The sequence below is a fragment of the Malaclemys terrapin genome, chromosome 3 (genome assembly GCF_027887155.1).
Source record: "Malaclemys terrapin pileata isolate rMalTer1 chromosome 3, rMalTer1.hap1, whole genome shotgun sequence".
In the NCBI taxonomy this organism is placed as follows: domain Eukaryota; kingdom Metazoa; phylum Chordata; order Testudines; family Emydidae; genus Malaclemys; species Malaclemys terrapin.
This window is the reverse complement of record NC_071507.1, coordinates 178,697,691-178,841,869: the sequence shown is the minus strand read 5'-3', so window position 1 is coordinate 178,841,869 and position 144,179 is coordinate 178,697,691. Positions and strand designations below refer to the sequence as shown.

General features: G+C 43.6%; 2 protein-coding genes across 3 annotated transcripts; one reads left to right on the top strand and one right to left on the bottom strand.

Annotated features, from left to right (window-relative positions):
* The first annotated feature begins 84,733 nt into the window (after nucleotides 1–84,733).
* On the top strand, nucleotides 84,734–112,289 carry PDIA6 (protein disulfide isomerase family A member 6). Its single transcript, XM_054023068.1, has 13 exons — nucleotides 84,734–84,843; nucleotides 90,512–90,653; nucleotides 97,612–97,669; nucleotides 98,316–98,442; nucleotides 99,669–99,775; nucleotides 102,652–102,788; nucleotides 103,294–103,408; nucleotides 104,649–104,789; nucleotides 106,394–106,478; nucleotides 106,569–106,641; nucleotides 108,160–108,318; nucleotides 110,678–110,774; nucleotides 111,815–112,289. Exons 1-13 carry the CDS (start codon nucleotides 84,810–84,812, stop codon nucleotides 111,881–111,883), a joined length of 1,344 nt encoding a protein of 447 aa, XP_053879043.1. The 5' UTR covers nucleotides 84,734–84,809; the 3' UTR covers nucleotides 111,884–112,289.
* Nucleotides 112,290–113,724: 1,435 nt separating this feature from the next.
* Nucleotides 113,725–143,665, bottom strand: ATP6V1C2 (ATPase H+ transporting V1 subunit C2). Of its 2 annotated transcripts, XM_054023070.1 has the most exons (13): nucleotides 143,513–143,659; nucleotides 141,729–141,887; nucleotides 140,008–140,075; nucleotides 135,661–135,746; nucleotides 124,987–125,081; nucleotides 123,163–123,254; nucleotides 120,644–120,742; nucleotides 117,627–117,695; nucleotides 116,279–116,371; nucleotides 115,686–115,779; nucleotides 115,245–115,342; nucleotides 114,660–114,789; nucleotides 113,725–114,029 (listed from the first exon to the last, which is right to left on the bottom strand). In XM_054023070.1, the coding sequence occupies exons 2-13, from the start codon at nucleotides 141,855–141,857 to the stop codon at nucleotides 113,934–113,936; spliced, it is 1,149 nt and encodes a 382-aa protein (XP_053879045.1). In that variant the 5' UTR covers nucleotides 141,858–141,887; nucleotides 143,513–143,659; the 3' UTR covers nucleotides 113,725–113,933. The 2 variants fall into 2 exon arrangements, with proteins under 2 accessions (XP_053879045.1, XP_053879044.1); XM_054023069.1 differs by having other exon boundaries at nucleotides 113,936–114,789; nucleotides 143,513–143,665.
* Between the last annotated feature and the right edge of the window lie 514 nt (nucleotides 143,666–144,179).

Below are 144,179 nucleotides of genomic sequence, written 5' to 3'. Positions count from 1 at the left end.
CCACGACAGTAATTACTGCTCTACTTGGGCTGAGCTCACAGAAGGGGCTCGTGAGTCAGCCAGTGAATTACTTCCATCCTACATAGGGTAAGGTCATTTTTAAAAAGGAGGGGAGGGGGAGCGTTGGAGCTTTGAATGACAGCTGGTTTCTCTTCCTCAGCTTCTCAGTGATGTAACTCTAGTCATGGGCTGGAAATACTGAAGGGCTAGAAAATTCATCACAGATCTAGCTCTTTTATAGGCAAAGCACATTCTCTAAAGGGTATTTATTGGCTAATCTGCATAGTCTGTGTCTAGTAAATATGCTTGCACAATAGACTAAGCATTCTGAACTTTGGGAGGCTGATGGGCATAGTCAGTCATGGCAGCAAAATCTCCCAAGACTCTCTGTATTGCTTATTGACCAGTCTTGGGCGGTTACCTTTACCATGAATTTTTATCTCCTGAACTAAGTGTCCTCCCCTGGTTTTCCTCCTATCTGACTCTTCCTTCCACAGAGCAGGACCAGCACAGCGGGGGGAACAATATGTTACAGTCTAATGAGCTGACCAGTTTGCAGCCACCTCCCTTTGTACCAGAAGAAGCCCTGGGAGTGAATGTGCCTCTACGTCATATAGTAAAATTTCACTATTGATTTTAATGCAACCAGGATGTAGCTCTTATTAATTAAGGTCAGTTCCCCATGTTTCAGCTGTGAGTTGTCAGGTGGGTGTTTGGTTTGAATAAGAATAAAGCACCACAAGACAGACAAAAACATGCCTCCTCTAGTGACTAAAATGCTCCATTCCACATTTCCTATGGTTTTTAATTAACTGAGCATTCAAAAACTGCTAATGGTTTGTTTAATTTCCTAACATTTGGACATCTGAATATTTGGTTTTCCTCAATTAATTTTTCACAAATGCACACCACGTGTGACATCCACTCACCCAAATATTAAAAAAAGAACAAAATCACATATAAACAAGGCAGGCTATTTCTCCTAAAGCCTGGGAAGAAAGAGAAAGAGATTGTTCTTTTTATCCCTTTTTAAAATACTTGGCAGCACCAAAAAACCATGGTGACAGGCATTGTAACATTGACTAGCTACTTACTTCTCAGAGACTGCCCTCTGAATACAGTACTTATTGGAACACTATCTGAAATCAAATGGACTGATCTGAATATTCTGGCACAGGGCTCCTGGTTGCATTGCCATTAGGGAATTCTTCTCTGAATTTGTTCAAGTGATCTCTATCTCCATTATGTAAATTGAAGACACCATACTTAAATGTGCAATATCAAATGTTAAGAAAAATGGAATGTACAGAAGTCAGATATGCTCTGTTTCTTTTATAATAAGAGTTGATGAAGAGTATGTGAAACCTTTGTATCTTAATAGATTATCTATCTATACAAGTAATTTGAGTGCTTTTCCATTGCAGATCCAAAATCCATGCAGAGTTTCTTACAAGAATCTATGACTGGTTGCAGGGTGGGGGTTGGAGGGTGCTTTTGGATAGTAAAGAGGAATTGGAGTGCCTCTCTCTTCCCCCCACCCCTCTACCCAGCACTCATCTCTGGGGGAAGCAGGAACTTGAAGTGTTGTTGCCCCCATAGGTGAACAAGTGCCTACAGGGAATGGGGAAAGAAGGAGGCACTGCCGTATGGTTGGGTTGAGGTTGGCATGGTTGTGAAGCAGAAGAGGTGTGACAGTAGCAGGAATGCATCATCTTTGCTTCTTCTACACCTGTGGCATAAAGGTTTGAAAATTCTCAGTTGGCCTCAGAACGGTAATTTCACCTCTTACGCTCCAGCTGACTTTCCTCCCATTTCTTACTAGCTGCTCTTCTACACAGCTCTGTCAGTCACCAGACTTAGATATTGGTACAGGCTAGAACATGACTTGTGACAGTTCATGCCTTTGTCACCTCAACACTGATTACTGCAAAGTGCTGTCTATAGGGTATATCTCAAGTCACTTCAGAAGCTGGTGCACAACACATTAAGATTAAGAAGTGCTTCTCAGTGACAACCTATGTAACTAGTGCACCATAATCTACAATGGCTACTCTTGGTTTCTGGACTGGACTGAAGGTGTTGGCTTTTAACTATAAACCCCTATAATTGGCTTGGAACCTTCCTACTTGAGAGACTGGTTCTCTCCTCATGCAATATTGCCACCCACTGCAATAGGTCAAGTGCTGCCACCTATATCTCCTTCAATTTAAAAGAGAGGGGGCTGGTGGAAGGCACTTGACCTATCACAATGGTGGGCCCCTCAGCTCTGGCAGAGGCTTTGCCTCTATCCTGGAATAGCCAAAGTCTGTTGAACGTCAGGGCACACTGCAAGGTGCATCTATAGTTTGTCTTTGCTGCAGAGTTAACTGGCAATCTTACTCAGGTGTTTCCCCAACCCAGCTCCTGTCCATACACAAAACCATGACACTTGAGTGTGGTGGTGCTTTACACCTTAGCTAGCTGGCCTGTCCTAGATATAGGCTAAGGCTCAGGTGCTGCTCACACTTGGGCAGGTAATCTACCACTTTGTAGTGAGTATGCAGGCTAAATCATTCAAGTACCAATAGTCCTCCAATGCCTTCCTGCAATTGCCTCCAGGTGTCCTAAAGGACAGACAAGTTCTCTCATAGTTCACCAGGACAGAATCATAGAGCAGCTTAGCACACAAAGAACCATAGGATATGACTGCAGAAGTCCTAACATCTCACAAAAGTGAGTGCAGCCCCAGTGTGGGCCCAGTTGAGTGGACGCACACCTGAACTAGGCTAACCAGGGTACCATTCCCCCAAGTTAACTCTGTAGCGAAGACTTACCCTATTTGTGCAAGCTACCAATGCGGGTAAGGTTATGATGGGGAAGAGAGAAGTTTTGGGGAATTTTCCCCTATGAGAGGAAGTATTACCCAGTGGTTAGAGCACCTGCCTGGGATTCAAGATACATAGGTTCAGTTCCCTGCTCTGCTACAGCCTTCCTCTGGAACTTAGGGCAAGTTTACCTATCTCTCGGGGCTCAGTTCCCCAGCTGTAATGTCAAATTTCCCTACCTCACCAAGAAGTTGTGAGGATAAATACATTAGCGATTGTGAGGTGCTCAGGTACTGGAAGCCATGGAAGTACCTTAGGGAGTGTTACGTTAGAAGCTAATTTTTTTTCCTGGGGATTGGATAGGTGCCCTTGTTACTTTTGTACACAAATCTAAAAATAAGTTCTTTTGTCTGTTCCAGATGCCTTACCAGTTTTTTACTAAAGCTAGTACAAAGGGCAGACTTACTTTTAGAGAATTCTGCCTTACATCGGTCATAATTTCAAGGTAAAGGAGCAGCAGAGATCCTCCTCACAAGAAATAAAATGAGCATAACATTTTATTAAAGAAATAAGGGCAAAATGCTCAAAAAAAGCTATTTGACAACTAAATAGGCCAGGGGTTAAGGCTGCTGCTGAACAGATACCAGCCTCAGTAATGGGCATAGCTATATATTTAGAATATACACAACATAGATTTATCCTTCTGATGTTACTCAGGCTATCATCGTCATCATCATCATCTGTGAGCAACTTAGCCCTATTTGTGTCAATCTTGTCAACCAAGTAGCACAAACATGGTTCTCAGCCATTATTTGACAGATTGGTATCAGGACACCAGGTACTGGATTTAAAGCAAGACTAAAAAGCAACAGGATGGTTTGGTTCCCATGAGTCATAATATTTGAATAATAGGATGATGCACGGTTCCCAACATTTTCATTGGGATGTCTAATATCTTTTCCGATCTGGAAAAGCACAGTTAACTCAAGTTTCAGAGTAACAGCCGTGTTAGTCTGTATCCGCAAAAAGAAGAACAGGAGTACTTGTGGCACCTTAGAGACTAACAAATTAGTCTCTAAGGTGCCACAAGTACTCCTGTTCTTCTTTTTACAGTTAACTCAGATACTCTTCGCTGATTCTCAGATCTCTAAACCTGTCACCTTCATCTCCCTAAAGTGCTGTGCGGACTGAAAATGTTTCTCCTTCTTGGATACTTAGCAACCCTTGAGTCGCCATGGTTTGGGCTGGCTGCCTGGCAAAGGAACGGTCGTATGCCATTTCTGGTACACATAGTTAAAGTTCCAGTGCCTACTTATGCACAAGTTTCTTAGAGGGCATATCACAGCCCACCATGCCCCTTCTGCCAGGCACAAACTGGTGGTCAGTGCTCAAATTGCATCCTCCTCTGAAAATGCATAGAGCCACTTGTGCTTGTCAGATACAAATGGCCATAACTGCACAACACCTTTGCAAACTTAGCCTTGCATGTTAATTCAGCACATTTAACAAAAAAGGGCAAAATGAACTTATAGTTATACAAACAAATTCAAGATTTCTTTTTAAAATGTTCATAACTAATGGTTGGCTTCTGATAAAGGTTTGAGGGGACTTTGGTTCCCCTTCTTTGGTTATTCCTCAGCCCATCTTTGGGGTAAGTCTTCAGCTCCATCCTGGCCCTAATATTCCTTATGTGGGGCTTGCTGACCCCTTCCTCATGGGCTGATAGGAGAATCCAGGCCCACCTTCCATTCTGGGTGCTGCGGACCGCGTCCACAGTACCGAGGCTAGCGTCGACTTCCGGAGCGTTGCACTGTGGGTAGCTATCCCACAGTTCCCGCAGTCTCTGACGCCCATTGGAATTCTGGGTTGAGATCCCAATGCCTGATGATGCAAAACAGTGTCGCAGGGGTTCTGGGTACATGTCGTCAGGCCCCTCCCCCTCCGTCAGAGCAACGGCAGACAATCGATTCACGCCTTTTTACCTGGGTTACCTGCGCAGACAACATACCACGGCAAGCATGGAGCCCGCTTAGCTCACCATATGTCATCTGGGTGCCGGCAGACATGGTACTGCATTGCTACACAGCAGCAGCTAATTGCTTTTTGGCAGTAGATGGTGCAGTATGACTGGTAGCCTTCATCGGCTATCTGGGTGCTGGCAGATGTGGGGCTGCATTGCTACACAGCAGCAGCCCCTTGCCTTTTGGCAGTAGATGGTGTATTACGACTGGTATCCGTCATCGACGTACACCAGTTCGATCAGAGGCACCTGGGCAGACATGCTTTGTCTCCTGGAGACTCAGTCCTGCCGGCAGTCCTGTTGAACCGTCTTGACGATGATGGCTAGCAGTCGTAGTACAGTATCTTCTGCCAAGCACCCAAAAGATGCCGAGGGCTATCAGTCATGCTGCACCATCTGCTGCTTAAGATGTAAAAAATAGATGGACCAGATTTGTTCTGTATTCATTTGCTTCCCCCTCCCTCCGTGAAATCAACGGCCTGCTAAACCCAGGGTTTTGAGTTCAATCTTTGGGGGGCCATTCTGTGTGACAGTTGTTTGTGTTTCTCCCTGATGCACAGCCACCTTTGTTGATTTTAATTCCCTGTACCTGTACGCCATGTCGTCAGTTGCCCCTCCCTCCCTCCGTCAGTTTCGCGCCTTTTTTCAGAACAGACGCCATAGCACTGGGATCATGGAGCCCGCTCAGATCACTGTGGCAATTATGAGCACTATGAACACCACGCGCATTGTCCTGGAGTATATGCAGAGCCAGGACATGCCAAAGCAAAACCAGGACCAGCCGAGGAGGCGATTGCAGCGCGGCAACAAGAGTGATGAGGAAATTGACATGGACATAGACCTCTCACAAAGTACAGGCCCCAGCAATGTGCTAATCATGGTGTTACTGGGGCAGGTTCATGGCATGGAACACCGATTCTGGGCCCGGGAAACAAGCACAGACTGGTGGGACCGCATCGTGTTGCAGGTGTGGGACGATTACCGGTGGCTGCGAAACTTTTGCATGCGTAAGGGCACTTTCATGGAACTTTGTGACTTGCTTTCCCCTGCCCTGAAGCACCAGAATACCAGGATGAGAGCAGCCCTCACAGTTGAGAAGCCAGTGGTGATAGCCCTGTGGAAGCTTGCAACGCCAGACAGCTACTGGTCAGTCGGGAATCAATTTGGAATGGGCAAATCTACTGTGGGGGCTGCTGTGATCCAAGTTGCCAGGGCAATCAAAGACCTGGTGATATCAAGGGTAGTGACTCTGGGAAACGTGCAGGTCATACTGGATGGCTTTGCTGCAATGGGATTCCCAAACTGTGGTGGGGAGATAGGGATATGGGTTCTGTCTATCTTGGCACCGGAGCACCAAGCCACCAAGTACATAAACCGCAAGGGGTACTTTTCAATGCTGTTGCAAGCCCTGGTGGATCACAAGGGACGTTTCACCAACATCAATGTGGGATGGCCGGGAAATGTACATGATGCTCGCGTCTTCAGGCACTCTGGTCTGTTTCGAAAGCTGGAGGAAGGGACTTTCTTCCCGGACCAGAAAATAACCGTTGGGGATGTTGAAATGCCTATCGTTATCCTTGGGGACCCAGCCTACCCCTTAATGCCATGGCTCATGAAGCCGTACACAGGCAGCCTGGACAGTAGTCAGGACCTGTTCAACTATAGGCTGAGCAAGTGACGAATGGTGGTGGAATGTGCATTTGGATGTTTAAAAGCGCGCTGGCGCAGCTTACTGACTCGGATAGACCTCAGCGAAACCAATGTCCCCATTGTTATTGCTGCTTGCTGTGCGCTCCACAATATCTGTGAGAGTAAGAGGGAGACATTTATGGCGGGGTGGGAGGTTGAGGCAAATTGCCTGGCCGCTGATTACGCACAGCCAGACACCAGGGCAGTTAGAAGAGTACAGCAGGGCACGGTGCGCATCAGAGAAGCTTTGAAAATGAGTTTTGTGACTGGCCAGGCTACGGTGTGAAACTTCTGTTTGTTTTTCCTTGATGAATCCTCTGCCCCCCCGCCCCGCCCCGGTTCACTCTACTTCCCTGTAAACCAACCATCCCACCCTCCCCTCCCCCCTTCGAGCACCACTTGCAGAGGCAATAAAGTCATTGTGACTTCTCATTCATGCATTCTTTATTAATTCATCACACAACTAGGGGGATAATTGCCAAGGTAGCCCAGGATGGGTGGGGGAGGAGGGAAGGAAAAGGACACACTGCAGTTTAAAACTTTAAAACTTTAACACTTGTTGAAGGCCAGCCTTCCGATGCTCGGGCAATCATCTGGGGTGGAGTGACTGGGTGGCTGGAGACCCCCCCACCGTGTTCTTGGGCGTCTGGGTGAGGAGGCAATGGGAATTGGGGAGGAGGGCTGTTGGTTACACAGGGGCTGTAGTGGCGGTCTCTGCTCCTGCTGCCTTTCGTGCAGCTCAACCATACGCTGGAGCATATCAGTTTGATGCTCCAGCAGCCGGAGGATCGACTCTTGCCTTCTGTTTGCAAGCTGATGCCACCTATCATCTTCAGCCCGCCACTTGCTCTGTTCAGCCCGCGATTCATCCTGCCACCTCTCCTCTCGTTCATATTGTGCTTTTTTGCACTCTGATATTGACTGCCTCCACGCATTCTGCTGTGCTCTTTCAGCGTGGGAGGACATCTGGAGCTCTGTGACCATATCATCCCGAGTCTGCCATTTTCTCCTTCTAATCTTTGCTAGCCTCTGCGAAGGAGAAACATTTGCAGTTAGTGGAGGAGAAGGGAGAGGTGGTTAAAAAAGACACATTTTATAGAACAATGGGTACACTCTTTCATGTTAAATTTTGCTGTTCACATTACACAGCACATGTGCTTTCGTTACAAGGTCACATTTTTCCTCTTATATTGAGGTCCTGCCAGTTTGGTGTGAGAGATCACTCACGCAGTGCCAGGCAACAGAATTCGGCTTGCAGGCAGCCATGGTAAGCCACAGTCTTTTGGCTTTTTTAACCTTCATAACATGTGGGAATGGTTTCAAATAGCAGCGCCCTCATTTCCCATACCAAGGACCCATTGGGTTGGCCATTTAAAATGGGTTTGCAATGTAAAAGGAGGGGCTGGGGTTTCCGGGTTAACATGCAGCACAAACCCAACTACGCCTCCCTCACACACACACACACACAATTCTCTGGGATGATCACTTCACCCCTCTCCCCCCCCCCCCCCCGCGTGGCTAACAGCGGGGAACATTTTGTTCAGCCGAGCAGGAACGGGCACCTCTGAATGTCCCCTTAATAAAATCACCCCATTTCAACCAGGTGACCGTGAATGATATCACTCTCCTGAGGATAACAAAGAGCGATAAGGAATGGATGTTGTCTGCATGCCAGCAAACACCGGGACCATACGCTGCCATGCTTTGTTATGCAATGATTCCAGACTACATGCTACTGGCCTGGCGTGGTAAAGTGTCCTACCATGGCGGACGGGATAAGGCAGCCCTCCCCAGAAACCTTTTGCAAAGGCTTTAGGAGTACATGAAGGAGAGCTTTCTGGAGATGTCCCTGGAGGATTTCCGCTCCATCTCCATACACATTAACAGACTTTTCCAGTAGCTGTACTGGCTGCGATTGCCAGAGCAAATTAATCATTAATCATTAAACACGTTTGCTTTTAAACCATGTGTAATATTTACAAAGGTACACTCACCAGAGGTCCCTTGTGTGCCCTCAGGGTTTTGGAGCATGCCTTGGGTGAGTTTGGGGGTTACTGGTTCCAGGTCCAGGGTGATAAACATATCCTGGCTGTTGGGAAAACCGGTTTCTCCGCTTCCTTGCTGTGAGCTATCTTCATTGTCTTCATCATCATCATCATCTTCTGCGTACCCCGAACCCGCTTCCCTGTTGCGTGTTTCTCCATTGATGGAGTCAAAGCACACGGTTGGGGTAGTGGTGGCTGCACCCCCTAGCATGGCATGCAGCTCCGCGTAGAAGCGGCATGTTTGCGGCTCTGCCCCGGACCTTTCATTTGCCTCTCTGGCTTTGTGGTAGGCTTGCCTTAGCTCCTTAATTTTCACACGGCACTGCTGTGCGTCCCTGTTATGGCCTCTGTCCTTCATAGCCTTTGAGACTTTTTCTAATATTTTGCCATTTTGTTTACTGCTACGGAGTTCAGCTAGCACTGATTCGTGTCCCCATATGGCGAGCAGATCCCGTACCTCCCGTTCTGTCCATTCTGGAGCTCTTTTGCGATCCTGGGACTCCATCATGGTTACCTGTGCTGATGAGCTCTGCGTGGTCACCTGTGCTCTCCACGCTGGGCAAACAGGAAATGAAATTCAAAAGTTCGCGGGGCTTTTCCTGTCTACCTGGTTAGTGCATCTGAGTTGAGAGTGCTGTCCAGAGCGGTCACAATGAAGCACTGTGGGATAGTTCCCGGAGGCCAATAACGTCGAATTCCATCCATACTACCCCAAATCTGACCCGCAAAGGCTGATTTTAGCACTAATCCCCTCATCGGAGATGGAGTAAAGAAACCGGTTTAAAGGGCCCTTTAAGTCGAAAGAAAGGGCTTCGTCATGTGAACGTGTCCAGGCTTAATTCGATTTAATGCTGCTAAAGTCAACCTAAACTCATAGTGTAGACCAGGCCTCAGATTGAGGTTTTTTCCCTTTCTAGCAGGTGATGGAAGTCAACCTACCATCACACATCCACAAAGAACACCTGAACAGCTTTGTTTGCACTTTTATAATAAAAATTCCAATGGCAAGGCTCAAAGGCATGGAGGGATGGGTTGTCATTGTTATCATTATCTCCAGTTCTACTCTAGTTCACCATGCATAGGTATTTAAACCGTATGAGAATGGCTCTCTCTTGAGCTAGGAAGTTAGAAACAATAGGACTCCAGGCCCAAGGGTAATAGAGCTAAATCAAACTCTAAGCCAAGGAGATTTTCAGTTGTTTTCTGATATATTTTGCTTGTATTTGTGTTGGAAATATCAACGTCAGCCCTCACAAATCCTGAAGAAGAGAACTTGCTAACTAGGTGTTTTCTTCCCTGCTGAACTACTCCACCAGCTTGAAAAGAAAAGCTCTCACCATATTCAGTGTTGCCAAGTCTCATTACTTTATTGTGACTCTTGTCAGACTTAGTGTTTTCTGAAAGCCCCCAGCTACTGAAATCAAAAGATTGACTGAGAGTCTCAGCTCTCAGTTTTTGTAAAGTAAAACAGAAAGCTTGAAACTATGAAGCAAGTGTAGCCTAAAGCGCTCAGAAACAAGAAGACAAATTAAAAGGACCCACAATCTATTGTTCTGAAACAACCTCATGATTTTAAGCCAGTCTCGTGATTTTTGGGCTTGGGAGTACTGCACATTGCAAGGGCAAATATCCACTGCATTAATTTATCACTACCTTTTGCTCTTCATTGCTTTATAGTGCTCAACACTTATTAAGCATTGTTACATTTTTGTTGTACTGTCCCCTAACAAATACTCTCATACAGACAGGGTAGTGTACACCAAAGTCACAATTAAAGCATTAGTGCCTTTTAGTGTATTTAGTTGCTCTGTTACACATAACCTCTCATTAATACTGTTGTCATAGGTCAGAAACCCCTGAGCAACAAGTCTGAGGACCAATGTCCAAATATATAACTGATTTTTAAATTCAAAACCAAAGGAAGGAAATATTTTTTCATTCAATGTGTGATTAAAGTGGGGAACATATTGCCACAGGAAGTCAGTGAGGCCAAGAACTTAATAAAATTCAAAATGGGATTGGATATTGATATGCATAAAGATTGTCCGGAATTATGGGACACCTCTCATGCTGAAAATGAGGCATGTGTTTAAGCTGCTTACTGAGCCAGGACCAACTCACTTGTTTTTCATCAAATTCTTTATTAGCCATATTATTAGAACTAAACTGAAAACCGCCCTACTAAACCTTACTCTGAGTGAATAGCTTGTCAGCAGCCCATAGTTTAAAATCTGTTTGCAGAAATTGTTTGTGCCAGCAGTTTCTAAGCCGAACTCCTCCTTGAAACCTAAATGAAGACCTGCTTAAAAACTGATATGATATGGCCCTTGAGTAGATTTTCTAATATCTAATTATCTCATTCAAACCTCCTACTTAAATGCTTTATTCCTAAATTTTTAAGTGGTTTAATAATACCTTCGAGCTTCGTTAACTGTTTCATATACCTGGAAATAAGAGAGGAGATTAAAAACTGACTGTTCTTGAAGTAGCATTGTCTAACATGGTGTGGGCTTAGCTCCAGTTTGATAGCATTAGATGTAAACTAAGTCCTACACAGTGCAATGTACAGTATTTTACCCAGAGCCCAGTTCTAATGTGATAGCGCTGAAGATGTAGGCCATTTTTGTATTCTTCATATTTCTCTTTTTTGTGAAATTCACAAAAACAACAATTTGTCTTAAAATATGCAAAATTGCATGTTGTCTCAGTAAAAATGGGTCTCTTTCAGTTAAAAAGGGCCTGTTTAAAATTAAAATTTTGCAGAAATTACAGTTTTATTGTGAATATTTGAAACTCCTCTAATCCAAAATCAATATTTGAATTAATATCCAGATCATAGTTTTTTTTTTAACAAATTAGGCTTAGCTGAAAATGTGGGAATAGGATACATAATTTTCAAAATATACAAGAAACAAACAAACAAAAAGTACAAATAATCCCAAAATGCATGGATTGTAGGATTGTATGTGCTCCCTGATCACCATAGTACCTGAGTGAGTTTCTGAGTTGTTTACAGTAATTTTCCTCCATAAACAGTCAAACTTACATGCACAGGTTCTCCTCATGCATCCAAAAGCCCACTGATTTTGGGTCTTCCAAGAATCAGGTATGGACCGACAATGTACTACCATTTACCATTCTAGCCAAACTGAACTAGAATACAAGAGAAACACCAATTCACTGCAAAGCATATACAAGACAGTACAGTGCTTAATTTAAAATGAAATAGGTGCCAGAGCTCAAGCTGGGTGGCTGGAGAGTGGGAGCTGCTGACTAGGTATGGTATTGCCACACTTATTTCTGTGCTGCTGCTGGCGGCAGTGCTGCCTTCAGAGCTGGGCAGCCAGAGAGTGATGGCTGCTAGCTGGGACTCTAGAGGTGCCAGGCCTATGAACTGCCAAGCCTAGCGGTGACGGGGCTGAGCCCTGGCACAAATTAATTGCTGACACAGTATAAATACTATGTTAGCCAGATCAGTTTAAAAGACACCATTTCCTTGACAGGAAAATGAAGATAAGAGTAGCAAGACATCAAAATGCATTAATTGTGAATTGCTATTTAATATTCCAGTGAAGTGACATATGAATAAAGACAAAGCCGCATTGCTGCTAAAAATAACCCCACATAATTACAGCTCTGCAACTGTAATTAAGGTGTTCAGCATTTTAAAAGTATATTGGTTTTCAGTGCAGTGCCTGCCTGCCTGGCAAAACTTACTGTGACTTCTGAGCAAACACATTTTTGTTCTAATTAAGCTGCCTTTGATTTGGGAGACAGAGCATTTTCCAAAAACTTAAGGCAGACCATCAACTTGGCATTATGCAGAGAGTAAAATTCTATGACCTATCACGATGACGAGAACCCCATGGAGATACAAATTACATGGTGTCAGCACCACTTCAAACAGTGGGATCATCATTCTTGCCACATTATACAAGTGGTCTTTTCACATGTAAATCCTTTCTGTCTACTATTGATTAAATTAACATACTTTGGGCTTAATTCTGATCTCACTTTCCCTTCTGTAATTCAGGAGTAATTCCATTAAAGTCAAAGGAATTTCACCAATGTAAGTGAATTCAGAACCAACTCCCCTTATGTACTTCAGATAGCTTTGGTATTGGTTTCATTTTTGTGCAAACTGTGCTCCATTTATTGCAGTGAAGTTCTCCTAGAGAGGCCCCTGACACTGGTGAAATAAGGGTTAGTGTGATTTTTAGCTGTGAGCTAAAATTAATATGTCCCTGGACCGAGTAGGGAATAAAAAAAACCTGTTCCTACAAGAGCAAAGAATATACTAAATTGAACATTTCTAGATATGACAAGGCCATTTGCTAAAGCTTCCTACAGAGGACAAGAGAGGGTCTTTATTACACTTGTCACTGCAAAGTGTTTTTGTTTCAGAAGAAGTTCAAGACAGAGAAAAAAATTAGGCAGAGAAAGATAGAGGCAGAGAGAAGGGAAATACAACACTCAGAGAGGGTAAGAATGTCAAAGAAGGAAATATGATGTTAGCTCAGTACTCAAGTGATTGTCTTTGCTTTCACTATAAAAAAAGTTTGTTTGTTTTTTATGTCAGGTACCTATCTCAGTGTAAAATTCTAGTGGTTATAAGGCACTGTTGTTTTTATCTTGACATAGCTAGTCAAATAAACCCTAAACCTCCCACCTGGGGTTGACTTCAACTAGCTAGATTGAGATAAAAACGGCGGTGCCTTGTCTCAACTAGGAGTTTATACTGAGATAGCTACTCTGATGTAAAAACACACCTTTTTATGCATTGAAGATATCACTAAGGACAAGAACTTATCATGGTTCAAAATATGATTGGACCTTTAGATGGATAACAGGAATATCCAGCTGTGTTAGTAAGGATTAAAAACAGATCAAAGAGTTATGGAGGAGATATATAACTTCAGAGCATAAACCAACCTGGAGGTTAAGAAGAAAATCTCCTTGTGGGCAGGTTCCATAATTGCTTTCTGCAAGGTCTTGCACCTTCTGCTGAAGCTGTTAGTCACTGTTGGTGACAATATGCAGGACTAGATAAACCACTGGTCCTTTGTTTCTTTATGTCTCACCCCCTCCATGCACTCATTTCAGATCACTGAAAATAAATAAGCATCAGAGCAGGGCAAAAATACATTAATGCAGAGTTAAGGTTGCTTGGTAGTCATCCCCGGCAAAACATCAACTTCAGCAAAATTCAAACTTTAAATAAGGAAATGCACAGTTAATGTTGCATGGGCAACCGTAACTCTGTCCTCTTTCAGTAATGCCTCAATACCCCCATTAACATATAGAACTCTGCCAACCCCACAGTTGCTGACCTTGACCATGGAAGTGCTCTCAACTCCCATTTCAGAATGGGTGGACAGGGGGAGTGGCTGCAATACAAACCCTCTGGCAACCTCCACCTGGAAGATTTTCTCTTGGAAGCAATGGCAAACTGGAGCAGGTTAGAACAGCTCTCAAGCTGTTCTAACCTATGCCCAGGTACAGGCAGAGAACCAGGGAGCTGTAACCAGCTCCTTGATGCCCCCATCCTAAGGTGTCAATCTAGACTATGATTCTGAAATCTTATTAGACACAAAAACTCCTTCATTCTTCAAAACTGGGGGTCCCTGCATTAGGTTTGTGGGTCTTAGCTATTTGTTTGCTGCCTTCTCAGACTCAATGTCTCTCCATTTTTCTCTGCAATTCAAGTTAGCAGAATTTTCTTTAAACAAAACAGTATTTTATTCAGGCTATTTTTCTCAGTTGTGTAACACTGACAGCTCATAATGGACCAAATGTAAAACCTGGTGGTACACTTAGGCCTGGTCTACACTAACCCCCCAATTCGAACTAAGGTACGCAACTTCAGCTACGAGAATAACGTAGCTGATGTACCTTAGTTCGAACTTACCGCAGTCCAGACTCAGCAGGCAGGCTCCCCTGTCGACTCCGCGTACTCCTCGCGCCGAGCAGGATTACCGAAGTCGACGGGGAGCACTTCTGGGTTTGATTTATTGATTAAAGCTCCTTGTGCAGCCACATCTTTCCTCTGTGTTGGAATAGCTTGATGTTGCACTTCTAGTATTACATTTTTTAATAACTGGCAGCCCCCTTCGACTCTTTTTCTTCCTAATTGGTCTTTCCATGGGACCTTGCCTGCTATTTCTCTATTTCTACTGTTTCCATTAATCTTAGCCCAAAAGGTTAAATCTAACAATTTCGTCCTTAAATATGTAGGCATTTCTTTGGTGACTACATGCATCACATACAATGGTGTAGTAATACTCACACCACATGCGATCTTGAGCTTGTATCGGGTCTAACTTTTTTAAGTATTAATTTAGAAACTGAACTGCAGGCTTGGCATCCATAATATATAAATGGTAATATTAGTACCCTACACAACAACTGCCCCCCTTCTGGGCTGCCTGGCTCTCTTTTAAGCTCCTCCTCCAGTTGGAGCAAGCTCTGCAAGTGTGGTGGGACAGAGTCACTTGGGCCCAGAATTGGTCTTTAATAATTTCTGTCCCAATGTGGGCTTTATCCACCCCATCACAAGGAGCTTCTAAGGGTATGGCTACACTTGCAGTTGTACAGCGCTGTCAGTTAAACCTGCCTTCGTACAGCTGAGTAGGGCAAGCACTGCAGTCTGTCCACACTGACAGCTGACAGCGCACTGGCATGGCCACATTTGTAGCATTTGCAGCTGCGTTGGGAGCGGAGCATTATGGGTAGCTATCCCAGCATTCAAGTGGCTGCAACGTGCTTTTCAAAAGCAGGGGTGGGGTGGAGTGGGACAGGGAGTGTGGGGGGATTGAGAGTGGGTTTTTGGAGTGCTGAGAGTGTGTCAGCACCCTATCTTGTAAGTTCAGACACCCCTGTCCTCCCTGCTTCTCACTCACTCAAAGCAAACAGCAAAATGTTTGCTTTTTCTCTCTGAAACGGAGCTTTGAAACGGCACTTCCTCATTCCTGCAGCCAATCACAACAATGAGAAGAGTGGCCACTTGATAAGGGGATTATCACAGCACAGTAAGTCAACTCCTCGTTCACACTGATACCCGGGAGTTATAGCCAAGGCGCAGCAAACATTATTCCTCTTGGGGAGGTGGAGTACCAGCAGCGCTGTATCCGCAGAGAAACCGTGCTGTATGTGCCTTGCCAGTGTGGAAAGGGAGTGAGGAACAGCACTCTGGGAGGCTTTATTGCACTGTAACTCACAAGTGTAGCCAAGGCGTGTGTTAGACATTTCTAAATTAGCAGGTCCAGGTAACTTGCATTCAGGAGTTTTAAAAGAGCTGGCTGGGAGCTCACTGGACCAAATGTCTTCTGGTTTATAATCCAAGACCATGTTTCCTCAACTCAGATGGGTAGAAGTTTGGGCCTAAATAATAGAAATATGAAATTTGTGCTAAATCTATCTAAGTCATTTAGGGACAACCTGTGACAGGATTATGATCACATTTTGGGGCCTTTAAAATAGAATACTCTAGTATTTTTAATATGGGTGGTTAGTACCAACTGTTCTTCTCAGATATACTGGAGGTGGTTTAAAATCTTCTGCAGCAACTTATCTTTATTAAAGTAGTTTTGTAATCTCTCAAAGTCACTCTACAAGACTTCCGGCAATAGATTTCATGGGCTTTGATCAACATTATGTTACTCTATCATCTCCACAGAATTGGACACTTGATAAATTACAACTGAAAGAATTGAGAGATCATTAATAAATGATAAGAACGAGTGGGCAAAAGATATCCATCAGTCGCTGGAGCTCCAGTTAATTTTACTCAGAATCATGTTGTCTCTTTCGTTTTTTCTTTGAAAGTTTAATAAAAGTGAGTGAGTTCCCAGACAGGTCCCAGACAGCTCAGGAAAATGACGGGTGTTTTTTATCTACAGAGCAGTTAAAGGCCAGGCAACAGCAGTTCAAACTTTCCCATTGTGCCCCAATACAGAATGACATCTCCCAGGGAGAGGGCAATACATTCTCAATGTTATTTCAGTGTTCGGTCCCTGCTGAGACTGCTAACTGGTGCCAGTCATGGTGGTGGGTTCTGTGATGTGGAGGACACTGACCTAGCAGGAGCCCAACTCACATTACATGGGCAGCCAACCAGACATCAGATGGTAATAACTTCCATGGCAGAGAAAGGCTTCACAGGAACTGATTATCTTTAAGATTATGCATAGCTTTAAGAATACGAGTCAATGGGACTATTCATGTGCTTAAAAGTACATAGTGCTCAAGTACTGTGCTGCACCAGGACCCACATCCTCAATAACAAGCTCCTGAACCATTCCATCCCCTGTTTCTATTTAGAGGGTGGGGTTGTTTTTCATTGTGGATGTTTTAATTCATTGTGGGGAAAACACTATTAGACTTTAAAGGTGCACATCTTGATCTATGCTGTATAGCCATGCAAGCCCCCATCTTGCTTGTCTATGGCATGTAGGTGCGGAAGGGAACATTCCTGGCACCAATGCAATGGATGCACAGTCTCTATCTGTTGCAGAACAGAGCTCTGTGGGTCTCCTAAGATGTCACGGCAGGTGGGATTCAATGTGTGACAAGAGCTGTAGCAGCAGAGAGGGATAGCTTAGTGGTTTGAGCATTGGCCTGCTAAACCCAGGGTTGTAAGTTCAATCCTCAAGGGGGCCACTTAGGGATACTTGGTCCTGCTAGTGAAGGCAGGGGGTCCCTTCCAGCTCCATGAGATAAGTATATTTCCATATACTATTATTATTTTATTTATTTATTAGGGCTAGCTGATCCCCACAAATACATGGATAACTGTGCACTTCCCTCTGGCTAGAGCTGGTTGGGAACTGGAATTTCTGGTCAGTAGGAAATTCTGACATTTCAAAGTATTTTTGGTTCCAAATCGGAATGAAAAGGTGACTTTTCCCACAAAATGAAAACTCCCCAAAAAATTCATTTGAGGCATCTAAAATGTTTCATGTCAATAGTCTAAATGTTTTGTTTTCACTTTTATATTATATTAAAATATTAATTATAAGCTAGCTACATATAAATAATAATAAATTAATGTAATAATAGCTAAATGAAATGAATCAAAATGATTAAGTGGAAACAAAACATTCCGGTGTTGCTGAAATTAAATGGTTTTCCCCCATCAAGAATCTTGTTAAATTTGACATGTTCCTGCAAAACATTTCAGTTTTGATGAAACTGCATTTTTCAACAGTAAACGTTACCACTGAAAATTTTTCAACCAGCTCTACCCCTGGCAAAAGGGAGGCAAGAGCTCCTGGACTGCAGATACTACTATGGTATTTATTCTGGCCTCTACACCCAGGGAACAACCTTGCCTCATGAAACCTTGTCAGTGCAGTTCAGGAGGATTTGCGGCAAAACATACAAATAAAAGAAAAAAATATTTTCTAGATAAAGATTGATGAATTCTCTGTTAGAAAGCAGATTGATATTGTACGGGTTCGGTCACAGAGACCCCCTTGGGACTGTCACCTGATGTACTGAGACTACCTCTGAGCCCATTTTCTCTGCCAGTTTGGGCCTCCAGAACCTGCCTTGTTGAGCCAGACACACAAGCCTGCCGCAACACAGACCCAGGGTCTGAATCATGGCCCCAAAGCTGCAGACTTAATTGAAAACAGCTTAAGAAGTGCTCCTGCCTCCAGCACCAAGACACCCAGCTCCCAATGGGATCCAAACCCCAAATAAATCAATTTACTCTGTATAAAGCTTATACAGGGTAAACTCATAAATTGTCCGCCCTCTAACACTGATAGAGAGATATGAACAGCTGTTTGCTCCCCCAGGTATCAATCACTTACTCTGGGTTAATTAATAAACAAAGTGATTTTATTGAATATAAAAAGTAGGATTTAACTGGTTTTAAGTAATAACAGAACAAAGTAAGTTACTAAGTAAAATAAATCAAAATATGCAAGGTTAACTTAATACCCTAAGGATCTAGTTACAGATACTAACTTCTCACCCTAGATGTTATCTCAGGTACAAACCTTTTCAGATCAACATTGTAGTTTATGGCCTGGGTACAGCAATCACTCACACCCCCGTAGTTACAGTTCTTTGTTCCAGTTTCTTTCAGGCATCTCTTTGGGGTGGAGAGGCCACCTCTTAAGCCAGCTGAAGACCAAATGGAGAGGCTTCCAGGGCCTTTTATATTCTTTTTCTTGTGGGCGGAAACTCCTTTGTTCTTCTGTGCAAAATCACAGCAACAAGATGGAGTTTGTAGTCACCTGGACAAGTCACATGTCTATGAATGATTCAGCTTTTTGCAGGCCAATGCCATTGTTTACATGTTAGTTTGAATGTTCCCAGGAAAGCTCAGATGTGGAATGGCATCTCCCAAAGTCCATTGTAGTTAAGTACTCCCAATTACTTGAATAGCCCCTTCACAATATGTTGGCCAAACCTCCCTTATGTGTTTCCTACAGCAAACACTTCAAATACAAGCATAGAGACAACACTCATAACTTCGGATGTAAAAATGATACATGCATACTAATAGGATGAATATATTCAGTAGATCATAACCTTGGCAAAGGTATGTCACGTGGCATATCTAGCATAAAGCATATTCTAGTTATGTTATATTTACACTTATATATATTTCCATAAACATATAAAGTGCAACATCACCCGATGTGTTGGAGCGGAAGAGGGAAGAAGAGAGCAAAAGCCAAAGCTGAAAATGTCAGATTTAAAATAAATCTAGCCTTGCAACTTGAATTTCAAATTGTTCCATAACACTTCAGTAATACTCTTAGCAGTAATTAGGTTCTCCATTGTTTGGAGTCAGCGAAGAATCTTTTAATATCCTGCCATTTATCAGTCTAAAACTAAATAGCAATGATAATTCTCTTCATTCGAAATAAAGTTATAATTGTTAAAGAAATGGCAAAATGCATTAGTAATTCACTCTGAACCCCTGGCATCATTATTATCGGGATATCATTTAGTAATTTGCTAATGAGGCATTGGGATTACAGCATTAAAGAGCTAAAATATTGGATTAATAGACCAATTCTATTCTTCCCCTAGTGAGCAATAACAGACATTCTATCGAGTCTCCAAATTATGAGTCTTGGGGTCTCTTTGTTCCATCTCTGTTGGACAGTAGAGCTTTCATCCATTTGTAATATCTAAGGGCCAAATTCTGCTCTTAGTTACAGGGGTGTAAATTCAAAGTAATTCTGTTTTTCAGTGGAGTTACTTTGAATTTTCATGAGTGTAACTAAGAGCAGAATCTGGCCTTGACTGCAGAATCAAATTGAGCCTGAGAAAGAAAGGAGTAGAGGCACTTTATTATAGCTACAATACTCTCAGCTGACTCTCATATAATCTATCATTTGCAGGGGTGCAGTAAGCTCCCTTCTCCCCACACCATCATCCCAGTTAAACTAAAAAGTAAAACCTTTTAGGGTGGTGACTGTTTTAAATAGACCTCATAGGTTCTTTAGGATTCCCAGGCAGTTGAGACAGTTAGAGAAGACAGTGTTATTGTCAAGGGATCGACACCATGTCCCCCAAAGGAAGCCAACCCAAGGGAGAGAGACTGACTGTGTTTGCACATGTATTTTGCTTTCCGTCAGTGTCCACCAAATAGTCCAGATGAATAATTTTTGGCCTATGAGCTGTTCACCTCAACTGTTTGCAGTTTATTTGTGTTGATCACCTATGGTACATTTCTGCTCCTTTTTAAAGCAAGAAAGTAACAAATATTGAATTTAGGCATGAATTTGTGCTAAACATTTAGAGACTTTGGGGATTAATAAATATTTTAAAAAATGCACAGCAGTGGTCAGAACAGTTACAAGTAGTGAACAATATGGTTGCATGCATTGTAACAAAGCAAACTCTGAACTTATTAGTGAAACTATGCATAAATCAGAGGGGATTTTAAGGTTGGGTGGTTTGGATTTGTTTTTACAATTCTTATTACAAGCCTCCTTTCAAGTCCCCATCCAGAATCAATATTTTAGAGTTCCAACTTCATGGTATGACACATTTGTAAATCAAATACAGGCCCCAGTTAAACAACTGCTGGTTATTCATACTTAAGTCGGTTTGCAATGAAACAAAACAAGGCATTACATTTCTGTTTCTGTTTCAATTTTTTAAAACAGAAATTCTGTTCTTTCACTAGTAAAAGATGAATCTGCTGACATTCACCATTCACAGTGGCTTCTCCTAATACGTACAGATGAAGCATTTTGTTTTAAAGTAGCACAAGGAAGTAAATCTCTTTTGTCCTTCTCCCCTTCAAGCCTTATCAATTGGTACTATAGCACCTCCAGCCAGCCAGATCCCCATTTGTGTTAGCTGAGGGTTACTACAAAAGCACTACACTTTTTGCTTCATTGATCATGACAGTAAAACAGAGGATCAGTCACACAGTTAGTACAGATTTCAGAGTGGTAGCCATGTTAGTCTGTATCAGCAAAAAGAATGAGGAGTCCTTGTGGCACCGTAGAAACTAACAAATTTATTTGAGCATAAACTTTCGTGGGCTAAAACCCACTTCATCGGATGCATGCAGTGGAAAATACAGTAGGAAGATATATATACACACAGAGAACATGAAAAAATGGGTGTTGCCATACCAACTGTAATGAGAGTAATTAATTAAGGTGAGCTATTATCAGCAGGAGAAAAAAAAATTTTGTAGTGATAATCAGCATGGCTCATTTCCAACAGTTGACAAGAAGGTGTGAGTAACAGTAGGGGGAAAAAATTAGCATGGGGAAACAGTTTTTACTTTGTATAATGACCCATCCACTCCCAGTCTTTATTCAAGCCTAATTTAATGGTGTCTAGTTTGCAAATTAATTCCAATTCTGCAGTTTCTCGTTGGAGTCTGTTTCTGAAGTTTTTTTGTTGGAGTATTACAACTTCGAGAACTGTAATTGAGTGACCAGGGACATTGAAGTGTTCTCCGATTGGTTTTTGAATGTTATAATTCTTGACATCTGATTTGTGTCCATTTATTCTTTTGTGTAGAGACTGTCTGGTTTGGCCAATGTACATGGCAGAGGGGCATTGCTGGCACATGATGGCATATATCACATTGGTAGATGTGCAGGTGAATGAGCCTCTGAAAGTGTGGCTGATGTGATTAGGTCCTACGATGGTGTCCACAGAATAGATATGTGGACAAAGTTGGCAACGGGCTTTGTTGCAAGGATAGGTTCCTGGGTTAGTGTTTTTGTTGTGTGGTGTGTGGTTGCTTGTGAGTATTTGCTTCAGGTTGGGGGGCTGTCTGTAAGCCAGGACTGGCCTATCTCCCAAGATCTGTGTGAGGGATCGTCCTTCAGGATAGGTTGTAGATCCTTGATGATGCGCTGGAGAGGTTTTAGTTGGGGGCTGAAGGTGACAGTCACCTTAAATGTAAACTTCTAAAAAAATAAAGGCAAAGTTTTAAAAAAGAGATTTGACAAGGAAAGGAAACTGCTTCTGTGCTTGTTTCATCTAAATTAAGATGGTTAAAAGCAGCATTTTTCTTCTGCATAGTAAAGTTTCAAAGCTGTATTGAGTCAGTGTTCAGTTGTAAACCTTTGAAAGAACAACCATAATATTTTGATCAGAGTTATGAACATTTCAGAATTACGAACAACCTCCATTCCCAAGGTGTTCATAACTCTGAGGTTCTACAGTATGATGTATCCATTTTTGTGGTGCATGAACAACCTCTTAATGTATTCCACCAAGACATGAGAAGTCTAGGCACAAAGAGGTGTTACACTGAAAACTTTGTTTCAGAAACTAATACAGTGAAACTTGCCTTAGAGACCACTACTGAAGAGAAACTACCTGTCACAAGTGACTACTTGCAGAGGCCACAGAACACCACCGCTCTCTGGTGTACAAACCTTTGAAAAGAGACCACCTCTTAAAAGAGAACACTTTTGCTAACTCCCATAAGTCGCTCTTGGCAGGTTTTACTGTACATTAAATGGATGAGCAACAGCACTCAAACATATCCCAGACTTATTATTATTTATTTCTGGTAGCTTCCACAAAGAAGGCAGCACAATCCCTGCCTTGAGGCGGAGATGACAGTCCAAAGACAGCCAAGTAGGTAGGGGAAAGGGAAGCAACAGCTCTACAGTTGTTAACAAAAATATATATCAGTTCCCTTCTGAGGGGTAAATTGTCAGTCAGCAAGTTTCCCATGGGCATCACAACAGTTGTGGGCCTTCAGGAAGCACTTGAATGAGGAGAGGGGAAGGAAGATATTGCATCGGTCAGTATTAGAGCAGTGGACATCAAAGAGCTACAATGGGGAGGGAAACACAGCTGTAAAATGCTGTGAAATGCATGGGCTTTGCTCCACAGGAGACAAGTTTAAGGTCAACCATAAAACATGTATAGCACAGTGTTTGAGAGATCCATAGCAGAGCCTGTGCCCTCCTCACTACTGTGGGGGATCAGAAGCCAGTGGCAATGGATTGGGCATACAGAACTGGAGAGCAGAGAGTTTGCCTTGCTCCCTTTTCTCCTCCCCAAGCCCTCCGAAGCCTGCAGTTGCACAAAGCTGGGGTATGCAGGTTGGAGGCCATGATCTGCTATTGAGGCCATCCACAGGCAGGGCTGGGGAGCATCACTCTGTACTGCATGGTGTCCTCTGAGCTGGAAAGATAGTTGTGTGGGAATTAATGCTGCTCCAAGTGCTGTTAACTCCTCTCCACAACTCCACCCCTCCTTGGAGAGGGAGGTTTTCAGAGTGCAGGCGGAGAAGCCAATGGCAACACAATTCCAGCGGAAGCTGCACTGCCATGGTGTGGGGAGTAGGAGAGGGAAGAGGAGCAGTCCTCACTGCAGACAGGTTTTCACAGCTTGAAGTTGCAGCTGCTTTTCATCTCAAATCACAGGGATTCACAGCTTTCAGATGCTGTGCCCCCTAACTCTGCCTCAGTCCCCTCTAGCCTTTCCTTTCTAAGCCATCTGCCTTCTTCCTGTGGGCTTTACCACAGAGGGGTATGAGATGGGCCTAGGCAGTATGTGTATTCACTCCCCACCCTGCATGTGGGAAAATCAAGTCGTTCTGAGATTTTTGCTGCCTTTCCCCTGTGGTTTCATAGCAGTCATCTGAGACTCTAATTAATCATCAGTGGGTTACTATGGTTATTTCTCATTATTCTTCTGTCCTAAAATAGGAAATTAACCTATATTTATTTTTTAATCTACTGTTGACTAACAGACAGAGTTAAGGGAGGGAGACAACACAGACAGATCAGAAACAATCTCTCCATCAAGCTGAAAACAATTGAGCCAAATCAGCTGGGAGGAAGAATTTAATCAGAATGTGACTGATGATTGGGAGTCGTTTAAGAACACTTTACTAGATGCCCAGAAAGCCACAATCAAGGAAGAAGGCTGTACAAGTTAAAAACCAATGGTTTAGAGAGGAAATGAAAGCAGCTATAAAAATAAAATGAATAATCTGTAACACATGAAAGAAAAAGGAGGTAGTAGTGACAAATAGAAATCAGAAACTAGGAATTGTAGAAAATTGAAATCAGAAGCAAAGGGACACAAGGAGAAATCAATGGCCAGCAGAGTTCTGGACAGTAAGGCATTTAAGCGTAGTAGGAGCAAAAAGAATCCTGACAATGGTCCGTTACTAGATGAAAATGGAAGAATCATCAATGATCCAGAAAAGGCAGAAGTGTTCAATAAATATTTATATCGTCTGTTTCTTTACCAAATACAGAATATAATCAAGTCATATGATGACAACACTCTTTCCATTCCCTAGTATCTTGAGAGGAGGTAAAACAGCAAGTACGAAAGATAGACGATTTTTAAATCAGCATGTCCAGGTAACTTGCATCCAACAATTATGAAACAGCTGGCTGAGGCGCTCATTAGACTGTTAATGTAGATTTTCAGTGTTCCAAGACTGAGTGGTTTGAGCATTGGCCTGCTAAACCCAGGGTTGTGAGTTCAATCCATTTAGGGATCTGGGGCAAAAATCTGTCTGGGGATTGGTCCTGCTTTGAGCAGGGGGTTGGACTAGATGACCTCCTGAGATCCCTTCCAACCCTGAAATTCTATGAGTTCAGACACATGTAGAGGATTGATAGATTCATAGATTCTAAGGCCAGAAGGGACCATTGTGATCATCTAGTCTGACTTCCTACATTATACAGGCCAGAGAACTTCCCAAAGAGAATTTCTATATATTACCTTTCAGAAATACCATCCAATCTTGGTTTTTAAATTGTCATATTTAAAAATTGTCAGTGATGGAGAACTCACCATAACCCTTGGTAAATTGTTCTGTTGACTAATATATGCTGGCTAGAATATATAATTAATAATATGTATTATCTGCACAATATATATGTGTAACTTTGGAGCACACCTTCTACATAAAGTGAATGTAACAATACTGCATGAGATGGCTTCCTGAAGACTGATATTGTATAGCACCTTGTTCCTGTACTGTGTTATCATTGTTTCATAGCAATAAACCTGACTGACATTTGTTATTTGGTCTTTTGAGTATATTTCATAATGAACCAAAGGATGGCCAAGCAATTGACTATACAATTTACCAACAGTTCAAATGGTTAATTAGCCTCACTGTCAAAAAATTATGCCTCATTTCCAGTCTGAATTTGTGTAGATTCAACTTCCAGCCACTGGATCATGTTATTCCTTTGCTAGATTGAAGAGTCCATTATTAAATATTTGAAGATACTTATAGACTGTAATCAAGTCACCCCTTAACATTCCTAACTGTCAGGGTGGTTAAGCATTGGAATAAATTGCCTACGGAGGTTGTGGAATTTCCATCACTGGAGATTTTTAAAAGCAGGTTGGCCAAACACCTGTCAGGCATAGTCTAGATAATACTTAGTCCTGCCATGAGTGCAGGGGACTGGACTAGATGACCTCTCAAGATCCCTTCCAGTCCTACGATTCTATGATTCTCTGTGTTCGACTCAAAGAGCTCAATCTATTTAGCTTGTCACAAATGAAGAGGACCCGGTGAAGTTACAATGCGAGGAGAGGATGGTAAGAAAGAAACCCCAAGGAAAGCTGAGGAAGTGATGCATGGATTGCATCAAAGAAGATGGTAAGCAGGCAGACCTTATTGTTGCCTCAGGCAGATGAAGATGGCAGATGCTTGCATGATGATGACCCAGCCCAAGATGATGGGATAAGGAGAAAAAGAAGACGTTTTCTTACCCAATTCACTTTCCATGTGAAGCCCAAGCCTCTGAGTTCATACAGCATCTAGCTAGTGCTTAATTTGTGCCAGGGCTGAGCCTTGGCAGTTCAGAGCCCCGGCACTTTTTGGCTCGTTGCATCAGTTATGAATGTAAAAAATTTGCTTGAGCCCCAACATCTTTCATTACAAATTAAGCACTGCATCTAGCACCCTGCGTCCCTGATCTGATGGGGCTTCTGTGATACACATAGTAAATAAGTCTCTCAGAATATTATGAGCTTTCTCCCTTTTTTTCATTATGTGGAAGAGTCAAGGGAAAATAAAGTGTTGATTTTTTCCTGATTTCATCCCCGTTTGGTTCTCTAACAGTTATCAGAAATTCTAATTAGTTTGTTGCTATGGTTATTTCTCAATATTCACTTTGTAGGCACTACAATACCGTGATGATGGGCATGATGTAAGAACCTAAATAGATTAGGAAAATAAGTACAGAATGAAGCCGCCAGACTGTGGCTTGATGGAAAAGTCCTATGTTATTTAATAGAGAATGTTATCCATGCTATAGGACTGCATAGGATAGTTACAACCCTTTAGAAAGGACCTCATTCTCTATTTAATTATAGAGACTTTCAGAATGTATTTTTAATCATGTATTAATTTATGAATTAATCAACATTAGATGAGATGGTACGATCAGTGCTACATATACATTTATATCAACTCAGACCTCTCCCCTAAAATATATACATCTTCCTTCTGCAGTATAATAGGCCTTTATATAAACTGCAATTACTTGTAGGGAGGTAATAAACAATTTAATTCATCTTTGTAATCCAGATGACTCCAGACTAGAGTACCGGTTTTGGGGGAGTGAGGGATCTGCATCATATATTATCGGCACTCAGAGAATGATTGTAGATATTGGGACTAAACAGCAGGCAAGTGCTCCTTATCCGAATATGAAATAAAGGGCAATCAGATTCCTAGAGTCTTTTTGTCTCCCTTGTCTTGTTCTAACTTGATGAGTCAACTTTTCCATTGCTACCACCTGCCAGACCAATGAGTAATTGTTATTTAAATAGCTCTTTTCTCTCTCATTTTACTCTAATGTGGCCCAAAAAAGCTCTATGGCTATTTTGATTAAATGAGAAACTAGGATTTAAGATTTTGCTCATGCAGTAGCTATTAGAGCCTACGGTTTGGATTTCCAGTCCCCGTTTTTCAGGGGCCAGATTCTCATCAGCTACATCAGTACCAGCCAGTGAGTTACTTCAGACTGATGCAGGTGTTACTGAGAACAGAAGCCAGCCCTGTGTTCTGCAGCAGATGGCCATCGCAGCAGATGCACCCAGGAGTTTGGAACACGTTTTTGTTTGCTTGTTGTCTTAAGAAAATTGTATTCATTCATACAGCCGAGCAGTATGAAAGTTCAAAAGATTTCACTCTGCTCACCATGCCCCAGTGTGGAAGATCAGGACCCAAACTAATTTTAAAGTTCCTAACCCAAATAATATTCTCTCAACCCTTAAACCTCTACAGACCCTTTCATGTGAAGTGAAACTGGAAAATCTATCTTTTCACAATTGAGTAGTGAAAAGTCCACATTTACCTGGTGCAATTTGTTTTTAGTAAGCAAAATAGCTTACATTTTGAGGGTTTGATATTGCTCACACCCTGATTTTACACCATGTAACACCATTGACTTCAGCGGAGTTACTTCTGATTTAGGGCCTAATACAAAACCTGCTGACTCAGTGGGAGTCTTTCCATTGGCTTCAGTGGGCTTTGGATCAGCTCATTACACCTACGTATATCAGAGCAAAATCAGGATCTTAGAGACTACTTTTCATTTAGTATCTTAAAAGCTGTGCCTTGCAGTAGAGATAGAAGGCAAAGATCCATTTGTGTTGAGGAATAAATCAATCCAGTTTAACCAACAAAGCTCAGGTAAGTGAGAGTGGCTAAAAATATACCCATCTGTGTTAGTTGCATCCCCCAAAACAAAGGGAAGGGGAAAAGTGCTCATGTACCACCATATCAGTATGGTGTGAATGCCTTGATAGATATTTTCCCACATAAAAAGGGATGGAGAAGTGGAAAAGGAGACAACCAAGTGTAATAGGAGACAAGTAAAAAAGAGTTTGATTTCTCATTCTAATTACGCTAGAACAACCCTTGACGCACAGAGTCGCTCACTAGCAATTTCCTTTGAAGGAGCAGGAATTTAACACATCTAATTGCAAAGGTTCTTTTTTTAAAATTACAATTAAAATAACTATTGCAAAAAACCCTACTGAATACATTGCAGTGTCTGGATTGAATCACTAAACGTCTTTTTATTCCCCTTACCCTGTCACATCTCCCAGCTGGCCTAGAACTCCATGTATCTCAAACAGTTCAATCGCCTGCAGCTTCACAAACACCTCCCCCTCAGAAACCCATGTGGTTCCAGACTAGTGATCCAGATAATTCAGCTAAAAGGTCATTCTCCTGGCCATGCTACCTGCACCCAACCCAGCAGAGAAGTGCTAATGCTGTTTAAACCAACCATAGGCGCTGACTCCGTGGGTGCTCCGGGGCTGGAGCACCCACTGGGAAAAATTGGTGGGTGCTCTGCACCCACCAGCAGCACCGCGCCCTGCCCCACTACAGCTCACCTCCGCCTCCTCCCCTGAGCGCGCCGCTTCTCCCCTCGCTCCAGTGCTTGCCACCGTGAAACAGCAGTTTCGCAGCAGCAAGCACTGGGAGGGAGGGGGGAGGAGGGGGAACACGGTTTACTCGGGGAAGAGGCGGGGCTGGGGCGGGGATTTGGGGAAGGGGTCCAATAGGGGCAGGGAGGGGGTGGAGTTAGGGTGGGGACTTTGGGGAAGGGGTTGGAATGGGGGCAGGGCAGGGGCGGGGAAAGGGTGGAGTCAGGGTGGGGACGGGGGCAGAGGGGCGCGAGCACCCACCGGCGCCAGAGAAAGTTGGTGCCTATGAAACCAACAGAAAAGTGTACAGTAAAATACTTGTAGATTCAGGGTAAACCAATATCCAAGCAAAGATATTTCTAGCAATTATGAATTCTCAACAGCCAGATTGTTCTATTTTTCCTTAGCATTTTTAACAGGTGATTGCAGGGAGTACAGGCAGCCAAGAGGCACGTGTCCTCTGCTATGTGCAATGTAGGCAAGCTCAGTGGAATGGCATCTCTCCCTCTGCCTCCTGAGGCCGTAAAAACCTTTCTGTGTGAGATCAGTGTGATGAGAGCTCCATGGTGCCATAGAGTTTTCAAACTTTTTTTCTGGCAACCCAGTGGAAGAAAATTGTTGATGCTCACTACCAACGGAGCTGGGGATGAGGGATTTGGGGTGTGGAAGGGGCTCAGGGTTGGGGCAGAGGGTTGGGGTGCGGTGGTAAGGGCTGTGGGATGGGGCAGGAATGAGGGGTTCAGGGTGTGGGAAGGGACTCTGGTTGGAGCAGGGGGTTGGATGCAGGAGGGGGGCAGGGTTCTGGGCTGGGGGTGCAGGCTCTATTGGTGGGGTTGGGGATGAGGGGTTAGGGGTGCAGGAAGGGGTTCCAGGTTTGGGGGGCTCAGAGCTGGGGCAGGGGATTGGGGCACAGGGTTGGAGCACGGGTTTACCTTGGGCAGCTCCCAGTCAGTGGCGCAGCGGGAGTGCTAAGGCAGGCTTCCTGCCTGTCTTGACGCCACAGACCATGCTGCATCCCAGAAGCAGCGACCATCAGGTCCAACTCCTAGGCAGAGGCGCGCAAGCAGCTCTGCGTGGCTCTTGCCCGCAGGCACCACCCCCCCCCCCAGCTCCCATTGGCAGTGCAGAGCCAGTGCTCGAGGAGGGGGCAACGTGTGGAGTCCTGTGGCCACCCCTGCCAAGGAGCTGGACCTGCTGCTCGCCGCTTCTGGGGTGCAGCGCTGTGTTGGAACCAGGGTCGGCTCTAGGCACCAGCAAACCAAGCATGTGCTTGGGGCTGCACATTTTCAAGGGCGGCATTCTGGCATTTTTTTTTTTTTTTTTTGCTTCCCGTGGCAAAAGCCTAGAGCCGGCCCTGGCAGCAACAGTGCATCGTGCACAGGGGGGCCCTGGGGCCACTGCGGTTCGCACCACGGGAGAGCAGTGCTGCACCTTGTGGCTGGGCCGGGCAGGCTCTGAGCGGGAGACACTCAGGCTGGGGGCCGCCCCACGGGGCACATGGAGCCGCCTGCAGGTGCCGCAGGGCGGCTGCCCCCCAGTGCCCCAGCCGGGGCTGAGCGAAGCAGCCCGAGCCACCCAGGTACTGCGGCAGGGCAGCCAGAAGCAGCAGCGGGGCCATAGAGGGCGGGGTGCTACTGTGCGGGGCCCACGTCCCACTCTCCGGGGCTCCGCTCCCTCTGGGGCTACCCTGCCCCTGCTCCTCAGCCCCCTGCTGGGGTCGTCCCCCGGCTCTGCCCTCCCAGATCCCTGCCGGACCTGGAGGTGGGAGCCCTGGCTGGAGGGACCCTGGGCTGAGGTGCGGCCCAGAAGCCCCGCTGCTTACCCTGACCCTGCCAGCGCCGGACCAGCTGGAGGCGAGGGGGAGGGGGCGGAGTCAGCACTGGTGGGGAGGGAGCCCAGTGCTGGTGCGGCAGGGGGTGCGGGTCAGGAGAGAGCCCAGGGCTGGGGCAGCAGGGCTGGGGTGGGGGCAGCCAAAAATTTTTTGGCTTGGGGTGGCAAAAAACCTAGAGCCAGCCCTGGTCGGAACAGAGGTAGGGACTAGCCTGCCTTAGCCAGGCAGCACTGTCGATAGGATTTTTAATGGCCTGGTCAGCAGTGCTGACCAGAGCCACCATGACCCAGTGCCTTACATTCCACAGCCCAGTACTGGGTGGCGACCCGCAGTTTGAAAACCACTGTCATAGAGAATGGGAGAGACCACTCTCTCGGACATCATCATCACCCCACAGTGGGCACCACCCCTGTCAGACTACTGACTGCCTGTATGAAACTACTCCTGAGGTTTCTTGATTAATAACATTGTCTGTGCTTGATGGGACTTATATGAGGATTAATGGTGGGGGACATGGTCATACTGCAGAAATATACAGTTCGGAAATTGTTCTCAGCACACTAAAGATTTTCAGGTGAGATTTTTCCAAAGCATCTGAGTGACTTGGGAGCACATGGGAAAATCCCATCCTTACTACCATATCACAAAATGCTGTCAAACATACCAAAAAAATGGCCCATTTTTAGAATAATTTATATTGCCATTTTATTTCAGATTCTCTGCTTGTTCCTTTTGTACAGCAGCCGAAGAAAATCACCTAGTTAACTTTTCATGGCTGTCAGTGTCTTGAGAAGAATGTAACAGGCAGGCAGTGTTTGCCTACACCACCCTGCTCTGTTAGTAGATGTTTATCTTGCTGAGACAAGGTTAAGTGGGTCCTGCTAACTCTGAGGCAAGTAGCTCAGGAGATGGCATGCTTCTCAGGGGATGGGAGGAGAGCGAGAAACATCTATCAGGAATAGTCTAGTTATGACATAGTCCTGCCTTGAGTGCAGGGGACTGGACTAGATGACCTATTGAGGTCCCTTCTATGGGTGTAGGCTGGGCAGGTCAGCCTGGAGAGATTGCTGCACTGAACTTTATTGTATTGTTAATTTGTGTGTTAATAAAGCCAGCCCACTGGAAGGGTGTGAGTTTTTGACTCTGCGGCATGTGAACTGTGTTTTGAAAGCAGATTGGGAAAGGCACCAGTACATAAAATGGCTTTAGTCATGAGAAATATAATTAATAGAGCACCAAAAGAACTAAACTAAAGTGGATCTGAACCAATGAACTCTAACATCTCAAGCTTACGGTATATACCAGGCCGCTTGTGGCATATCTATTGTTTATAGCTTTTGTACATGACAAAGAAGCAGTTGAGGCTGTAGTGAAGCTTAATCCTGTAGCTTCCACCCAGTAATTAAATTGTGAAAAGTTATGTTGGTTCCTGTAACCTTAGCAAAGAGGTTTTAAGACTAGAGGTTTAACAAGAAAACTGTTTGCGCTGCCTTTGTTCGATTACTCCAGTCTGCTGTAGTGACCCATGTGAGATTGTGAGGAGAACAGAGGTTTGATTATGAATGTGTAATTTATCCTTCAGTGTTGCCAAATAAAGGCCTGCCTTTAGTTTAACAAAGCAAATAGCATTTTCTTCCTTTTTACATTTTCTCTTTTTTGCTCAATTTACTTTGTGTTAATTTTACTGATTTGTCAGCCTCATTCTGGAGTCTCTATTCAGGCAAGACTGCCCTCAACTTCAGTGGGAAGGACTGTAGCATTGGTACTTATGAGTAGATGAGATTCCTCCATTTGATATAGGGCAAAGACAGAACAAATAAAGAAGGTTTTGTTTGGAGTGGAAAGCCAGTGGCCATATGGAGTGGTGAGGTGAGATACACTGCCCCTGGGAGGCACAAAGACCCAGTATACACTACAAAGCTTTGCCGACCTATTTATGTCAGCTGGGGTGTATGAAAAAAACCACATCCCCTAGCTGTCATAGCTATGCTGACAAAACCCCCAGGGCAGATGCAACAATGCCAACAGAAAGCTTTTGTCAGCATAGCTAACGTTCGAGGTGGTGTAGCTATGTGGACAGAACTCCTTCTGTTGGCATATGTGCCGTCTCCACTAGGTCCGACCATAGAATAAGCAGCCTGAGCAGATACATTCATTGTATGCTAACCATTGTCCTCTAGCTTAAAAGTATCTTAATCAAATGTATATTTTTTCCATGTTGAGGATTCTGTAGTTCTAACTAAAATATTGTATCAAATTTTTAACCACTTTCTACTTCCCTCCCTGCTTTTTCCCATTCGTCATGCACCTGCCATGCCTATCCTCTTCACACAATCTTGTCACTGCAGGAGTCAGCATTTCCTCCTCTGTCTCATGTCATCTGGAATAGTCTTCTGGCATCTCTCCACCACCTCCACTGTCCAATTGTTTCCCATTTCGTCTGAACAAATTACTATTTCTATTGTGGTAGCATCAAAAAACACACAAGGATCAGGATCCCACTGCAGTAAGCCCTGTACAAACAAACAACAGAATCCCTGCCTGAGAGCACATGACGAGCTAGTTAGACAATGCACAGCAGGTGGATAAACACAGAAATGGGGAGGGCAAGGGAAAAGTAGAGACAGCTGCATTTGCATAAATCCACAGTTACAGGTGGCTGCCAGTCTAACGTCAATTTTTCTCATCCCCCCTCAAAATTACACTTTGCTAAGGTGTTGCAGGTGGGTGATCCAGTCAATAGTGGGGTGAATTGCAGCATTCCCCTCTGGGAGAAGTGCAGGTGGAGACACTATTCTGTAAAGCATTTTAGGATGCCCTTTGTATAATAGTCATTAAGCCAAAGAGAGTCATATTATTGTATTGTAATACTGTTGACTTGAGCAGAGCCCTGTAACAACTTGGAAAAAGATGAGCTCCTTTCTGCTCCCATTGTTATTCCTCTTCCAGAACAGTAAATGTTAAAAATCTGCTTTTTGTGTGAAAGGTTTGGTGGAGAGGGTTTGATTTCAACAAAGGTTTGGTGGAACCTTGGTCAGTTGGGAAACCTTCTAGGTTTCTTGCCAGTTCGCCCACCCACCAGACTCCTCAGCAACCTGCCTGGCAAGTTATTAGAGAGCCCAGGTTTCCAGGGTCTGTGGTTCCAGGGCATCCAGCCAGGCACACTGTCTTGGAATCGGGGACCCTGTGGCAGCTAACTCCCCAGACTGCCTGACTCCTAGTAGTTGGGCACCCTGGGAGTCACCTAGCCCAGAAGTTGGGGAGCTGTGCTACCCCTTCCCAAGCTGCCAGGCTGGTACACAGCAGAACTTCGTCATTCCCTTTCAACACACCAGAGTGAATTTCAGTTTCTGATTTCTGGTTCATGGAGAACTTTGACATTTTTTGTTTCTCATTCCAAACTGGAACAAAACAAATTCTGAAATCACAAAATTCTCCGTGAAGTGGAATTACTGTGTTCTGCCCAGTTCTACTTTCAACAAATTTTAGCCTTGACAAAGGTTCTCACAAAAACACTCACTCTGCAATAAGCATGGAACATGTTATATCAGAGTGGTGATACATCTTGTTGAGACATTGTGTAGTTATTAAAAAAAACAAACATTTTGACAGACATTTAAGGCATCCTGAAATAGGTCCTCAGGGCACTGGGACATCATATGAAAAACTAGGATATATATTCATCACTTTATGGAAAGGGAAATTTAGACTGACCCTTGGACCTTGCTACTGGAATGGTATTCAAGTGGCTTTGCATATTTACTTGAACCAGTCCTGATTCAGGGACTTAAATAAATCTGCAGGGAGAACTGGATTTGTCTCCTCACTTGCCTCCTTTTAGCTCTTCTCCCTTATATATATATATATATATAATATATATATATTTTAAATATATAAAAAAAAATTATATATATATATATATATATTTTCATCCCCCCACCTCTATGGCAGTGATGCTAAAGGGATGGGTGGGGGAAGTCCTAGGCATTCTTTTTTCCAGTAACCAATTTAGGCATAAAAACACCCACTGGCATTTTATCAGGGAATGGGTCAGGTTCAGTTATCTAATTATCCATGTGTACTTTACAGATTCCTCTGGGATTGTCTACTTGTAATATCCTCTATCTCGAAATGAAACACCAAAGAAATACAATCTGTTAGTCTTAAAGATGCCACAGGACTCTCTGTTACCAAAGAAATTATATCTTGTAAAATCCACCCAGCTATTATCAAAATCTTAATGCTCCATTTCTGTTGCTTCTTTCTGCCACGTGGATTTTTAAAAATGTATTTGTATTGTCTATCTGGAAAATGGGCCATATTAAGGACAATGAAAACCACTCAACTAATCTTTGCCTGAAGATACACAAAGCTTACCAGTATTTGCACTCTCCCTATAACTGTAAAAAACAAGAATATTAAGTGAGCCTCCCTGGCTTGGAATTTATTTAGTAAATAAGGAAGTTGTGTGACATTGTCAAATTTAGTTTCTTGCAGCATGAACTTTAGAAACTAAAATATTCAAATGTCACCTTATTTTTAGCAAAGGGTGAAAGTGAGAGAAATGGCAGGAATATCTCAAACAAGTTTACAGTCATTTGCCTTGGAGCACCGCTTGGATTTATCTACATTGCAACTGTACCTCCGGATTGTAGCATTAGTAGATACACCCAAGCTAGCTTTGATTTAGCTAACAATAACAACATATCTGGGACGGCAGAAGCACTGACTAGCCTAAAGCATTATAACCCGATCCAGGACCCTTGGTACATACTGTACTTGAGTGGCTAGCCTGAGCTGCCGCCCTGCTCAGTCCCATATAAGTTCTTAAAACGGGGGTTAAGAGGGATTTCAGTAATGCATAAATCCTGTGCTGGCCCAGAGTCTGGATTCTGCTAGGAGCTGAGTGGCTTCTGGGAGACACTGAGAATTCTTGACTCCTATAGTCAGAGCTAAGGATGCTCAGTACCTTTCAGGATCAAGCTAATGATGTCAATGCAACGTGACTGCTGGCTTAACATGGATTACTTTCCATAGTCCGACTCTCTGGCAGATAGCTCATTGCTATGATGTTCTGTTTACGGTTACCACCGTAGAAACTCTAGGAGCTAGAACCTCAGCTAGTGTAAGTCAGAATAGTTTTATTGCCTTCCATGGCGTAAAGCTAACATGGTAGCAGCTGCATTTTCAAGTATGTCTGGAATCAGGACTAGTAAAATTAATTTTGTATTGTGTATTACAAAGTGTTAAAACAAACAAACTAGAAGATATAATACTGTACATCAGTGATGCATTTGTTACAAAAAGCAAAAATGAAAGGGTACTGTGAACAAATATAAAAAAGCCCTTGAATTACAAAGACAGTTATAATGGCACTACAAAGACAGTTATAATGGCACTACATTTTCAAGATGCAGGCACTGTAACTGTTGAGGCTTCCACGGAATAGTAAAAAAATGGGGAGGAGATCAGTTAGGTATTTATTGGTGCCTTAACACCGTTATAAAATACTTGCCATAAAAATAAATTAACCCATGTCTAGAATATTCCAAAAACAAAAGATTTCACTTCAAAACAGGGTGGAAGTAAGGCGGTACGGGCCGGGACAGCATACCGGTAAAGTGGCCACTGATACCGGCCTGTACCGCCTTACTTTAAAGCGCTGCCGCAGCAGCACTTTACAGGACCTGCTTAAAGCGCTGCCGCTTTTGCGCCCCCCATCGTCAGCCCTGCTGGGTCCTTACTGGCAGGGCTGCCGATGGGGGGGGGGCACAAAAGGGGAAGCGCTTTAAGCAGGGTTCTTTAAAGTGCTGCCACGGCACTGCTTTAATGTCCCTGCCCCTTTTGCCCCCTCCCCCACATCCCGCAGGTCCTTTAAATCACTGCTGGAGCCCCAGGTGGCGCGCACGGGCGGGCAGGCTGGCTGGGGGATGCTGAACCCCCACATCCCCGCCCCTTCCGCCTGAGGCCCCGCCCCTTCCAGGGGAGGGGGGAGGCTGCCCCCCATACCGGTAAGAGAGAAATTTTACTTTCACCCCTGCTTCAGAAGCCAGTTATGGCTTGTGATGTCAATGTACTTACCTGTTACATTATTTTCCGTACTCAAGCAGTTAAAGGCAAGGGAATGAACAGAAAAGGACATGACAAACCACACACTATCCACATAATAGACACATTCTTGCTAATCTCAACACAACAATCTCAAGTCTTGGATGGTTGGACTTCACGTTTTTTCATTTTGGTTATCTTAACATATCTAATTTTTTTCTAAGGGATACTTCTGATTTAACAGTATCAATAGAATTCTCAAAATAATGTTTTGGTGAAAGACTTGTACCTGCTGTTTCTTGAGGATAATGTATGAAGTTTAATATGACAAGTGTAAAATATTAATTTATAAGTAAAATTATGTACATGATTTGCATTTCAGTCAGATGCATTAGAGAGACATAAGGTACAAGAGGTAATCTCTTTTATTGGACCAACTTCTGTTGGTGAGAGAGGACCTGAAGAAGAGCTCTGTGTAGCTTGAAAACTTCTCTCCCACCAACAGAAGTTGGTCCAATAAAACAGATTACTTCACCCACCCTTTTTCTCTAATATTTGGGACCAACACAGCTACAAGAACACTGCATACATCTACAATTATGTTTTTCAGATGAGTTTTGTGTTGTAAGTAAATATTGAGATTATTGATGAAAGAATAATACTTATTTTGAGTCAGAGTTGAGTTGTATTGTAACAAAATATACACCCCTCTCTACATGTTAAGAATGTGTTTGTTTATAATGTGGTTAGTGCCGTGTTTCTCAAATGCAGCCACCAAGGCTGCTTGCAGCCACCAGGAGATTTTCTTGCAGCCACAGCCTTCTGGGCAGTGATTGGTGGGAGGGGAACAAAGCAGTGGCCCCTTCCCTGGGGCGGGCATCAGTGCTTAGGCCCTGCCCCTGTTCCGGAGATACAAAAGCTGGAGGAGAAGGCAGCCAGTGATTTGCTCACCTTCCAGGGGGTAGTGGGGTTGGGCTTCAACCCTAAGGTGGTGGGTGGCAGGCTCCAGCCAGGGAGCTTTGCCAGGCTCCATTCTCTGACCACAAGGTGGCAGACTCTGGCCCCAAGCTCACCCACCCCCTATTGCCCCAGCCACAGCTGCCTCCATGCCCTCCTCCCCATCCAGGGCCTAATTTATACCTGGGCTTGCTGGAGCTGAGTAAGTCTGCTGTAAAAAGTCATATTTGATTTTTGTTAATAACACTTTTCACAGCAAACTTAATAGCTAGCAAGTCTTTCAAAAAAAAAAAAAAAAAAAAGCAACCAAAAGAGACAACAAGAAAAAAAAAGACAACGCACAAAGCACCTTATTTGTGTTTCTATTCTGTTTAGGTACAGTAAAGAATAGAGACAACTGTACATTATTTTTATTATTGAGTCTGGAAAAAAAATCCTACATAAATAAATTACAATGATTTGGACATGTATGTGCGCATATTTGTTTGTTTTTCCTAAAGTTAATTAAGTATTTTAGGGGGGAAGTGACAGTGCGGCCACCAGCAAGAGTTGGTGGCTGCACACTGAGGGCACCAAAAAAATTGTTGTGAGAACCCCTGGGTTAGTGTAAGGCTTGCGATGTTCTTACATCTTCATTTTCTTTCTTTTCAGTGCATGTCTTGTGTAAATGATGTGATAAGTAAGTTCATTGTTGTCACCTAGCAACCCAAACCCATTAAGGCTGAAAGTTCAAAATCTGGAGGCGGTATGTAAATGACTTAATCCTAAATTTCATATTTGACTATACATTGTCTTATTTATGAAAGCAGCAAATATCCTTGTAATAGAGTCCTCAAAAGGGCCATGTTGTCGAGTGGGTAGCACACCCAGTATCCAGTCTCTCCTCCCAGCAGAAAGGCCTTTCCGTCCAATTCCTCACCTGTGTATTGGCTCACCTCAGGTTTGCAATGTCCTTAATCTCTTCTTATCAGAGGGGGAGTGAGATTGGGATGTGGCTTATGCCCCTCCTGCAGCAGGAGCAGTTGGGAGGGGAGCCTGGGCCCTCCCATGCCACCGGGCTCCAACCGAGGGCCCTCAAAGAGCCAGCCAGTGTCCGGCCCTTGGAATGCCCTTAGCGTTACCCTCCCCTGGTCACTTCTTACTATCCATATCTCCCTATGGCTCCAAGTCCAATATAAGATAGAAAAAGAAAATGGAACTAAACCTTCAGTCCCAGCTGGATTCAGCATGCAGTCCTATTCCTCACAGGAGGCTTCTTCTGAACCCTTGAAGTCAGGGGCAGGGGAGGCATGGGGGTAGGTCTGTCTTCTTCTCCAGCCCCATCCTTGAGAGCTGGGTTGCTCCCTTTTAAGCTCCCTCTCCAGTGGGAACATGCTCTGCGCATCTTGAGGGGTGGGGAGACCTGGGGCCAGTATTGTCCTTTAACCCCTTCAGGCCCAGTGAGGCTGGTACACTCCATCACAGTCCTGATTACCAGAATTTAAAGACTGACAAGGCTCCAGCATGGAGCAAGCTTTAGGAACATATATGCTCTGGCATCTCTTCGGGTTGACATCAGGTAGCTGGCAGCTCCCTGAGGCTCTGCTCCAGTTGTGTCTTCTCCTGAACTGGTGGAAAGCTGTGGTTGTGTGTCTAAACTCTAGTGCTGGCTGCTGCCTGCTCTGTGCTATGACAGGGATATGGTTGCTTCCTGCCCTCAGCTGGAGAATGCTTTGGTTGGCTGCTGTCCCCTAGCTGGGTACCACCTAGCACTGGCTATCCTTACCCATTCCTTTGTGGCTGGGCGGGGGCGGCTCTGTCTGCTCCTTGATCTCTGGCTGGGAGGGCTGTGGCTCTGGCTGCTGGTTACTGCTTGGAAGTCACTGGTGGCCAGTAAAACATGTCTAGCACTGCCCAATGTCATTCCAGCCATAGCTCTGAATCCGTGGTTAGAGACTTCCTTTGACCATAAAACTTAGAGACCCCTCCTAGAACTGCGTCAGTATTTGCCCAGGCAGAGCTGGTGAGAAACAGTGGGCAAACATGATGGCAACATCCACCAGGGACCGAGTTCTTGTTCACTGACATGCAACAAATTAATGTTCATGTAGAAATTCATCCCAGCCTAATTACATTTGGTTGGTAGTAGGGCCTGCCCTTGCTATTTTCACCAGTGCCATGAAAATTCGCTTTGGCAACTTTGCTGCGGCAATATTTTGGGCTCAAATAATTTTTGTATCCAATTTAATTTTCATGACAAATTTCAAACTCATTGAGTTCATACAACATTTTTGATGGAAAAAAATCAAAATGAGACTAAATTAAAATGTTAGTTTTGTTCCACATTGAAATTTTGCTTGTTATGCCTTTTGAAAACCAAAACTACATGAAAACTTCTGTTGTGCTTTTCGCTGCACCATTTTGCTTTGGTTTTAGTTTCAAATGTTTAATCAGTATAAAATTTCAGACAAACCAAACTGGTTTCACAAAACAGAGAGGTGGTTTTGAAAAATCCCACTAGACATCTAAGAGCATGACATCTATAGGATTTAGGCACCTAAGTGCTTCTGAAAATCCTGCCACCTTAAAAATCTATCCCCCACTGACTTCGTTAGATGAATTTAGCCGAGTATGGGTACTGTGGTCACAGCAATTAACATTTATTTCATAGGCTTGTAAGGAATAGTTGATCCCTCTTCTAAAGTCCTTTCGGAGATGGTAACCTATTTTTGTGATGTGGCGCCAGCCAGAAGGCAGAGGCGGGGAAGCGATTTATAACATTAGCATAACTGCCAACCACAGGGGATTGATCCAACACCTGTTGATGTTGAGCTGACCCTATGCTTTTTGACCTCTGCTAGTGCGCACTGCTTTTCCATTACACCCGTTGCAAGCTAACTTTTCCAAAGGAATTTTTTCCACTAAGTTGGGGGTTTGCACCAATGAGAGGAGGTGTAAGGGATGTCTGTGCTCAACAGGCCTTTCAAAGGAGGGCACAGCCAGAGTGGGAGTGAGTTGTGACAGCCACAACTTGTGCTTGACAGGAGAGGTGTGATGGTGGCCTGGCTTCTCAGATGTGCCCACCAGGTAAGTTTCAAAGGTGAGCTCCTAAAGACAAGCAGCAAGTGCAGCCCCAAAGTCTGCAGTAGAAATTATGTCCATTATTGCCCTGTAGCAGTCCTCTCTCTAAACTTTTTCTGTGGGCCCGATGAAGAGTTGCTATGGAGGATGCCCATGCATGCTCCCTACACTGGTACCCCTGAATTCAGGACTTTCGGTGCCCCATGCTTGACTTGGTAAGCTCTTAATGAGAGAAATTGATTCCCTAGCCAAGGAGACTGCCAAAAAATATAAATCTCAACCTTCTAAAGACAGTCACACATTCTGCAAGAATAGGCATTGTTCAAGTGGCCAGATGCAATTCCAAAGTTCTTTTACTCTTGGAATGGGATCTGGCACTGAGGTACTAAATTTCAAGGGATCCTGATTGTAGTATTCTATAAGATGGCTGATTTCCCTCTGCCAAAGCAGTTTGTTAATTTCTGTGTCTTTCTGGCTTAGAGGCATATAAATTCAGAAATTCGTAGTTTTGCATGCTTCCTTAGCTTGGCCTCTGACAAAATCTGTTTGCACAGAAGATACATTCATTAACATATAAATCAAACCAAGCACTGTCAAAGAAACATGCTGAAAGTAGGTTAGTGTGCATATACAAGGACTGCACGGATAAAGAATTTGCTTAATGCCTAATTTATTAAAGAGCAGGAAGCAGAAATGAAGATTTCAATTTAGCAGAAATACTACTGCTAATTATTTACCACAATCTCTCATTAAGCAGCTGTCTGTCATTCAAATGACCTGAATTAACAATATGAACAGAATAGGGTGAAATATACTAATCATATAAGCCCTTTATAGAATTGTAATCTTTCAGTCATATCAAATACTAGGTGAGAGTCTGAGTAGCCATACAGCTGTAATTCATAAAGTGTAAAAAAGCCCCAAAGAGCTGAGACATTAAAAACTGGAGAATGGCAGGCGATGAACCCTAGCAATGATTGAACTTAGTGATATTCTAAACAAAAAGAGCGCTGAGCCTTGCTTGTAGCTGATTTTTATCACTTCACACTGACTCAGACATTCTAGGCTTCAGAGTGACACACAGAATCACAATCCTGGAATCTTACTACATAGATGATCAGAAATTTAGTCAACTTCTCACAATATCAACTGATGTCTTTTCGGGCTATTGCCAAATTTACTTGGTTTGTTCAAAAATAAAATAAGTGATTTATTTCCATCTCAATCCTCTCTATCACAAGTAAGGTACACAGAGTATTCATTACTTGAATAACTAGCATTACACTGGAAATATAACTATTTGAACCTCTGTACTTCATTGTATGATACACGGTAATTATCTTCACAGAACATAATCTTACCACATGGGTTGGATTTGACTTTTCTAATGATTATAGTAGTTATTTTGTGCAAATGCTGCACGATTTATATTACGCATTCAAAGGCAGACTTGGTGCTAACACTAAAAAAAATTTCTCTCTCATTCATCGAGTGCAAAGATAAAATCAGCACCCCATAGGCAGCCAGTCAGTCATTTTTAATGCCTCCATCACTGTTGTATTTAGGCCAATTGTACCTTGAAAAGATTGAGGTAAATGCTGCCCTCGTATAGTTGGAGATAGGAGAACATAACTAAGGGTAGAATTTGGCTCCAGAACCTTTGATACTAAATATACTTAAGATTAGAGCAGATTGGAAAAACAGAATATTTATCTCATGGGAAATGCTAATATTATTTCTACATTTGTTTTCATCTCAAATTACAATGAAAAAAGTCAAAATAGCCAAATGTTTCACAGAATGAATAGTTCTCAAAAATTTCTATTTGGAAATGTCAAAATGTTTTGTTTTAACATTTTCTGTCAGAAAGAACATTTAGACATTTCTACATCAAAGCATTTTGTTTAATCTTTCCTGGCAGAAAATTCCATTGAAATAAATCTTTTTCCCACATAAAATTTAGATTTGAGTACACCCCATTTTCCAGTGGAAAAATGGTCTTGTTCAAAATAGTCTTACCATCTGAATTTAGGATTTGAGCCAAATTGTATCAAATGGATCAGATTCTTCTATAATTTCCTCCTCGTCATAGAGGAGCAATTCTGTACTGGAGAAGGTAGCATTTTGTCACTTCTTCTGTTAGATCATACCATTGGCTATGCTTATTTAAGAAGGCACCTAGTGAAAGGTAGGGATTTCAAGTATGAGACTCCACCTATAAAAGAATATACTGATGATATTCTTCTCTCTCAAGAATCCATTAACCTCTTTTCCATAATTATGAGAGTTAACTAATAAATATAGGGAACTTCATGTCTTAAGATCAATCAGGGACAATAAGTCTATGGGCCATTACATAACAGATATGACAATCAGTGTCATTTCCCATTTACAGTATGTAACAGCAGTACGTGTTAAGGTTTTTCCCCCCCTCTGCTGCTCCATTGTTGGTGTGACGGGGTTTACTCCACTCACTGCTGTGGCACCTCCTTGTGGCTCACCTGGGGATTAGCTCACCTTGGTTTGACACCTCTTCTTGTGATTTTGCAGCCCCTTGTCCCAATCTCTCATTGAGCTGCCTCTCTCATGACCCACAAGCTGTAGTGCTTCCTCTTCATAGCTTGGTCCTCCAGCCAGTTTCCCTTCCCTCGCTCAGGGTATCAAAGTCTCTCTAACCAAACTGCCATGGGCAGTCTTCAAAGTCCACTGCCAGTGCCATTTCCCCAATGGCTGGGAGGTGAACCCAGGCTTCGCTCTACACTGGGTTCCAGCCTATGGACCCCACAATCAGCAGTTACAGTACAGTCCATGTGGTCTCACTCTGGCTGCTGTTTTCCCTAGGCTTCTTCCTACTCCTTTCTTTCAATCCTGAGAGTGACTGCTAACTCTGTCTCTCTACAGTCCCTTTCTGCACTCCACTCTCTCACTTTATACAAGCCCAGCCTTCTCCTGCCCAGGTGGGCTCCAGGTTCAATTAGGGCTGTATAGTCAGCCTACAGCTCACCCAGGTGCAGCCCATTTTGTCAAGTAGCCCCTTCTAAGCCATTTTATCCCCTTTGGGGGTGATGTGGGGTGAACAAGAATTTCACTGCTTGATAGGAATGGTCTTTCACTGTTCCTTAACAGTCCAGCACCTGACAGATCTCAATGCACCTGTGTTTAAGTTAGGATGCTCTGGCATCTCAGTTCCTATTAAGCAGCTTTAAAATTGCTCTGCACATCTTTGTTTGGCGGCTCAGCACCTATCTCAATTCAGCACTTCTTGGAGTTAATTATTTTCCAGTCAGGGCTCATTTTCAGGCAGATCTAATAATGGATATAAAGGGCTGAAAATGTTTTCTTCAGAGACAGACTGTTAATTAGTCTCTGTTTTTCTGGGCTAAAGTTAAAAATTGCATTGCCCTTTCTTCTGAATCTTGTCTCTTGACCTGTCACTTAGGTTCTGTGTCCACAGCCTTGTGGATCCAAACTTTCATTTTTCTACAGTTGCAGCTGGGTCAAAGACTGCTCTGTGTCACCTCCATTTCACCCCACCCTCCACCGACTTCAAATATTGTGGGGCTTTGGAAATCTCCTCAAAAATGTCAGAATTCTTCTATGTTAATTCCTCCCTCTCATTTATGGCCAGTCAACTCCGAAAGGTTTATTGTTAATATAGTGGTTTCTTCCTTATGTGTAAAATGTGTTTCTTTCTTTCTGTGGCTTTTAAATGAATTTTAGCAGACATTAAAAAGCAGGACGAAGCCAACAACAGGCAAAATTCTCATTTCACCAGTGTAGTTCCAGGAAGCCAATGGGATTACATGGCATAAGTGAGAGAAGAATTTGGGCCAAAATACAGAAAGTACCTTTAATTGTGAATCGTCAATACTCAAACCAATATATTGCTGCTCCTTTTGGCCAGAGTGGTTAGCCAATATTTGGGGCCTTGCTGGGTTGTTTCTGTTAGGAGAAGAAATTGGTGATATGAGTCAGGTATATTATTTGGTGAAATTCTCTTTATTTACAAAGAATGTACACAAAATCCTGTTTCCCTGAACACTGTTGGGACAAACAGCATGTAATTTCTTTGCTCACAGCTTCCAAATCTGCCAGGGAGTTCTGTGCCCCAAGGGGTGCTCCCTCTCAGGTCCATGCTCACAACATAGCAATAAGGATCAGGCACTGATTGTGCTCAGACATTCTGTGTATTGAGCAACAGAGAGTCCTGTGGCACCTTTAAGACTAACAGATGTATTGGAGCATAAGCTTTTGTGGGTGAATGCCCACTTCGTCGGATGCATCACCCATGAAAGCTTATGCTCCAATCAGTTAGTCTTAAAAGTGCCACAGGACTCTGTTACTTTTTACAGATCCAGACTAATATGGCTACCCCTCTGATACTATTCTGTGTATTGTGAGACTTCATCCAGTAGTTCTGTTTACAAAAATTTCTTAGTTCATCTTTAAGAAAGTGCCTACCCCATATTTCTCCTCATTTAAATTCTAAAATAGATTTTAAAAATTAGGTATTTTAATCAAGAATTAAATTGTTCACCTTCTGGGATGACTGGAATTTTTCCAAAGTTGACATCTTCTCGCACATGGTTCTGCTTCAGTGTTGTAAATTATTGAATTGCTCATTTGTTTAAAGTATTCAGACTTTAATACCATATGTCCACTCCACTACGACTGAAAAAAAATTGTCTCAATTTTTGTTTTCTATCTAGAACTCATCATTTCAATTTCTATAATGGGAGATTTCAGCTACTCTCGAATTGACTCATTTCTAGGGAAGGTCTGGGACTGGGAATTTGCTAGTGTTACCCTCTATGTAATTCATTGGTGGCTGGCCAGAGCATTCATGTAATTCAGAACATAAGAACAGTCATACTGAGTCAGACCAAAGATCCATCTAGCCCAGTATCTTTGTCTTCTGATAGTAGCCAATGCCAGGTGCTTCAGAGGGAATAGGTAATCATCTAGTGATCCATCCCCTGTTGCTCATTCCCATCTTCTGGCAAACAGAGGCTAGGGACACCATCCTGGCCCATTTTGGCTAATAGCCAATTCAGCTGGGAGTGATTTTGCATGGTAGTGGCTGTGTGTGAGCAGGACTAGGAGTGGTTGTTCTCACAGCGAAGCAGTGTAAAAGGCACCCCAGACTGGTGAACTGAGAGGACACAGCTGTTTAACAGTCCAGATTGTATCCTGGGTAATGTCACATGGAGAAGCTAAATTAATTCTTTGCATTGTTCTTCACTGCAGAGCATGTGAGGGAGATTCGCACACCTGAGCCATTCTTTTTAGGTGACAAATGAGAGGAACTGTTCCAGATTGAGGTGTCAATAGAGGTTTTGGAACAAATTGATAAATGGAACAGTAATAAGTCACTCAAGGGTTCTGGGGGAACTAAAATAGGAAAATGCAGAAATACTAACTGTGGCATGTAAACTGTCACTTACATCAGCTTCTGTACCAGATGGTTGGAGATAGCTAATGTAACACTGATGTTTAAAAAAGGCTTCAGAGGTGATCCTTGCAATTACAAGCCAGTAAGCCTAATTTCAGTACCAGGCAAATTGGCTCAAACTATAGTAAAGAACAGAATTATCAGACACATAGATGAACACGATTTGTTGGGGAACAGTCAACATGGCTTTTGTAAAGTGAAATCATGCCTCACCAATCTACTATAATTTTTTGAAGGGGTCAACAAACATGTGGCTGGGGTGACGCAGTGGATATAGTGCACTTGTACTGTCAGAAAGCTTTTGACAAGGTCCCTCACCAAAGGTTCTTATACAAAGTAAGCAGTCATAGAATATCAGGGTTGGAAGGGACCTCAGGAGGTCATCTAGTCCAACCCCCTGCTCAAAGCAGGACCAAACCCAACTAAATCATCCGAGCCAGAGCTTTGTTAAGCCTGGCCTTAAAAACCTCTAAAGATGGAGATTCCACTACCTCCCTAGGTAACCCATTCCAGTGCTTCACCACCCTTCTAGTGAAATAGTTTTTCCTAATATACAACCTAGACTCCCCAACTGCAACTTGAGAGCATTGCTCTATGTTCTGTCATCTGCCACCGTTGAGAACAGCCAAGCTCCATCCTCCTTGGAACCCCCCTTCAGGTATTTGAAGACTGCTATCAAATCCCCCTTCACTCTTCTCTTCTGCAGACTAAATAAGCCCAGTTCCCTCAGCCTCTCCTCATAAGTCATGTGCCCAAGCCCCCTAATCATTTTTGTCGCTGTCTGCTGGACTCTCTCCAATTTGTCCGCATCCTTTCTGTAGTGGGGGGCCCAAAACTGGATGCAATACTCCAGATGTGGCCTCACCAGTGCTGAATAGAGGGGAAAAATCACTTCCCTCAATCTATTGGCAATGCTCCCACTAATGCAGCCTAATATGCCGTTAGCCATCTTGGCAACAAGGGCACACTGTTGACTCATCTCCAGCTTCTCTTCCACTGTAATCCCCAAGTCCTTTTCTGCAGAACTGCTGCTTAGCTAGTCGGTCCCCAGCCTGTAGCAGTGCAGAGGATTCTTCCATCCTAAGTGCAGGACTCTGCACTTGTCCTTGTTGAACCTCAGATTCCTTTTGGCCCAATCCTCCAATTTGTCTAGGTCACTCTCGACCCTATCCCTATCCTCCAGTGTATCTACCTCTTCCCCCAGGTTAGTGTCATCCGGGAGCTTGCTGAGGGTGCAATTCAGCCCATCATCCAGATCATTAATGAAGATGTTGAACAAAACCAGCCCCAGAACCAATTCCTGGGGCACTCCGCTTGCCAACTAGACATGGAACCATTGATCATTACCCATTGAGCCCGATGTTCTAGCCAGCTTTCTATCCACCTTATAGTCCATTCAACCAATCTATACTTCTTTAACATGCTAACAAGAATAACGTGGGAGACCGTATTAAAAGCGTTGTTAAAGTCAAGGTATATCACATCCACTGCTTTTCCCATATCCACAGAGCCAGTCATCTCATCATAGAAGGCAATCACGTTGGTCAGGCATGACTTGCCCTTGGTGAATCCATGTTGACTGTTCCTGATCACCTTCCTCTCCTCCAAGTGCTTCAAAATGGATTCCTTGAGGACCTGCTCCATGATTTTTCCAGGGACTGAGGTGAGGCTGACTGGTCTGTAGTTCCCCGATAAGAGGGGAGATCCTCTCATGGATCAGTAACTGGCTGAAAGACAGGAAAGAAATAGTAGGAATAAATGATCAGTTTTCAGAAGGGAGAGAGATGAATAGTGATGTGCCCCAGGGATCTGTACTGGGACTGGTACTGTTCAACATATTCATAAATGACTGGAAAAAAGAAGTAAAGAGTGAGGTGGCAAAATTTGCAGACAATACAAAATTACTCAGAATAGTTAAGTCCAAAACAGACTGGGAGGAGTTCCAAAGGAATCTCACAAAACTGGGTGATTGGGTAACAAAATGGCAGATGAAATTCAGTGTTGATAAATGCAATGTCATGCACACTGGAAAACATAATCACAACTATGCATTAGCTGTAATCACTCAAGAAAGAACTCTTGGAATCATTTGGAATAGTTCTCTGAAAACATCCACTCAATGTGCAGCAGCAGTAAAAAAAGCTAACAGAATCCTAGGCACCATCAGGAAAGGGATAGATAATAACACAGTAAATATCATAATGCATTATATAAATCCATGGTATGCCCACACCTTGAATACTGCATGCAGTTCTGGTCACCCCATCTCAAAAAAGATATATTAGAAATGGAAAAGGTAGAAATAAGGGCAACAAAAATATTAGGGATATGGAACAACTTCCATATGAGGAGAGATTTAAAAGATTGGGACTTTTCAGTTTGGAAAAGAGACGAATAAGTGGGGGTATGATAAAAGTCTATAAAATCATGAATGATGTGGAGAAAATGAATAAGGAAGTGTTATTTCCTCCTTCAGATAACACAAGAACCAGGAAATAATAGGCAACAGGTTTAAAACAAACATAAGGAAGTACTTCTTCACATAACACACAGTCAACCTGTGGAATTCATTGCCAGGAGATGTTGTGAAGGTCAGAACTATAACTGGGTTCAAAAAAGAATTAGATAAGTTCCTGGGGGATAGGTCCATCAATGGCTGTTAGCCAAGATGGTCAGGTATGCAAACCCATGCTCTGGGTGTCCCAGGCCCTGACTGCCAGAAGCTGGGAGTGGACGAAAGGGGATGGATCACTGAATAATTGCCCTGTTCTGTTCATTTCCTCTGAAATACCTGGCATAGGCCACTGTCAGAAGACAGGATACTGGGCTAGATGGACCACTGGTCTGAGCCAGTATGGCCATTTTTGTGCTTCCAAAAAGGGTCTCAATGACATGCAGTCGCAGAGGGAATGACCCTGGCCAGGTATTGTAATGTCAAATCCATGCAAGATTAAAGTACTTATATGGTTCCCATTATAGTAGTATCTCGGTACCTCACAAGTTTTATGCATTTAACCTCACAATACCCCAGTGAAGTAAGGAAGTGCATTTTACAGCTGGGGAAGAGTTGCAGTGATTTAGATGGCATACACGGACACACAGAGTCAAATTAACATGACCCTGTAACTGTCTACCATTAAACAGTTTTAAATAAGATTCACTGCTTGGAATAGAAAGACCCCGGTCTGCTTAGTCCCATGGCAAACATGCCATTAGAAATCGGCTTAGCCTTTCATTAAAGATACAGAAAAGAAGGGGGGGAAATAGCTTAAAGCATTTGAAATTTATAGAATTAAGTGAGGCTTTCATTGTAGCAGCATCCCCCTGTTCCCTTTCCCTTTAGCTGAAGAGAGTTTTCAGAAGGACAGTAGTTTAGATGGCATTAAAAATGGTAATAACTATTCTTTTTAGGGAACAGAGAAGAGTTAGTTGAAATGGGCTGGAGTTGTTGTTGTTAAAGTCTAATCCTGTTTCCTAAAAAAGACAAAACACACACAAGCCAGGAGAGAAAAATCAAACAGCAAAGGAGCAGCTTCTGTCTCTGGTGCTGACACTCACTTCTGGAGACACACGGGCATGGCACGTGGTCTTATCAGCCACTGCAAGACCTTGCAAACTTGTAACAGTGTCAGGCTGTTTAGGGCGTTGCTTTTAGCTGCCCTTTTTGGTCTCAGGATCACAGCAGTGTTGCAAAATATACAGTCTTGGTTGGCTAAGTCAGACTCTGATTAGATCGAAGGAAAAAAGGAGAGAGAGAGAGAGAGGAAAGAGAAGAAACAAAGTAGAGAAGGAAAAAAACGTGTGGAGGGTTTTTTTGTTTTTGACATAGTTGCATATTCCAGGAGGTGATTGGGATTTAGTCAAATTAGGTTGAGGTGGCGATTTTATCTGGTTCCCTATCTCTGGCCCGGTCAGGTCAGGACATCTCTCAGGATCAGGACAATGAAGGCCCAATGGTGTTGTGGTAGATCCCAATATCCCAGAAGACGGTTGGGGTGGCAGCTCACTACTTCCGGGCCATCTGTCTCTTAGTTAGTGCTTGTTAGCAGACAGCTTTTTCTTCTTTTGCTACATCTACACTATACACCCCTTTCAGTGGCATGTAGGGTATGTTTTTTGCTACATGTCACAATGAAAAACAAGCTGCATCCAAACTGCGGTGTCAGTGAAAGGCTGTGGTAAGGTGAGGTAGCAGGGAAAGGCTTCAGCAGCTCCCCACTGCCAGAGCCTTTCACTGTGATGAGGAAAGGCTCTGGTAGCCTTTCCCCACTGCCGCCCCCTGCCAGAGCCTTTCCCCACTGCTGGAGTCTTTCCCTGGCACAGGGGCAGGCTCCAGTAGTAGGGAATTGCCACAGTCTTTCCCTGTGGTGGGGAAGTCCAGCAGAGTCTCTCTCAATAGAAAGTTTCCCAAAACCGTGCATTTGCAGTATATATGAAATGATTTGTGATTTGAAGAAACCAATATTTCTTAAACACGGGGTGTCTATTGTTCTGGATTTGTCTATTCTTGTGCTCTGTCCTCAGAGAAAAAGTTAAATTGCAAAGAAAGGAAACTGAAATAAATGTTTAATAAAGAATGTTGTTGGATTTTTGTATATGGAAAGAGTGACACAGGAATGTGTAGTTGTTTGCTTTGTATACCCAGTCAGCTCCAATCATTATGTAGGAACATAGCAGAAAATGTGACCACACACACACAAAGCTAGAGAACAAACTCTATTGAGGCAAATAATTTATTAAAAGCCCAAATCAAGAACACTAGATGAGGCAAATTCTCTCCTCAGTTACTCTGGTGTAATTGTATTGAAGTTGATGAAATTGTACCAGTAAATGTGAGAAGAATTTTCCCTATTTTTTTTTACTTTAAGATTAAAAATCTAGTGTAAAACTAAACTGAAAGCATTTCCTTCTTTATCTACTTATCAAAACCTGAGCTCAGGATTCTGTGCTCTCTGCTGGAGTTGATGTCTTCACAAATCAAGCCATATAAGGAAAGCAGTTGGTTTTTTGAAGGGTGAAACATTGTTATCCTTTCCCCAGGGGATGGCTGAGTAGTCAAAGTATCAAGTTTGAAATATCAAGACTGCATGGAATCAAAAGTTCAAATCCAAGAGTAGTTGTCTTATAATATTAACACTTATAATCCTGTTTATAGACTGCTTTCATCTGTAGCAGCCAAAGCACTTTACAAAGAAGCGTAAGTATTATTCGCAAATGAGAAAAGTGAGGCACAGTTAGAGGTCAAGGGCAAACTTTTAAAACTCAGATGCCTGAAGTTAGGCATTTAAATAATTTAGGCTCATAAATAAATGGCCTGACTTTCAGATTTCAATGAAAGCTTTAGCTGCTCAGCAGCTCTGCAAGTCAGGGCACTTATTTATGGGGCTAAAGATGGATTTGAGTGCCTAACTCTAAGCACCCACATTTGAAAATGTTGACTCGGGTGACTTGCCTAAGATCATGCAGCAACTCAATGGCAAAGTCAGAAATAGCATTCGAGATCTTGTCTACGCTGCCCCACAGTTTGGATTATGGGGGTGTGAATAACAGTGTGCACCAAACTGCTGCACTGTAACTCCCCCACATGGAAGCTGCAGGCGAACGTAAAGGTTCCAAGTTCATATTAATGTAATCCTGTTTGAAGAGGACTATGCTAACATGAACTAGTACTCCCAACTCCCAGCACCTCAGCCTATCACCTTTCTGCAGTACATAAAGTGAGTTCCATGCAGTTTGTTGTATGTGAAGGAGGTCTGTCTGACAAGACCTTTAAAAACTCAGGTCCCTTCTGCTCTGTTCAACATTAGAAGTTCCATGACACATTAGAGTAGGGGTTTGCCTAACTGTCCTTGCCCAAAATTTTCTCCTCTCCCCTGCTGTTGTGCAGCACGTTGGCAGCTACTCATTCATCTGAGAAATGGTTGTAAAGACTGAAGTTTTCTGGAATCTCTCAGGATGAAAGGTGCTAATACATATGAGATCATCATTTGGTGAAAGGAAACTGAATTCAGCTCTTAGGTTTGTGACAGGAAAAAGCCTTTCAGTTAACCTCCAAGATAACAAGTATTTCTCAGCTATATGTTTGAATTTGCTTTAGCCTATATGGCTCCTGTAAATACCAAGGGATGCTATACTGACAATGTCCCACACATTAAGATGAGAATATGCCATGAATATTTTGTTCAGCACACAGGTAACAGCTAGCAATACAGATTAAATGGCCCATTCTAGAAAGGTAGGATCTGGAACTCAACAAGGCAAGGATGCTTTGAAGTCATCACTATCTCAATTCTGGCTTCCCTCAGCATCACAAAGCATTTGTACCAAAAATCACAAAGGACTCTGTACACTACACACTCAAGAAATCAGATGCATGAATTATTTTAACCTACCAACACTATGCAAGAAATTCATTGTTGTATCTTCCAAAATATCACATCATCAACATCCTATATTAGAGGCAAAGTTATTTTATTTTCCTTTCATGCACCTGCTCACAGGAAATAATCCTCATTTCCTTCTACAGTTCTTTATCTAAAACATGATTCTTCTGTACAATGCAGTTTAGCATCGCTAAATTGTGTGGTCTGGAAAAGGTCACCATTTGCTCCTGCTGGAGCACTTGATTTCCTCTTAAGCCTGGTGATTTTGCTCTGATATTTGTCTGAATAAAATAGAAAGTCGCCACTTGATTTGATGTGGTCATTTCAGTCTATAAAAGCACAATGAAATTCAGTTGCTCTGGTTTAAACTGATGTAGCTCTAATAATGGAGCTTTGCTAATTTACAGCAGCTGAAGATCTGGCCCTCTGTGTCTAATTTTAAACGTGAGTTTTCTTCCATAATGGCCTAAAATACTGCATAAGGCAACAATGTTACCACAGTGGTTTGATTCGTTATGCTAGGATTCTTTTAAATAAAAGTTCTCAAGGCCCACAAGACTCAGCCCTCTTCCCCATAGAATTCAGAATCTCTAAGACCCTGTTTGGAGAGTATGCAAGACAACACAGACTGAGGGTGATACCCATCCCCTACATCTCTTCTGCATCAAAAGGAAACAGCACCATCTGCCAGTTATTCCCAGGCCTTGCAGAGAGCAGCTGGCTAAGACTGAACCCAGGCAGTTCTCATGCAGGAAGAGAAAATCTTTTGGTGGAATTTACCGCCCCTTCCCCTGATAACATGCTCCTGCAGTGAGGGCATCTGTGAAATCAGTTTACTGCTTTGAGGTCCTTTGGGATGCTAGTGTTGTTGAATGCCCAAATAGCCAGGTTAGCAAAATATGCTCCCTTCCATTTGTAATTGCCCAAAAGTTTGCATATCATCCTATCAAACTGAGACCTGGCCCCATGATCTGTGTATTCAGGACCCACAAAAAACTCTTATCTTGTAATGAGCCACATATCTTGGAAAACCTCAAACTGGTGTAAAATCCAACCCATCTGATTAGTAAACTGGTTGCTGTGACTCTCTGCATTGGCTGCCTATTTGATAAAGAGCCTGGGTCAAACTCTCTGTCATGGTATCCAAAGTGTTCGCAGAGACTGGCTCTAACCTCTTTCCCCCCCTCCCCGACCCCTTGATTGTCATCTCCCACAACAGTCCTGCTCCACTGGAACAAAATGAAACTATCAACCATCAACCAACAGCGGGAGGCTTCAGAGTGCAGGAGACAGATTTTCACAGGAGCTGGACCTACACTAGGAACTCTCTCCTGCCATGGAATTAGCCATTTTCAAAACCAAAGGCAAAACTCATTTCTTTGACTTCACTTTCCCTCAGTAAGTGCCACACACAGACAGACAACTCCTCCCCATAAACTAATAGAAGCTCAGCTTAAAAAGGTATCCAGCACTCCCTGGGGCGAAGGGCCCTTTCACTCCTCTATTTCTTCTCCCATATCCTCACCTCTGTTTGCCCCATACTGTGTGTCTGCTTTTAATCCTTTGAAATGATCCTGTGTTCCTTCAAAAGCACTACATTAGCCTGGCACATTCCAAATATTTGGGGTGCTGAAATGAACCATAGAGGGCCACAAATCTTAAGTCCAAGCTCCATGCAAGGACATTAGCAAGCCTGATATGTTTCCCCCCCCAATTCCCTTACCCCTGCTGTCTCTTTCTCTTGGTGTGCTTTGCTCTGTGCGTGTTAGTAGTCCTCAAGTAAAAATGACTCCCTCTCAATTGCTAAAGCATTGACACCAGAGGTGAAAGTAAGCCAGTACGGACTGGACTGGCTTCCCCAGGCTGGTGATTTAAAGGGCCCAGGGCTCCCTGCAGCCCAGGACCTTTTAAATCGCCTCCCGAGCCCCACTGCCGGAGCCCTGGGGCAGTGGCGGCAGGGCTCTGGCGGTGATTTAAAGGGCCCGGGGCTCCGCTGCGGTAGCGGTGGCCAGAGCCCCGGGCCCTTTAAATCGCCTCTGAGCCCCGGGGCTCCCAGCGGCCTCTGCAGCTGGTAGCTCCAGGGGTGATTTAAAGGCCCCGAGGCTCCCAGCCTCAGCCGGAGCCCCGGGGCCTTTAAATCTTGATTTAAAGGCCCCGCCTCTTCTGGTTGAGGCCATGCCTCTGCTCAGGACTCTGGTGTACTGGTAAGTCCTTTAACTTAATGTCAATCAGGGGTGAAAGTAACACTGTTATGCTCTGCCAGGGTTTCCTTGTTCCTCAGTTTACTTGTCTGTAAAATAGTGATATTTACTTCCCGGGTCACTAGGGTTTATCAGAGAAAGTGGCTAGGGCAGTGTGGTGAAGAGAAGATAAGCTAGTTTACAGACTTGTAAACTCAGTCACAAGGAGATTTTGTCAGAGCTAGAAACAGCATCCAGGAGTCTTGAATCTCATGCACTAACCACAGAAAGAACAATCCTTCCCAGTATGTTCAATAGTGATTGTTGTGCTTATGTGTCTCCATATTTTTTTAAATACCAGCAGCTGTAGGTCACACAGAGGACCAGCTATTGTCTGAAGATAAGACATTTTGATTCATCGTATGAATGTTTCTCAAATGGAAAACTCTCCATAACTCAACATGCAGAATTCAAAAAAACCCAGCTGAACCAATATTTGAAAAACAAAGTCCACATTTGCACTGATAACTTGTACACCACCCAGTACAGTTATTTTTATTACTTGGCAGTGTTCTTGGTGCTATACAAGACACAGAAGACAGTCCCTTCCTGCCCTGGGGAGCTGAGTCTCACTATAATGCAAACAAATGAGATATTTATCTTTGCCTATGCCTGTGTCTACACTGCAGTAAACCTGTGTGATTAGCACCTGGGACTAGCCCAAGTTTGAGTGTTCCTCACTGCAAATTGCTAGGTTTTAACCTGAGTTAAAATGAAGCCTGGGTTTTATCCGGCACCCCCAGCTAGGTCAGCTAGCCCAAGCTAAAAGCAGGTAAGAGATTGTTGTGTGTGGATGGTAGTGAGGTTAAGGTTAAGACCCTGGTAAGAACCTGGGTTAACTATGCAATGCAGACCCTACAAATCAAAACCAACACCTTAAACACCATCCAGAAACCCACATTAGTTCATGCAGACTCCAGAGTTCTGATACCACATAATCACAGCAAAATACTGGACTTACCAGATCACAGAATAGGGAACCAATCTGATCACATTACTGTTCACAATAAATGAAGACGAACTTTAGAAGATGTACATAGCAGGAATGGGACAGATTTGGAAATGGACCAGGCACTAGTAGCAGCTAAATTGAGAATAAAAATAAGAACAAAGGAGAGATCTGAACAACTGAGTTGCCCATATTACATCATCACCAAGTGAAAACAGATGACAACACAAGAACCTGTGTGGCTAGAACCTGGGGACTTCTGGGATACTGATGCCTCTGCAGCACCACTGGAGGCTTAGGTTGGGTTACCATGGGAGGACCCTCTGAAGCTAGCCTCAACAGGAAGTGCCATCCTGCACGGCCTGAGTGGTGGCCCCTCAGCCCACTGATTGGCCAATACCAGTATTTAAACCAGGAAGCCATCATGAGGTCTGTCTGAGTAACAGCACAGACTGTTTTCCTGCTTTTGCTCCAGACCCTGCTTATGATAGACCCTCAACTCCGGCTTTTGATTGAGGTTTGTCCTTAGCTTTGCTATTTGGTTGCTGTTCTGTAACCTAGAGCTCGACCCAGACTTCCTGGTATCCTGACCTGACTCAACTCTGTTCCTGCTATTTTCCTGACCTTGACTTCCTGGCATTCTGATCCAGTTCTGTCCTGACCTTGCTAATTGTCTCCTGATTGAAATTTAGCAGCTGATCAGGGTACAACTGCTGCCCACAGCCCAGCCCTGACAAAGAGTTTAGAATTGTGCTAGCAAATAGGTACCTGGTACTTGCAGATGAAGATGATGGAACAGTAAAAGGCAACTGGAAACCGGCGAAGGAAACTTTCAGTAAAACTTGTGAAGAAATGCTGGGATTCAAGAAGAAACATCACAGTGAATGGATATCCAAGTATACATGGTAAAAAAATAAAAGAAGTGTGCAAAATTAAACAAACTAAGGCTGGGTCTACACTATAAACCTACATGGATATAGCTACATCACTCAGCAGTGTGAAAAATCCACATCCCTGAGCGACGCAGTTATACCGACCTAACCCCCAGTGTAGACAGCACTATGTTGACAGGAGGGCTTCTTCCATCAACATAGCTACCACCTCTTACAGAGGTGGATTAACTATGCCAATGGGAGAAGTTTTCTCATCGGCATAGTAGCATCTATACTGAAGCGTTACAGTGGCAGCATTATAAATGTATACCTGCCCTAAATCAAGCAAGAACAAGAGCACAGACACAGAGACTCCAGAGGAATATGCTGAAAAGAGCAAAGAGTGCTAGGAAAGACAAACAAAACGTTTTAAACAAAATGGGAACAGAGGCACAGGCCGCCGCAGCACAAAATGACATGAAGACACTGTTCAACATCGTTAGATGGTTATCAGGAGAAAAACAAATGCCAACTGACCAGTTCAAGACAATGAGGGCAACATAACAATGAAGACATCAGAACGATTAAATATATGGAGGCAATTTGTTGGTCAACTACTGAATGGCAAGCCAGTGACCCATCACCCAGATATAGAGCAAAAAGAAGGTCTGGATGTTCAACTAGGCCCTATCGCCAGAGTAGAAGTAGAGAGGGAAGTCAATCGGTTAAAAAGTGGAAAGGCACCAGGACCAGATAACATTCCAACAGAGGTCTTAAGGCAGACTTGATGAACACAGTAGACATTTTAATAGGCCTCTTACAAAAGATATGGGAAAAATTAAAAATACCAAAGGAGTGGAAAAAGGGTTATATAGTTAAGCTTTCAGAGAAAGGAGACCCCAGTCAATGTAAAAACTGGAGGGGTATTCAATTGCTGTCTTTCCCAAGTATGGTATTTACACATATTATTCTAGACAGAATAAAGAAAGTGGTAGATTCAAGATTATGACAAGAACAGACAGAGTTCAGACAGGAGATATCATATGTAGATCAAATAGTAACACTGTAGATCATAGAACTGTAGATTGAATAGCAGTCACTCTTTATATTAATTTTATAGATTTCCAAAAATCCTTTGATACAGTGGATAGAACAGTTTCATTGAAGATGCCACACCACTATGGAATCTCTCAGAAACCTGTGAACATCATTCAGAGCTTCTATAAAAATATGACATGACAAGTAATATATAACAGTGAACTGACTAAGTCATTCAAGGTTGTTATAGGCATCAGACAAGGATGTCTTATGTCACACATTACATTTTTACTACACAATGGTCTTTCACACAGAAGTTAGAGGACCTTGACTTTGCAGATGACATCAACTTGCCATTCCATACCCATAGAGACAAGCAAGCCAAAACAAATGATCTCCAAGGTTATACACAGTTAGTAGGGTTGAAAATCAACATAGAGAAAACTAAAACCATGAGAATCAGCACACAACATCAAAACATCAATAACACTTTCTGGGACTGACATAGAAGAGGTCCGATATTTCACATATCTTGGCAGCATTGTAAATACAGACCAAGAAATTAAAGCCAGAATAGCAAAAACTAAATATGCCTTTGTAACTCTTAAGCCAATCTGGAGAAATCTTGCCCTCCAAACTAAGCCTTGAATATCTAACACCATTATAAAGTCAATCTTACTAGATGGTGCTGAAACTTGGAGACTACTAAGACCTTACTATCTACACTCCAAGTTATCATAAACAGCTGCCTTAGCCAAATCCTCAATATCAAGTGGCCAAAAAAAATTACAAACAAAGAACTCTGGAAGAGGACAAAACAGAAACCAATCAGACAGGAAATTACAGAATGAAAATGGAGATATATAGGACATATATGGAGGAAAGACCTGAATAACATGACAAGACAGGCATTGGACTGAAACCCCCAGGGCAAGAGGTGATGAGGTAGACCATGGATAACATAGAAACACACAATAGAAGCAGAAATGAAAGCTATCAAAAATGACATGGGAAAAAGCTAAGACTGCAGCAGGTGACCGGCAAAGATGGAAGGTAGTGGAGAAGGCCCTATGTTCTTCATGGAATAGAGTGGCATAAGAGAGGAGAGAATCATTAGCATATTGAAAAAATGTCAACCCACATCCACTCACTAACCCTCATATTAATTCCATATAGGCATTGAGAAGAAAGGGTGATAAGATGGCACTTTGAGGGACCTAACATGAGATGGCCTCTGGGACAGAAAAAACATTATCCAAAACTACCCTCTTAAATCACTTTGAGAGAAAAGGATGAACTTGCTGCAAGGCAGCTCCATCTTCTCCTGTTTGGGTCTGTGAGTTGATGACACCTCATGATCAATGGTGTCAAAGGCAGTTGACAGTTCTGATAATATCAGCCTGGACATCTGATCTTTATCCATCACCAGGAGGTAAACATAGACCAACATTGCCAGGGCATGTTCAGTGCCATAAACAGGTCTGATGCCAAACAGATGAGGAAGATCTGAGACATCTAGACAATCAAAGCTCTTTCTCCACAACCTTCTCAACGATCTTACTCAAAAGTAGATGAGATACAGCTCTATAAAAATGGGAAGATCAGGTCATGAGGGTGATGGCACCTTTTTAAAAGAACTGAGATATAAATCTTGTGCAATAAAAATAAATGTACAGTTGAACAAGATTACCTATAGAGAGAGCATTCAAGGAAGCCATGTAACGGGGTGGAGTATTTATTCTGCAATGTCTAGTACCCAGTTAGAGAGGAATTTCTAGGGGTATGTATTTCATGCTCTAATGAAGACCCCATCCGTTCCTTATAAATAGTGTTATTGCAGTAAACATTATCTACATTCATAATATCTCATGAATCATAGTGTCTCCAAGATCAGACATACAGCTGATCTCTTCCAGGAAGGTCTAGAGGATCTCTCTACCTGATTTTCACAGTTATGAAGGTTGGGCCCAAAGATCAGTTGTGGAATTGAGTTCTTCCAGGACATCTGGAACTCTAGTGAGCACCAGTATCCTCAGGCAGAGAAGGCCTCATTTTTGTCCTTTGAAAATCCTGAAGTTACCACATATGTGGACAGATCAGTCAGAATCTGGGCTATTTTCTCTACAGAGCAACAGGTAATATCCCATCTTTTCAGATGACATCATTGCGACCTGGACTTGCATGGAGAACTGCAGGAAATGTCCCATTGACCTGAATACGGGCTCCAGGTGGTTGCCAGGGTCCACCTGCATGTTGCTCCTTGTTGGGCAGGAGCCATTGACTGAATCTACCCAAATTAAAGGATTTCCTTTTAAAGTTTGTGCATAGCAAATCTAAAATAATATGCATGAAAAATGGCACACTTTTGGTAAAATCAATCTGAAATTACTTATTACAGACAAAATGTATAATCTATGTGCTTCAACTGGAGGTAAAAGCAATTACAAGTTTTAATTCAAGGTCAACAGAATAAGTGCAGATCTTTTACTTTCCATCTTATAGTACAAGCAAGAAGTAGCCATTTGGTTTTGTTGTTTCTCAAGTTAGTGGCAAAGTATTATGGAAGGGAACAATGCATTAGAGCTGTAATTGGACTCATTTGCTTCAGAGCCCAGGGAGAAGCTGTGATACAGTCATTTTAGTGTCTGTATTATCTGACCTGGGAGACATTATGATTAACGAGATATTATGGATGTCAATAATGTTTACTGCAATAACACTATTTATAAGGGACTGATGGGGTCTTCATTAGAGCATGAAATACATCTCTCTAGAAATTCCTCTCTAACTGGGTACTAGACATTGCAGAATAAATACTCCACCCCTGTTACATGGTTTCTTTGAATGCTCTCTCTTTAGGTAATCTTGTTCAATTGCACATTTATTTTTATTGCACAAGATTTATATCTCAGTGTTTTAGAAAGGTGCCATCACTCTCATGGCCTGATCTTTCCATTGTTATAGACTCTGGTACTTCAATTATTTTTAAAACATTAAATGTATTCTTTTCTACACTACTGCTTGTGTAGGGTGTTCTTATACTGTGTTGCTCGTTCAGAAATGTCAGAGTGCCATCTAGTGGATTTGTATTATATTGTCAGATGCCAAGCTGTAATACTAAATCAGGGCCCATTGCTAGGACAAGTCCCTGGAGAGAAAAATAGAGAAATACAGAGAAAAGATGGAAAAGACCCATGCAGTCATCCATTCCATCCCTCTGCCAGTGCAGTTTAAATGCTCCAAGCAATATGCTTCCCTTGGAGACTATTCCACAGGCTAATGGTCCCTTTCTTAATTTCATCCCATCGCTCTTAGTTGTATCACACTAAATAATTCCTCAGCCACCTTTGTGTTTACACTCTGCAGATATCTTAAGCTGTTTTAATATGTCCCCTCTCCACTTCATCATTGCTTGGGCAAGCTATACAAGAGTAAACTTAACTCTTTAAATAATTTCTCCTAAATCCTTCTTCCTAGCATGTAGTCATTTTTGGTGCTCTTCTCTGAAATCTCTTCAATTCATTGATACTTTTATGGCCAGGCAGTATCTAGAACTGAATGCATACAGTAAGTGGATGTGTACCAGAGCCTTACAGGGAAGGTCAATGTATGTAGCCCAAATTGCATTCATCTCTTTGCTGGCATGTAGCATTGCATACTCATGCATTATTTACTGCCTACTATAACACTTAGGGTGACATCCTCGCTCAGCTGAAGTGCATGGGAGTTTTGTCATTCATGTCAATGGGGATCTCACCCCTCATTTCCTTCTATATTACTATTTTCCAGATGTTGCCATCTCAGTGTGTACCTGTGTTTCACATAGCTTTCCCAGATGTGTTTGCCTACATTTTTCCAAGCTCAAACTCCTTATTATTTTCTGCTCTTGTTTCTATGTCTTTGTATTATTTCTCTGCACTCACTTAGCAACATCTTCCAATGGACTATTGCCTGGTGAATTTCATGAGCATGCTTTTTTTCTGGACCATTAATGAAGACATTAATACCAACACTAACACTAATTTGATACATTGCTGTTTTTTCATTACCCTGGGTCTGTGGTTGTATGGCAAATACTCTTCCTTCAGTTAAATATCTCAGGTTTCAGAGTAACAGCCAAACCGGACAGTCTCTACGCAAAAGAATTAATGGACACAAATCTGACATCAGGAATCAAAATACTCAAAAACCAGTGGGAGAACACTTTAACCTGTCTGGTCATTCAGTGACAGACCTGCGGGTGGCTATATTACAACAGAAAAACTTCAAAAACAGACTCCAAAGAGAGACTGGTGAGCTAGAATTGATATGCAAACTAGACACAATCAACTCCGGTTTGAATAAGGACTGGGAATGGCTGAGCCATTACAAACATTGACTCTATCTCCCCTTGTAAGTACTCTCACACTTATTATCAAACTGTCTGTACTCGGCTAGCTTGATTATCACTTCAAAGTTTTTTTTCTCTTAATTAATTGGCCTCTCAGAGTTGGTAAGACAACTCCCACCTGTTTATGCTCTCTGTATGTGTGTATATATATCTCCTCAATATATGTTCCATTCTATATGCATCCGAAGAAGTGGGCTGTAGTCCACGAAAGCTTATGCTCTAATAAATTTGTTAGTCTCTAAGGTGCCACAAGTACTCCTGTTCTTAAATATCTCAGACATCTCTGTCTCCTTTCCTGATCTTGGCATCAGTTTTAAGCTCCTTCACTACCCAAATCTTTATTATTACTTATTTTTTAGAGCTGTATGTGTAGATGGCTCTGCAGCAGGGTGCCCATGCCAGGAAAAAACTGTCCCAAAAGGCACAAGCTGGAACAGTAAAAAGCAGAGCACTGGGCGGTAATGTGCAGTCTGCTGGTTGGTCAGAAGTAGAACCTGCCATTTGGGTATGTGGTTACCATGCATGAGCAAGCTAAGGCATAGCCTGATAGCTGTCATCCAAGGGGCCTGTGACAGGGGAATCCTCCCCTGGCCATAACCAGGGCTTTTAGGGCACCTTGATGGCGTGCTGGTCCTATTAGCAATCGAAAAGGGGCCAGAGAGAGAGGGTGAGGATCCCTTCTAGAGAGCCTGCTGGAGGGAGAGAGCAGGGTGGCGACAGCTCTCCAGAGCTCCCAGCCTGAGGGCTTGGGAAGACAAGCTGGGGTGAGGGGAAAGCTTCAGTTGGGAGATTTGCAGGGAGCAGGAAAGCTCTACTATGGCAGAGCTAGCAGAATGGCTGGCTGGAGGTGGCCTGCCAGCCCTTAGTAGGAGGGCTGTGGAGACTCTGCACCATAGTTACAGTGATTTGAGCCTGGACTGGCCATTGGATTTGTGTGTCTATTTTGTGATGGCCCCTGGAGTGGGAATGTTATTTTAAAGCTCCTGGATGCATGTGAGATAATTGGAGAACTAACCGGGGAAACTGAGGCAGGGTGACTGCAGTGCTACACCATGGCACAGTGTGTTCTGGACAGCACCCTTCTACAGGGATGTTTTGAAAGGCCCCACTCTCCTTTTTATACTCAACAAGATTTATTTCTGGGGACAAGTAAGTAAATGAAGTCTATAGTACAATACACTGGGCAATTCAGAAGGGATTGGTGAGCTATTATTAAGTTATATCATGCAATTGTCAGTTGATTATGGGCTTTTTCTTTTTAACGCAGCAGAATGACCTATGACAACTGGAACATTACCTTTGGTCTCTTCCCTGCAGGGAGAAACTCCCTGAAATGAAAGCGCAGCCAGGATCTGGGGTTTTCTGGGTCTGAGGTGAGCTAAACCAGGCTGGATAAAATCATGACTTAAAAAAAAAAAGGATGAAATTTAAATTTTTAAATTGTAAATCATGACTCTTTTTCATTTCAATTGATTTTTAAACTTAAATCAGATTTTTGTACACACTTTCCTAGTTCCTTACTTCCTACTTTATAGTTTTAAGATGGATGTTAAGCATTGTTCAGTGCTTAATTTGTCATGAAAGAGGTGTTGGGGCTCAAACAATTAGGTGCTGGGGCTCAAGCAGTTTTTTTACTTTCATAACTGATGCAGCAAGCCCAGAGGTGCCAGGGCTATGAGGTGCTGGGGCCTAGCCTAGAAGTGTCTCAAATAGCTCATGCTATATTTTAATCAACACTAGCTTCCAGTCGACTGGGGCTTCCACAAGTCAAATCTGGAATGTTTCAACCATACTACACGCTTCTGTGAGCGTTTACAATTTGAAGTCAATGACACTTGTGCTCCTAAGTCATTTAAACGCTTTTAAAAATACTAGATTTGATTGCATAAATATGGACTTAGGCCTGGATCCACACAGGGACTTAGGTGGGTACACTCAGCTTCGCAACACTTAACTTATAGGTGCCTAGAAAACTACAGGAACAACACTGTGATCCGCAAAGTCTGAGTGAGGCACCTAGACTCCCTATACAATGAATGGGGACAGATACATACCTAAGAATGTGATCCACAAAAACCAGTATGCTAGTTGGGAAGTCTTCTAAGCTAGCCAATGGGAGATGTCAAGGACAAGAGTGTGTCCTAAACCCTGTCCCTCTCATGGAGATAAGCACTTAAGTCAGAGCTGCAGGGAGGCATCTGTCTCTGCTAACGATCCACAACCAGAAGCCCCTCTCCTAAAGTCAGGAGGCATAGGTGTCTAAGTTGTTTCTAGCAAAAATGTGTGAGCCTGCCTCCACATAAAACAGGAGGAGGAAAAAGAAGTGCCCATCTTATACATTTTAGCCCAGTGATTCGAGTGCCCACCTGAGCTGTGGGAGGCCCAGGATCAGTTCCTCCTCTCTGTCTAATGAGGAGAAAAGATTTAAACAGAGCTTTCCCACCTTTCAGTTGAGTGCACTAACCATGGAACTATAGGCTATTCTGATGTGGGGCTCCCTCAGTATCTCCTGTTGAAGCTGTTCCACTTTGGATATATACTTACTGAGTCATTGGGCATGAGCGAGAGAGATATGGCTCTATAGCCTGGTGATTAGAGTGCCCACCAGTGAGGTGGGAGACCCATTGTCCAGCCCCCACTGCTTCAGTGACCCTTCATTTAAAACACAGTGGAACAGCTTCAACAGGTGAGATTGAGGGAAGCTCACATCAGAGTATCCCATAGCTCAGTGGTGGCAGCATTCTTTTGAGAGTTGGGAGACTCGTGTTCAAATCCTTTCTCCCCCCCTTAGGCAGAGAGGGGAACTGAACCTGCATCTCCCACATCCGGGTTAAATGATCTAACCACTGGGCTAAAATTTATAAGGTGGATAGCAAAACCACCACCACCTTCTTCAGCCAGAATCTGAATGGGACCTGATCCAGCAGGCAGCCTCTGAACACACCTGTTGGCTTGGGCCCCATATGTGAGAGAGGCAGTCCTTTACCTGCCTTCACCGGATCGTGGATAGCACGGGGCTTAGCCAGGAAATAAGTGCCTGGATGCCTTGAGGCAGGCAGCAGTGTGCATGCTCTGAGGCAGAAACTTTGGTGCCAAGAGAACTTCTATAGCAGAAATTTAGGCACCAAATTAGTTTAGGCACATTCAGGGTTAGGCAGCACAATGGAGCGTAAAACTGGGACCTTTCTGGATCTGGGCCTTAGGAACATATATTTAGTCTCCTATTTTTGAAAATGTTGGCTTGTGAGTATAAATATGTGCACAATAACTTTGCTAATGTACAGAAAGGCTAAATAACTTTTCATTGTCACTTCAAAATATTTTTTATTGTTGTTAACAGATTTTATGCCACTACATTTTTAAAAATAAAAATACAGTTTTAGTCCCTGTTGCTACAATTGTTTAGACACATCCTTAACTTCAAGCCCAGTGGCAGTCCCACTGATTTCAATATTTAAGTGTCTGCAGGGTCAAGGTCTTAATTTTCAATATCTTGGGGTTTTTTGCATATAGTAGTTTTGTAACACTCTACATTATAAAATTTATAATGAACTACATTATAAATGCTGGGGGGGGGGGGTTATAATTGCCACTATTGGTAGCGTATCTTGAATTTTACATATTTTAATCTAAATTTGCAATAGCACAAATTTTCAAATTAGCTGTACAAAGTGTCAACCTTTAAAAATGACATCAATGACTTGAAAAAAATCAAGTGATTTAAGCCAATTTATTTAGATTTCCTTGAGTTAAATCATTTCCCCCTGGCATGAACCCTGACTCTAGGCTTGTGTGGTGTTCTGGGAAGCACGTGGCAGTAGCTGAGTATCTCTGATGTTGCAGGCAAGCTTGTTTGTGACTAGGTAAATTAGTTAATATTGGTTAAGGGGGGATATGATAGAGGTATATAAAATCATGAGTGATGTGGAGAAAGTGGATAAGGAAAAGTTATTTACTTATTCCCATAATACAAGAACTAGGGGTCATCAAGTGAAATTAATAGGCAGCAGGTTTAAAACAAATAAAAGGAAGTTCTTCTTCACACAGCGCACAGTCAACTTGTGGAACTCCTTACCTGAGGAGGTTGTGAAGGCTAGGACTATAACAGAGTTTAAAAGAGAACTGGATAAATTCATGGTGGTTAAGTCCATTAATGGCTATTAGCCAGGACGGGTAAGGAATGGTGTCCCTAGCCTCTGTCTGTCAGAGGATGGAGATGGATGGCAGGAGAGAGATCACTTGATCATTGCCTGTTAGGTTCACTCCATCTGGGGCACCTGGCATTGGCCACTGTCGGTAGACAGGATACTGGGCTAGATGGACCTTTGGTCTGACCCGGTACGGCCTTTCTTATGTTCTTATGGTTTCAGAGTTTTATATTTTTGTCTTAAAAATATGTTGAGTTGCCTGGTCAGCTGCAGAATAACTGTGATAGGGAAGATTTCTTTTTGAGACCTAATCATCGTGGAGTAGAGCGGAAGAATTACTTTTTGTGTCTTGCTTACAATACTCCTGTTAATACATCCCAAAATGATGTTTGCTTTTTTTGCAACAGTGTTACACTGTTTACTCATATTTAGCTTGTGATCCGCTATGACCCCCAGATCCCTTTCTGCAGTACTCCTTCCTAGGCAGTCATTTCCCATTTTGTATGTGTGCAACTGATTGTTCCTTCCTAAGTGGAGTACTTTGCATTTGTCCTTACTGAATTTCATCCTATTTACTTCAGATCATTTCTCCAGTTTGTCCAGATCATTTTGAATTTTAATCCTATCCTCCAAAGCATTTGCAACCCCTCCCAGCTTGGTATTGTCCACAAACTTTATAAGTGTACTCTCTATGCCATTATCTAAATCATTGATGAAGATATTGAACAGAACCGGACCCAGAACTGATCCCTGTGGGACCCCACTCATTATGCCCTTCCAGCATGACTGTGAACCACTGATAACTACTCTCTGGGAACGATTTTCCAACCAGATATGCACCCACCTTATAGTAGCTCCATCTAGATTGTATTTCCCTAGTTTGTTTATGAGAAGGTCATGCGAGACAGTATCAAAAGCCTTACTAAAGTCAAGATAGACTACATCTACTGCTTCCCCCCTGTGCACCAGGTTTGTTACCCTGTCAAAGAAAGCTATCAGGTTCATTTGACACCATTTGTTCTTGACAAATCCATACTGACTGTTACTTATCACCTCATTATCTTCTAGGTCAGGCCTGCACAACTCGTAAAGCGGCAAGGGCCATATTACTCCAAAGAAAACAGCTGAGGGCTGAAACCCCCAGGCCCTGCTGAAACCCCCCCCAGCGCCGCGCAGCCCCCCGAAACACAACACCCCCCGCACCACAGAAACAACCCCCCAGCGCCGCTGAAACACCTCCCCCCAGTGCCACCCAGCCCCCCTGAAACAACTCCTCCCCTCCCAGCGCCGCCCATCCCATCCCACAGAAACAAACCTTCCTTCCTCTGTGGGCCACACAGTGAGCCCACCTACTCACCCCCCGTGGGCCGTACAATGAGCCCACGTGGGCCGCATGTTGTGCAGGCCTGTTCTAGGTGTCACTTAGTCTGGATTGGTACAGCAGCCAGCACAATGGGGCCTGAGCCTGATTGGAACCTGTGTGCTACAGCAAACAAATGCATAACAAAAGAATGGTCATTTATTCTTGTTTGTGTTTTGCCAGCATTCTTTCAAAATAAACTGGAGCTTTAATATATACCCACCATAGTTCCCCAAGGAGATTGGAACAGTTTGGATGCAAGCTATAGGGCTGAAGAAATTAGCTCAGAGGAATTGTCAATAACACACCTTATAATAAGAGGCATCCCTAGGAGTTTAATATACATGAATTATAAAGCAGTGAAATAGAAGAAAATGGAACAAAGTAATATTTGCTTTATTAAAATATAGACTTCAAATAAAACAGTCCAACTGCTATACTGGAACAAATGAAAAGTAGATCTATAGCATTAAGCAGCTGCTATATGCAGAATTATAGGCTTCAAAGCATGTTATGCTTTTAAGGTGAACTGCAAAGGGATAAAAGATCTAACACTCAGAAGTCCTGTATAATCTCATCAGCATTTAAATTCATGTAAGGATGGAGCTTTTCATTTAAACACAGACCATAAGGCTTAACTGTAGCATCTCAATAGCAACACTTATGAGTTGGAGACACTTTCTTATAAACCTCTCCCCCTGCCACCTGGCATTTATAACTTGCTTACTTTTTGAGCTGAAATTGCTCCTGCTCATTCTGAGTGCTCTGGTGAATTTCTCTGGAAAGTCTGGGTCACAACTGAGGATGCCAAATTCAGGACGAACTGCTAAGAAATAGGGCAAACACGACCCAAAACTGGTGGTTATTCTTTCATAAGATATACCAAACCAGTCATAAAAGTAAACTCCTGTTTCACCACACTGGCTAACAAGAAGTCATAAAAGCAGTTTCCTTGGGCATTCCAGTTCTTATATCATCACCAAAAACACTGGATTCAGAGATGAGTGATTCTTTACAACCAGTCTCATCAAATGAAAGCTTCTTCTGATCCCAAAGGACCATTTACACACCCAGGTCAATATGTAACTTAGATCTTACCCAAAAATCACGCTGATGCCAATCCTTTAGTATCTAAAATCTAAAGGTTTATTCATAAAAAGAAAGAAAGAAAGAAAGAAAGAAAGAAAGAAAGAAAGAAAGAAAAAGGTGAGAGTTAAAATTGGTTAAAAGAATCAAATACGTACAGTAATTGCAGAGTTCTTGGTTCAGGCTTGTAGCAGTGATGGAATAAACTGCTGGCTTAATAAGTCTCTGGTTGCTTCCAAATCATAGGAAGGACCTCAGTCTCTTGGTTAGAATGCTCCCGTTAGTATAAATCCACAGTCCAGAGATGTGAGCAGGACAGAGGAAAAATTGAGGTGTTTCCAGGGCCTTTTATAGTTTCTGCCATGTGGAGGGAATCCCACTGTTCTTACTGAGGAAAATTACAGAAAGGAGATGGAGTTTGGAGTCACATGGGCAAGTCACATGTCCATGCATTTTGCCTAGTCACAGCAGGAAATTCCATTAAGTGTAAATAGGTGTCTCTCATGGTCCATTGTCAGTTAAATGTTCTTTTGATGTGCCACTCCATTTGAATAGTCCCTCCAAGGTGTGCTGGCTAGCTACCTTGTCGGTGTTACCCCAGGAGCAAACATTTGAAATCCAGGTAAAGAGCCAATACTCATAACTTCAAATACAAAAATGATACATGCATACAAATAGCATAATCATAACCAGCAAATCATAACCTTTTCATAGACACCTCACTTGACAACCTTTGGACAAGATTTGTTGCAAATATATAACAGTGGTTGCAACAATGATCTATATGATCATATTTTAATCAGATAATGTCACATGAGTGCTCTGGTGAATTTCTCTGGCAAGTCTGGTAAAAAGATGACTGGGCACTTTTCCGCTAGGTGGTGAAAATCTTACTGTCAAACTGATAAGACTTTTTGTATGTGCTTGGACATCTCAAAAACAACATCCCCAAACCTTACATGGACTTTCAGCTTGAAATAATTACCAGACACCTACTAGCAAGAAACAAATGAGGAAAATGGAGGGGAGAGAGATCCAGGGACACAACTTAGTTGAAAAGACTACTATTCTCTTTCCCCTTCTCCTTGGTCTCTCTCCCATGCTCCCCCCAACAACACACATGCACACACCAGCTGCTGAAAACTGTGGGTGTAGGGAGCCTTAGCTCTTTCCACACATACTCTGTCCTGGCCCTGGCTACGAAGAACCATCTTTTGCATAGGACTTAGCTTGTAGATAGGTGTCAAATAAACTTGGGAGTCTATTGCTTTCACACTCCTGAACTCCCATCCTGCCTGCTAGGAATTCTATCCTAGGTAGTGGGAGAGAGGCCATGAAACCCACTCCCAGTTGCTGAGAAGTAGGGATCTCCTCACACTCTTCTTCTACCTCTTGCCTTAATCACTCTATGTTGCTGCTCACACCTTTCCTGGAGCAGAACAGTGACACTTTTGGGACTCGACAATTTCATTGTCATTGCAGAAACTGACCAGATGGTGGTAATTTCATTTTGCTGTTAATAATTAAGTTAGTCATGTGTGTCCATACCACGCTTATTCTGTCAGTGGAGTGAGTTCTCCCTAGCAGCGCTTGCATTGATGCACAGAGCAGTGCACTGTGGGTAGCTGTCCCACAGTGCAATTAGCTGCAGGGGGTTTGGGGAAAGGTTTGCGACACCTCATGGAATCAAAACATTGTCGAAGTGGGGAATGGGAACATGGCTTCAGCCTCCCATGATGCAGTTTCCTCCCTCCCGTGATATCAATGGCAACCAACTCATACTTTCTCACACCTTTTCTCAGAAGCCTGGCTTATCTGCACAAACGCATAGCCCGAGAAGCATGGACCCCGCTCAGCTGTGCACTCTTGGTGTGAGCATTACAATAAGAAGATCCCAGCAAGGAGCTCCGCGTCTCTGGAAGGCTTTGAAAACCCATTTCTGTATTGAGCCACAGTGCACTGCTTATCTGCGTTGTGCCTTCCCATACCATCCCCTCCGTTGCATCACTTTCCCTGTACCCCCCTCCACCTCCAAAGCCCCATGATTGGAATGAATAAAGGGTATTTCATTCTTGAAATGTTGACTTTTATTGCACAAACATAAAGAAACTGAAAGAACAGAAAAATAATTTAACCTTGGGCAAAATTGGGAGGGGAGAAACCAATCGGCTTGACTGTGAAAGTACAGTAGACTTGACCATCAAAGGTCCTCAAATGTCCGCCTTCTATTCTTAGTACACTCTCCCAGTGTTGAGTGGAAGGGATACTGAACTCCCCCATTCCCCCCACCCACCTCCTGGAACATTTGGGGGATGGGGATTGGAAATAGGGTGATGTTTGCATGCCCTTCTGCAGGGGCTGCAGAAGTAGTCTAGCCTCAAGCTGCTTTTATTGAAGCTCAGCCAGATGCCTCAATGTGTCTGATTGGTCCTTCCTAATCCGCAGCATCTCACTCTGCATGGCGTGGCATGCAACAAGCCAAATTCAGAAGTTTAAACCACAGAATATCTCCCATAAAGTCTTCAGTTCCCACAGCTACAAAGTTTGAGTTGGACCACAAAATCTTGGGCCTTTTGTTACAGGTACTGGAATGCGTCATTATTTGCTAGAGTCAGCAGACAATTTCAGATTTCAGAAGCTCTCCAAATCTGAGTTTATGTCCTTATTGTAGTACAAAACATTGAGCTGGCCAAGTCGGTCTTCGGAGAGGTGCATGAAATGTTTGTCATGAACTTTTCTGACTAGATGGAATGAACTTTCCACAGACACTGTGAGTGGACATAATGCCACACTGGACATGCAGGAAATGACTGGATTTCATTTCTTCAGTATTCAAGTGCTGTTATGCTGTCATCACAGGACACTTCATAGGCCGTGTACAAGTCAAAATCGTGCTTGAACAGTTCTGCGTTCCAGGGGACAATACACAGAATATTTTCATAGTCTCTTAAATTATGTGATATCTGAGCCTTGACAAATGGATCAAACACTTTACAGCAAAGAGTCTATCAGGTGCATTGCAGGATATGGTTGCCTTCAGTTTGCTTTGACAGTCTGATGTGAAAGCATGCATTGCAGATGGCAGGAAATTACTTTTTAGAGCCCATTGACTTGAGTTCCACTTCTTTTACAGAATTATGTACATCAGCAGCAACTTGCAAATCGCAGTTAAGCAGCATATCAATGCAGTGTATCAGTGGTGCATTTGTTTCCATTTGCAAATGAACCCCAGGGATTTTCCCCAAAAATACACAAAGAAAATAAACTTGTGTAAGCAGGATCTGAATGAACTGAATGAATTCTCACCTGACAGCTACCTGGCAGGGGGAGAAACTTTAGGAGCAAACTGTATTTACATCAACACACCTACTCTGCTTAGATATCCAGCAGATAGAGTGGTGTTGCTCAAAATAATCAAATTTGTCTGGTGATGGGTTACAAATCACTTTAGTACTGAATGCAGGGGTAGTTAAATGCTGCTACCAATGTTGTTGTCATTATTGTATGAATTCAGGGAAGTAGGACTGTGCTTAACCTGTCCCAAACGAGGGGGTCACCATCAGCTATAAGGACCTCGTTAAGCCAGGGGCTCGAATGCCAGAGCCCTGTAAAAGTGAGAGATGGTGGGAACAGAGGTCCTAGTCAGGAGGTGTGGACTCTCTCTAGGGGTCCCTGGACTAGTTTAACCAGTTCCTTCCCACTGTTCAAAGAAAGAGCTAAATTGGCTTTATTAGGAACCTCTTTGTTCTGTTAAATGCTCAAATCAGTTGTGGTGGGGCAGTGTTTCTGCCCAGTCTGCAAAGAGCTGAACATCACTAAGAGACTGATGTGCAGAGGTCACAGCAGAGAGGCAAGTGGCAGCAGAAGATGACTGACAGTTGGCCAGCAAACGAGTGGCTGGAGAGGCCGCAAGCAGAACGAGTGGCTGGCACAACGGACAGCAAAGAGGAACCACGGCTGGTGGGGCAGGCAGCCAGAACAAGTGCTCAGATGGTAGAGCAAGCAAGGTGCCTTCTTTTCCGGGTGGGAGGTGAACTCACAGAGATGCACTTCTGACCCCCGCGGCCTCACGGACCAAGGATAACCACTGTGAGTGGGGTATGGTGTGGGAGCAGAGAGAGGCACAGAAAAGGAACTTTTGGTTGTAGAACTCAAGAACATGAGGTAGAAGGCACTGCCCCATGCACTCTGGGGTGGGTGTCCTGCTTACAGTTTTATGATTATGAATCCTGCTTGTGGCATTTTTCCTAATTAATGTCAGGTGACTTCCCTCTTTTCATTAAAAGTTTCTTTTCTACATTCAGACTCTGTGCCTGCGAGTGGGGAAGTATTGCCTCTCCGAGGTGCCCAGGGGTGGTGTGTAATTTTCCCAGGTTACTAGGTGGGGGCTAGAGCCGGTTCTGTGTTATATTGTTGAGAAGCAACCCCTAGATATTGAACCTGGTCCTGTTTATTGTTGGCTCCACCTGGCAGAAGGGTTACACGTGCAATACAGTTCTTGCTGGTTTCCATTGTCCTTGACCATCCGGCGTAGTTTCATTGCCTCTTTGAGGTGACTGTATCCTCTTCTTTAATGAGAGTGTCTGTCACACTGTCGCAGTGCGTATGAATTAATATTGCTAACTCATGCCAAGTAAACCAGCATAATGGCACAACATGAAGGGGCACTTGCAAACCCGATGGGCCCACGATTTTGCTCACACAGACTTTTTTAGAAGTTTGACTTTGCCTGTTGGCATGTTTAAATATTGCTGGAAAATTCACCACAGATTTGTTGATATTGCGGAATGCATCAGTTTTGATTCTGTAATCAATGCAAAAGATGAGCAATACATGGAATGTGCAGCAACTGTAGATACATTTCTTTCAAGTCCTTTACTAAGTGTTGCATGTACACTATGGACATGGGCGGTGGGTGACCTGTCAGCTCGGGGAGGCTACGCCCGGCCAGCCCCACCCCTCCTGTCCCTCTTCCCCCACCGAAGTCCAGAGCCCTCCCCATCCACAGCCGCCAGCCTCTCCTCCCCCCAAGCACTGGGAGAGTGGGGCACAGCCCCCCAAATGCTGGGTGGGCAGGTGCCCCCCGCAGCCCCAAGTGCAGGGAGGGGGATGCACAGACCCTCCCAGCCCCATTTCCAACTACTTTATGAGATCTGTCAGTTAGCCAATTCTTCATCCATTTAATGTTTGCTTAACTGACATTGTATAATGCTACTTTTTTTAATCAGAATGTTGTGCAGTACTAAGATGCCTTGTAAAAGTCTATTACATCTACACAGTTATCAAACTTATCAAAAAATGGAATCTGGTTTCTCTGCCAAGACCTGTTTTCCATGCATCCATCCATCCTTTAAGTCTTTATTGTTTGGTTCTTGTATTAGATTTTCTATTATTTTGTCTGGGATTGATGTCAGGTTAACCCACCTATAATTATTCAAGTCAACCTGTTTGCCCTCTTTGAATGTTGGCACAACATTACAGAAATCCTGACACTCAACTCCTCTTGGGAACAGTTGAAAGGATGCATTAAATTCCTGACAGCAACTCCTGTTTATTTTATATATTAATTATGCTTTTCTCCATATTCCAGTGCTTTTTGTTCGTATCTTCAAACTAGGGCAGTGTTCCCACATGAGACGATCTATTGGCAATATACAAGCTGTTGTGGACTGCACATAACTTACATAAAATGAAACAGTCAGCAACCTCCTTTTATCTTTCTTACAGAAATGTAGTCAGCAGAGATGACAGGTCCAAGCATGCAGTGTTTTATGTTGGCACTGTGGAACATCACAGGCTGCACCCTGCCAGCTCTGCAGGTTGCACCTCGTTACAGCAATTCAGATAAAGATGCTGTGATCCTTCTACTGTTGATGGCCACTCTGATCATGGCTGCTTAATTTCTTGTGCCTCTGTAACATTCAAAAACCAGTCGGAGAAAACTTCAACCTCCCTGGTCACTCAATTACAGACCTAAAAGTCGCAATACTCCAACAAAAAAACCTTCAAAAACAGACTCCAAAGAGAAACTGCAGAACTGGAATTAATTTGCAAACTGGACACCATTAAATTAGGCTTGAATAAAGACTGGGAGTGGATGGGTCATTACACAAACTAAAAACTATTTCCCCATATTAATTTCCTCCCCTACTGTTACTCACACCTTCTTGTCAACTGGTTGAAATAGGCCATCCTGATTATCACTACAAAAGTTTTTTTTCTCCTGCTGATAATAGCCCACCTTAATCAATTAGTCTCAATAGAGTTCATATGGCAACACCCATTTTTTCATGTTCTCTGTATATATATATATATCTTCCGGCTGTATTTTTCACTGCATGCATCCGATGAAGTGGGCTTTAGCCCACGAAAGCTTATGCTCAAATAAATTTATTAGTCTCTAAGGTGCCACAATTACTCCTCGTTCTTTTTGCTGATACAGACTAACACGGCTACCACTCTGAAACCCTTCCCCATTTGTAAGATAACATGGGGCTAATACTGTCTGGGTGTCATTTTCATTACTGTGCTAACAACCTAGCCCTGTTGAGAGCCAAACATAAGTAGCACTAACTTCATTACTTGTGGGCACAACGTCACCAATGGCAGGAAAAAGCTAAACATTGGATGTATGTGAGGTCTGCTCATCTTTGGGCCCAACCCTGAAACTGTACCATCAAAGTTGAAAACCAAACTAGCCACTTTTACTGCACCAAAAAAATCCTGACCTCAGTATATCCTCGAGCCTGAGCACTGCAAAAACCCCAATCTGATAGCTGGATCCTGTTCTCTTGAGCCAAAGTTTGGCTCAAATTTCCCATATTCTAGGGGTTAGAGGAACAGTCTATCAACTTCTGGACCCCACAGTCCATAAGCCTTGTAAAAACTCAGATCACGCAACTGGTGCCATGTAGGTGTGTTTTCAGTGCTATTAGAATGGGATGCAGAGTTTTTCCAGTAAAAGAGGAGCGGCTACACTGATGTTCCATTTATACTGAACAATTTAGGGCCAAAAATTGCCAAGATGCACCTAGAAGCAGGTGGTGGATAAAATTTTTTTCAGTGCCCATGAATGTTTTTGGTGCAATAGAAGAGGCTAGAGTGGGGGGCCTCGGGACAAAATTTGCTTGGATCCAGGGGCTGGAACTGGGATTTTGCAGCAATTTTGCTCAAGGCTGTCAAAATCCAGTGGGGGTTGGTGCAGGAAAAGGGGACTTGAGACTAAATAGCAGCAGGATCCAGGGAGATTCCAGCTTTTGTCTTTTTCTCTGATGGAATAAAAAATCTAAATGTGCAGTTTCCCCTTCTCTGCTCAGCGGGTGGGTGGCTGGGGGCTGGGTAAAAGAATCTGTTTGCATTTTGCCCTCGTCCCTCTCCAGGGGCTGTTCAGAGGGGCAGAGGGGCAGTGCCAGGGATTTCCTACAGACACACCCCGAATTTTCCCAGACCCCCCTGCCCCCGTGGTCAACTAGTTACATGCAGTGTTGCCAATTTAGTCAGTGGCTAGAAATTTGAATTGAAACTGAAACATTAATACACACTTTAAAAGCACATACAGTATATAATAAAATACTTGTATCTGAAAAAGCATGATAGGTTTGAAAAGTATAAACAAAGACTAGCTTCCTCACACAGCTATGTTTTTATGACAATGTCGACACATTCGTTTTGGGGATGTTGGCTGATTTTTTAAATTATGATTTGCAAGCAGGGTCTGAATGAGCTCTCCCCTCACAGCTAGTGATGAGCTGGGGTGCGGGGGGGAGGTGAGGGGGAAAGGCTTCAGGACCAGACTGTATTTATATGAACACACCTACTCCTAGGTATCCCCCAGACAGAGTTGTGTTTTGGCTGGTGTTGGGTTATAAATCACTTTAGAATTGAATGCCAGGGTCATGAAATGTTGTTATCAATGTTGTTATTTTATTATTAAAGGGCAGCCGAACTGTGCTTAACCTGTCCTGATTGAGGCTCGCTAAGCTGCACTCGCTAAGCAGAGGGCTTGGAGGCCAGATCCCAGTGGAGAGAAAGAGGGTGAGGGCAGGTGTTTTGCTTGGTGGTGTGGGCTCTGCCTAAGGCTTTGTCTATACTAGCACTTTTTTTTGGCAAAACTTTTGTCTGTCAGGGGTGTGAAAAAGACACCCCGATCAACATAATTTTCACCGTCAAAAGCGCCAGTGTGCACAGCGCTATGTCGGTGGAAGCGCTTTCTCCCACCGGCACAGAGCACCTGCACAGGAGACCTTACAACAGTGCAGCTGCAGCAGTACAGCTGTGCCGCTGTAAGGTCTGCAGTGTAGACATAGCCTAAGGGCAAGTCGACACTACCACGCTGCATCAGTGCAGCTGCACTGATACAGCTGTGCCACTGTAGAGTGTCTGGTGAAGACGTGCTATGCCAATGGGAGAGCGCTCTCCTGTCGGCATCATTACTCCATCTCTGAGAGAAGTGGAAGCTATGCCAGCGGGAGAGCGTCTCCCACTGACAGTGCGATGTGGACAGTGCTTAGACCACTGTAACTTGCGTTGTTCAGGGGGTGCCTTTTTCACACCTCTGAGTGATGTCAGATCAACTTAAGCGGTAGTGTAGACCAGGCCTAAGAGTGACTAGCACTATTTGACCTGCCTCTTTCCCCTGTTAAAGATAGAGCTGATTAGGCACCATCGAGAGTCTTTTGTTGTTAAGATACCGCTAGAGGTGAAATCACTGATAATCAGGACTAAGTGCTGAGACCTGCTGTGGGACTGTGTTTCTGTGGAAGAGACTTGCCCAGCCTTCACCAGCAGTGAGGTTCCCCCACTAAGAGCAGAAATCACTGACAGCTGGGTGGAACCTCAAGAGACCTACTCGCAGAGGTCATAGTGGCAGGTGGCAGCAGAAGGTGACAGTGCAGGGCCATTGGTGATGGAGAGGTAGAGTGAATGGTGACATGATGAACAACAATGGTCAGAGCGAGCGGCGAGCAGCTGGAGGAACAAGCAAGGTACTTTTCCCCTGCTCCCTTCTCCGTGGGAGGTGAACTCTCGTGAAAGCACCTCTGAACTCTGGATCTCCACTGACCAAGGACAACAACGGTGAGTGGGGTGGAGGGAGACTTGATAGCCACATTAAAGGAACATTTGTTTGTTGGACTATGTTTTAGTGGCTTTGCTCCAGAATGCTAGATTTGTGATTGGGAAACTTATACAAATATATGGTTCCTAGTTCGCCAAGATTTTTAAAATGTATTATTTGCCAAGGTCGTTATCTCATATCGTTACTATTTCAAGAGGTCATTATCTTGGGGAGTTTCTGTACTAAATATTTTTATTATTATATTATAATTAATTTTTACATAAGAACGGCCATACTGGGTCAGACCAATAGTCCATCCAGCCCAGTATGCTGTCTTCCAACAGTGGCCGATGCCAGGTGTTTCAGAGGGAATGAACAGAACAGACAATCATCGAGTGATCCATCCCGTCATCCAATCCCAGTTTCTGGTGAACAGAGGCTAGGGACACTCAGACCATGCTGTTGCATTCCTGCTAATGCTGGCTAATAGCCATTGATGGACCTATCCTCCATGAACTTATCTAGTTCTTTTTTTAACCCATTTATACTTTTGGCCTTTACAACAGCCCCCGGCAATGAGTTCCACAGGTTGCCTGTGCATTGTGTGAAGAAATACTTCCTTTTGTTTTAAACCTTCCACCTATTAATTTCATTGGTGATCCCTAATTCTTGTATTATGTGAAGGATTAAAAAACATTTCCATAGTCACTTTCTCCACACCAGTCAAGATTTTATAGACCTCTATCATATCCCCCCTTAGTCATCTCTTTTCCAATCTGAAAAGTCACAGTCTTATTAATCTCTCCTCACATGGAAGCTGTTCCATACCCCTAATCATGTTAGTTATCCTTTTCTGTACCTTTTCCAATTCCAATATATCTTTTTTGAGATGGGGCAACCAGAACTGCACGCAGTATTCAAGGTGTGAGTGTACCATGCATTTATATAGCGGCATTATGGTATTTTCTGTCTTGTTATCTATCCCTTTTCTAATGGTTCTTAACATTCTTAACATTTTTTGACGGCTGCTGCACATTGAGCAGATATTTTCAGAGAACTATCCACCATGATTCCGAAATCTCTTTCTTGAGCGGTAACTCCATCATTTATGTATGTATAATTGAGATCGTGTTTTCCAGTGTGCATTACTTTGCATTTATCAACCTTCAATTTCATCTGCCATTTTGTTGCCCAGTCACCCAATTTTGTGCAATCCCTTTGTAACTCTTCGCAGTCTGCTTTGGACTTAACTATCTTGAGAAATTTTGTATTGTCTGTTAATTTTGCCACCTTACTGTTTACCCCTTTATCCAGATCATTTATGAATATGTTGAATAGGGCTGGTCCCAGTACAGACCCCTGGGGAACACCACTATTTATCTCTCTCCATTCTGAAAACTGACCATTTATTCCTACCCTTTGTTTCCTGTCTTTTAACCAATTACTGATTCATGAGAAGACCTTCCTTCTTATCCCATGACTGCTTACTTTTCAAAATTTAAATTAAAAACATTTTTTTAAGATTTTTTGTTTTAGAAATCTAGAACTGTTATGTGTTTTGGCATACAGAGGATCCCCGGGTTACGCAAGACCTGACTTATGCAAATTCACACTTATGGAAAAAGTTCCAAAAGTCAGAAATAGGATTTTTGAGTTGCGGAAATTTTTGCATAATGTACGGGTAAACGTTTCCAACTTACGCAAAATTTGAGTTGCGCAAGGCTTTCTGGAATGGAACGATGCGTAAGTTGGGGGGCATCTGTAATTTGCATTATCCTTATGTTAAATTTGCATTATGCTAACAAAACATTTCATTTATTCATATCTGTTTTATGTGTTGCAAGTCAAAGTAAAAATGAAAAGACAAAAAACAATGCAACAATTTTTCCACTCAAAGGCCTCAAAAACCAATCAAGATAAAGAACACATCAAGAACCAAGAATATGCCTATATGTCATCTGAAGGTTAAAGTGGTATATCTATATCTGACCAGCCCAAAGCACAAATACAGCAACCTACTAAAGAAACAGTGTCTCCAAAACCTAAAGGCAGTTCCCGATGTTTGTTGGTCAAAGTTTTCCCATTTATTGAAGTTACAAAAGATGGCTACTGGTACACCTCTTGTATAAAAGCTTATGAAGAAGGAAAGCTTCCCAAAGCTACAACTGATGTGAATGAGCTTGGTTTGCCAGACCAATCAGCAAAGTCAATACTGACAAACTATGTGAAAAGGCTACAAAACCCCAATCCTCTGCACTGCATCGACATTCAGAAAGCCTTATAAGCCAGTCACTGTCAAAGCCAATATTAGAAGTACTTTATGAAGCTGTTAAGAATGCTGGAGACACAACACAGTTTATGTGAACATATGGCAGCCATATCATACTTTCTACTTAACCAAGAGATACCACACACTACGAACTGGAGGCCAATGTTAAGTGCATTATCACTTGTTAATCCTGAAGTTGGACACTGGCTCCGAACAAGACTGGCAAATGTTCACTTCTTTCTGCAAGAAACTCAACTGACTGGTTAGAAGCATGCGGTGCAACAGTGAAAGACTTAGCAGTTGAAAAAGTGAAGAACTCGCTCAACACATTCAAAAAAATGCATATATGGCTAATAAATGCACCGATGCAAATGGGCGTCAAGTATTAAGTCATTGTGTACATTATCTTGATGCCAGTGGTAGGCCAGTAGATTAATTTCTAGATGTTCAGGTTATAGAAGACACATTGGCTGCATCTGTGACAACCCATAACTTAGAAGAGTTAAATACTTGTAAATTGAACCCCAAACAGATGGCTGCTTGTGCATTTGCTGGAGCTGCAAACCTCTCTGGAAGACATAGTGGAGTACAAGCTTTGCTCAGAGAAAACTGTAACCCTAATCTCTCCTATACACACTGCAGAGGCCATCTACTCCAACTAGCACTAGTATGAGCTCCAGACTCTTCAAAAGACATTTAAAAAGCCATAAATTTAATGTCTTCATTATACTCTTTTTTCAGCAAGAGTCCAAAAAGACTGAACCTCTTGGAAAAAATAGAAGATACACTGGGACTGAAGTTCAAATTAGTCCAACCTGAGAAAACCTGCTGGCTTTCTCATGAGTAATCCTTGGCTGTTGTCTTAAAATTACTGCAACCGTTATTACTGACTTTGGAAAGTATCTACCAAGAAGGGACGGATCTAACTAGTGAGGCTGGTGGATTACTTTTGCTACTACGTTCAGAGAAGACTATTGCCATTCTCTCTCTCTTGTAAGTTTACTGTTAAAACCACTTAGGTCATTAAACAATGCCATCAAGGCATCTGCTACAACAGTAGTAGATCTTTGATCCAAGTGTAGCCTCTATTGCTGGACAATCAGAGAGATATCCACTGAAAACGTACTGGAAGAAGCAAAGACTTCAGTCCAGAAATTGACTAATTAAGGCACTTATATTGAATACTTAAGTAAGAGGACAAGAAGTGTTTGTTAAGACAGCTGAAAAAGTACACAGACTTGATTCTTACAAATCTATTACAGCAACTTCTGGATTCTACTCAATCTCTATGTAGCTTTTACAGATGCCTGTCTATAAAACACTGACAGTGGAGTGGAGTGAGGCACTACCATGAAGGGAGCTGCCATGTGATCAGGACAGAATAAAAAATTTGAACGCAGAGTAGAATATCATTCAATGAATGAATGAAGATTTGACTTCAAGTTCTTTTTTATCGTCACTAGTGACTCAATCTGATCTTTGTGCTATGTTTCCTGGGATGAAAGAAGTAGGAATATCTCTCTTTCTTCTCCCAGTCACAACAGTTATAATTGAGAGTTTTCATCATTGAATAGAATTTTGTGTTCTGAAAGAAGATGCCTTCTGCTCATGGGCAGTGGGTTGCATAGGCAGGGGGAGGCGTTGCCTTCCCAAACAGCCAGGCGTGACCCCACCCATGCCGTGACACTCCCTGAGTGCAGTTGCGGCTCCGGTCCTCCCGGCTCCGAGTCCAGCCCCCCAGTGCTCTGGGGCTGGGCTGTGCCATAGGCGCCAACTTTCTCCAGCGCGGGTGGGTGCCCGCGCCCCTTTCCCTGCCCCTGGCCCTGCCCTGACTCCATCCTTTCCCGGACCCTGCCCGTGCCCCCATTCCAACCCCATCCCCAAAGTCCCCACCCTAACTCCGCCCCCTCCCTGCCCCTATTGGATCCCTTCCCCAAATCCCCGCCCCAGCCCCGCCTCTTCCCTCAGTACCGCGTTCTCCCTCCTCCTCCTCCCTCCCTGCCCCGCGAATCAGCTGTTTCATGGTGCAAGCGCTGTGGGGGGGGGAGAAGCAGGACGTGGCGGTGCGATTGCAGAGGAGGCGGAGGGGGAGGGAGAGGTAAGCTGCAGCGGGGGGGGCGGAGGGAGCTGCAGGTGGGTGCTGAGCACCCACCAATTTTTTTCTGTGGCTGCTTCAGCCCTGGAGCACCCACAGAGTCGGCGCCTATGGTCTGCGCACAACCTGCCTTCCTGCACTCCAGAGGTGGGGGAGGCTGGGGCCACTTGCCACCCGCCCTACCGGCACCATACTCTGGGGCTGCCCACGCTCCGGAGCTGGGCCCATGAGGCCACCTGCCTTCCCAGCCTTCCCCCCCAGGCTGGAGCTGCACACCGCTCACCCTCCCAGTGCTCCTTTTGGGCTGGGGGGCTAGTCGTGGGACTGGGCCGGTGGCTGCGGTGGAGGGGGGGCTCCGGGTTGCAGTGAATTTATCTAGTTCTCTTTTAAACCCTGTTATAGTTCTAGCCTTCACAACCTCCTCAGGCAAGGAGTTCCACAGGTTGACTGTGCGCTGTGTGAAGAACTTCCTTTTATTTGTTTTAGACCTGCTGCCCATTAATTTCATTTGGTGGCCCCTAGTTCTTATATAATGGGAACAAGTAAATAACTTTTCCTTATTCACTTTCTCCACACCACTCATGATTTTATATATCTCTATCATATCCCCCCTTAGTCTCCTCTTTTCCAAGCTGAAAAGTCCTAGCCTCTTTAATCTCTCCTCATATGGGACCCGTTCCAAACCCCTAATCATTTTAGTTGTCTTTCTCTGAACCTTTTCTAATGCCAGTATATCTTTTTTGAGATGAGGAGACCACATCTGTATGCAGTATTCAAGATGTGGGTGTACCATGGATTTATATAAGGGCAATAAGATATTTTCCATCTTATTCTCTATCCCCTTTTTAATGATTCCTAACATTCTGTTTGCTTTTTTGACTGCCGCTGCACACTGAGTGGACGTCTTCAGAGAACTATCCACGATGACTCCAAGATCTTTTTCCTGATTAGTTGTAGCTAGATTAGCCCCCATCATATTATATGGTGGGTATTGTAGTTTTAAGAATGCTTGATAGAGATCTTGTAGGTGCTTGTCTCTATCCGAGGGATTGGAGCAAATGCGGTTATATCTCCAGCTTCCATCCAGGACACACCACACGATCCATTGTCTACAGCCAAGCTCTAAGATATAACCGCATTTGCTCCAATCCCTCGGATAGAGACAAGCACCTACAAGATCTCTATCAAGCATTCTTAAAACTACAATACCCACCTGCTGAAGTGAAAAAACAGATTGACAAAGCCAGACGAGTACCCAGAAGTCACCTCCTACAAGACAGGCCCAACAAAGAAAATAACAGAACACCACTAGCTGTCACCTTCAGCCCCCAACTAAAACCTCTCCAGCGCATCATCAGAGATCTACAACCTATCCTGAAAGATGATCCTTTACTCTCACAGATCTTGGGAGACAGACCTGTCCTCGCTTACAGACAACCCCCCAACCTAAAGCAAATACTCACCAGCAACCACACATCACTGAACAAAACCACTAACCCAGGAACCTATCCTTGTAACAAACCCCGATGCCAACTCTGTCCACATATCTATTCAAGTGACATCATCATAGGACCTAATCACATCAGCCATACCATCAGGGGCTCGTTCACCTGCACATCTACCAATGTGATATATGCCATCATGTGCCAGCAATGCCCCTCTGCCATGTACATTGGCCAAACCGGACAGTCTCTACGCAAAAGAATTAATGGACACAAATCTGACATCAGGAATCAAAATACTCAAAAACCAGTGGGAGAACACTTTAACCTGTCTGGTCATTCAGTGACAGACCTGCGGGTGGCTATATTACAACAGAAAAACTTCAAAAACAGACTCCAAAGAGAGACTGCAGAGCTAGAATTGATATGCAAACTAGACACAATCAACTCCGGTTTGAATAAGGACTGGGAATTTCTGAGCCATTACAAACATTGACTCTATCTCCCCTTGTAAGTACTCTCACACTTCTTATCACACTGTCTGTACTCGGCTAGCTTGATTATCACTTCAAAAGTTTTTTTTCTCTTAATTAATTGGCCTCTCAGAGTTGGTAAGACAACTCCCACCTGTTTATGCTCTCTGTATGTGTGTATATATATCTCCTCATTATATGTTCCATTCTATATGCATCCGAAGAAGTGGGCTGTAGTCCACGAAAGCTTATGCTCTAATAAATTTGTTAGTCTCTAAGGTGCCACAAGTACTCCTGTTCTTCTTTTTGCGGATACAGACTAACACGGCTGTTACTCTGAAACTTATATTATAGTCACTATTTCCAAGCGATCCTGTTATAGTTACCTCTTGGACCAGATCCTGCGCTTAGGGTGACCAGATGTCCCGATTTTATAGAGACAGTCCCGTTTTTTGGGTCTTTTTCTTATATAGGCTCCTATTACCCCCCACCCACTGTCCCGATTTTTCACACTTGCTGTCTGGTCACCCTACCTGCGCTCCACTCAGGACTAAATGGAGACTTGCCTCTCCCCTTATGAGTTCCTGTACCAGCTGCTCCAAGAAGCAGTCATTTAAAATATCGAGAAATTTTGCCTCTGCATTTCATCCTGAGGTGACATGTTCCCAGTCAATATGGGGTTAATGGAAATCCCCCACTATTATTGAGTTATTTATTTTGATAGCCTCTCTAATCTCCCTTAGCATTTCATCCTCACTATCACTGGCCTGGTCAGGTGGTCGATAATAGATCCCTACTGTTATATTCTTATTAGAACATGAAATTACTACCCATAGAGATTCTATGGAACATGTGGATTCACTTAAGCTTTTTACTTCATTTGATGCTACATTTTCTTTCACATATAGTGCCACTGGAGGAGAACAGGGTGGGGAACCCCATGGGCTCCTCCAGGCTACAACCTCAGACCCAGCCACGATTCCACCCGCCATAGGCTCAGGGGGGCCGCCAGGCTCCACCCTCCGAATGCTCTCACCCCCTGCTGGGAATGACCCGGCCGCCATCTATTGGCTATGCAAATGAGAGAACGGCGGCAGCACCAATGAGCAGCGGCCACGGCTGGGAACGCGGGGCCGCGTGGGCAGGGTGGTGGGGGGGAAGTGGATTGTAGCGGCCGGTTGCGGTAAGGGAGCCTGATCGTGAGACCCGGAGCAGCTCGGCCACCATGGGGATGTTCGGCACGAGCCGCCTCCTGCTAGGTAGGCGCCCTGCGGGCTGGCCGGGCCGTGCACGGGCGCCGGCGGGAGGGGCACGGGGTGGCCAGCGTGGGCTGGGATCGTGGCGCCTGCGGGGCTAGAGCCCGGGGTCAGAGGGCTCCGCTGGAGCTGGCTGCGGGGGGAGGGTTGGGCCCTGCCCCGCATGCGGAGACCCTGGCGGACCCTCCATCGCTGGCCGAGCTCCCTGCTCTGCATGGAGCCGTGAGGCCCTTGGCTCGGCACGAGCCCACCTTGCCTGGGGCCCGAAGTCGTAGGGCGGCGGGCCTTGCCTCTAGGGGCTGGGGGCCAGCGCTGCCGGGCCGGAGGGGTGGGTGTCCTGGGGCCCAGGGCATTGTGAGGAGCGGGAGGCTCACGACCGAGTCCGGCCTTCCCTGTTCGGTCGGTGTGCAGCTCCTGCAGATCGCCCGCTGGTGGGGCCGTCGGGCCCATAGCGCTGTCTAGCCAGATTGGGTTTGCAGTGGGCTGTGTGTGTGTGCTGGTGGGGGGGAGCGCGATGGTGTGAGTATCAGGGACACAAGCTGCGAGGGGAGGAGTGTGTGGATGGGGGTGAAAGTGTGTGACCAGGAAACGGGGTGAAACTAATTGAAAAAGAACATAGATTCAGGCTCAAGGAAGAAACCTCCTAATGGGGAGATTCGTTAGGCTGCAGAATAATCTTTCACGGGAAACAGTAGGAGCCCTGAACAACGAGGAGTCCTTGTGGCACCTTAGAGACTAACACCTTTATTTGGGCAAACAATTTGTTAGTCTCTAAGATGCCACAAGGACTCCTCCTTGTTTTTGCTGATCCAGACTAACATGGCTACCCCTCTGAAAGTAGGAGCCCTGTTCCTGAAGATATTATAAAATTAGGCCTGACAAATAGCCAGAAAGAATTCTGCGCTTGCTCCTGGGGTAATGGGCTACATGAGCCAGTGGTGAGCCTCTTCCACCTCGCATTTATAGGAACCCAGATCTGTTCTAACTTCGGCCAAGCTCCCGTTGAACAACTGTGGGAGTTCATGGGACTGTTGGACTCTGATTCTAAAAATGTTACTTCTCTGTGTATTTTCTAACCTTCCCAAGGTATCCATCTATAGCAAACCTTATTCTTAGTTGAGTCACACTTTCCAATGGAGGTGTAGGAGACTATTCTCCATGCATGAAGATCATTCCAGGAGATAAGGGTTCAAGTTGTGAGATGTAACATGATTGGGGATGCAAAGGCCAAATCATAGAATACAAATAGGCTGCATGGTTATGCCACTGGATTCCTGAATTGTAAAAAGTGTTGAGTGCATAACTTTGAGGGGAGATCAAAGCAGCAACTAAATCTAATAAAATGGTGGTAATGGAGACTGCAATTATCTGTACATAGAAGCATCATGTCCTAATGGAATCGTGTTGATAAATTGTCTCTTAACATCTTAAATAATTGCTTGTAACTGCTAGCTCCAGAGCACACAAGAGCAAAGACTATCATCCTAAGTAACATACAGGTGAAGAATTAATGATAGCTAGGCTACTGAGTACTAGCGACCACAATGTAAGTAAGTTTTTGCATGGAGGGATAAGCATTGTGACACACAAGTTTAGAAAGTGAAACTTATTATTTTTTTTAAAGGAAGATAATTAAAAATGAGAACTAAATTTCTCAGACTCAGCATATATATCATAAGCAGCAAAATACATCGTAAGACTCAAGGCATGCATAATACCCCCTAACCAAAATAATAATAATAATAATAATTACAGGAAGGCAACCAGTATGGATGGTTAAATGGGAAGGTTCAAAATACAGATTCAGATGTGATACTTACTGGAAAATGGAAATCCATTTTGAAACCAATAGAAATGTGCAGTAACTGGCAGGTGAAATGAAAGATGAATAAGAGGAAATGGCCAAAGAGAGACAACCAAATGCAACATAAATATATTGGAAGTGGAAATAAGTGCTGAGATGACTGCTCTCTTAAGATAGAAAGCAAAGCTGTCTACAGTGTACACTTCAACTATTGCAAAATGATGAATCATTTGCAGTAGGAGGCATAGTGGTAGAACACTTAAGATTACCTGTTCGGTTTTTGTAGTACAGCCCCACAGTATGTATTTCTCTTCCCCCCCCCCCCCCCCCCATATCCAGGCCTAATTAAATGAATTCTGTTTTACATCTCCAGTGAGTGTTTTGATGCTTTATTTACATGGCTGCACATAACTAGGACCCTGCACACCAGTGTGAGAAATTGATATTTTATCAGAAAGCAAAGCATGTTGATGGGGGGGAAGAGTAGAGTAGAGACTAAATAAATACTTTTGTGGCCTTTTATTCACCTCCATTACTCAACCTACCCCTCCGACACTTTTGCGAGTGTGGGTCCCTTAAAACATTCACAGGTAGTGAGAAATACTGAATAAACAGCACCATGCATGGCCAGGGTGGAGTTTCTTCCTGTCATGCATGTGCACCAGTTTATAAACTGCACAGTAATCAGACTTATACAAAAATCCTTAGTAAGGGACGCGTGAAATAATCTGCTCTTAGGGGAAATTTCTTCCTTAGCCCTGTCAGTAGTTGGCTTTTGTCATGACAGTGAAGGTTTCTATCTAGCATTTATACTTCTATTCTGTCGTAACTGTGAATGTTCTTGTTTTCTGTATAATTCATTCAAATTGTAAAGCAAATTTTGATTTGACAGCACTGGGGATCCTTTTGCTTTGTATTATTATACTGTGTGTGCTGCCCAGCCCCAAAACACCAACATATCCCTATACTCTGTATGTTACCCCCAATGACCAATAACTAACGCTTCAAATTTTCTGTATCGTTTATTTTTTCTAAATATTCTCTAATAAAATTTAAATCTGCCCTTTGAGCTTTCCAGGCTTGATTACTGTTTGTGTGAAAGTGAGTTTTAACCTTATATTTTGCCGAAGACAAATTTCAAATTGCATATGTGATTGTAGAAGTCGCAAATCACACTTTTGGTTAGTTCGATGTCTTCCAGTCTGGGAACAGAAAATGACTTGGGGCAGATTTCATAATGAACTGTTAACAATTTGCTGATTAACAAAAGCTTCTGATAAATTGGAAGATCCCTTTATGAAAAGGGGGAAAATGGCAGAAATTATTGAATAAAATTCATTGAGCTCTAGTTTTGACTTAATTCTGCCACAAATCATCTTGGGTGATGTAGAGTTACTTCCTGAAAAAGTCTTGCTGTAATTGTACATACAGTATATTCAACTCTGAGGGGAAGTTTTCCTTTTCTCTTAAGAGCAGCTGTACCATGCAACTAAGGCTCTCTTTCACTTTCTCAGTGTCTTACCTCACCCCCAATGGCAGCTGTTACTGTAGGTCAGCCTGACATGTTGCAAGAGCGATTGTATGTGGGCTGCGTATCACTCCTGAAGTACACTGGTGTGAGTTGATCACCTGTGGGAGGGTAGTATTACTTTTGTCTGGGAGAAGAGGATGAGGGGAAGAAAGACTCTCTAGAACATGGATAAACATACTTGCACTGGTCCAGGTTTACTCCAAAAGAAACTCACAGATTTTAAGGCCAGAATGGACCATTATGAGGCAGTGTGGTTGAGTAGAGATCACTGGAATGGGACTCAGGAGAACTGTGCTTTATTCCCAGCACTGCCACTGATTTGCTGGGGTCGGAAAGGAATTTTCCTCCAGGTCAGATTGGCAGAGATCTTGGGGGTGGGTTTGCCTTCCTCTGCAGAGGGCCTGGGTCACTTGTTGGTCTGAAATAGAGTAAAAGGTGTCTCTGTAACTTGAAGTCTGTAAATCAAGATTTGAGGATTTAAGTAACTCAGCCGGAGGTTACGGGCCTATTACTGCAGTGGGTGGGTGAGGTTCTGTGGCCTGCTATGTGCAAGAGGTCAGACTAGAAGATGATCACAGTGGTCCCTTCTGGTCATAAGGTCTGAGACTATGGGCTTGTCTCTTCACCTCCATGGCTTAGTTTCCCCATCTGTAAAATGGGGATAATGATACTGACTTCCATTGTAAAGCACTTTGAGACCAACTGAAGGAAAACGCTGTGTAAGAGGTGGTATTACTACTTACTCTGGCCACCTTTGTAACATGGGCCATAGAATTTCATCATCACTAAGGCAGATCTTCCAGAAAGGCAGCCAGTCTTCATCTAAAGACTTCAAGAGATGGAGAATCCACCATTTCCTTTGGTAGTTTGTTCCAATGGTTAATCCCCTTCACTGTTAAATTCAAACTAGAAACACATCACAAATTTTTATCTGGCTTTAACTTCCAGCCATTGGTTCTTGTTATGTTTTGCTCTTCTATTTTGAAGAGCCTTTTAGTAGCTGGTATTTTCTCTCCATGAAGGTACTTAATATGTTGTATTCAAGTCACCTCTTGATCTTTAGATAAGTTTAAACAGATTGAGTTCCTTAAGTCTCTCACTCTTAAGTCATTTTTTCCAGCCCTTGGATAATTTTTATGGCTCTTCTCTGCACCGTCTCCAGTTCAACAAAAAGAGTTGCTCAGCTTTTCACCATGAAAAATCTTCTAGAGTTCAAAGGGCCCTTTTAGAGTAGGGATGTAAATAGCAGTTAAAAAAAGGAACCGTGTAACCGATTAAAATTTTATCGGTTACACAGTTAAACGTTTAACCGGAGAACTAAGGGTGCGGGTGGTGCTGCAGTACCACCATGTTTTACGTGGGGCTCCGCTCCCGGCCCAAGGATCCCGGCTCCCATGTCCAGGGACTTTGCTGCCGGCCTTCACCACCCGCCGCCGCGCCCGGGGACTCCGCTGTCGGCCCTGCACCCGGGGCAGCAGTGGAGTCCTGGGCTCCAGTGGGCAGCGGAGTTTAATCATTAACCGTTAACCAAAACCGGTAAGACTGATGCTAACTGGTTAACCGGTTAACCTTTTACATCCCTATTTTAGAGTGTTTGTTATTCCAGGAGGTGTGACCCAAAGACTGACTGCTGGTTTGCCTCCCACCTGAGAAACAAAACAATACTATAGGTGCTAGGACTCGGCAGTAGCAAGGACAGAGGAGTTCCTTCCTTCCTACCCCTCCTGCTGCTGCTGTTTGGTACTAGTTCCAAATTGAATGTAGCAAGTCTTAGACGCCAAACCAGTGTAACTTGAAATCATTGAACTAAGACACCTGTCCTGTTCTCTTGTGGGGAAAAGATCTGAGAATTTCTGCCTATGCTGTCCTTGTATCATGTTGTTGGGTAAGGGGTGTGGCCAGCCAACCTTCCATTTTAACTGAGACCTGTGAGGACATCCTACAGATTTCCAGGGTATTCCCATGGAGGTCTAGCCTGTCTGTACTGTTCCAGGCCTTCAGGTAGTTGCTATGGCCTCCAAACGTGAGCCAAAAATCTTTAAAGGGGTTTGGAGAGGCAGCATAAATTCCAGCAGGTTTGCTGGAAGATGGTGGTATAGAAAGCATCTGTCACCTAAACCCATGGAGTCCTGGGTCCCATCTTTGCATGGGAAGGTTTCTGCAGGATGGCGATGAAAGAGATGGGTTGCTGCAATTTCCCTCCCTCTGGCAGATTTGGTGTTCCTGTCTCTTTCTTTCTCCCTACTGCGGTGGGAGGGTTGTGATTCAGCCATGAATCTAGTACAGCCATTCATAATTTTGATGGGAGTATAATTTGGGTTTGCTTTTTGTTCTAGGAGCTGTGAGCTGCACATTCTTCCTGGCAACTAACAGCCTATATTCCTCCAGTGATGATGTGATCGAGCTAACACCAACAAACTTCAATAAGGAAGTCATTCAGAGTGACAGTTTATGGCTGGTAGAATTCTACGCACCATGGTAAGTATCATAGCTAGTCAGAGAACCCTAGCACATGCTATCCTGGCAAGTGTGCTTGTAAAAGGTTGCCTAATTTCTATAAACAAAGGACTTCCTGCTCACCCTTGTATCTTGGAGGAATACAAAAGGTGACTTACTAGAAATCCTGGACCAACCATTCACTCTCTAGCACAGATCTTACTTGGGTTTAAATGCATTTCAATAGCCTTGTGGCCAGCAAAATAAACCTGGGTTTATAGAACAGCTTGGCAGGAAATAGTTAGTCTGGATTGGTAAGAGGTGCATTAGATCCCAGCCTAGACGCTCAAATCTTTTTACGTTTATAACTTTCAATACTAACTTCAGTAAAGATAGAAAAATAATTAGGACTGTCAATCGCCGTTAACTCAAGCAATTAACTCAAAACAAATTAACTCGATTAATTTTATCACAATTGCAGTTTTAATCACACTACATTAATAGAATACCAATTGAAATTTATTATGAATATTTTGGATGTTTTTCTACATTTTCAAATATATTTCAATTACAACACTGAATACAAAGTATACAGTGCTCACTTTATATTATTTTTTATTACAAATATTTGCACTGTAGAAAAGATAAACAAAAGAAATAGTATTTTTTAATTCACTTCATACAAGTACTGTAGTTCAATCCCTTTGCCGTGAAAAACAATGTAAAAATTAAAGCCTACAAGTCCACTCAGTCCTACTTTTTGTTCAGTCAATCGCTAAGATAGACAAATTTGTTTACATTTACGGGAGATAATGCTGCCTACTTCTTATTATATGATGACACCTGAAAGTGAGAACAGGCGTTCATATGGTACTGTTGTAGCCGGTGTTGCAAGATATTTACGTGCCAGTTGAGTGCAGTTATGTTTTTACAGTTGTAAGTTGCACTTTCACGAAAGAGATTGCACTACAGCACTTGTATGAAGTGAATTGAAAAATACTATTTCTTTTGTTTCTTTTCTACAGTGCAAATATTTGTAATAAAAATAATATAAAGTGAGCCTTGTATACTTTGAATTCTGTTATAATTGAAATCAATATATTTGAAAATGTAGAAAACATCCCAAAATATTTAAATAAATGGCATTCTATTATTGTGTAACAGTGTGATTAAAACTGCAATTAATCGCAATTAATTTTTTAATCATTTGGCAGCCCTAAAAATAATTGATTAGCAGAGTGTTCTAAATGAAGAGTTTCTCTCAGTCCTGTCTTTCCCAGCCTGACCCCACCAAGAAGGCATAAGGCTGAATTTGTGGTTATGATCACCCCCACCCCCGCCCAACTTAGCTTGTATTACTATTGTAGGCAAAGCGTTGTCTCCCTCATCTTCTCTATGAAATGTAATAGCAGCATACTAATAAGGGTGAATCATTGTTGGGCTAACACATCCAGGTTCTAATTCTTTATAACTAAAGATAGCCTGTCGTAAAGTAAACAGCAAAAAAAAGGAAAGTCTTCCGTGGTTGCCTGGGGCAAAGCATAATGGAAGTATAAGAAAATGGTAAGATCTCAGGCCTTGTCTACACTACGAGAGTAGTTCGATTTTACTTAAATCGAATTTTTGGAATCGATATTGCAAAGTCGAACGTGTGTGTCCACACTAAGGACAGTAATTCGACTTTGTGAGTCCACACTAACGGGGAAAGCGTCGACATTGGAAGTGGTGCACTGTGGTCAGCTATCCCACAGTTCCCGGAGTCCCCGCTGCCCATTGGAATTCTGGGTGGAGCCGCAAATGCCTTCTGGGTAAAAAAAATGTGTCCAGGGTGCTTTTGGGTAACTGTCGTCATCCGTCCATCACTCCCGCCCTCCCTCCCTGAAAGCGCCGCGGGAAATCAGTTCGCGCACTTTTCTAGTCAGTGACAGCGCGGACGCCACAGCACTGCGAGCATGGAGCCTGCTGCAACCATCACTGCAGTTGTGGCCGCTCTCAACGCCTCGCAACTTATCATACACCTTTCCCTGAGGCAGATGCAGAAAAGTCAGGCGAGGAGGCTACGTCAACGCGGTGATGGCCTGAAGTCTGAGAGTAGCACAGACCTCTCAGAAAGCAGGGGACCCAGCGCCGAGAACATCACGGTGGCAATGGGTCATGTTGATGCCGTGGAAAGGAGATTCTGGGCACGGGAAACAAGCACTGAGTGGTGGGACCGCATAGTGCTGCAGGTCTGGGATGAATCCCAGTGGCTGCGAAACTTTCGCATGCGGAAGGGAACTTTCCTGGAACTTTGTGAGTTGCTGTCCCCTGCCCTGAAGCGCAATGACACCCGGATGCGAGCAGCCCTGACTGTCCAGAAGCGAGTGGCCATAGCCCTGTGGAAGCTTGCAACGCTAGACAGCTACCGGTCAGTCGCGAACCAGTTTGGGGTGGGCAAATCTACCGTGGGGGTTGTTGTGATGCAAGTAGCCAAGGCAATCGTTGATGTACTGCTGCCAAAGGTAGTGACCCTGGGAAACGTGGAGGCCATCATAGATGGCTTCGCAGCGATGGGATTCCCAAACTGCGGTGGGGCCATAGATGGAACTCACATCCCTATCCTGGCACCGGAACACCAGGCCAGCCAGTACATTAACAGAAAGGGATACTTTTCCATGGTGCTGCAAGCACTGGTGGACCACAGGGGACGTTTTACCAACATCTACGTGGGATGGCCGGGCAAGGTTCATGACGCTCGTGTTTTCAGGAACTCTGGTCTGTTTAGACGGCTGCAGCAAGGTATTTACTTCCCGGACCACAAAATAACTCTTGGGGATGTGGAGATGCCTATAGTCATCCTCGGGGACCCAGCCTACCCGCTAATGCCCTGGCTCATGAAGCCCTATACTGGCGCCCTGGACACTGAAAAAGAACTCTTCAACTACCGGCTGAGCAAGTGCAGAATGGTGGTGGAGTGTGCTTTTGGACGTCTCAAGGGGAGATGGAGAAGCTTACTGACTCGCTGTGATCTCAGCGAAACCAATATCCCCATTGTTATTGCAGCTTGCTGTGTGCTCCACAATCTCTGTGAGAGCAAGGGGGAGACCTTTATGGCGGGGTGGGAGGTTGAGGAAAATAGCCTGGCTGCTGATTACTCACAGCCAGACAGCCGGGCGATTAGAAGAGACCAGCGGGAAGCGCTGTGCATCCGGAAGGCTTTGAAAGCAAAGTTCCTGAGTGAGCAGGGTAACCTGTGACTTTAAAGTTTGTGTATTGAGAAGCTAAACCTGCCCCCGTTTCTTTACCCAGTTAATGTTGACTATCCTATCCAGTTACATACCCCCTTCACCCCACTTCCAACACACGTTTCAAAATAAAAATAGTTCTACTTTGTTAAAGCACACCGTTTTCTTTAATACTGTATTCGCGGGAATTTTTTAAAACTGGGACGCAGACTGTGGTGCGGAGCGGGTGTACTGTAGTGGCGCGAATGCAGCTTCTAAACTCAAGGATTGACAGGCTCCGCTGCGGTGGGATGGTTGTTTCAACGGAGCCTGTCACCCCTCCTGATAGGGACTGTGTGTATGGGGGGGTCTATGTGACTTTGTGGCAGGGGGAGGACGGTTACAGATCCCCTGCTGTGTGGCTCTGTGATCCTGCCTAAGGACCACCGCTTAAGATCTGTAACTGCCCTCCCCTGCCACAAAGTCACAGAGCAACCCACCCCCCACCACATAACATGAAAACAACCTCCCAGACTAACCAGGGTAACTAGTCACTGCGTCACTGCACTATGTATGTGCCCTGCTGCTGTGCCTGCCCCCGACTATATACCCTGCCAAAGGTGACTGTCCTGTCGAATTACCAACCCCCTATCCCCCCCTCCTCCAAAAGAACATGATGGAAACAGTAGTTAACAGAAACGTATTTTTTATTATCAACCAAACATGGAACTGGGAAAGTGAAACTTGGACGGGGGCTTGTGTCAGGCGGGAAGGAAAGAACTTGTCAAATTTTGGGGAATGAGAGCCTTCTGCTGCTCGAGCTCTCTGCAGGGGTGGAGTGAGAGTTAGCAGGGACTCTGCCGCCTCTCCTTCTGTGCACTTTGGGTGAGGAGAGTATGGGACTTGGTGGCGGGGGAGGGCGGTTAGAGATGGACTGCAGCGGGGCTCTGTCCTCCTGCCTCCGTTCCTGCAGAACATCCACAAGGCGCCGGAGCGTGTCCGTTTGCTCCCTCATTAGTCCAAGCAGGGTTTGAGTCGCCTGCTGGTCTTCCTGATGCCACCTCTCCTCCCGATCCATGTTGGCTTGGTGCATTCGGGTCAAGTTCTCCCGCCACTGGGTCTGCTGTGCTGCCTGGGCTCTGGAGCAGGCTATAAGCTCCGAGAACATGTCCTCCCGTGTCCTCTTCTTCTTATGCCTAATCCGCGCTAGCCTCTGGGAGTGTGATGAGAGGCTAGGTTGTGAGACAGTCGCAGATGGGGCTGTGGGAATAGGAAAAAGGGAGTGAATTCCTCAGAAAGATAAATGTAGTTGTGAACAAAGAACATAGTCTTTCTCTGTGAACAAGACCATGCACAGCACCTATCACATGCGCACTCAGCACAAGGTCGAATTCTCGGCCTTCGCATTCAGTGCCTGGGGTCTTCTACAGCACATTTGAGAAGCCTCTCAGGAGAACGGAATTTCTGTTGCAGGCAGACATGGTAAGCCGTAGACTTGTGGCAGCTTAAAACTTTAATATTAGCAATGGCCTCATTTCACATTGAAATCAATGTCGGTCCCTGCTGCCAGCAATTCGGCAAGCAGGAAGTCTGCTCCTGTCCCACACCCTCGCGGCTGTCCCCGGGAACAATCCCTTTCGGCTGCCCCTCTCCCGCCTCCACCGCGTGGCTGCAAACCAGCGGTTACAGTTCTGTAAAGGAACGGCAAAGCAGTCCCAACACTAACATTCCCCTACCTCATTCAAAGCAGGTCATCATGAGCGACATCACCCTCATGAGGATCTCTGACAGCGAGAAAGAGCGAATGCTCCGGGAAAGCCTCCAAAGACCAGGGCCGTATGCCGCCATGCTGTGCAGAGCAATGATTCCAGAGTACTTGCTTGTCTCGTGGCGTGGCAACGTGTCCTACTACGGAGGACCCAATAAGGCCGCTCTCCCCAAGAACCTAATGCAGCGGATTTCCAATTACCTCCAGGAGAGCTTCCTCGAGATGTCACAGGAGGATTTCTGCTCTATCCCCGGACATATAGACCGCATTTTACTGTAGCTGCTGTAGCAGTGACTAACCAGTAGAGCGGCTTGGGCAGGACAATCATGCAAAACTGGACATTGCTAGATTTTTTTTCAATAGTTGCAGTGCCCATGACTGAACCGTTAAGCTAATCAAACTAATCATGAGAAACCCATTTTTTAAATTGCTAATATTCCTGTTCTGTTACAAATAAATGTTTAGATTTTTACAACACTTACTGGCTGATCCTTCCCCAGATTCTGTGTCCGGGGTAACGGCTGGGGAGGGTTGATAGGGGATCTCTGTAAGGGTGATGAAGAGATCCTGGCTGTCGGGGAAATCAGCGTTGTGAGCGCTGTCGACTGCCTCGTCCTCCTCATCTCCTTCCTCATCTTCCCCGTCCGCTAACATGTCCGAGGATCCAGCCGTGGACACTATCCTATCCTCAGAGTCCACGGTCACTGGTGGGGTAGTGGTGGCGGCCGCACCGAGGATGGAATGCAGTGCCTCGTAGAAACGGGATGTCTGGGGATGGGATCCGGAGCGTCCGTTTGCCTCTTTGGTCTTCTGGTAGCCTTGTCTCAGCTCCTTGATTTTCACGCGGCACTGCGTTACATCCCGGCTGTATCCTCTCTCTGCCATGTCTTTAGAGATCTTCTCGTAGATCTTTGCATTCCGTCTTTTGGATCGCAGCTCGGAAAGCACGGACTCATCGCCCCACACAGCGATGAGATCCAAGACTTCCCGATCAGTCCATGCTGGGGCCCTCTTTCTATTCTGAGATTGCACGGCCATCACTGCTGGAGAGCTCTGCATCGTTGCCAGTGCTGCTGAGCTCGCCACGATGTCCAGACAGGAAATGAGATTCAAACTGGCCAGACAGGAAAAGGAATTCAAATTCAAATTTTCCCGGGGCTTTTCCTGTGTGGCAGTTCAGAGCATCCGAGCTCGTACTGCTGTCCAGAGCGTCAACAGAGTGGTGCACTGTGGGATAGCTCCCGGAGCTATTAGCGTCGATTTCCATCCACACCTAGCCTAATTCGACATGGCCATGTCGAATTTAGCGCTACTCCCCTCGTCGGGGAGGAGTACAGAAGTCGAATTAAAGAGACCTCTATGTCGAACTAAATACCTTCGCGGTGTGGACGGGTGCAGGGTTAATTCGATGTAACGGCGCTAACTTCGACATAAACGCCTAGTGTAGACCAGGCCTCAGTGTATGCTCTTTGCAGAAGAAAATGTCTTTTACACACCAGAAACAGAAGAGTAGCTTACTGAAAACCACAGCTTACCAGAGCATATGTATACTCTTACAGTTTTCTCTGACATGCCTCTAGTTTGTTTAAGCAGATCTGCACAACTCAGTTATCACCTCTCAATCAGGATTGCTTGGGTGTTCTGCTTCACTGGAAAAACTTCCCTTGCGATTTCCCCTCTCCTTTCTTTAAGGCTTAACAGTACTAGGAAGTCCAAGTTCTTATCATATACAGTTCTCTTGCTGGGTTGGAGCTCACCATCTCAATTTGAGGCTAGTTTTTAGATTACCGTTGTCAGGAGGGTAAGAATCCTTTGCAACGTTTACTCTTGGTTTCTGCAGTGATACAGTGATATCAGAACTTGGTATTCTTCCCCCTCACATGGCTAGAACTCCCAACTCCATTGCAAATGGATTGATTACGCTCGTATGCTGGACTCTTGCAGAGTTCAAACTACATTGATTTCTTAGGTATTTTGTGAAATGAAATAAGTACCAGCTTGAGTGAAAATAAATGTATTTTTCCAACAGGTGTGGTCATTGTCAAAGACTAACTCCTGAATGGAAGAAAGCAGCGACAGCATTAAAAGTAAGTTTAAACTTTCCCCACATGCAAGCAGTGCTTTGGCGTTGGGGGATTGGCTTTTGTCAACTCTCTTAGAAACTTACAACTAACTTTACCTCAGTGAAATTCTACTAGCCCTGGACAAGTAAAATTCTTTAATGGGGAAAACATCAGTTTTTTTCTAGATAATCTGTCAAGGGTTTTTGCTTTTCCTGGTGAACTTCCATAACTGCTTTGAAAGGCTGTTATAGAATCAAAAATCTATGGTTTATATGTTTATAATCCAGACTTCTGGCTGAGAAATATTTTTCTTCCTTCACCCTCCCAATCCTCTGAATGTCTTTAGATCCCAGAACTAGCACAGGTTGGGTGTGTGGAAATAGCTCTGTAAACTGCTACATACTGGCATTTGTTTCAGTATGGAAAATGTGACAATGCAGTGATCTGCTGAGCTTAGAATAAACAGCAAATTCATTCTACACGCTTTTTTTTTTTTTTTTTTTTAAACAAAAACATTAATTGACGACTGTCTCTCCCATTCCCAACTACTAAGCTGCCATGGCCCCAAACGTCCCCAGTAAATTACTCACTGGTTCTTTCCACCTGACCCTTATGGTTCCTGCTATCAAATGCATTAAATTACAATGGAAGCTTTTTACAATTTAAATAGGGTGTTGTGAAAGTCGGTGCAGTTGATGCAGATAAGCATCAGTCCCTAGGTGGTCAGTACGGTGTTCGAGGATTTCCAACTATCAAGATATTTGGATCCAACAAGAACAAAGCAGAAGATTACCAGGGTAAGTGCTGTGTGGTAGTCTTTCGTGTGTTGTGTGTCATGTCTCGTGTGATATTCTATATCTGCTATCTATAATCAGTAAGGAAGTCATGGATGGGTCACGGGCAGTAAACAAAAATTCATAGCCCATGACCTGTACATGACTTGTACTATATACCCCTGACTAAATCTTGGGGGGGGGGGGTGTGGCTTGGGACCCCTGCTGGGGCTGGGGGGGAGGGCCTGGCAAGCTCCCTGTCTGAATCTGCGCCTCCCCAGAAGTGGCGACATCCCCCTCCTTCAGCTCCTAGGTGGAGGCGTGGCCAGGCAGCTCTGCATGCTGCCTCCACCCCGAGTGCCAGCTCCCATTGCTGGAAACCACGGCCAATGGGAGCTGCGGGGGCGCTGTCTGCAGATGGAGACAGCGCACAGAGCTGCCTGGCCACGCCTCCACCTAGGAACTGAGGGAGGGGGATGTCGCTACTTACTGGGAGCCCTTCTTCTCCGAGGTAAGTGCTGGCCAGAGCCCTCACCCCCTCCTGTGCCCCAATCCTGAGCCCCCTCCCACACCCAAACTCCTGCTGCTGGGGTCAGGGAGGTGCCCCAGGTGTGGCTGGCCAGGGGGCCACCCAAGCTGCTCAGGCAGCCTCCGGGCCAGCCACTGCAGAAGTCACGGAGGTCTTGGAAAGTCACAAAATCCTCCATGACAAACTCCCAGCCTTAAAAATCAGGTATCTTCATGTAGATTGTGGTTATTTTAGGAAACAAACAGAGAAGAACTCTGCTACTCTTAGTTGCAATTGAGTAATTCATCTGTTTTGAGGTCATGGAAACATAATAGCAGATTCCCAGTTAAACCACACTGCAGTGCTCAAGTTTGGAAGGTCCGAGGCATTGCAGTAAGATATTACTGATTTTTCTTGATGTGCATGCACTGAGGATGAGGGTTTATTAGAGAGGGTATTCGTGTGCTGTCATGGTGGTAGTGACCTAATGCTTGTATTGTGTTCAATGTCAGTATTGCCTTGCATGTAACTTCTTTGCTTTTTAACATTTGTAAGAAAATACACTTGAGCAACCTTAGTGCCCAAGTTAGTTGACTCCACCATACACAAAACGTCAGGGCCAATCCTGTGCCCACTGGAAGCCAACAGGAGCAGGATGGGCCTTGAATCTAAGCTTGTTAAATAAGGTGCTAATGAGATTTTACAGTTCAGCCCTTTACCTCTTTATTCTGCTATGTCACAGGTGGCAGAACAAGTGACGCTATTGTTGATGCTGCTTTAAGTGCTCTTCGATCACTGGTAAAGGATCGTCTTAGTGGCAGAAGTGGAGGATATAGTTCTGGAAAGCAGGTAGTTCTCAGGGAATGGATAATGCATTATTTTTATTGATGAGTCTTCATGTCTTCTGCAGCAAATCAGAGACTTGTGCTCCGAGCTCTGTGTAGCACTTGAGGGTGCAAGGGATCACTTTCTGTGTTCGTGCTGGTACGACACTTGCAAAGTGTGTGAAAGAACTTTGGGTATTGGTTAAGCTGACTGACAGAAGATTATCTCTTTGGGCTGTTTGGCAGCACATCCCAGAAAAGCCACAAGCATGGCAACCAGAACGCCTAGGGAGGGAGATGGGCTTCAGAGTCCAAGCTGCAGCACAAGCCTGAATGTCTACACAGCTATTTTTAGTGCTGTAACTTGAGTCTGAGTCTGTCGACCCAGGCTCTGAGACTTGCTGCTGCAGGTTTCTGCTTGCTGTGTAGACGTACCCATAAGGTAAGATAAAGTGAATTACATGGTTTAGAAAACAGCCAGGTTGCATGTAGCCCTGATGTGGTATACCAACTGCAGTAGAACTCTTCATTGGCCAAAATGGTTTATATGGCATGTTTATCTCAGTCCAGCAGTAACTATTCAGGATGTCTATAAGCCTTTTAGAGGTTTAGTAATTCAACTTGAAGGAACTTATTTTTCCTGACAGTAAAAAATCATTTCAGCTGTTGACTTGTAGAAGTGGAATTTTTAGGTATTAGCTGACGTTTTTCATCTCCACAACGTTCTAATGATAAGTATTATAATACAGAGTTATTAATAACTCGAGCAAGTTAAATGCTGATGGCAATCATCAAAAATATGATCAGTACTTTAAAAGTGGCCTAGTTCTTTAGCTTGACGCATCCACTGCAGTCAGTGGGAGTAGCTTGGCTAACGCATCACATAGTGATTTGAATATAAACCTCATTAGGTTAACGGTAGACTAAAATCCTTTTTAAAAAGAAACTCAGACACTTGGAGATTCTGAATCCTTAACTGAATGTGTATAGACTAACGGGACATTGTCAGGAAATTTAGGTTTTACATGTATCTGCCTGAAGGGTTGCAGACACATTTCATAAAACTATCTTTACGTCAGTGAAAACAGCTTTGTGCAACTCAAATACTTCACCAGTGCCCTGGTGAGGGAGCTAAGGAGGCTCTTGTGGCACAGGACACGGGAGTGTTAGGTTCTGTTCTTGGCTCTGCTGTAAGGCTTCCTCTGTGACCTTGGCCAAGTCACTTAGAACCAAACTGTTCTGTCAGAATGCATGGCTGGAGGGGAGGAGACTTGTGCAAATATCAGCCAAAACTGGCAAGCAGAAAGGCTTGGGTGGGTGGGAAAATAAGCCTAACAGCAACATCCAGTGTTGCTAGTGTTGCTATAAGCCCTTCTGCAGGTTTGATGCTCTTTGGGTTCTGAGAGGACTTAGTTGGGCAGGCGAGGGGAGCAGCTGGGTTTGGGCCATTCTGAAGCATCCTCTGACTCTCTGGAAATGTACTGTGTAACATGGTACTGATCCAGCTAGTATTTCCTTCCATGGAGCCTCCAGCATGTCCCTAAACCCAGCCATCTTCTGGAATCTCCCATTCCTTTCTTTGCTGCTGGCTGTGCCAGCATACGGAGAGCAGCTCCACTGCTGGCCTGCAGTAATGCATCAGTTCTTGTCTGCAGCAGATATGCAAATCTCTGGAGTGCTCAGTGCATCGCTTTGCACAGTGGCCTCATGACACCAGGACCTGCAGTCCCCTCCATGAGGAGAGAAGTCCTACTCTCCCAAAGAGATGAGTAACTGTGGCTACGTCTACACTAGAAACTTCAAAGTGCTCCTGGTAATCCACCTCCACAAGGGGAATAGCTCGCTCCCAGCGCTCGGAGCCTGTCCACACTAGCGCTTTAAAGCGCTCAAACTTGCTGCGCTCTGGGGGGTGATTTTTCATGCCCCTGAGCCAGCAAGTTAGAGCCTATAATATGTAAGTGTGGACAAGCCCTGCATGTGGAGGCTTGTCAAGTTTCTAAGCACTAATGCAAGAGAGACCTGTGGAAGGGGTGATTTGGCCTTCAATCTTTGTCTGTTTCTCCAAGTATTAAATGGGGTTCCTTCATCCCTTCCTCAGAGTTGTATTAAGGCTAAGTTCATTAGTGTTTGCAATTCTGTGGCACGTTCCATCTGAGGACCTCAAAGTAGTTAGTTAAATTAATGTGAGAGCCAGAAAGCAAAACATAACCAGGAACGAGACCAGCTGCTAAGCATTAAGTGCTGCAGCGAATGAATGAGATTATTTCATAGTCCAAGCCCTGAAGTGGAAAATATAAACAGAACAATGAAAAATAAGAACTCTCAAAAAGTCATAGGGCAACGTTGTCAAACGCTTGGTACCCAGCTCCCATTTTCAAAAGTGACTGAAGACCATTGATTTTCAACAGGATTTAGGCTCCTATGTGCCTACGTCACTTCTGAAAATATGACTTTGCACCTAACTGATTTAGGAACCTCCTGAAATTTTTATACTTAACCTACCAAAGTGGATAAGAACTTTTTTAATGGTAACTTTTTTTAACCTGACTGGGTCCCTTTATATTCTGCCTGTGAGACTTTTCTAAAAGGGCACCAAAAGGTCTTGAGCCATTAAGATCAGAGTTCTGGTCTTTCCAGAGACTATAGTATTGCTTCCCATAGGTCTTTAGGAGTTAGCTGCAATCTATATGCTCTATGGGTGTTATTGACATGGATAGCTCTAGCATTGGAAACTCAGATTGTCTGAACTTGGATATTTCTGATAAACTTGTTTTAATTTAGCAAAGAAGTGTGTAGGTACACATATGAAAGAGATCACATCTGGGGCTGCTGTGGTGTGGTTATGTGAGGGAGCAATGCAAAAGTTCCCCCAGCTTAACAGGTTTTATTTTTGACCTACAGAGTAGCCGAGAAAGTGGAGGCGGGGATAAGAAGGATGTGATTGATCTGACTGATGACAGCTTTGATAAGAATGTTTTGAATAGTGATGACGTTTGGCTGGTAGAGTTTTATGCCCCATGGTGTGGACACTGCAAAAAGTAAGTGAAGCTGTTGGCAATCATTTAAAATTGGTACACGCTTGTCATCTACAATGTATGTAAGCAGGCTTATTTCTTGAATTGGGACCCTGGCTCTCTTGTTTTATTGGAAGTGGGTCTTTACAATGGTGCAAGTTATTCATTATCTTGCCCACTCCAGAATTTACCAGGGAACCTGTGTCTGTTTCCCACCCCACCCAGTTTTTAATTTAGCATTTGTTGGACCCAATCCTGCTTCATTTGAAATCACCTGCAAAATTCCCACTGCCTCCAGTAGGAACAAGATCGGGCCCTTTGAAAGTTTCTTATGTTAGGAGAGTCTTCTAGTCCCAGAATTCGAGATGTCCTGAGATATTCCATGTAGTCCTTGAGTCCTTTTCCAGAGCTGCTCCTACTCTGGAGAGAACGCACTCCTCCAGGTATAGGCTGTGGGTTGTGGTTTCTCTCACTTGCCTCTAAAATGCCAATTTTTACTGCTAGTAATTGGCATTATGTTGCTTTCCAGTCTGGAGCCAGAATGGGCAGCTGCTGCCACAGAAGTGAAAGAACAAACCAAGGGAAAAGTAAAACTGGCGGCTGTAGATGCTACAGTGAATCAGATGTTAGCCAGCCGGTATGGGGTGAGTGTGCTCTACAGGCTTGAAAATTCCCTCCCTGTGTTTGCAATATCTCTAATAGGTCACGTTTCCTGGTAATACCTAAAGAACTCTCTTACCTCAGCACTTACTTTTAGTTCTTAGTACTAAGAAATATTAGTATTAAAGGGACTTGAGCAATTCATGGAGAAATTAGTGCTTTTCCCAAAGGCTGAGAGAAGGTGGAATAAATATAGACGTTGCCATTGAGAAAGTATCTTTATGACTCCTGCAATTTGCTTCCATGAGGTCTGGCATAACTGTGCCCTATAGCAATTTACTAAGTGCCATCCTAAAGTGTATACCACTTCTGTGAGACTGGCATTTTTTGTACACGGGTCTGAGTGCAGCTGGTATCTCCAGCTGAAAGAATTCCAAAGGTGTCATGTTAGCTATACAGATGTAGTGATACCACAGGCTCAGAACTTGGTGCCTCATTGGCTCGCTCGCTCTCTCCCAGAAAGAGGTTTGTCCTGATTTTTTTAAAGGTATTAGGGCACCTAGTGAGGTTTTCAGAGGCACCTAGGCACATAGAACTCATTGATTTCAATGGGTGTGAGGTGTCTAGTTGCTTTTGAAAACCCCACTTGGCTCCTAAGGGCCTGATTTTTAAAAGTATTACGTGTCCTTCCATAGCTCATTAATGCTAAAATAGTTTAAGAAGGTAGAAAGAAAAAACGCCTCCGAGTAGCGTGTGGGTGTAGGGTGAATTCAATATCACTGAAATTCAGCTGTAACTGATAATCTGTTGGCAATCAGTGAAAGTACTTTGAACAAACTCTTATTAAAACAAGTTGCTTTTTAAGGTCCCTGTGATGTAGAGGTGGCCACAGTTCTTAACAGGGCTCCCCCTCTCCCCTAATAAACTCAGTAGATCTTCACCTTTGCCTTCAGAGGCATGAAGGATTAAGCTGGCCCTGCTGATATTTAAATCCATGGTTTTAGGGAGATCTGGTGTCAAAACTTGGATCCTTGATGCACCACAGACACTGATACTACAATAGCTGATAGTGTTTTTAACATGTATTGACTAACACAATTTTAAATTGTAGCATAGACGAGGAATAACTAACTTGCCTTTAAAATGTAGCCCTGTGATGTAGTGTGGAGATCCCCTGTCTTGATGCAAAACTCTCCCTCTTTATCTAGAGCACATCATGGTGGTACTCTTGCAACCACTATGTTCTTGTTAATTTGAACTAATAACTTCCACGTTTTATTGCAGATCCGTGGATTTCCCACAATCAAGATCTTTCAGAAAGGGGAAGACCCTGTTGATTACGATGGTGGAAGAACAAGATCTGATATAGTTGCCCGAGCTCTGGATCTTTTTTCTGAAAGTGCCCCACCACCTGAGCTGCTCGAGGTATCCCTGCTCTGCAAACCTAACTTCTCTGAGCGTTTTTCCATCCTGTCTCTTGGGCCCTGCAGTTATTTTTAAGAAAAATAGTGATGGTAAAGAAAATGACCAAAGTGGTGCATGAGCAGAACTATTTTTGGATCAAAAGTACCCAAAGATCACAACCCGGTCCATGGTGTGGCTTTATATCTTTTACCGTGAATAGTACTGCTCATTAAAGAAGCTGGACTGACAGTCCTGAATGCTGAACACCTTGATCCATGAAATAGATACTGTGAAGGTAGCAGCAGTACGAGCTATCTTGCCAGCGTATCTAAATCCTCATTTGAAGAGGAGGGGTGACATGAAAGTTCAGATTCCCTTTCCACTAAAACCTTGGCCCCTTTGCAGAGACTCTGGTGGTGGCTTTGTCATGTGGACCACCTGTATACTAAGAACTGGGTGGAAACCACACTCACATCACTTAGTGTAACAACAGCCTACAGTTCGTAGCTTCTAGATTTGATTGACATGGACTGGATTTGAACCACTGACTGTGAAGCAGATATTGATTCCTGTTATGTAGTGTGTTGTGCTGCCGTTATTTTAACGAGGAGCTCCCACAAACCTTGTGCCTTAGCCCGTGATAAAATCTGTGCGCTGAGGTGAGGGACTGGCCAATTGAATAACTTTCCTATTTAAACAAAAACTGACATCACAGAAGCTAATGACACTATTGGGCAAACTTCGATTGAGCTGCACGTTGTAGCAATGTGTCTAGGGTACGCATGGAGAATATTAACATTGCAGCACCATTAACAGTTTATGTAATCTGACCCACACAAAAGTTTCACCGGGGTTGGGTGCCTGCATCACTTGAGTGCAATTTGATCCAGTTCACAGGAAATAAACTGTTGTTCAGAAGTAATAGTTACCTAGCCTGGCATCACACTGCCACCCTTCTCTCCCCTCCTCCCCCCAATTCATGGTATCTTGGTGGCTGACAAAATTATAAAATGTGCACGAACCCCCTCACCCCCTGGAGATTGGCAGGGTTGGACTAGGCCTTTTTTGTTGTTGACAAACCACAATATGTTTGTCTAATGAGCCTCAAGACTCCAAGTCCCTCTTGGCAGGGAAGATTTAGCAGCATCTCAAGTGGTTTTGGCTTTATCAGAGGCACTGAAGTCACCCTAACTGTTCTCAGTTCAGTGGAATTTTTACCATGGAGATTCTGTCTGCTGCACCGGCCTCTTCCCCACATGTTGCTGGTAACCACTTCACTAGCTTTTATCGTTAGCTTGCTGACAGGCTATTTAAAACTTTATTCCCTATCAACTGAGTCTCCGTTTGATCTTCCCTCACATTTGAATATGCAGCACCAACAGTATTAGTGGGAATATGCATAGGTTTGGGCATGGCGTTTCAGATGAGCGTCCTGCTAGTGGACTAGAGAGAGGCTCGCAGTCTCTCTTCCGGCACGTTGCCATGGGGAAAAGTAGTTTTCTTTCTCACTCAAAGCAATTGTCTCTTCAGGTAGGACTAAGTTTGAGGCTATGGCACCCAGCACTGTTAATCATCTGACTGCTGTGGCGTTTTATAATCTTTGATTTCTTGTTTCATTCTCCCAGATTATTGATGAAAATGTTGTGAAGACTACCTGTGATGCCCACCAGCTCTGTGTCATTGCTGTGTTGCCCCATATTCTTGATACAGGTAGAATAAAAGGAAGCATTTTTCTTTATAATGTCACTTCAGAAAAAAATCGACCTGCCTTAACTTGTCAAAATTCTGTCTGGCAAACAGGAGCTGCAGGTAGAAATTCCTACTTGGAAGTCATGTTAAAAATGGCAGACAAATACAAAAAGAAAATGTGGGGGTAAGTGTCATTGCTGGCTTGACCACTTCTCTTGAAAAAGGGGAAGGTTGGGGGTATGGAGGACATCAGATGTCCACATTAGATTTGGAGAGGTAGTTACCCTGTATTCTGTAAGGTCCGTGTCTATTTTTCTATAGAAATACTTAGATACCTTGCAGAGATGGGCACAGCCTTGCATCTGACGGTGCTATATTGCAGATAAGCTAAGAGCATGGTAAAACAAAAAGCCCTGTGTATAAGTCAGTGGATACTTCTTGTCAACATGACTATTTTTTAAACAGGATCTGTTTAAAAAAACAAACAAAAAACCCAACTGGATTTAATCCTTTTTTCACCTTGCCTTCAAATGTGCATTTTGACTACTTAAGGCTAATGCCATCTAAACATTGAGATTAGATCAAACATACCTCCCAGGTCTGAACGTTGAAAGCAATATTTGAGCTGTAAAATGTCTGTTTTCTTTCGCGCCTTACTTTGTAGGCTGGATTCTCTCTGTTGTGTCTGATTATATTTCAGAAGTGCAGGCTCTGTTAATGTCTTGCCTCGCATTCCCACTATGGGCCAGATGGCATTTTCTTTCTCCTTCTCTCCCTCTTCCTCCATGCTGGGTTGAGCCAGTGCGTCTTTCCTTTCCCACCAGCCAGGGAGAGGTCTGTTAAGGAGGGTGATGTTGCCTTAGGGTTAGCTGTGGACTCCAGGTTGCTGGGCATCACAGGAAGTGTGGGGGAGCATTCTGACATGGCAGATGCTGGAAAAGAGGCCATAGGAGGGAGAGGGGGTGGCATGACAGACTTGGGGGGAATGCTGAGACCCTATCAACTCCTGACTGGTCTAATGCTTCACTTTCCCTGGAGGACTAGTTAGGGGCAAGAGAAACTGAATTAGCCAACTGGGGAGTGGAAACATCACACTCTCTTTCTCTGCTCAGCAACCTGCCTCAGGTGTGAGTTAAGGCCACAGTTTTTCTTGTTTAGGTATGTGACTTAGCCCACTGTAAGACTTGCCTGCGTAGGTTAAAGCACAGAAATCTGTTGAAATAGAGCAAGTCTGTAACTGTTCAACTGTGTTTAAGCATTGGTTCAGTAACATGGTTCCTGTCTTGTAGGAGCATCTGTTTATAGCCACTTCTATGGTACAGACTTCAATGGCTGGGCCTCCTTTGGGACCTTGGGCTAGAAGTCATTGTTGAAGATTGAAAGGTTTTCTTCACATAGTCAGAGCATGATTCCACATCACGGCTAGGCCTCACTGACTTGAATAGCAAGAGACTGGAGAGAGATGAGGTTCTCCGTGATAGTGCAGACACCATTGCCCATGATGCTACTGATCTAAAACTTTGGAATCTTCCTTAAACTTTATAAGTTTTATTGGGTGGGAATCTGTGCAGCACTGTGAACGATGCTACAAAGGCCAAGGATGTTTTTGTTAATGAAAAAGCAGACCTGCCAAAAACTGGTGTAAAAGCAGGAATACAGTACTGTCATCAAGATTCTCTATTTATTTATTTATTTATTAAAGGTGGCTGTGGACAGAGGCTGGAGCTCAGTCTGAGCTTGAAAACTCATTGGGAATTGGAGGATTTGGGTACCCAGCAATGGCAGCAGTTAATGCACGGAAGATGAAATTTGCCCTCCTGAAAGGATCTTTCAGTGAACAGGGGATTAATGAGTTTCTCAGGTACAAACTGTCTTTTTATTTTATTTATTTATTTTTTAAGTAATTTAAACGGTTCATTTAACTAAGTCTCTGGATCTGGAGACAGAACACATTGTACAATGTACATTGGCATGCCAGTGTAAATTAATTCCGGAGTGTGGCGCTCTGGAAATAAGATTACTAGTTGCTGTGGGTTTTTTGTTGTTGTTGGCTCTTTTTTTTTTTTTTTTTTAAATAAAATGTAGGGCTAGGGAGGAGTGTCAGAAAACATAAGAGCCTGATCCTGCAGAGGATTGCAGGATCAGACTGAGCCCTTAAACTGTAAGTTGCCAAATACTCAAAATAGTTAGCATGGCAGTCGCATCGGGGGGGCGGAGGACGTGGAGCCTTTCCCAACTGTTTGATTCGAATAGATCGAGATTGTGCTAATAATTCAAGTCCAATGCAGAATTTTCCTTTACCCAGTGTCTGAAGGTAGGTCTGCACCATCACCATTCTTCCTACGTTTTACAAATGCACCATGAAGCAAAAACATCAGTGTGGATTTTTGTGCTCCATGTCTCTCCCAGCCACCACTCTTCCTCCCTCCACCAGATTGGGCATGCACTAAGCATGGAAAGTTCTAACCACCACTTCAGAAAAAGTTGGTTTTGCACCTGGGACATCCTGGGACAGTGACTTCACCAATATTAGAAGTTCATTTTAATCCAGAGTACTTCACATTGTGATTATGCGCTCTGGGTAGCTTCAGTGAAACAGGAAGTATCATGAACTTTACTAGCATGAGTCCATTGGTTGTGAGCAGCTGAGTTAAGGGATTTGTTGAAATAACTCCTTGTCTCTGATGGAAAACCCCACAACTGCCAACACCAATGAGTTCATAAGAGTATTCTTTCAAACCAGTTGATGCACTGTTAACCCTAGCACTCCTCTGTGACAGTGGCGCAGAACAGAATCTGCTGTATAACATACATACTTACAAGGATATAAAAAATCATTATGGAGGCGTTAACCTAAACCAATGTTTATTAGACTGATTTAGTGGGTTTTCCATTTAGTTTTGGGTTGAAATCTACCAAAATTTTTTTCCATTAAGCAAAAAGATTTAAGTTTATCCGATGAAGTTTAAGGCCTACTAAATACAAAAGTAATATCCTCAAAAAGCATATCAGAAAATGTCCATACGCTGATGGTCAGCACTGCTGTGACAAATGTCTGTCATTTCTCAAACTTAGTAAGTTCTAAAACAACTTTAGTGAGACCTCTACAGGGGCTGTGAATAGTGATGCCAGAGGACAGTCTTCCTAGGGCAAATATCCCAGGGTACCATGTTGATGGGCTGTGTAATTAAAGATTGGTGTTACCTTACCAAAGAGAAGGCCTTGCAAAGTAGAAGATGACATTGACACTTTAGCTCAGGTGTGCTGTGTATAAGGAAAGTAGTACAGTCACAATAGCTCTAGTTAGCTCTCTTAGTGCAAGCTGAGCATGATGCTGTAACATGTATGACTTTATGTAATGTGATAGGAAGCCTGTAAACTGTTCAACTGAAATCAGGAAAACTAAGCCTCCGAGGGGAGAGGAGCAGGAAAACATAGACTCTAACGAGATAATGAAGGCCAACCTCAGAATAAGTGTGAATTTACCACTGAAAAAAATACTGAAAGGAATAATGCTTGTTCATAAAGGTCACTCTGGTTCTGCAAACTGAATTAGCAGGGCAGGTTGAGATGAATGCAGAAGCTGTTCACCCTCTGAGTCACTCTGTAACTGATAAAGATTTAGGCTTCTGACTTGAAGGAGATGAATTTCTGCAGTTGGCAACTAAGTGCCTAATCCAGGATGGCAAAGTAATGTTACTCTCCATCTTAAAGTAAAAACATCATTGCCAGACACTGGAACATGTAAACCAACCAATGACTTTGGGCTTGTCTCATCTTTACTGTGTGTGGCACAACGAGGTAATCCATTATAAAAAAAAAGGTGCTTAGAAGCTGACCAGTCATGCTGCTGCATTTGTCAACTTGTGGTGCTTGGGGACCTGGCAATAGATGGTTTTTAAAAAACACCTCCCCTGTTTATGGGTTGAATGGTTTTCACGTTTGTTTCTTGGTGTTTATCTTTGGATCTCCCTAAAAATTATTCTTGTCACCTTCAAAGTTTTTACCATTGTCTAATGATCTATGAACCTCAAATTAGGGTTATTTGATATTTTGGAATTGGGATCCACTCAAGCTAAACATCCAGTAGCACACCTAATTCCCTATAAAATGTATACGAAGTAATTCAGTGTGTTTGAGGTGGATGAGATTGGAAACTTCTTAAATGTTGTGTTTTGTTTTTCTTCCCCCCCCCCTTCCCCTCCCATCCTCTCTCCCAGGGAACTCTCCTTTGGCCGTGGATCTACTGCACCAGTAGGTGGTGGGGGTTTCCCTAAAATTAACACAGTCGAGCCGTGGGATGGCAAAGATGGTGAGGTAAGAGGCACCACTTTGCTGGGTGCATGAACACCTTGTTAGGTTAAAAAGAAATACTCGACAGTGGAACTGAACCAGGGTGGACATGCTTTCTCAAAATGCCTATTCCCAGAGTAAGTGAAACACTTAGTAGTTTCCCTCACAGAGTATTCAGACTGCTGCTTTTTAAACTTACCTCCATAGCCACTTGGTAATAAAGAATAGCGAGGTAATATTGTAATGCTGATTCTCTAAACTAAAACTCTATCGAGTCTCCTGGTTACAGAGACAACAGGATTTAAACAATTGGAAACCTAACCAGGCCTACCAGATAGCTAGTTATCTGAAGTCATGGACAGTTATACTCTGCCTTGTTAATGTCTTATGTCCTAGTCATTAGTATTCAATTTCAAACGGTTGAGGCTGAAACGCAATTTATTGCCAACACGCGGTAATGAGGGAACTTTAGTGTGTGAACTAAAGGGGTCACTACACTATAGCACCTGAAATTTAGATGGGCCTTGACCCTGCAGTATAGTGACTTGACACTCAAAAAGTTTCACTTGCATGGGACTTCATTATCAATTAAAACTGTGTAGTTAAGTCATGATAATTGAGGCATGCAGTAAATCCTTGATTATAGGGTTCAGTGGCAAAAGTCTGTTGTTGGGTTTTTAAAAAGATGGGGAGGAGCCAAAGAATCAGTGATGTGGCTTTGTTTTAATAAGAACTTGGCAATGCTGTACAAGTTCCAACTTTCTGGATAGTGTGTTCCAAATAAATTCCCTGGTAGAAAGCACCCCAAGAAACATGTATTGTACTGGTCCCAAGCTCAGTGAAGTGGCCACTGGGCCTATGTTGAAATGCACTAAGGGTCTTTCAGTCATGTGAGCATCAACTTTTTCCACTGAAGTGCCATTTAGCTCTCTGTGTACATCCAGACTTAATCTTATTTTGGAAGACACCTCTGTCATCCTCAGCAGGGCATTGATTTTTCAAGTCACATATTAGAACAGCATTACAAGCACTGGTGTTCAAAAACTCTGCTTGCGGTTCCACAGCTTCCAGTTGAAGATGACATTGATCTCAGTGATGTGGATCTTGAAGACTGGGATAAAGACGAATTGTGAGATCTTCAGGAAGTTTCTTTTCTTGGGAGGGTTTGTGCAGCAGTTTGGAACATTGTTCCCAATCAAATGGATATTCCAGTGGCCTTTTTACAGAGAAGTAGCACTTGGCCAGCTCTCTGCAACACTGCGACAGTGAACTGTATGCCTCTCAAGAAAACATTGCAAAAATTCTATGAATTGTTGTAACCAGTAAATTTGATTGTATTCTGTGTAACAAATATTTTGAGGACAACATTGATCTTTGATTACAACATCTTGGTTTTTATTTTGTCCATAGAGTGTGTGCTCTTTGAGTGTTTCTGGGGGATGTTACTGTAACCAGTTTTAAATGTAATTTTTTTTTCCCATTCAGATAGAACCTGACCAGCTTCTGTTTTAATTAAAGAATAAAACAAGATATTTTTGACATAGACTATTAGTCTTGTACAGAGCAACAAACTTGCACACAATTAAAGCTGTCCAGGTTCAGATGACTGTTGCAAAGTGAACAGTGTATATCATAAGGAATGGTGCTGTAAGGCTCTTAAACTACCCTGCCGCTATAAAACTTCTTGACAGTCTTTGCCTGAAGATTAGACCAGACAATCTTGGTTTAAAATGCTCTTTCTAGTCTTCCCCTTCCTCCTATTTTCAGGGATTTTCAGTTTCTCAGAAACAACATATCACCTCAAAAGGTGATCTTGTCATCTTGTAGCTCAGTTGCTGCTTGAATGGGAGATCTCTAGGGAAAATGCAGGCTGGTGAAAAGTGCTGCTGATTTCAGAAAGTGGCAGTTTTCTTCTGAGTTGGTAGTGAGCCAGTGACCCACCAGAGTGTGAAGGGTCAATGTGCTGCTGTAGCAGCTTTCTCTCTTTGTATAGAGAGGCCTAAAACTGATACTGACTGGTCTCTTCAACGGAATCCAGGCGTTATCTCCAGCATCCTGGCCAAATTCCAACTTGGGCGATTATGTTCTGCCTTCTTAAATTTCCCCTGCATTTTCCATTGGATCTAGTATTCTTTGCTTCCCATCTTACACTGTTAAAATACTTACTGTTTCACCCCAGGGGTGGTTACACTTTGGTGTTCGGTATAATTATTGCTGTTTGTAAAATCAATATTATAAAAACTTAAGGCCAAAGGTACTAAATAAATTATTCTACAGCTGGCCCCCTATTGTACCAATGTCTAGCAAAGCTACTGTACATGGGACTGACCTGTGTGAGATAAGGAGATGGCATAGCTGAAAGCTCCTTTTCACAATAATTATTTTACAAATCTACCCCAACCCAATATTGTCTTTAAAGAGTCTTTGTGCATTGACAAGTTGATGGAATGTACCAGCTATGGGTGGTGATTTCACGCTGGCCTTCAATAATTAAATTCTAACTAAAGGATCCGGGATAAAAATCCCAGGGTGGTGGAGCACCTATGCCGACGGGAGACGCTCTCCTGTCAGCAGAGATTGCGTCTCCACTAAGTGCTGCAGCGGCATCAGTATAGCTGTGCTGCTGCTGAAGCATTTTAAGTGTAGACGAACCCTTGGGCTTTAAAATCGTGTTTTCAAAAGTGACTTAGGCACTTGGAGCCTTTGAAAATTTAACCCAATCTGGTTTTAAGGTTAAGAGCAGGATTTCCTCACTTTCTGTTAGATTAGTAACATCTGAAACTATAGCTGAAAAACCAAAACCTGATTGTACATTGCTAGTTAACCCACTAACCACCAGACTATTTTAACTTTTGATTTTATTTTAAATTCCAGTAAAGATGATGATCCCCTCTTTGTAACTTACAAAATAAATAAATAAAATCCACCTCCTTGTGAAGCATGTTTTCTAACCATACAAAGTGAAGAGACAGTATAAAATAGTAAAACACTTTACTTTCAAAGTGGAGTAGATTGACAATTTTAAATTACTGTGCAAAAGAATTCTTATAAAATTATCCAGCTAAGCAGGTGCCTGCATTTTAATTTGATTGTTAATGGCTGAAGAGCATAACTCTACTGGGACACTGGGGACTTGCACATGAGTAAGTCAAGCTTGATTTTTTTTTTTTTTTTTTTTAATTCTTAACTGTAATCAAGAAGACTGAGGTCGATCTTGAAATAGACATAAGGATAGTATTCTTGATTGCTCAGTTGTAAACCAGGAATGTCCATACTCATCTGCAAAAGGAGACAAAGTAACTTAGGTGCTAGAAATAAACTATTCTGAGATATGATCACTTGTGTTTTTACATCCCTGTCAGTAACTAGAACATACTCTTACATCTGCTTTAATCAAAGCGTTCTGTCTGAGAAGTCATGCTCAGTTCTGACTTTGTGGATTCTTTTTGAAGTATTTATACAAAACTAACTTCACCTTCCAGGGTGGATTCCTATTAGCCACTTGTCTGTAAATTGCTCCCTACCATGGGATTGTGCTCACCTCCATTAGAATAAAGTGAGGTTTTTGTAAATATTACTTAGGAGTAGCCAACATGGATGCTGGGGAGAAACTAGGGGGCTTTTTGTTCACAGGAATTGCCACCCTGGATCCAAAGCCAGGTCTGTCTAGTCTAGTATCCCCTGATGGTGGCCAGATGCTTCAGAGGGAAGTGTATGAAATGTCCCATTAGGCCTCCCACACTAGTTCTCCTAACCCCTTGAGATAGGCCTAAACCCTGGAGCATGAGGTACTACATGATCTGGTTCCTGAGCACTGGTTTTAATTAAATTGATACAAAGTCTTGCAAATATATAGTCTTGTTCAGAACTAATGGCCATAGTCTCTCCTGCAGTAGACTGAACACATACATCCATTATACTTGCTGCTGCTACTTCATCCAGATGTTTGAAGACTGCATTAAGAACATCTCTCAGGCGTTTTACAGACTTCTTGCTGGGCTGTAGCAGCATTGCCTGGAAATTCACGGGTAGGCCGTACCTTTAAATACACAGACATACACTTTGTGCTCTTGGTACAGTGCATTCATTTCAAACCCCTCTGGGAACTCCTCCTATCTCTCCAATCTCATATCAGCCTGTTTTCACCAGCTCACTCCTCTCCACCAGTGCAGTGTCTTTCCCTTGTTTTGTCTCATCACCTGATGATACTGCATGGGAGCACCCTTGTGAAGCCTAAAGTGGATTAAACAACGTGTTCTCTCCCCAATGTAGCCTTCATTTTACTCGTTCCCTGTAAATACACTTGAATAGTTACTTTCCCCCTTTTGCCTCCTTCAAGCTGCAGCGCTGTTCTTCAGTCATCTAAATTTTCCATGTGCTGGTAGGAATTGCTAGAGCTGACTGTAAAGTGGTGAGTCCCACTAAAGTTATGGCTGAACACTGCTATATGAAAATAAACCACTTGTTTTAACTTCTGCATATTGACCGGCTTACCTCAGGACAGATTCAACAAAAACTCTCAGGGCTTTCACGTGAATCCAAGCCACAAATGCTTCACTGAAGTTCACTTTCAGCCAGCGCAGTAGTGGCCCCTATGGCAATAAACAGAATAACATTGCTATTTCTCACCTTGCTTTGGAAGTATTGATCGTGGTACTAATTACGAACCATTCACATTTGTGATTGGGGGCCAGTAGGGAAGGAAGGATGATTTAGTGGATGAGGCATTAGACAGGGTTCCAGGCTCATCCACAAGCGTGAGTGACCTTGGGCAAGTCACTGACTAGCCTGTGCCTCAGTTTCCCCCTGTGTAAAAGGTTTTTCTACCCTACAGGGCTGCTGTGAGCTTAAAAATCCATTTATATGAGCTGCTGAGATACTACAGTGATAAGGGCTGTATCAGTCGCTGGAAGATCAAATCAAAGTGTTACTTACATATTGTTGTTTCTTATCAGAAGCTAATTTCATTATTTCTTCCTTTTCACATTTCAGTTCTTTCTCATCAAAATAAAATTCTCGGACCATGAACCTTAAAACAAATATATTGGCTTGTAATAGCTGCTGCTCATATAACTTGCCTGGTCATTTGTCATATGCTTCTGGAATAATACACATTTCTAAATTGCCAGCCAATACTCATTCAGCATGCTGAATGGTGCTGTTACTCCAGAGCAATGTGGAGTCACTTTAGCATAGCAAGAGTTATTCTCCCAGACACATTGTGCCTTAGGCAAGCAGGTCGGACAGCGCCAGAAGCAGTGGTTGTGGATAGTTCCTGTGCCACTCTTGGAGAATGTACATTCACCCCCATAGAGGACAGACCCTGCTGGGCTTCCCTGCTCTCAATGAATCTAGGGTCAGCAGCAGCACGAGCCATGAGCAGTCTTTGTACTTAGAGGAGTGTAAAGGCTAGGGTTGTGCTTTGCTCCTGCTTCATGCAGGGCAGGGGCTCCCTGCATCCTCTCCCTACCCTGAACAACCATGTGAGGCTGGCCCACTCTGCAGGAGCTGTTCAGTAACTACGGTACCTGTTTTCTCTGGCTTTGGCTTTGAAATCATCCATCACTTTTCTAAACAGTGTCACAGTGAAGAGTCCTCCCTCCGTATCCTCAGCAATCATTCTGCAGGAAGAAATGCACTGCAGTGACCTAGCATGGAGAATGCCCTGAGCTTTGATTACCTGGTTTCTGTTGCAATTCTCTTTTCCATTTACAAAACTGAACAATAGCATGAACTTTTGTAGATCTGCTGCTACTGAAAGCAAGCAAAATGTTTATTGATTTCAGCTGGAGCACGACTGGGCCTTCAATTCTAGGCCCCCTATAATCAAGCTTCTGAACCCTGCCAGCTGGGTGAGTGTCTGTGTCTACTTGCTTCTTTCCTGTTGTTCCTTCTTTCTGGCTCCTCTTTGCCCCTCTTCTTCCTTTCTGTCCACCTATATTTTTGAGACAGGAAGTAGCAGACAATCCCCCTTCCTGCCCACTCCCGAACTTGCCCTCCTCCACTTCCTCCTGATCTTCCATCTCCAAGCCTTGCATCTCTGGACTGGATCTTCTCTCCTGCCACGATTTACACTTTCCTGCTGCTGGCTACCCACTGAAACTTTTACTTCCTGGTAAATCCCATAGGGTAAGAGTTAACTAAGGCCTTGGCTACACCGGCGCTGTACAGCGCTGCAACTTGCTGTGCTCAGGGGGGTGAAAATGCACCTCCCCCACCCCTGTAAAGCACCAGTGTAATCAGTGCCTGCAGCGCTGCACGCTCACTCGCAGCACTGCCAGCTATTCCCCTCGGAGAGCTGGAGTACTTGCTGCAGCAGCGCTGTTAATCCCCAAGTGCAGCCAAGGCCTAGGATTTGCTGCTACAAGAGACATCTTGGAAGCTGAATTAACCCATCCCCAATCAGGAAACAGTTAAATGGCAGCACTTGTGTAAGTTTCTGTAACTCCACTAGCTTTAATGACGTGCCTATTTACATCAGGACAGAACTTGACCCATATTATTGTAACAACATGTTCCTCTATTTTCATAACAATAGCAGGCAAAATAAATGGTTTGTTGAGTAGTCAGGTGTCATGGTAAAAGCGGAGAGACCTGAATCACTGGACATTTCAAAGGAAAAGCAAGGTTATTGTAAAATAGGTCACTTAAGCATTTTCATTCATCTGCACTTTCCCACAACCAAGCAGCTTCCATTTTAATCAGGGATTGAAGTAGCAACAATGAGATTGAGAGGATAGTGCTGCTCCATACATTCTCATGGAGCTCTATTATTACATGTACTACTCCCTCTGCCAGCCAGGGACTTGATTAAGATGAAAACAGCACAGAGATCTCAGGAGCAAACTGGGGAGTTAGTTCAGGAATTTCACTCACTTTGTGGATCGAGGCACTACCATATCAGAGAGGGATTCATATGTTTTTTGCCATTGTGCGTAGTTCGACCTGTGGGCAACACAAAACAAAGTGAATTAAGTAACTGAAAAGAGCAAGCGTTTCTACTAAGCATATATATATGTATGTGATAGCCCTATACACGGGGCATATTATAAATTAACTTATCAAATGCCTATTACCACATCACCTGCCTACGAAGCTCTTTCACTGGGATTTATTCTAACATTCCAAACTCTAGAGCTATTTCAAACTGCAGCCATTAAAAAAAAAAGAAAAGAAAAGAAATCAGCCTGCCAGCATATATTTCCTCATTCCCTCACATGTGGAATTCCTCCACCCAGTTCTTCTAGCTGGAGGTCCAGCATGACCAAGGTTTCCAGTGATGGCTTTTCTAGATATCAAAATAGCACAACTTTAAAATCTGGCATTGTACACCCTTGAAGGTCTAGAAATAGCAGCTTTATCCCATGGGAGAGGGGAGATTCCCAGCTTCCCAAAGGGACCCAACACTTACTCCTAGCCCACCCTGGAAGGGCCTGAGATAACAGACTCTATACAGCAAAAAGAACAGGAGGACTTGTGGCACCTTCGAGACTAACACATTTATTAGAGCATAAGCTTTCATGGGCTACAGCCCACTTCTTCGGATGCACAGAATGGAACATATATTGAGGAGAGATATGTTCCATTCTATGCATCCGAAGAAGTGGGCTGTAGTCCATGAAAGCTTATGCTCTAATAAATGTGTTAGTCTCTAAGGTGCCACAAGTACTCCTGTTCTTTTTGCGGATACAGACTAACACGGCTGCTACTCTGAAACTCTATACAGGGACATTTTGATGTTTAGACAAGGTATTTTTTAGAACTGTTTTCCATTTGTTAGTCTGATTTTTTTTCTCCCTTTGAGCCTTAGCCAGTTGGCATCATGGTAAAAAGATGCACTTAATGTGCCACTACGAGCACCCTAAAGCCAGAGGACAAGGGGCTCCCAAGTGAAGCACAGAGTCTCAGCTGGCCTGTACACACAGCTCGGTGTACGCCCACCCATTGTCATGTTTATTTAAAAGGTGTCTTGCAATAAATCACTGGAAAGCTAACTCACTGATCAATTAGTATGCTTGCACGGGGCATGTATGGTTAGTAGGTAAAGAATTATAAACATGAGCTGGAACTATGTTCTTCAACTGCATTTGGCAGGTAGGGCTCAAGGCATCCAGCCCTAGACTGAGGAATGGGTTCCCAGCCTGCTTGAATATATCGCCAGTGTAAATTGAGCAAGGAGAGACCATGGTAATGTATTTACAGCAGAGGTAAACAAAGCCATCAAACTAGCGAGTGGGGGAGATAACCACTTAATTATCATGACAGTGGGAGGAGACTGCAAATATTAACATGGCATCAGCTCCCTGGTGGACATAGCAAGCTGAGCCCCCAGAAGGGCTTCCTGACTGAAAAAAAAAGATAACATTTGAGGATATAAGCAGAGAGAAAAAGCCATTCTGGAATCCTTCTCCTACTGAGACAAAGGAGCCGAGCGCTCTGAGCTCTGTGTTGGCTCCTGGTTAAGAACTGGCCGGCCATGCTGGAAGAATGACCATGGTGAGAAAATTACTTTGTCTGAGAAAACTAGTTCCTTAAGTTAGGTTTTAGTCTTAGAAGCGTACTTTTACTTTTGTTTGGTTGTAACCATTTCTATCCCAATGCCTTCTACTTGGGATCGCTTAAATGTCTGCTATTTGTTAAAGAGCCAAGGTGGGTGAGGTAATAGTTTTATTGGACCAACTTCTGTTGGTGAGAGACACAAGCTTTCAAGAGCTCTGTGTAAGCTCGAAAGCTTGTCTCTCTCACCACCAGAAGTTGGTCCAATAAAAGATATTACCTCACCCACCTTGGCTCTCTAATAACCTGGGATCGACACACCTACAACACTGCTGCATGTGCTTTGTTAATAAACCTGATCTTGTCCATCTCAGTGCATTATTTCCAAATGAGGGGTAAAAGCCTCAGCCAAACTAATAGCTGGTGCAGTGCATTGTCTCTTTAAAGGAACAGCAAACTTGATAAGCTTTGGCAAGTGCTACAGTGAGAGGGGCTGAGCATTGCAAGGGAGAGGGTTTTGAGGAGACTCGGGACTGGAATGGCTGGTGGTGTCACCCTGCAAGGAGTAATCAGGTTGGTGGAAGCCAGGGTGAGGCCATGGTGCTGTGAGCAGGCTCTGGGATCGGGGCTCTGAGCCAAAGCTGCATAGCACAGACGCACTCAGATTTACAGGGCAGGTGGTGACACAACCCCTTACTGTCTGGGTAAAACCCCAAAGTGTCACACTTAGCTTTACAGATACAAAGATTTCTTTTAAATAGTCCCAGTAAAAATATTTTAAACTCTCAAAAAGTTTCTTAAAATAACTTTTCTGTACAATGTGTCATTAAAGAAACCATGATGATGGGGGTTGGTATAAAGGTTTAATGGGCTCTCAGTTGGCATGACTTGTCATGTGTGCATGCAGATAAAAAAAAACCTGCACGTTTATGTAGTTCCTATATGTATCTTAGACCTGGTCTACACTCAAAAATTAGATTGACCTAGCTTCGTGTGAAAAATTTCACATCCTGAACAATGTAGTTACATAGACCTAAGCCCCGGTGTAGATGTGGTTAGGTCGATGGAAGAATTCTTACATTGATCTAGTTACTGCCTCCCAGAGAAACGGATTAACTACATGGATGGGGGGAAAAAAACTTTTCTGTTAATGTAGGAAGTGTCTACATTATGTAGCTACAGTGCAATAACTGCAGCAGCATAGCTGAGCCACTGTAGTGTAGACATACCCTTAGAGATGGGCCCAAACCAAAACTCTGTATCCAAACTTTGTGACTTCGGCCCTATCTTTCATAACTACACTCCCTCCCTCTTAAAAGGAAACTACACACACTTGCACTTGCTCTGTGTTTCTCTCCCTCCCCCTCCCCGAAAGGGAAGACATGAGATTATCTTACTTTGGAACTACAACGAGAAGAGTGATGAGATATTCTGAATTCAGCACAAAGTCTTCTTTGTTCACTATATCAGCTAAAGTACGAGTCAACAGATTTCCCCTAAAATAAAACAAATCAGAAAAAAAGAATAATGATTGGAACATATACAGGGGACTACAGCACTTTGGAAATGTCAAGCGCTATACAGCTAACTGCGAATTAGTGTTATATATGGAGGAATGCACATTCCAGGTCTGACATATCTAAAGGCCTCACACAAGTTTTGTACTAGTATATCTATTTCGGTAAGGGGGTGAGATTTCTTATATGAGTTATACCAGTACAACCCTTAGTGTGGACTCAGTTATACCAATATAAAGGTGCCTTATATCATTTTAGTTTATTCCCCATCTCATATGGGAATATTTATTACACTGGTACCACTGTGCACACTAGCAGAGTTGTACCATGTTAACTAAATCTAGTTAAAGCAGTGTAAGTTTTGTGTAGAGAAGCCTTTGTGTAAAGACACCCCTCTGCCCTTGAGTCTGTGTGATGGTGAGTAGAACTGAAGCTTTCACCATACCCTTCATTAAGGTTCTTCACATTTTTGCCTCATCTCTTATTACAGCTCAATATATAACTGGAAACAGGACCACCTCAGCCATGTTACTTCTAGCCTTGTCTTTCCCATACTGGGGGTCAGTCCCTCTGAGGAACTGGAGAGGGGACAGCTAGTCTGGGAGCACCTGTCCCAGCTCCACTTAGCCACCAGTCGGTATCTTCTGTCCCATGCAACAAGTGCTCCTCTGCTGAGTCAGGGCTGGGAGGAAAGAACCAGGGATCACAGCAAAACAAGTGAACAAACATGAATAAAAAACAGAAAGCAAAAGCACAAGGGAAGAGGGGGGTAAAAGGCATGAAGGGAGTAAAGAATGCAGACCCAAAAGGAGAGACAGAGTAACCCCGCCAGCATATGGCACAAGCAATTAAGTGGGTGTTGGGAGAAAGAAGATGCTAATCCACCAGTTTGTTGGGGGGGGGGGCTGGGGGGGGGGGCTGTGTCCTAAGTAGAGGTAGGCAGGAAACAGTTTTTCTCTTTCTGCAAAAAATTTTGAGATTTTGAAAAATTTTCACATCCTAAATCTGGATAAAGTCAAAAATCTCAAATTTTTGTGAACTGAAGCTCCAAAAGATTTTTGACTGTGTTCTATTTTACTATAATTAGCTTACATTTCAAAACAAAAGGATATTTCAAACTGAAAACCAGAATTTTTCAAAAATGCCAAAATGAAACAGTTCAACAATTTCAAAACTTTTTTTTCAAAAATGTTTTGAGTCAAAAAAATTCATTGAAACAGACTTGTTACGGCTAAAATTTTGGTTTTGACAGAAAAAAAAAAACAAAAAATCCCGCTAAGATGAAAAATGCCTGGCCACTTCTCATCCTAACCACTCTCCAGAGTGCTAAGCTACATTGCATGGGTGTGGCACACTTCTCCGTTCCTGGAGCCCTACTTCCCCTACCACAAGGCATGGGTAACTTCCATTGGTACAGTTCAGCTCCCTGGGAACAGTCCCAGGAATGTGGGGTGGCAGCTGTGAGGCTGATACTCACTGTGCTGTTTCTGGCACTTGAGAACCTGCACAGGAAAGGTTAGCTCACATTCGCATTGAGACTTCTATTGGCACTGACGGTGGATTTGCCTGGCACTCTCTAAGATGCTCTAAAAGTTCTGTTTACAGATGTTTTCTTCTCAAATGGGTTGCTTAAAACTTACCTTACCTAGGATTTTCCAACTCCCATAGGAAGTGGGGAGATGATAAAAGCAGACTTGAATTTACAAAGTATGGAGCTTACCAGCCAAATCTCATTGCTTGTTTAAGGAAAATTACAAAAGTAGTGAATCAAGAGAACTCAACATACCCTATATTTATAGTAGTCTCAACATGTTTAAAGAGTGAATTTATTTAACCCAGTGAAGAGAGGAGAGAAAACATTTACTAAGGCAAGAGGCGGTGTAGCTATGAGTAATAGGATGAAATTAAGAAAGGGAAGGCTGATCAGTGAGATGCAGACAGCTGTGTAATGGTCTCCCCAGGGAAATAATGAAAGCACGATTGAGTGTGACTTCTATAACCAAATATAGGATACAATCTGCATTGCATGGGATTGCACTGGTTGAGTTAGTAGAACTTCCCCATCTCTTATTTCTGATACTATGCAATATGCTCAGAACAAATGCAATGATATTAAGTTTTGACGCAAGTCAGTCACATTGCCTCTATAGTTAACTGTTATGAACTTTAGCCTAAGCAAAGAGAAGGAATCTATTGGTCTGATTTTAAGAGGTACTGGACACCCCCATTTTCAATTAACTTCTGCTAGATCTGTGGATGCTCACCACTTCTGACAATTACTCCCGATACTCATTCCTGTCAGAACACGTACACTTTTATAAAGTAGGCAGGAAAGTACATACATACAAACAACACACCAGTACAAACACTCAACATACACAGGCACACACTGTACATACACAGTTTTTCTTTCCAAGCTTTGCAAATTTCCTTTGATGTTGTTGTATGCTGCTGTTCGGGACTTCAGGTCTGTTTCTATTTGTGTGATTTGCTAAATACAAAAGCAAAAATGCAACTGAGGTAAACTGATTGCATTTATGTTTACAAAGTCAACAGTGCTGTAAAATAAGTAGCGCAATGCAAGGAGCTGGACCAAATGATAATTTCATTACATGTAAATTTTCATTACATTTTCAGTGCATCCCCAGCATAAGTAAGACAGTATCAGATGGCATGTTTGTTAATGAAGGATGTTATACTTGCAAAGAGTAGCTTCACCTGGATTTAAGAAAATAACTATAGAAAAGGTGGTTGTAAACAGAATTCATTGTTTCCATGCTCTCTCCATTTCACCTCCCCTCCCATTATATCCAATGCATTAGGCCTTAACCAGGATCAGGGCCCTATTGTACTAGGCAGTTTAGTGATACAAAATAGCCGATGGCTCCTTCCCCAAGAAGCTTACAGTATAAATAATTCATCCATCCTGTGATGTGTTTTGATTTAATGTAAAGCCATGATACTGTAGAAAAAAATACAATATTTTCCATATGGAGAACAACATTGCAATATATAATAATAACAAAAGTATTATAATAAAGGAGATTAAAGCCGAGGGAAGCCTATATAAAAATATTCTAGGAAGATGGGGTTGCCAGGCATCTGTTTTTTAGAATGGAACGCCCAGTCAAAAAGGGACCCCAACGGCTGCTTCCTCGGAGCCGCGGTAGGACCCCGCACCCCCCCGTACACCAACCCCCTGCCCCAGCCCGCACTCCAACTCCCTGGCCCAGCCTGGAGAGCCCTCTCCTACACCCCAAACCCATCATCCCTGGCCCTAGCCAGAGCCCTCACCCCCCCCGCACCCCAACCTCTTGGCCCAGCCCAGAGTCCCCTCCCACATCCCAAACCCCCCGGCCCCAGACAGAGCCCTAGCCACCCCCCCTGCACCCAACCTCCTGGCTCAGCCTGGAGCCCTCTCCTGCACCCCAAACCCCTCATCCCCAGCCCCAGCCAGAGCCCTCACCCACCCTGCACCCCAATCCCCTGGCCCAGCCTGGAGTCCCCTCCTGCACCACAAACCCCTCATCCCTGGCCCTACCCCAGCCGGAGCCCTCACGCCGCTCCGCACCCCAACCCCCTGGCCCAGACCAGAGTCCCTTCCCACACTCCACACCTCTCATCTCCAGCCCCAGCCGGAGCCCTCACCCCCCCCCATGCATTCCAACTGCCTGGCCCAGCCCGAAGTCCCCTCCTACACCCCAAACCCCTCATCCCTGGCCCCACCCCAGAGCCTACACCCCAGCCCAGAGCTCATACCCTCTCCCACACCCCAACCCCTTGCCCCAGCCTGGTGAAAGTGAGTGAGGGTGGAGATGAGTTGGGGGGGGGGAATGGAGTGAGTGGGGGCAGGACCTTGGAGAAGTGGCAGGGCATGGGCGGGGCCTCAGAGAAGGGGCGGGGCAGGGGTGTTTGGTTTTGTGTGATTAGAAAGTTGGCAACCCTACAGGAAGAACTGTTAAGGCACTTGTCATCCTCCTGTGACATGAGTAGGTTTCATCATATATTATTCTGAGTGGGTTTCACCAGCATTATTTCATAATGAAAAAATCACACTGACTATTTCAGTACACAGGGTCTGCTTATGCTCCTACTCAAATCAATGGCAAAATGCCATTGACTCTGATAAGGGAAGGATCAGACACTGATACTAGCCCTGAGAACTGCAACAGCATGATACTCCCATTTGGATGCCTTTTTAGAAGTTGGTGAGTATGATTTACCTTTGCTAATGCTTCTGAGATATTCTTCAGTGGCTGCTTTATGGGATATTTGGCCATGTCCCACTCAAACCGGGTCAGGTAACTAATTAGGTCAACTGAAAAGATACAAATAAATGTATGAAACAAGCAAGTTGAGAAATCCACTACACTATGTTGTAAAACTGAAAGTAAAATACAACGTTGAGAGCTATTCTCCACTTGCTCCACTATCCATACCTTTCGTTAACATTAGAGATGGGCTCAACCCAGAATCCCAGTTCTGAATGGCCCCAGAGTTCCGCACCAGATCTGAACTTCACAAAACAGAACCACAACTCTAAACACCCCTCAAGACCCTCCCCCCACCCCACCCCCGTTTTCAACAAACTTGGAAAAAGTTCAGATCCAGAATTTAACTTTGTAGCACAGGTCCAACTGTCATTAATAATCAAGTCACACATCCTCACTGAGGCAAATTGTTCCTAATCAATCCAGATCCTCAACAATATTCAAGCTCCTAACTTCCAGTGGAAAATATTTTTGAGGATCGGGGCATTAGTATCTACCACCAAACTAGAGTCCCTATAAAATTAGCTGTGACTGTTCTGGACAAAAAGATATTCAACAGTATCAGATTTTGCAGTCATTCTCATTTAGGCAAATATGCTCATGAAACACACCTCAGTTTTGATTATTAAAGTGTGGCTGAAGTTTATAATCATATCAGTAGGAGCTATCATTGGGGCAAACACTGGAGTTAATGGAATTGCACTGAGAGAAGTATTTGATCCACTTTGCTACCAGTACAGCTGATACTGTTACTCAGTTTTGACTCTGTCAGACTCCTCCTGAAGTCAAACCTGAATAAGGAGTGAGTCAAAACTGAGCAAGAAACTCCTGATTTGGCTTTGACAGTGTACCAGGAAAAGCATAAACTCAGAATTCCCAAGCTAATGGAAGCAAAACTGTGCAACAGTGTTTCTACAAAAGAATAAATCAATCACAGCACCCAAAGTCAGAAATTCACAGCAAGTTCTATTACGCATTCAGCCCCCATGAATGAGTCACTCTGAAACTGAGTAATGGGAGCCTCTACTCCTTCCTGTGATGTGGCAGAAATTTACCAGTGACTCCCAGCTAACAAAAAGGAGTCTTACAATGATGCACCACTTGGAAAACAGGGATCTTTCGTGTCTGGTACCGTCAAAGGTTGAGTAGACATTACAAAACCAAATGAATGTTTTCTCTCAGCAATATGTCAAATGCTGTTATGAAACAGGCAATTTTTTGCATAAGTCAACCCAGAAAAGTTGTACACTGATGTTACCTCAGTGTAGGGTTGTCTTTATGCAAGTTTGTCTGATGGGATAAGCTCACATGTCCTCATGTTGTGTCATGATGTGACAAAACCATGATGTTACATTAAAATTCTATCGTGTCCCATCAAAAGTTCAGGCAACCCCTGGAAATTATTGTGGGACTGTCACGGGGTAAGCTGGGGCTCGGCTGCACCCTGTGCCAGGCTCAAGCTGTCTTCCCAACAGAAGAGAATAAGTCCTGCGATCACATGGTAGAAGATTGGGCCTTAGAGTTGGGCCTGCTGGAATATAATGGGCAGCCTGAGTTGAGGGAGGAGGCTGGAGACAAGAAGGAAGAGAAAGGCTCTCTTCCGTATCCAGGCAGCAGGTCTGGGACTGTAACCCTGGAGGCTAGGAAGCTCAAAGCCCGTATATTGGAGAAAGGCCCCAGCAGGCCAGCAGAGGACCTGGAGAGTGAGACCTACAGGGAGCAGACAGACTCCTGCAGGATTCTGTGAGCCAGGGGAAAGGACCTGGAGCACATGTGGAAATTACATTCATCTAATTTATTTGGGAGAAATAAAGCTCAAGCCCTTAAAAAAAGGGAATGAAATCCTGTGGCTGCTGAGTTCTTTGATGGGTTGGCTCACTGGATTACATGGATCCATTAACATCCTACAAACTGGGCTTCTAAGACATGGCATCATCCTGTCAATACCGAGATCCTCCTGGCAACCCTCCATGATGCTCTGTGAAATGCATTTAATGCACTATGTTCTCTCAGATCTGTAGCAAAAAAACCGTTCTAACTACTGTACTAACAAGTTGCAGTTACTGCAGCCTCTTCTTGTGACAAAACATAGTCACTCTTCCACACACTGTTGTCCTTTCCCTGGACTTCTCTCAGCCCAGGAGTCAGTTTACCCTATTAGATTTCCTAAGTGTGAAAAGTCAGGTATTTTACTTATCAACCGAAGCTGCAGCACAAGAGGCAGATAGCATTGGAGTGACTATGCTCCTACCACTTCTACACAAAACGCTCTTAGGACAGGCCACATAAGACTACAAAAAAAGCCAGCATAGTGGAGCTTTAGGACAAAATCCTGCACCTCCTCTATGAATATGAAGTGGGATCAGCACAATTCTGCCGCATTCTGTGTGATGGGGAGAGATTGCAGCAGCCACAGAGAGGACTCCACCCCCTGGCATGCATGGAGTTGTGCTCTGAGGTGGCCTTTGCTCCAGCAACATGGGCTTGGGAGTGGGCCAGGGGAGTAGATCTACCAAAGTGGAGAACTATGTACACAGAGGCTCTGACAGCATTAAGAACATAAGAACGGCCATAGTAGGTCAAACCAAAGGTCCATCTAGCCCAGTATCCTGTCTTCCAACAGTGGCCAATGTCAGGTGCCCCAGAGGGATGAACAGAACAGGTAATCATCAAGTGATCCATCCCATCGCCCATTCCCAGCTTCTGGCAAACAGAGGCTAGGGACACCATCCCTGCCCATCCTGGCTAATAGCCATTGATGGATCTATCTTCCATTAATGTATCTAGTTTGTTTTTTAAACACTGTTATAGTCTTGGCCTTCACAACATCCTTTGGCAAGGAGTTCCATAGGTCGACTGTGCATTGTGTGAAAAAATACTTCCTTTTGTTTGTTTTAAACCTGCTGCCTATTCATTTCATTTGGCACCCCCCAGTTCTTGCGTTATAAGGCTGCAGTAGCATCCATGGAGCAGTTCCGCAGGTATTCCCTGATCCAGGGGAAGAGGCCTAGGATTTCATCCCTCAGACCCTTGCACAAAGCCTTTTTACTTAGGCTTTGCAGGCAGGGCTGGATTAACCATTAGGCTAATAAGGCTATAGCCTTAGGTCTTCCTATTTTTAGGCACTCTGGTCAGGCAGGGGACATGGCCGGGACTGGGTGAGGGGGAGCAAGCTTACTCACGCAGCCCTTCTGGAGTGCTCCTGCCAGCAGGAAAGGCAAAGCAGCCCCCTGTGCTTGGAAGGAGCTCAGCCGGCAGTGTCTCCCCCACACTGCAGAAACACACTGCCAGGTATCCAGTTAAAAACTGGTGACCGGACACTAAAAATCCAGTTACCAGGGGAACCTGTGCCAGCTGTGGGTGTAGTCTGAGCAAGCATTGTGCCTCCCCGGCTCCCCTCACCCCTGATTTTTCCTGAGCTCTGCTTAGCTGTCAGGGAGGAAGATGCTCCCTCTGTCCCTCTCCTCAGCCAAGGCTGGCAGGCAGCTCCAGGACGCTGCCTCCTGGGTCCTAGTTCCTGTCACGGTCATCTTCTATGTGTGCTGGGTCCCCTTTTTGGACAACTGGTGAGTGCCTGTGGGGGGGAGGGCAGGGCAAGGGGATAGTGGGGGGAAGAGACAGTACCAGAGCGGTAGGGTGGGAAGTTTGCACAAAATTTGCACACATGCTATCCAGCTCCAGCCAGAACTATTGCCCCTCCCATGTATAAGGAACGAATTCCCACACATCTGTAGGAAAAACAAAACAAAACCTCCCATTCTGGATACCAGTATTTTAACTTTTACAGGACCTTCCAACGAGGGGCTTCAGATTTATGATGCACTGTGTTCAACACTGTATTGAACTTTACTAAAAATCGAATAAATAATTTTTTTATCTTTGATGTATTTTTCTGTACTGGGATGCACAGGCAACCAAGTTCTTTCCTTATGCTCAGCCTTGTTCCACAGGCCAACGCATCTTTGTGCTTTTAAGGGGTTGCAAAAGCACTGGAGGAAGCTTAACACACAACGTTGTAGGTTTTTCCCTCAAGGATTTTAAATCCACTTCTTAGCAGGCTATGACAGAAAGACTGGCTAAATAGGCTAAAGGCAGGTTCTGTCCATTTGCTGGTTCTCTAGCAGTTCAATCCATCATAAAAGTACCTCACATTTTATTTATTTTGAGTTTCATTCCAAAAGCTTAATAAACCTGAAGTTAGTCCTCATTTTTCTGCCCCAACTCAAATTAACTTCTTTCCCAACTGGAAAATGTTGGGTAAGCCTGGAATGAGTGTGATTTGAGAAGTGAATGAGAACACAGGCCAATTCCTGCTGACAGTTACACCTGTGTGGCCTTACTGACTTCAGGGAGAACAGATTTTGCACAAGAATAGAATTTGGTCCCTTCTGCTTTTTCACAACTGGTATAAGCAGAATCTCATTCACTTTCCTTCCCTAAACTCTGAGCACTTTAAGGGAAAAAAATAGCAAGGTCTGCTTGATTTATACATGCAAATGAAACAGGATTCCTTTCATTCTACATCAGCCTTAAACAAACTGTTGTAACAAACAACAGACCTGATGTAACAAGGGTGTCACTACAGCAGCCTTGGTTGGACTGTTCTTTTGAAAGGTCTGTAATGGTTCTTTTAAGCTGCTGATTTTCAATTAAGTCTTTTTGTTCAGGGGCGCAGAGAACACAACAGGGAATAGCTCTATTTTGTCAAATGCTAGTCATTCAAAAGCTGAAAGGCTTGAGATTAAGTTTGTTTTATGTTTGTACAGTGATTTTGAAGAGCTAACATAGTACAAAAGTGCTAAATATTATGACTGGACAACCATCTAAAAATCTGTGTCACTTCTAGCTGTTACCGTTTTCTTACAGAAAGCTTAAAACAAACAAATGCAAACCGTAGGGGGCTGGTACACACAGAATTCATGCTTAAAAAACCTCATGTCAGGGCTGCTGATCACACATTCTAGAATAGATAATACTTAGTGCCAGGGCCGGCTCTACTGTTTTTGCCACCCCAAGCAGCGCGCCGAATTGCCGGGGCAGTCCATGTGCCGTTAGGGCGGCATGCACATTTCCGCGGCAGCGGCAATTCGGTGGCAGCTTCTGTCTTCAGCCGGAAGACAGAAGCCGCCAAATTGCTGCCACGGGCAGCTGAACAGAGAAGCTGCTGCCGAATTGTCGCCGCTGCGGAAACGTGCGTGCCACCCTAATGGCACACGGACCGCGCCCGCCGTCCACGGCGGCAATTCAGCGCGCTGCTTGGGGCGGCAAAAACACACGGACTGCCGCCCCTTGCAGATTGCCGCCCCAAGCACCTGCTTGGAATGCTGGTGCCTGGAGCCGGCCCTGCTTAGTCCTGCCATGAGTGCAGGGGACCGGACTAGATGACCTCTCAAGGTCCCTTCCAATCCTATGATTCTATTCAATTATTCTAATTGTGGAAGAGCTTGGTGACAGAATGGTTTAACTACACAAACTGGGTATCATCCTACAAATCAGTAATTCATTGTCCTCAGCCAGTGCAACATTGGGAGGCAGCTTTCAGAACAAGACAGCCTAAACTACAATGCCACCCAATGTAATTTTCCTACTACTGCAGGGGTAGGCAACCTATGGCATGCGTGCCAAAGGCAGCACGCGAGCTGATTTTCAGTGGCACTCACACTGCCCTGGTCCTGGCCACCGGTCCGGGGGGGCTCTGCATTTTAATTTAATTTTAAATGAAGCTTCTTAAACATTTTAAAAACCTTATTTACTTTACCAAGAACAATAGTTTAGTTACATATTATAGACTTATAGAAAGAGACCTTCTAAAAACGTTAAAATGTATTACTGGCACGCGAAACATTAAATTAGAGTGAATAAATGAAGACTCGGCACACCACTTTTGAAAGTTGCCGACCCCTGTACTACTACTTCCTCTACTTCCGTGGATTTTACATCTGAGTGGTTTTCTTTTACATAATAAAAGCTGGCTGCCTCCCAGACTGCAGTCAGAGTGAGATAGGGCATATGGTGTAGAGTCCATAGCTTGGGGGAAACACCTCCAGAGCTTGGCTTTGCATTGTGCCATGTGGAGAGCTGAGGGTAGAAGCACAATGTTGAAAGAGGTGAGCAGGATGGGGAATGTTGCCCTGTTCATCCTCATACAGATGAGCACTCCACTACCTAGGAGGAGGGAGGCCTAAGAGAAGGACAGCGTAGCATTCCCCGTGCTACCTCTTACTCAGAAGTATCTGTTCGAAGAAATGAGTGTAGTGAGAGTAAAATAAACTTGTTAATTTTACATAAGTAAATAATATATAAATAGGTATGTAGATAAATGTTTGGTGACTTCATAATTTTTTTGGCAATATGTAATTCATACTTAGACCCGTCCCTCCCATTAGCCTTAGACCCCTCATAATCTTAACCTGGTCCCTGACCTTAAAAACAACCCCCTACTCAAAATAGGTCAGCATTTGGAGGAAAGTTGGCATTTGAGCAGCAGGAGAGAAAATCTGGAGTACTAAATTCATACATATCCAGCTTGATACTACTTGTCAGAAGAAAGAGATGAGCACTGGTAGTCACCCACGTAGTCTCTGAATGATCTGACAGTGTCAATCAGCGTAGTGTGGATTGTAAATAGATGTAGCAAATTCTACACAAGCTTCCACAAGCATTTGTTCAAACTTCACAGTCACTCTGATCCTGTTTATGCCCTCTTTGTTCCTCCATTTCACTAAGGCTACATCTACACTACAGGGGGGAGTCGATTTAAGATACGCAAATTCAGCTACGTGAATAGCGTAGCTGAATTTGACATATCGCAGCCGACTTACCCCGTTGTGAGGACCGCAGCAAAATCGACCTCCGCGGCTTCCTGTCGACGGCGCTTACTCCCACCTCCGCTGGTGGAGTAAGAGCGTCGATTAGGGGATTGATTGTCGCGTCCCAACGGGACGCGATAAATCGATCCCCGAGAGGTCGATTTCTACCCGCCGATTCAGGCGGGTAGTGTAGACCTAGCCTCAAACTAGTACTTCCAAAGTGACCTTTAAGTTGTTGTGCAATAGTATTTGGAACTAGGATAATTTGAGATGGGACACTGCTTGACACAGCAGAGAGACGCTATTCCCTAAACCCCTCACCAGAGCCCTAGCACTGGGGCAACTAAATGAGCTACACAATCTACCACACCTTTCAGCTGGGATGCACACACAGATTTTGTGTGTCCCAGGCAATCAATGCTCTGTCCCTTAGTGTCCTAACTGTAGTAGGACTGGCACTCCAGACAAGCCTTTGTTTCCTCTTATGGGTCACACATTACCCCTTCTAAAACTGATTAAACTGCTATTCATCCCTGAGATTCAAAGCCCCAGAGCTTCAGCAAGCCCCTCCTCCTGATCACGAATTACATTTATCCACCTAGGAAATAAACAGAATACCAATACCTTCACAAACTTTCAATATTGAATACCAAATATTTGCAGAAAACTGTAAAGAATCAATCCAAAGGTGAGAGAAAGATCCTCAAAAAATTGTATTAATTCAAATACTGAATACCCTTGAGAAAAATCACTGCTAGTAGTAGTAAATATTTATATTATGATAGCACCTGAGGTCTGACCTAGGATTAGAGGCTCCATTGTGCTGGGTGTTGTATAAACAAAGAAAAGAGACATTTCCTACCCTGAAGTGTTTAAAGTCCAGCTGCCAAAAGACAGGCTATCGGCTAAATCCTTCAAGGAAATTATTGGCTGTGAATTAGTCACTCAGCTGTAATAATTTTATTCCACACTGTTTAATTCTTCAAAATGTACATGTATTTCCACCCCTGTTTTATCCCATCTTGCTGTTCCTATGAGTTTTGAGCTCCTTCTACTATAGAACATAATTTGTAAAGCTGGTGTAACGCCACTGAATTTCGAGTCACTTCGAATCAACGCTTCTATAAATGACAGCAGATTTTGGCCTATCGCCTTTGGAAAAGCTTTATTTTCACTCTCTGGTTTTTGAAGTTTGTATAATTATGCCGCAAGAAGGCATTTCCTGCTGTTGTGATGGGCTAGTGTTCCTGGTAGCATATTTGTTTTGCTTTTTATAAAAGGTGTACCCCACCTGCCCAACACTAACTGGCTCCTGCCTCAGTCAACTCTGTTGGCTAAACTAAAAAGGTGATGTGTTGTGCTGTTCCCAACACTCCCTGCATGAATGTAGACAAGCCACTGTCATGTAGGCACACATGCCATTTTGATAGTTTAGTCTCCTGAGGGCTGAAATACTTTGGTTTAATTCTGGCTGTTGGTTGATTTGGGGGTGGCTGGATGGTATTTTCTCGCCTGTGGTTTACAGGAAATCAGACTAGATGATCTGGTGACCCCTTCTGGCCTTAAACTCTATGAATTCAGAAAGTCTGGGCCATATTTTCATCAATCACACGCACAATCCAGCTGAAATCAATGGGATTGCATGGGTGTAACTGAAGGGAGAATTTGACCCAGTATGATTGAGTGGGCTGAAAATGGGAGTAGGACGCAGGAGCTCAAGTGTTATAGTATTGATGCTGACTTGCTCTGTGGCCTTGGGCAAGTCCTTAATTTTGGGGTGTCCCTTTCTCCCACTGTGAAGTGGGGATAATATTTATCTCAGACGGTGTCAGAAGGATTAGTTAGCTGGTGGCTATACATGACATCCTAATGTATAAGGATGAACTCTTTAGTGTACAAAAATATGACTCCATTTTGCAAGATGCAATAGTCTTTGAAAGGCTGAAGTACTCCTAGCCTGAGTTTAAGAAAGAAATGCGTTATCTTGATCATCAGAACATAAATGTTTGTAACAAATATTGCACAGCCAACTCATTCTCACATCTGTCTGTTGTGCATGCAGAGCTGTTAGAAGAGGAGAGGAAAAGGGAAAAATGAGGAAATAAAAGAAGAAAATGGGTTAAACCTGTTGTTATCTAAGTCATAGGGATATCGTGACCGAGCTACGAGGTTGTTACTTGAGAAATCCCTCGTAACCTGATCACTGTATCCCTACAACCAGACTGAGAGACCCATCATTAGCATTAACACACTCAAGTGCATGCTTGTAAAAACACAGCAACAATCAATACTCAACATACTCTTTAGACACTTCATTTTATTCTTCAATCCTGAAACATAATAAGTGGGATTATTAAACTTTCAGAGTTCGACTCATCAGATGCAGATCTTATTATATGCAAGAGGAGCTTTTTTAAAAGAGAAACCCCTACACTATTCCTACAGGGTTTGGAAAGAAAATAGTGCAAACGGTCAAAAGCTAAACTACTTGTTTAAAATTGGAACACACAGAGTATGACTGCCAATGTATTCCTCTGGTATCTAAGGATTTCTCGCTACAGGTCTGTAGTAGCATTCCGAACCCTAAGAAAACACGAGGAGAACAGACATTTCTAAACAGCTGAGGCACTCATAGGCTAATGGTATGAGCACAAGACTGGGAGCTAGAAGCTCTTAAATGTTAATTCCAGTTTTGGCATAGACTCTCCCTGGAGCCTTGGGGATGGCTTGTAACCTTAATTTCTCTTTCTGTAAAACGTGAATGATATTTACCACAGAGGTACAATGAGGAGTGGTCATTGTAATATTTGTAAAGTGCTTTGAGAATGAAGAGCACTCTATAGAGTTCAAATTCTGCTGGCAAAGGCAGAATTGCACAGGGAAGATTGAAGGGAACACACTCCAAACAGGACCAGCATGTGTGTGTATCCAGCTACTACACAGCCACTGACTGCTGCACTGGAGTTGGTCCTGCCCTGTAATTAGCAGATTAGTGCCCTGGCCACACACTGTGTCCTCAAGAGAACATAGTCAGCCCATCTCAAAACACTTTCAGCACTGTAGCAAGATCATGCCCTGGAAAAAGCCCCTCATCTGCTCTCTCTTCCTGTACAGAATAAAGCAGGATTTTTGCCCTATGTATCAAGCAGGAACACCATTATTCTAAGTTATAGGGACAGAAAACTGCTTAAAGTTATGCTTACCACTTAAGTATTGTGACTACTGTATTATACAAATACAATGTCTGCTGTCCTGCTGCCCAGAACTGGCTCTTAGTCTCCATTAGATGAAGTGACTCTTAATGGTCTGGTTCTGAGACAGACTGACATGTCCACTTACGATGTCAGGTAGGTAAAGGTAAAGAATGAGAGGCATACATGCCTTTGCTAACTGATGTCACAAACTAGCATTCCAGTCAGATAGTCAATCAGAGCAGATTAAGCTTCAGTGGTCCATACATTTTCAAAACCACGCAGCCCATGGAGGGTCGTGAGTTGTTCACGCAATGACGGACAATGACGCCTACCTTCTTTTCTATTCCCCTCCCCAGGTTGATAAAAGTTTTTTCTTAAATGAAAAATGGACATTGGACAATGGAAAGGGGAAGTGAAACTGAAATAAACTGGAAAAAGCTTGTATTAACGTCAGTGGAAGTAGGACTAGGCTTAAGATCTGTTTTAGAAAACAGCATTACAAAATTTCCTGCATCTTCCTCCCCCAACCCCCAAAGATAGATGTCTTAATCCTATTTGTTCAAATTCTAACATCGTTATAGAAAGCATCAATGAATAAAAACATTCATATTCACAGCACCTACCTCCATTGGCCAGAAGATTCTCCTGGACTTTATCTTTTGAGTCCTCCATAACTTCTCCTATGTACTGTGCTATTTTCTTTATTACGCTTAGGTGTAACAAGAGAAGCTTTTGTTAGTGACAGAATCTAATTGAAGATAAAACAGTTACAACAATTATCTGATTAACAAGGAGGTTCTCGTTCAACATATTTCTGAAGCAAATTCAAATGATGATGAACAAAAGACTTATAGCATACTGCATAACTACACTGCTTATTTCTAAATACATGTACTTTGTAAATACTCTCTAGTCTAGCAATAACCTGGCCCCATTCAAACCTATGGGAATTTTGCAATTAATTTCTTTGGGATTAGGATTTGGCCTCATGTGCATCTACTACTCTTCATAACACCTATGCATAAAGACTTAATCCTAGAAAAATGTATGTGTGCATAAAAATCCAAGGATGATCAAGGGATTGTCTTCTAAATATTGAGTATTCCGGAATACTCAAGTGGTTGAAATAAAAAAAAAAGAAATGCAGATGTGCAACTAGAACAAAAAGAAATCCGTTTCATAGGATGCTAAATCAATTTCTGTAGTTCATTACGATTTAAAAAGCTTCCTAAGGACAAAACCAAAATCCGACTGTATGGCAAAGGTGCACCCCCTATGTATTGTTCCACAGAGGGATGGGCCTAACTGCCCCTCTCCTGCAGAAATATCCATGGGAGATAGCTGGGGAAGTGCAGGTTCCCCTGAAAGAGTTTCCTCCAAATTCTACTTCTGTTGGGGATTCCCCCCCACCCCTTCACTTGCCTCCCTGCAGAAAAAGCAGCAAGTCCAAACTCCTAAACTGGCAGGTTCCACAAGATATGCAGGGATCTGGAGATTTACTGGCTACAAAGAGCCATCTGTGCTGAGGCCTTGTCCCTGTGGTCCAGTTCCTTGAACCCCCTACTGTCTTCTCTGGCTCACTAGCAACACAGCTATTTCCTCCAGTCTAGGCTTTTTCCCTCTGGCTCCTAACAAGACGGCAGCACTTGGCTCCTCACCACTCCATCGCTGGGCTGTACGAAGAAGCATTGGTGTCATACTCTCCTGCCAAGGAGAAAACTGAAGCAAAATATGCTTCAATTATTTGAGGAATAAGAATCAGAACCTATGAACTGTGTTCTCTCAAAATAACCATCTTGTAGTCTATTATACTGGTCTAGAACAGCGGTTCTCAAACTGTGGGTTGGGACCCCTTTTTAATGGGGTCACTAGGGCTGGCGTTAGACTTGCTGGGGCCCAGGGCTGAAGCCGAAGCTCGAGCCCCGCCACCCGGGGCCAAAGCTGAAGCCTGAGGGCTTCAGCTCTGGGTGGCGGGGTCAAGTTACAGGCCCCCTGCATGGGGCTGAAGGCCTTGGGCTTTGGCTTTGCCCCCCACCAACCCCCCCAGGTTGGCAGGGCTCAGGCTTCAGTTCATCCTCCCGGGGTCATGTAGTAATTTTTGTTGTCAGAAGGGGGTCGCGGTGCAATGAAGTTTGAGAACCCCTGGTCTAGAAGAATCAAATATATTACACATGAAAGCAGTTTGCAATGTCATCACCTAAAGAAAACTACCCAGCACTGGATGTGTAGGCAACATTAATGCATTAATCAGCAGTTAGTAGATAGGCCCAGACAATACTAATGGAAAGGTTAGAGCAGTGATAATGGTATGTGATCTGCAGCTCCTTTTCAACTGACATGTGGATGAAATATTTTGAGAACTGAACAGTGCAGAGAGGTGCGGGGGAGATAGGTGATGGGGACAGGACAGGTCAATGTCAGGATCTCTCTCAGGAACCAATTCTGCAAAGGTGTTGAACACCCTCAACAGCCTTTGAAACCAGTGGATGTGAATGTGTTCAGCAGCTTGTAGGATCAGGCCTTTACAGAGTGGTCCATGGAACAAAAATGCTGGTGAATCCCTGAGTAATGGCACGTATGAGGAGTGAGCAATCAGAAAGCATCAGAGCCTAACGCTGCCTTACAGTGACCTGGAAAAACACTCGGTATTGCTGTGTAAATAAATAATAAAAGTATGTGGAAACAAGAGACCCTGAAAACTCTTGCCCCTTCTCTGCTGTCCTAGTGAGAAGTAGTGCTGACAGGTTTGTGCTGCCTAGCTTTAACCAGCATTTCTTGCATTTGTTTATCTAACAACAGTTCAGCAGGGAGCTCCTTTCAATGAGCAGGAATGTAAATGTCTAGTTCATTTGCATAGCTGTCACTAATAACCAAATGTACATTGTTTACTTCTACTGAGGCATGTGTGCTTGGTACATTAACCCTTGGATTACACATCTATTCTCAAAAACCTACCAGACTATTTATATAGTGTATAAAACATATGCTTTTTTTTTTGTATTTCACTGTGCTAAGGCCTTAACACAATTGTATCGACTGATATCTTTCTCTGCTCATCCTTTGCTTTGATATTGTACATATTTGTCTTATATTTAAACCAGTTTAATTCCTCAGTATTACTTAGCACCACTGATAAGCAGAGCTTTACAAAACAAATATGCTGAGGCCCTGCCCAAAAGCCTTATAATATAAGGGCCTAATCCTGATCCCTTTGCTGATGATGGATATCATGTTACTTCACACATGGGACTGCTGAAGTCAATGGGGCCATTTGTGGAGTGAGGTGCTACTTGATAAGGGATCAGAATCTGATACTAAGTTAAGACAAGGAAAACACAAGGAGATGACAAACAAAGGGAAGGTCTGGGGGAGGGATGAAGACACCTTGTATTTCTACACACACTGAAATAATTCAGTGCATAGTCCAAACTCTAGGGGCCTGACTTTTAACAAGGACTGAGCACTCACTGTAGTTGATGGGAGCTATGCATACTCAGCACCTCTGAAAATCAGGACCTAAGTGCTTTTGACAAACATTCAGACTAAAACCGTGCAGTAGCTTGGCCACTGGCTCACTTGGGTAAGTGGTACCCTATTGTTACAGCTGGTGACTACAAAGTGAAAACCATCTTCCCCATTTCTTGTCCACTCTTCACCTCACACCACTGTGGACACTGACTGCTTTGACTAGGTTTTCGAAGATTCTGGGAAGAAAATCTGACTCCCTCTGCCATCACAGGAATGGGGAGGTGAGGACTGATCATTGAACTAAGCATTCAATAGCTCTGTTTTGCTAAGAGGCTGGAGAAGCAGCCATAAGAAATGCAATTGCATGTGCACCATATAATGATTAAAAGCAATGGTTTACATTCAGCCCTGTTGTAACTCCACTGAAGTCGAGAATTACACCAGGAATCAGTTTGCTCTAACGGGTTTAATCCTGATTTAGCCATCTGATGTAGTTGTTGGAAGCCCTCATACCCCTTCACAGCTAGCCCTGCATACAGCTTCAGGTGCTGGACAAAATCCCTTCTGGTGGCAAATATGTGCCTGGGCTAGGAAAACAGCCTGAAGAGGATTAGCATGACTAGCCCTTAAGTGAACATGTGCACATTCCGCTGCCACCGCCAGAACCATGACGATGAGCAATGTGAGCTGCCAAAAAAAGGAGCAAAGAGCACCCAAAAGCAGGTTGTGTTGGCTCAGCATGTGAAGTCTTGCCCTGTGCTACAGAATACCTAGTAACCAGGCAACCTCTTTGTTCCCTTCACGGTGCATGCAGCCCTCTGTGCGCAGGTGTGATTTGGCCCAAAGGTCAGACCGTAGAGCTGTCACTCATTCACTCAGGTGAGCCCAGTGAGATCAGTGTGACTCTTTGCTTGGGTACCTGTTGATCCTCAGCGGAAATAAGGGCTCAACAATCTGGCCCAGTGCTGGCAGGGCAGGAGTTGAGGAATGTGAACTGGGCTCCTGGAGAACTCAAACTTCTTGTTTAGACAAACCTTCCCCTGAAAAATCCTGCCTCTTACTGGGGAGGGAATGGAGTCTTTTGAGAAATCCTCTATGGGACAGTGGGGGCTTTTCGCTCTGAAAATCCTGCTGTATTCATTGGAGTTCCTGCTTTTAAAAATCTTCTACATTTCTCATTGGAGCTTCCTTCCTAGTACTATTGCCTTAATCAAGATTACCTTTCAAACAAACTCTGCACAAGGACCCCAATCCTGCGGCTCTTACTTGGACAAAACAGCCACTGACTTCAGGGGGCCGGTTGGTTAAGGAATGTAGAATCTGGACCCTTATTTGTGGTGACCCGCTATAGGCTAGCCAAGGGTTAAGCCAAACCTATCAACTTTAGTTGAGTTCTAGATCCAGGTTTAGACAAGTCAGGGGTAGATGAACACAAGGACACTGTGTCCTGTGAAAACAATGTCTGTTTCTCATTTGTATGCAGTAAATAACATCTATTTTACCTTTCAGCAAAGCTATCAAGTTTTCCCAACTCATCTGAGAGACCAACAAGAGCATCCAATGTCCCCACCTGTGCAAAAGACCATAAATAAGTTAAATGTACACAAGCTTGTGCAAGGCATATGCTTTCAAAGCTTTATCAGCACTGACTTCTCTTTAGCAATTATAAAACTTGGTAGAACTTTGTTCGCTTAATGGAAAATGGCAGCAGGGGCTCTTTTTAGATTTTGGAACTAAAAAGCCCATTTAGATAAATGGAAAAAATGCACACATTAGTCTCATGATCATGCACTGATATCCTCCTTCCTATTTTTGATTCCTGAATCATCACATAGAATAGACTGGATATTTCACTAATAAAATACTGTATTTTCATAAGCATTTAAGAGACTAACACATACACACAGGAACAAACTTGGTGTGGGAGGAGGAACACTATTTATATTAAAGAAATGCTTTTGAGCAATGTTTGTCTGTTTTCTTTGCTATTACCGAAGATCGTATCTTTCTCCAAGTCCAGCTTCTCCTTTTTGTATGATTCTGCACGACAGTCATAATCTTATGTTTATGACATCACACCCTGTTGCTGAATCTATTATTGTAATGTTGCCAATTCATCATAATGGACTTTACTGCAGGGTCATACCAAGAGAGAAGAAGGGTTGAGTGGAAGCAAATTCTACACAGTGTAATTAGCAAAAAGATGGTAATAAAAGTAATAGGGCTACATCTTCAGTTGATGTAAATCAGCATAGCTCCCCTGGCTTCAAAGGAGATCTATTAACTTACACCAACTAATCTCCTTTGAAGCCAAGGGAGCTATGCTAAATTACGCCATCTGAAGATGTGGCTCATAGTAGGTAACTATGTATTTGGAAAGCTGGCCCCAGTCTGAAAGTCATGCGTTGCATAAACTATTTTTCATTCTGGTGTTTTAACAGCCAGAAGGTCAGACTCTGACTCAATTTGTAGATGGTTAGTGGTTCCTCTGGATTTAGGGCCGGATCCCCAGATGTTCTGAGATTCTCCTTCAAAATGTTGCACATGGTCAACTTGGATTGCTCCCTCAAAAAAGCTGTTCCTAAATCTAGTGTAACTCCATTGACTTTGATGGAACTGCTGTAATTGAGATCAAAATAAGACTCAGAGCTTTAAAAATAAGGATTAATAATGGGGTGAAATTTGAAGTGTATCTATCTATCTATATCTCTACGAGAGATTCAGCCCATTATCATATCTGAATGCGCACACCTTGCTGTACAACTCTTAGTTTCCTCAGAGCAACATTTATCATACAGACTGTCTATTTTCTTCTTTGTCAAGTTTCTCATTAGCACACTCCTGGGTATCCATATATCTAACTACTCCCATTGCGTTAGTGAGCCTATTGTGTGTAATGGTATACTACCTTGAAGAGCATGGGTAAATGGTGAGCAGAGTGCAACAGAGATCAACCAGTGTTTGTAGAGTTTTAACTGGCTAGCCACCCCTGGCATGCATCACTCCTTGCAGACATCCTCTCAGTAAAGTAAAATGTGTGCAGGCAACCTCAGAAGACCCATTCTTTTTTCTCTCCTGATTGTCTCTGTCTGAAATCCATTTTCATTGGACTCCCTGCCTAATTCTCTTCCATTTCCCAACATAGGTACCCCCATAAAGAAAAAGAAACGGTTCTCTGTGTTCGTTATGTCACCCAAACCCTGTCCTCTCTTTCTGCTTTTACCTTGAGGTCTGGGATGAGGAATTTATTGTTGCTGGACAGGTTGGCTTTGGATGTCACTGTGTTCATCCTCTCCAGGGCTTGCAGATTTACTTTATCCCCCGGTGCAGAAATTAACCAGAACTCCGACATGCTTTTTATCTTTCTCTTCACTCCTGATCACTATTGCCACAAATAACAAGACAAGCAAAGGTCACTGTTTTAAATGTATTTCCCCTGTGAACTGAATACAGGTAGAATGAAGCACTATATAGATAGGTTATCCAAACTAACTTTATAAATAAGTCAAAAAACATTAAAGAGTCCTTGGCACCTTATAGACTAACAGACGTATAGGATCATGAGCTTTCGTGGGTGAATACCCACTTCTTCAGATGCATGTAGTGGAAATTTCCAGGGGTAGGTATAAATATGCAAGCAAGAGTGAGTAAGGCTACCCCTTTGATACTTAAAGACCGTTGTAGCTCCCTCACTTTGAAACCTAAATTGAATGTGATCTTCCCTGAATGTTATGAAAAGGCAGCAGAAGTTCCTCCTCTCCCAGAGTTGTTTCATCTGGTTTCTGGAGAGGAGGTTTTCGTTAAAATAAATCTCCATGATAGTGCACCCTCCTCTATCAGATTTAAGTATCAGAGGGGTAGCCGTGTTAGTCTGAATCTGTAAAAAGCAACAGAGGGTCCTGTGGCACCTTTGAGACTAACAGAAGTACTGGGAGCATAAGCTTTCGTGGGTAAGAACCTCACTTCTTCTTGCATCTGAAGAAGTGAGGTTCTTACCCACGAAAGCTTATGCTCCCAGTACTTCTGTTAGTCTCAAAGGTGCCACAGGACCCTCTGTTGCTTTTTATCAGATTTAAGACTCTGATCCTGCTCCCACTGCAGTCAGCATCTATGGGGCAGGGAAGGAAGAGTGAGCCTTTTGTAGGTTGCAAAAATCCAAATGTAATATGTGTTTCTGTTTGTTAAACACAGTCTCTTAAAAAACTTTAATACCATGGTGGTTGTGTAGAAAAGGAAAAGTAGACTGTAAAATGAGCTTTGTGTGCTTTCAGGCAGTCAGAAAATGCTACTGCCATGGTGATCAATTTCCACAATTACATTACTTATGTACAGAGAAGGGAGATGGGGGAAACCACCCTAAATGGTCTCAAATCCACAGCGTAAAGAACACGTCAGTAAATACAATATATTTAGCAACTAATAAGGCAAACTGCAGAAAAAATAGAGAGGAGAAGGAGAAAGTACATTATTAAACAGTTCAGAGTAAAGGAACAGCTGGGGTGGATGGGAAGAGAATTTCCCTCTCTGTCACACAGAGATTGCTGATTTTTTTCTTCTTCTTCATAAAAATACCTTAAAAGAACCTTCAAATAACATTTCCTGATTTAGGTTTCTTTGCCCATCTTCACAGGTTGTCCTAGGAGGGACATAACTAGTTTGATCATTTAGGGCTTAATCATTAATTATTTGTGCACACACACACACACAGCTCCTTGGGAATTTGGGGAGCACAAGAATTGCACGATCAGCCGTTAGAGTATAAACTCCTTGAGGCACAGCCAACATTTACTTATATGTTCTGTACAGAGCCTAGAACGTTGTGGTAATTACTAATAAAATACAACTGTTGTAATTTGCCTCACATTTAAGATTCTGAGACGAGGCACTAGAGAGACTCGGTTACACAACACACTAAATCACTTAAAAATGATATAAAAGACCCAGGGCATAAATCATTTCCCCAGCTCACAGACAGACACTATAGTTCAGTTGCTTTGTTTCTCTTACCTTGTGCTGGATGGAAGTTTTCATTCCATGGGAGAATAAGCTCTGATGCTCTGAGCCCCTGCTGGTGAGAACGATGGCTTGTTCTGGCTAGCTACTCTGGGCAGTTTGCAAGGGAGTGAAGAGTTTCAGGCGTAGTGTCAGACACAGCTTCCTGCAACTGAGTATGCGCCAGCGGTCTGAGCATGCTCAATAACATCTTCTGAAGGCACTGCCCTAACTGTACCTTTCTTTGCTATCAGAATGGGAGGGGAAGGATGGGCAGAACTTGTGCAGGGAGCAGGGCCGGCTCCAGGGTTTTGGCCGCCCCAAGCAGCCAAAAAAAAAAAAAAAGCCGCGATTGCGATCTGTGGCGGCAATTCGGCGGGAGGTCCTTTGCCCACCGAATTGCCGCCGAATACCTGGACGTGCTGCCCCTCTCTGGAGCAGCCGCCCCAAGCACCTGCTTGCCAGGCTGGTGCCTGGAGCTGGCCCTGGCAGGGAGGATAAACAGGTGCAAGGAGGGGATGGAGAGGGACAGACAGGCAGAACTGGGGACCTGATGAAAGAGCTGAGTCCCTGGAAAAGTAGCAGAAGGGAAAACCACACGAAAGGAGACTTGATTCAGGGAAATATTTTACACATACAAAATCCCCAAATCTTTTATAATTCTCATATGTTTTTGGTGTTT

Coding starts and splice junctions, on each gene's coding strand:
- PDIA6 (XM_054023068.1), top strand. CDS start 84,810: ATGGGGATGTTCGGCACGAGCCGCCTCCTGCTAG. Junction 104,790..106,393: donor CACCACCTGAGCTGCTCGAG/GTATCCCTGCTC, acceptor TCATTCTCCCAG/ATTATTGATGAAAATGTTGT. Junction 106,479..106,568: donor GCCCCATATTCTTGATACAG/GTAGAATAAAAG, acceptor TCTGGCAAACAG/GAGCTGCAGGTAGAAATTCC.
- ATP6V1C2 (XM_054023069.1), bottom strand. CDS start 141,857: ATGTCGGAGTTCTGGTTAATTTCTGCACCGGGGGATAAAGTAAATCTG. Junction 117,696..120,643: donor CTTCTCGTTGTAGTTCCAAA/GTAAGATAATCT, acceptor TGTTGCCCACAG/GTCGAACTACGCACAATGGC. Junction 114,790..115,244: donor TTTGTTGAATCTGTCCTGAG/GTAAGCCGGTCA, acceptor GTGTATTTAAAG/GTACGGCCTACCCGTGAATT.